This window comes from Pyrus communis, chromosome 16, assembly GCF_963583255.1.
Source record: "Pyrus communis chromosome 16, drPyrComm1.1, whole genome shotgun sequence".
In the NCBI taxonomy this organism is placed as follows: Eukaryota; Viridiplantae; Streptophyta; class Magnoliopsida; order Rosales; family Rosaceae; genus Pyrus; species Pyrus communis.
In genome coordinates, this window is record NC_084818.1 from 16,511,256 (window position 1) to 16,655,434 (window position 144,179).

A 144,179-nucleotide genomic window follows, 5' to 3' on the forward strand; every position below is an offset into this window, starting at 1 on the left:
ATATATATATATTAGTTTTTAGGGATATAAAATTGTTAAATTAATATATATAATTATCACAGTATTTTTTTAGGGTTATAAAATTATAAAAATAATATTTTGCTTATCGTGTATCGTGTTACCCACGTGTATACCCGAATCAACCCGTTATCTTAACAGGTGTTTATCGGGTTACCCGATAACGACCCGATTCGTTATCGTGTCGACCCGAACACCTGTTAATTTCGTGTCGTGTCGTGTCGGGTTATCGGGTCGTGTCAGGAATTGCCAGGCCTAGATGACAGAATTGCCCTCAGGTTTCAAGTCTAACGGCTCCTTAAATTCCAATTGTTGGAAATTACATGCTCTTCTTTTTCTTTCTGCATAAAAAAACAATCACTATTTAAATTAAATGCACACAATGTTTGAAATATCTTGCATATGCTTAATATTTTCAGGGAAATATCAAAAAATTCAAGAAACGATATGGAAGTAGAGAGTGAAGTCTAAATTCCACCCCATATCTGCGATATTTTCGGAAATTAGTCAATTTCCTCGATATTTTTTGATATTTTAAGGAAATATTTAGGATTTACAGACAATTTGCAAAAAGTTTGCAGGAAATATCCATTAGCCTATGCATTTTTTTATCTTTTAATTTCTTTCTTTATGGTAAGTTTACTTCAATAAAACTTGTGCTGCTTTCGTGGTGAAAATTTAAATTAAGTTATGTATAATTTATTCTTTCTAGTGAAATGTTTTATTTTATTACTTGTCATTAAAATGAAGTTTTTCTTCTCACATATCACAAACTTATTGTTCACACAGTATCTAATCATTAATTATTGATTCATACGTGTGGTGTGGCTTCATATGACATTTCCTAAAAAATAATTTTAAATTTTCATGTTTTTGAGCAAATTTCCATCATTTCTATCGAAGACAATTAGTATCAATATCCATATTCGACATATCCATTGATATTTCAACAAATTTGCCTATCGATATTTCCATCGATACCGATATTTTAAACATTGAATGCAAGTGACCCTTTATCACAATGGTAGAAATGAGTTGAGCTCTTACATAACAGTGTGAGTTTGAACCCCCATCAGTGGTTAATGTAATACCTAATCTAACAAAATCTATTGGTTGACACAAAAAAAAAAAAAAAAAAAAAAAAAAAAAAAAAAAGAAAAAAAAAACTATAGTGTGGTTGTTGATGATTGAATTATTACTTAACTGTTGATTAACGTGGTTATTTATTATTGATGACACATCACATGATTGCATATTTGGTTTAAAAAAGTTGATCTCCTAACATTACTCTATGAGTTAACTATATTTTACAACCTTCAAATTTGAGGTAATTTTCAAAATGGGTTATGAAGCTTTAATTTTATCATATTGCACTACAAGATAGGAAAATTGTAACAAATTTTTTCTTTAGCCTGATTAATGTGACGACCCGTCCCTAATTTTCTATGTAATTTTCTCCCCAAGTGTGTAAATTGACGTTTATGTCCTTTTTGGCAAAAGTGGAAACTGACATGGACGTACTTATTCGACTTTAATTTATTTTTCTCGTTATCGTAATTGAATAGTACTCATTGTTACGAATGTGTAAGCGCAAATTAGACCTGAAACAGACTTGTAACGAAAAAGTTACGATTAATTAAAGTGCGTTAACAACGGGTAGATTTGTACACGTGCGTATTAATTATTCAGTGTTGGAAAAAATGTTTTAGATAGAAAGTTAGATTACGTTTGATCTCGAATTGTACGAATTTTATCTCTTTTTCTCTTTAAAACTAGACCCGTGCCTTTTTCACTTTCACCCAACCAATCAGAGTTTATCCCACACTTTTGCATTCAATCAGATTTTTCTTCTTCTCAGCCAATCAGAACTCACCTTCTCTCTCCATCCCGAAACCCTTTCCTCTCTGCAACAACCACACACCACCATCAAATCTCACAGATCAAGCTTGCAACCACCATCATCACACTCCTCTCATCCTCACGAACCCAAATGTACAAACTGATCATAAAATGGTTGAGTTTTGAACACCCAACTTGGAAACTCTAACTTGGATGAGTATTCCCTGACGTGTTCCTGGCCGAGTTACAAGCTTTTGGGACATTTCAAAGCCTCCACACAACTCCCTCGAATCAATAGCCTAGGTTGAAGTCGAGTTGCGGTGGAAACACATGGTTTCGAGGCGAAGAAAATAAGTCCGAACATTTTGAGGCTTTTGAAAGGCACAACCTTATTCTCCTCTTCCTAAGCTTCATTTCCATATAAAGTTTGTCAAAAATGGTTGAGAAATGAAGAAGTTATGAAGGTTTGAAATTTTTCCAGAATCTGGCCAAATTCTCCAATTTCCGATGAACCAGACAATGGCGACAACGGCGGAGGTCCACCAGAAAAGAAGACAGAATATTTCGTCAGACTTAACAGAATATTCTGACGTCGTTAAAGGTAATTAACGCTGTTAGGGTTAACGAAATATTCAGTCAAATCTGACAGAATATTCCTCTGTCAGTCTGTCAAACGTGTCAGGCGTATGGCCTGCGAGTGTGGCCTTGAGCTGGCGACGCGTAACAACGCGTCCGACCACCGGTTGACGAATGGTTAACATGTACGGGTCTGCGTCGTCGAGTAAAACATTTTCATATATTTAAACCCTCCATTTGAGCAAACTATGGGGGTTTTTCCTAGCCTTTTTGTTTATGTCCTTATTAATTAATTAGTTTAGTTATTTCCCACATAGGTGAGACTTATCTTGAGGACGTACGAGGACAAGTAAGGCTAGGAAGCTATGATCCATCGACGTATCAGTGAGTGTGCATTTGTTTATATATATATATATATATATATATATATATATAGCATTGATGGAAACTATAAAACTTTATATACATATATATATATATATATATATATATATATGTATATAAAGTTTTATAGTTTCCATCAATGCTTTTGAATTGATTTGTGCATATCATGCCATGAATAAATAACATTATAAGAAATGTTGTACTATTGTGAAATGCTAAAATAATCCTACGGGACGCGCAGGTAAGTTTATTATGTTGACTAGAATGATTGAATCATTATGGCATACTTATATTTATGTAGTCTATTCATCATAGTTGTGCTTGGTGTTCGTGCTTATCCAGGGCTAGGGCCTATCTTTCACGTGTATGTTCACATCCGCACCGCATACTTGCCTTGGATCCAAGTATGTGCCAGTCATGTTGTACAGGTTGCAATAGGAAACTCCAACATCTTGTCGTACAAGTTGCAATAGGCAACTCCAACTTGTACGTGACCACGAATAGCGTCAGTCTTCACATGATTGTAGCACTAGAGCGTATATTATGATTACACCCAATCCTGTTGTAAGGGTTGCATTAGGCAACTCTGACTTATGTGCTAGCATAGATTGATGAGCATCAGTCTAGTCGTACAGGTTGCATTAGGCGACTCCGACTTGTGTACTAGCATAGATCGATGAACACCTAATGTTACTTATATTACTGTTGGGATATTATGATGTGGCATACTTTTGGATTTACTGTTGATTTGCATTTGATTTCATACCTATAAGTAGTATGATTTTCTGGAAACTATACATGTTTTACGGTGAGGGGTTAGTATGTTTAGAAAATAAGTGGATTTTATAAACTTTTGTTTTTGCCCACTCACCCTTTTGTTTTTCGCCCCTCCAGGTCCTAGTTAGCTGATTTACTCTGTGGTGTATGAGGAATATCTGGTGGTTCTAACATATCCATAAATAATGTAAGGACTTTTCCCAGTTATGTATTAAGTACTTAACTAGTTTCGACTACACTACTTTGTCATTTATGCTCTGACCATTTGTATTCTATGGGTTCTACCCACTGCTGCGCATTTACTTTATTAGTCTAAATAAATTCTAGTTTCGGTTTTAATTTATTCACATTTTTACATCTTACACTTTTGGTTACGTCACCTTCGGGTGACAGCCAACATGCCTCGACTTCGGTCGAGGCGTGTCAATTTGGTATCAGAGCCAAGGTTTTGGTAGTTTTGCATTCCTTGTATGTACTATAAGTCCTAATAATTTTTGATCTTTTATGTCAGAATCATGCCACCTCGTAGATCGCCACTGGTCCCTTATGAGACTATTTTTCCCGATTTTGGGTAACTTGGTGAGGCGATCGCTAGCGCCATTCAATCCGCACTTCGTCCTCCCCAGAGAACTACCCTAGAAACCATATCCTATCTTCAGATAAATAATTTCTTTGGCAATGAGGGACCTGAGAAACCCGAGGTTTGGATCGACTATGTTGAGAAGACTTTTCGAGTTATGCAGGGACAGGGGAATCTTCCAGAGGAAAGATGGGTCAAGACAATGACTTAGTTCTTCTGTTTGGGAGTTGGATCATGGTGGGCTCAGGAGTCGGATCATGGTGGGCTCAGGAGTCATGCCCATTGTCTGCTCAAGATGCCATGAATTGGGATGTTTTCAGGCATTTATTAGAGGCTAGATTCACACCTCCGGAGTACAAGGATTGAAAAAGAGAAGAATTCACAGAGCTGAAGCAAGGTAAAATGTCGGTCACAGAGTACCACCAAAAGTTCATTGACTTATCCCGTCATTGTCCTGAGATCGCTTAGAATCCCAGAGAGATGCTCCATTATTTTAAGAAGGGGACTCGTAAGCGATTGCATTTTTTGGCGACCTCTACTCCCTGCTCCACCTACCAAGATTTTTTTGAGGTTTTGCTTCGTGTTAAAGATTCTGAGAATGCTCTTGATGATGAGGATGATGAAGAAGATAATAATAATAATAATGCTTAGAGGAATAATAACAGGGGGCAGTTATCTTTTGGCCCTCGAAAGACTTAGAATTTCAAGATAAGTGGTAATAATTCTGGATCGTTGGGCGGTGGTTCGAGTTCCAATAAATCGTGAAAGGGCGTCAAGTCCACAGGCAGTTCCGATTTTCAGAATCAGAGGAACCCTAGCAATTTTCGTGCTCTGCTTTGTCGCAGATGCAATAATCGTCATTATGGTGAGTGTAAGCCGTAGTTTGGTACTGAGGTGATTCTGAAAAAAAAAAGTGGCTATAAAAAAAAGATGGGAGCTTTTTTATGTTTGGTAAACATTTAGCTTCAGCTTTTTTTCACAGTTTTGGGTGAAAAAAAGCCAAAAACACAAAGCTGCAAAACACAGCTTTGAAAAACCAGTTTTTTTTTTCACTTCTGTTTTACATAAAAGTTTATCAAACACTATAAGACCAACTCCAATGGTGGGCTAAAAGTCAAATTACCCCCCAAAATTTCCCCCCAAACCCACTCCAACCCAAGGGGAAATTTTGGGCTAAATGCTAAATGCTAAATCAATGCCAAATGCCCCCCAAAATTTAGAGCATGTAGTTCTTCTTTTGCAAATTCAAGGACCTAATACCTATCAGCAGATAGGTTATAGGGGTGATTTTCATTATCAGGTTGACATACCCCCAGTACCAAGGAGGAACATATCAGTATCCGCATGAGGTTCCCCATTACCAGGGCGGTTATCTACAATACCATGGGGGTTATACGCCATATTAGGGTGGCGGAGCACAATGGTACGCTGGAGGACAATCCCAGAATCTTGATGTAGCCTCTAGCACTGGCGGTTCGACCAGGCGGACTAATCAGACCAATCAGGATCGAGGCAATCAGCGATGTGGTAACTAGGGAAGCAGGGGTCGTGGAGGCCGACAGCAGGCACATGATCGTGTCAATCACATCACCTTGCAGGATGCTCAGGGTAACCCCAACTTGATTATGGGTATGTTGAATGTTCTTGGCCATTTTGCTTGAATATTAATTGACTCGGGTGCTATTCATTCGGTTATTTTCCTTGGACATCGTTGATTTCGGTGTTATCTTGGGCATGGATTGGTTAGATTATAATCGTGCCATGTTAAATTGTCACCAGAAGATTGTTACCTTCTATCGACCGGGTATGCCTATGGTAACTTTTGTCGGTGAACATAGTGGTCCAAAACATGGAGTTATCTCTGCCATGAGGGCGAATTGGATGTTAAGGAAGGGTTGTCAAGGCTACTTAGCTCATGTAGTAATGACTGAGGAAACTCCTGCCCGTGTGGAAGACGTTCAAGTAGTAAGACATTTTCCTGATGTTTTTCCCAACAATTTACCTGACCTATCACCCGGATCGTGAAGTGGAGTTCATTATCGACCTAATTCCAGGTACCGACCTTATTTCTCTAACTTATTATCATATGGCTCTGGCAGAGTTAAGGGAATTAAAAACCCAATTGCAAGAACTTGTTGAAAAAGGGTTTATTCAGCCGAGAATTTCCCTTTGGGGAGCTCCAGTCTTGTTTATAAGGAAGAAAGATGAAACGTTGAGGTTATGTATCGATTAAAAGCAGTTGAATTGGGTGTTGATTAAAAACCGTTACCCGTTGCCTTGTATCAATGATCTTTTTTATTAGCTTCGTGGTGCTTATGTTTTCTCAAAAATCAATCTAAGGTCTTGACTATTACCAGCTGAAGATCAGAAGTGACGATGTTCCGAAAACAGCCTTCTGAACTCGATACGGTCATTATGAGTTTCTTGTGATGCCATTCGGGTTAACTAATGCTCTAGCAGCTTTTATGGACCTGATGAATTAGGTATTCCGTCCGTACCTTGATAGGTTCGTAATTGTTTTCATCAATGACATTCTGGTGTGTTCTAAGAGTGAGGCTAACCTTACTAGACATTTGCGTCTGGTTTTGAAGAAGCTAAGGGAGAATTAATTGTACGTTAAATTCAGTAAGTGCCAGTTCTAGCTGGATCAGGTGTGTTTCTTGGGACGTGTGATATCAGCTCAAGGTGTTCTCGTGGATCATCAGAAAGTAGGAGTAGTGGAGAATTGGGAGCAACCTCAAACTGTCACTGAAGTACAGAGTTTTCTTGGTCTTGCTGGCTACTATTAATGCTTTATGAAAGACTTCTCAGCCATAGCCTTGCCTTTGACAAGGTTGACCAGGAAATGAGTTAATTTTGAATAGAGTGATGATTGTGAATGGAGTTTTCAACAATTGAAGTAATATTTCACTCATGCGCTTGTCTTGGCACTTCCCGATGACAGTGGGATTTTGAGATCAACAGTGACGCCTCTCTGAATGGTCTGGGCTACATGTTGATGCAACATGGAAAGGTGATCGCGTATGCTTCATGACAATTAAAGCCCTACGAGATGAATTATCCTACTCATGATCTTAAATTGGCAGCTATTGTTTTCGCTTTGAAAATTTGGTGGCACTATCTTTATAGGGAAACGTGTTGAATCTTCACTGACTATAAAAGCCTCAAGTATATCTTTACTTAGAAAGAACTTAATCTCTGGTAGTGTAGATGGATGGAGTTGATCAGTGATTATGACTGCACTATCGAGTATCACCCTGGTCGTGCGAATACTGTAGCAGATGCTCTCAGCAGGAAATCTCATGGTCGACTCAATTCTCTTTATGCATGTCGTGTTCCTCTTCTCACCGACCTAAGATCTACTGGAACCACTTTGGGAGTGGATCACCAGGGAGCTTTACTTGCCAACTTTCAAGTTAGACTAGTTTTATTGGATTGTGTTCTCGAGGCCTAGATGAACCACTCAAAATACCAAGAGTTAAAGCAAGCGGTGTTAAACGACAATATGGGAGATCTAAGGATTCAAAGGCCTGATGGTATGCTTATGCAAGGTGATTGAATGTATGTACTGAAAGTGGAAGAACTGAAGAAAGAAATACTTGATGAGGCGTATATCTCAGCTTATGTGATGCATCCCGGGAGTACTAAAATGTATCATACTATTCGACCTTTTTACTACTAGCCGGGGATGAAAAGAGAAATTGCAGAGTACGTGAGTCGTTGTCCGATCTGTCAACAAGTCAAGGCAAAAAGAAAGAAACCATTCGGGTTGCTACAACCACTTCCTATACCTTAGTGGAAATGGGAAGATATCACAATGGATTTTGTGTACAAGCTACCTCCTACACGAAATGGCTATGATGGTATCTGGGTGATTGTAGATCGGCTTACCAAGTTAGCGCATTTTCTACTTGTTCGTGAAAACTACCCTTAGTCGGTTAGCCGAACTTTTTGTCGGACCCCAGATTTACTTCAAAATTCTGGGTAGCTTTTCAAGAAGCTTTAGGTTTAAAGTTACTCTACAGCATCACCTATCATCCTAAAACCGATGGGCAATCAAAGAGAACTATTCAGACATTGGAAGACATGCTAAGTTCTTCAGTCCTGCAGTTCAGAGATGCATGGAACAAGCGCTTACCTTTGATAGAATTCGCTTATAATAACAACTTTCACTCCAGCATTGGTATGTCACCATTTGAGGCGCTTTATGAGAAACCTTGTCGTACACCGTTGTGTTGGTCCAAGGTAGGCGAAAGAGTTTTGGTTGGTCTTGAAATCGTAGATGAGATGACACAGAGTTTTGGTTGGTCCTGAAATCGTAGATGAGATGACACAGAATATCCAAGTGATAAAGGCTAACCTAAAAGTAGCACAGGATTGACAAAAGAGTTTAGACGACATACATTTGACATATAGAGTATATAAGGTTGGAGATTGGGTATTTTTAACGTTGTCACCCTGGAAAGGCATTGTACGTTTTGGGAAGAAAAGAAAGCTAAGTCCTCGTTACATTGGACTTTATCAGATTATCGAGCGAGTTGGTGAAGTTGCTTACCAACTTGATCTACCTCCAGAGTTATCAAGAATGCATAATGTGTTCCACGTATCTATGCTATGGAGATACATCTTTGATCCGTCACATGTAATTCCTCTTCAGCCGTTAGAGATTAACCCAGATTTGACTTATGATGAGGTTCTAGTGATAATAAAACCATTCGGATGGTGAAAGTCTTATGAAGGAACCACTATGTTAAAGAAGCTACCTGGGAGACAGAAGAGCGTATGAGGGATTTCTATCCACGTTTGTTCTTTAATTATGATCTCTAGAAGTGTTGAAATTTTGGGGACGAAATTTCTCAAAGGGGGTAGATTGTGACGACCCATCCCTAATTTTCTATGTAATTTTCTCCCCAAGTGTGTAAATTGACGCTTATGTCCTTTTTGGCAAAAGTGGAAATTGACGTGGATGTACTTATTCGGCTTTAATTTATTTTTCTTGTTATCCTAATTGAATAGTACTCGTTATTACGAATGTGTGAGCGTGAGTTAGACCCGAAACGAACTTGTAACAAAAAAGTTACACTTAGTTAAAGTGCGTTAACAACGGGTAGATTTGTACACATGCGTATTAATTATTCAAAGTTGGAAACACCGTTTTAGATAGAAAGTTAGATTACGTTTAATTTCGAATTGTACAAATTTTATCTCTTTTTCTCTTTAAAACTGGACCCGTGACTTATTCACTTTCACCAACCAATCAGAGTTTGTCCCACACTATTGCACCCAATCAGGATTTTCTTCTTCTCAGCCAATCAGAACTCACATTCTTTCTCTCTCATATTCTTCTTCTTTCTCTATCCTGAGACCCTCTCCTCTCTACAACAACCACACATCACCATCAAATCTCACAAATCGAGCTTGCAACCACCACCATCACACTTTTCTCATCTTCACGAACCCAACTGTACAAACTGATCGTAGGATGGTTGAGTTTTGAACACCTAACTTGGAAGCTCCGACTCAGATGAGTTTTCCTAGACATGTTCTAGGCCGAGTTACAAGCTTTTGGGACATTTGGAAGCCTCCACACAACTCCCTCGAGTCAATAGCCTGTTTGAAGTCAAGTTGGTGTGGAAACACATGATTTCGAGGCGAAGAAAATAAGTCCGAACCTTTGGAGGCTTTTTCAACCCACTTCCATCCACTTTTTGGACTTTTTGAAAGGTATAACCTTATTCTCCTCTTCTTGAGCTTCATTTCCATATAAAGTTTGTCAAAAATGGTTGAGAAATGAAGAAGTTATGAAGGTTTGAAATTTCACAAAATCCGGCCAAATTCTCCAATTTTTGACAAACCAGACGGTGGTGACAACAACGGAGGTCCATCGGAGAAGAAGATAGAATATTCCATTAGACTTAACGGAATATTCTGACGTCGTTAAAGGTAACTGACGTCGTTAGGGTTAACGGAATATTCCTCTGTTAGTCTATCAAACGTGTCAGGAGTGTGGCCTACGCATATGGCCATGACTTGGCGGCGCATGACGACATATCCGGCCACCGACTGGCGAGTGGTTGACATGTACGGGTCTGCGTCGTCAAGTAGAACGTTTTCATATATTTAAACCCTCTATTTGAGCAAACTATGGGGTTTTTTTTCCTAGCCTTTTTGTTTATGTCCTTATTAATTAATTAGTTTAGTTATTTCCCATATAGGTGAAACTTATCCCGAGGACGTACGAGGACAAGCATGGCTAGGAGGCTACGATCCATCGACGTATCAGTGAGTGGGCATTTGTATATATATATATATAGATAAAGTTTTGTAGTTTCCATCAATGCTTTTGGATTGATTTGTGCATATTATGCCATGATTAAATAACGTTATAAGAAATGTTGTACTGTTGTGAAATGCTAAAATGATCCTACGGGACGCATAACTAAGTTTATTATGTTGGCTATAATTATTGAATCATGATGGCATACTTATATTTATGTAGTCTACTCATCATAGCTGCACCTGGTGTTAGTGCTCACCCAGGGTCAAGGCCAGCCTTTCACATGTATGTTCACATCTGCACTGCACGCTTGCCTTGGATCTAAGTAGGTGTCAGTCATGTACTACAGGTTGCAATAGGCAACTCTGACTCTTATATGACCGCGAATAGCGCCAGTCTTCATGTGATTGTAGCACTAGAGCGTATATTATGATTACACCCACTCCATTTCTCTCTATCTCTCTCTCTCTCTCCCCTTCCTACATCTCTCTCCATCAATTAAAGAGATGACATGAAGAAAAACTTGCGGATCCTTATAGATAGCTACCATTCCCATATTCTTCAAAGCAAATCTAAGCTTCAACTTTTCCTTTCCAGAAATTGGAGATGACGGAGATGGGAGAGGTGAAGGACTTGGATTTGTCCCTGTCAGATCCACCTTGCGGAGGAGCCTCCATTGGTGTGGCGCTGGATCTCTACCGCCTGAAATGTCACGACGTTTGTGAGCTCGCAATTCATTGAGGTGTAGAGGCGGATTGAGAGATCGAGAAATTGAAGAAAGACGGATCTGAGAGAAATAGAGTGGGTGGAGTCGAAGAAGGAAGGGGAAAGATGGGTGTAGAGGAGAGAAGGGAGGGGGGGTTGGAAGCGGTAAGGGAGAAGACGCCCAAAAGTTTTTTTTTTTTTTTTAATTTTTTTAGTTTTTATTATTTCATTAATTTTTTTTATTTTTAATATCCACGTGGCACCCAATCATTGTCCACGTGGATGCCACGTCATCAGTTAACGGCAAATTTAACAACAACCTTAACGGATCTATGAAAGTGTCCCAAAATTATAACTTTATGTACCACTCTGGGATGAAAAAATTTTCATGTACCAAATGTTGAAAGGTAATAAACTAAGATTAACTGGATGGAATATATATATATATATATTTTTTTTTATTTTTATTTTTCAACTCAATATTTTATACAAATTATATATATATATATATATATATATATATATATATATATAAAGAGTTCTTTTATAATTACAATAAGGATATATACCACAACGTACCAATAATTTGGTACATACCAAAATAAGGATAACATAAGTTACACAACACACTAATAACTTGGTATGTACCAAATAAAGAATTGTATAGCATACTAAAAGTAATATTTTATAACGTACCAAAATACTAATGCGTACCAAAATTAAATTTATGTAATGTACCGATCATTTGGGTACGTTATATTTAATATATGTTCATGTTATATCTCATAATTGTATTTTAATAGGATATTTGATGTATTTTTAGAATTTAAAACAAAAAAAAAAATATATATTTGAGTTAAAAAAAGATTCTTTTCAAACGAATTATGATAAGAGAAGATGGGATGTTTGTAGTGGTTTTAGGAGATTTTTTTATATTAATTTGTGAACTATTGGTAAATTAAATATAATAAAAATAATAATATTTTAATTAAAAATTAGTAGAAAAATGTGTTATCAAAAGTTTAAAAAATATAGATGTTTGATTCAAAAACTTCAAAAGTGAGGCACCTATATCAAAATGTCCCTTTGGATTATGCCAATTGACCAGGAAAATGTGTTTGCTGACTCGAATCTAATAGTTTAAATATCATAAACAACAATTTAGTCTTAAGTTTTGATGGCTATCTTGATATCCCTCTTGATCATAATCAATATATAACATGGTTTTTCAATACTTTACACATCCCGACCCGGAATGTCCACCTGAACTCCTAATCGAGTTGTGATGGTTGACACCCAGAGGGTGACAAAGCCATAAAGTGTAGTGATATGGGAAATGTGGATAAATTTAAACCTAAAAGTGCCTAAATATAAGAGTGCACTTGTGAGCGGGAATGAACCCATTTCACACGTGATGTCAGAGCATAAGTAAAGTACAGTAAGGTATGATAAGAATTATACCATCGAAGGTAATCACCTACACAAAGATTTGCCAAGAATCCTCGTCGACACGAATGCTCAGCCACTAAAATCTGGAGGGGCAAAAAACAAGGGTGAGTGGGCCTAAAAATAAAGCTTTGTAAAAACCTTTTCGAAAACATAATAACCCTTCACCGTAAAACAAGTATAGTTCCAAAATATACATACTATGTATAGTAAGAAAATACTTACCATAGCCTGCAATATCACAAGAATTCAATACGGCACAATATTTCGTAAGTAAACACAAGACGTTCGTAATCACATAATCTCGCATAAGCAAACATATCATATTGAGTGCTCATCGACACATGCTTACACACAAGTTCATGCAAAGATATTCTGACATGAACATGACTGGGTGTAACAATGATATACACTCTAGTACTACCATCACGGCGCTATGTGCAGCATATACGAGTCCTAATTGCCTATAGCAATCTAGGACAGGACTGGCACTTACAATGGATCCAAAGTGAGCGTACGGTGTGAAGTGCACATACACGTGAAAGACTAGCCTTAGCCCGGGTGAGTACTAACACTGTTGCAGCAAACAATGAACAAATAACATAAATATAGTCATGCCACAGTAATTCAATAATTCTAGTCAACGTAACATTATTCATAGCTGTAAATTTCGCTAAGGCATCCCGTAAGATTTATAGTGATTTCCTAATTCTCATCGTTATGTCATTTCCTATAAATGTTAATTTAATTATGGAAATCATATAGAAAATTCATTATTAGAAGTATATATGGAAACTAAACAAATATATGTATATATCAAAGAAAAGACCCACTTACAGATCATGTCGTTAAGTCGAACCTGTCTCATGGGCGTCAAAGATCCTTGCGATGCGTTTCATTGAGAAATGAGACCATTTAAGTAATTATAGCGTACTAACGTAATTACGCATTTTCATACAAAGTACGGCTAATAAAGGAACTATTTTTAAAACTGTTGAATTTCGGAAAATGGATGGCGGATTTGGATTCAGCAAGTCAAGAAACCTAAGGAGGGACCTTGGGTTCTTCCATGCGCCGCCATAAGGTGGCTGCACCGGCATCCACGAGCCGTACACACCACTCACGGTGGCTCCTTCATGCGCGCCCACGAGCCCACAAGTAGGACAGTACTCGCCTTCTTCGCGAAGGCCTGTGTTTTGCAAGTTTTTGGTCCAACTTCCAGAGCTTCTGTCAAGCTCGATTCTCCACCAAAATCAACATTAGAAAAACCTAAGTGAAGTTAGAACTGTAGGGAATAAGAATATACCCATTGGAATCCTAATCGTGGTCGGGGTTGGCCGAGAATTTAGTCTGAAACTGGTCGAATGACCATGGTTCCTAGTTTTCCAGAAATCTAGAAAATCTTCCCCTTCGTCCAATCTGCACTAACCTTCCCCCAAATCTCATTTTAAGGTTGGAAAACGATATAAAACTTCGAAATAAAAAGGATTTAAGGTTGTGGGGTCCCGAGACTCACCGTGGTTGAGCTTCGCAAGTTCGTTGGGAAACACGGTGCCAATGTTTGTTCCAGGGTTCAAGGAAGGATATGCGAGGCATAGTGGTGATTTGAGATTGAGATTGACAGGGAAACAGCGGATCCGTTATGCCAGCGTCCTTAGTAATCACATAGATGAAGGAAAAACAAGAGGAAAGTGAGAGAACCCAACCCTCTCATTTCTAAGTTTTGGGAAAGATGATGGAGTTATGGTGTTTAGGTGGTGGTTCAGTGAGGCTCGCCGGAGGGATGAAGTGATGACTGATGTTGGTGGTTGCACTTGCAAAGAGGGAGAGCCGACAGAGATGACGAGTGTATTGGGTGGTCTTCGACATGGGTTGTACAGAGAGGGTAGAGAGTTTGAAAAAAAATGAAAGGTGATGGATGAAAGAGTTAGAAGAGAGAGAGAGAGAGAGAGAGAGAGAAAAAGTGTGTTTCTCAAAAATAGGGAAAAGAAGGGGAAACATGGGGTGAGGGAGAGGAGTGGAGCATGGGCCCCACGTGGGAAAAGTCAACATTCTCGCCTCTAGGGGTATTTTTGTCAGTTCACACTTTTGAAATTTATAAAATCGTAACATAAGGGACAGGTTGTCACAGTACTACACTTGTTAGTGGAGATCTTAGGTTCGATTCTTGCCAAAGCCGCCCAAAGGCGAATTTTGAATTTTTTGATATAGGTGCATTTTGATATAGGTGCCTTTGGATTATGCTAGTTTAGTCTACATTCATGTGCTTTTATCTCTATGTCCACGTGTCCATTGCCTTTTATTTTTTTCACTTTTACATATATAGTACTGTGGTTGTGTGATACCAGTAGAATTTTTCTTTTCGACATTTGAAGAGGCTTTAAGTTCGAATTTACTTATTTATTGATGTAAAAAGGAGAGGGTAGTTCACTTGGACTAAATGGCGTTACTACTCATACTCGAGTGTTTTCAATCTAGGGTTTATGGTTTTAATTTGAAGTTTTTGTCAAATAGGGTTTATAGTTCACAATGTGATTTTTAAATACCCAATTGATTATGAGGTAATGATGTTTCTCTAATTTTGAAAATATGAAAGTATCAGAGTTATTTTGAACAAAATAAATCAACCTCAGTTTTGAATTTTTTGAATCAAACATCTATAGCCATTAAACTTTTGGTCAAACATTTTTCTACTAATTTTTTATTGAAAGATTATTATTTTTATTATATTCAATTTACCAATTAGTTCACAAATTAATATCACAAATCTCCTAAAACTACTACAAACATTCCATGTTATCTTATCATAATTCGTTTGAAAAAAGAAATTTTTTAACTCAAATAATAATATTTTTTTTATATTCTAAAAATACATCAAATATCTTATTAAAAATACAATTATTGTTGCAGTCCTATTAAATTAAGAATGTGATTGTGTAAATCCTAACATATCTAGGATATTCGTACGGGCCTGAAGCCCTGAGTCCACCAACAAGCCTGCCAGTCTTGTTGGGCTATGTCCTTGCTCTAGCCCGCTTGCAGCAAGCTTTGCTTGCTGGGCTCGCTTTTCTGCCTTGGCCCATAATCACCAAAGCCAACCCTTATCAACGGCTTGCTTTTCCACGGCTCAAAACGAAACCAGCCTTTAGCTGGGCTTTATGCACACATATCCAGGCTAGCTCATGTGCTGGACTTGTGTCATTCCCACTCCAATTTGGCCCAAAATCTAGCATATTGGCTACTGGGCCTCTTCCCAGAACCTGGCCGATGGCCTGCATCTATAACTTGGGCTAATTTGTAGTTTACACCATGGCCCAATAAGCCTTTAGGGCCTTGTCTTGCACATGGCAGCCAGCCCACCGAGTTGCACTACAATTTTTTTTCAAATCCGTTGCCATGTATTGGCATCGCCGCTTCATAACCATACCCATATAATTTTTGGGACGTTTTTGGTTAACACTAATTAAGCTATAATTCACTTATCACTTGGCCCGCCACCAATTTAAGCTAATAAGACCCGAAGTCATTATTTTGCTTCCACGATCAACCCCGTATGGTCCTGATCTATTGAATTAATTAAAAGTGACCAGCAGTCCATTAATCTAACAAAAAATCCCAAATTATTGACCTGAAGATCACTTTTGGACATTAACGATTCAATAATTTAATTATCTTCTTTGAACTGTTGACATTCTTTCATAGTCTCGAAGCATTCACACTTGAGTTCCTGAAGCAACTCAAATCCACTACACTTAAATCAGTATATTGTATTATGTGCTCTTGCAGGAACCTCTCTTTTATGAACTAAACGTTCATAAACTAAATCGAACATGTAGTTTTGCATTTAGTGCCTTTGAAACTTGAAGTTTTCATAAAACAAATAAACCCATGAAAACCCAACATTTTTCATGAAAACCATGTCTTAGAACCCAAATGTTCTAACTTTGATGCTTATGGATATTTTATTTCCTATAGCACTATTCACAATCTTGTTCCCTCCATTCAATGGATTGTCGAATCATCACAAGTTCGATTTTACTGATTTGGACATTTTTAATAGAAATCACTTTATTTGGGTACAAGACGTGAATATCCACTTGACTACTAAGAAGCTGAGAAACCATTGAAGTCAACAATGGCAAGGAAGAGTTGAATAAGCCTCCGTCATGATCTTCATTCGAAGAATTATGCCCAAAGCATTACAAACGGAAGCACCTCCCGAACGAGGATTCCATGGCTCTTTGGCTCGCTTCTGCGGATTGTCTAATCATGAAAGATATTGCCTGAAGCACACCATGATTACATCCATGAATGAGTATGCTTTTAAAGTTTATAAATCTTATCCAATTTTGACTAAAGAATACTTTTCTCATCCTTCCAAGTTTCTAATTTGCTCCTAAAGCAACAGTGTAGAAACCAAAAGTTTACCAAATTCTCGGATCTGATTACTACCACAAACGTGAGAGAAAGGTACATACCAGTTTTGCTAGAGTCTACCGAATGGTATGACTCAGTTCGACTGGAGTATGCCAAATGGTTTAACCCAGTTCAATCAAAGCTTACCGCATGGTGATGCCCTGCTTCGGCAAAGATGCACCGAAGGGCATGCTCTGCTTCGGTAAAGATGCACAGAATGATATTGCTCTGCTTCGACAGAGGCCTACCGAATAGACCCCTTGGTTGAAGCCTACCAAATCGAATTTTGGGTTTGTCTATCTCACAATCTAATTTAGAGTTTGTTTTTACAACATATGGTAGAATCAGGGCCTGCCAAGGTGTGGCATCATGCCTGAAGCGTGATCCTTGGTACCTAAGACCTAAAACTTCAGGAATAAGAGATAATATTCCCAAACCTCAACCCTGCAAAATCTACTTCCATCTCAATGGAATAGATCATCGGTTATGCACCTGTTCCTGCCCTACCAATGTCATTGAGGAGTACCAATCTTGTAGTCAATATGTGACACTATATTTGCTACATCGAACATCGTTAGAAGAGCAGAATTTTGACATGGATGGCCTTGTTGGCCCAATCCCCTCAGTAAGCCATTTACTTTGTCAACATTTTTTCCATGTTCTTGTATACGTGTGATCGAATTCAATCAAACACGTGATTAGGTATGAATATGAGAAGGTTAGTTGTTTAGATGAATGTAATACTACGCACACTAACTTTATGCCTAAATCACATCTCTAGCAATAACTTCAGGTCCATCCAACCAAATTAAGAGCATTGGCACGCTCCTCGTTGTATGAATGGTACTGAATTACCATGTCAGGGACCTTATATTCTCCTCGTTCTGAAAGAACGTCGTTGAGTTTTGAAGGATATTCAAGATGACAATGATCATGAATAAAACAACTAAAGAAAATAGAGTGAAATATCTTTGCACCACCTCCAAAAAAAAAAAAAAAAGGAGCCTGAAGCTTTGTTTTGGGGCCAATGGACTGTCTCCCAACTGGGAACACACCACATGTGGCCAGCCTAGAACCTGGTGATTAAGCAGTTTACTTGCTTTAGCACGACCATTTGGGACACTTAGGTCGAACAATGACGATATGACACATCTCCTTACCCAAAGTAAGGATATTGTGCTCACAAGCACACTTTGCCAAGCCTGCTCGTTTGGAAAATTTGATTTTTATATCATCCCTCGCAAAGATACGAAATCACCCTTTTTTCACATTGGATTCAAAGGAATATATGTGGACTAATCCAACCAAAATGTGAACCATATAAATACCTATGGTTTTGGTTGATGAATTGACAAACTAGTCACATGTTTGTCCATATACATTGCTGCTAAACCTCCTGGCCGATTTTAAGGGTTCAACACCCCACTTATCCCTTAAAGTCCGGGAGATTGGATAATGCTGGAGAGTTTATATCGATGGTTTTCGATAAAGTATTGCATGTCTTTTGGGTTTATAATTGAATATCGAATTCCTATGTTCACCCCAAATAGCCTCGCATAGTGATCATAAAGCGCAATTTAAATGATCGCCTGGACCTTGGTGAATGTACCAAGTTTTCAGTTTCTCCCTAGGGCTATGCAGTCTTGTACATAGTTATGTTGGTCCGCTTTGAGGTCCATTGCCACCTAACCTATTCGACGTTACAGTTGGTTACTAGGTACGAACCTGACGCTTCGTATTTACACATTTGGGTGTGCATTCCATGTGCCAAGTTGCGCCGCCACAACATACCAATATGGGTCCTCAAAGAAGGATAAAAATATTTGTCGATTACGATTCTCCTTCACATTAACTCTCTTAGAGCCCTTGCAAGCGATCTCTTTCTTGCTCATTTGCAGATTGTCATTTCAATGAGATAGTCTTCCCACCGTTAGGGGGAGATAAGAATGTCAACATTCCTGTAGAACGACGCGAATTTGCGTGGATGTTGCCCACTATGTCTCATCTCGATCCCCGTACCACACAAGTGTGATAAGCAATTCAATGAATTCTAGCTTTCAAAATGTTGCTTCATACTCATTCCTCTGATCTAGCTAAAGTGACAAGATAATATACTAGCTGCAAACATGCCTGCAAAGATAGACGTAGGTCCGGTACACCCGCGGATCGCCAATCAATCTGTCTTAGCCTAGAGCACGACAGATCACTCGGTTCATAGGATTCACTTCCCTAGAAAAGGAAGGTCACAGCACAATAATGAATCCATACTAATCGCTGTCTCAAATCATTTCCATTTCATAAGATTAATCTAGATTACTCCTGAGACTTGAAGTTCTTAGTCTAGTATACTAGTTTGGATGAGTTAATGAAATTGAAATGAGATTACCATAAATGACATTTTCACTTGTATGGTAACCATCGACATAAATGAAAAGTGACAATATCGAACCGTGTTTCGTTGATTAAGTGACATTATAGAATTGATTGGACAACCAAAATTATAATCCAGGTTAAAATTTCTTACCAAAATGTGTTTTGGACCTATCGTTCCTACACTGCCCAAGGTAACCCTGTTGTGTTACAAGTGGGAAAGGAAGCGTAATAAGATGAATGAAATAGTGCGATATGATGTACACCTTACAGCGCAAGGTTTTTCTCAAACGTCCTGTGATTGATAGCATCATTATAAAATGTGGTTAGTGTTTTCTCCATGGGGATATAGATATGGAGATTTACATGTAAGTTCCTGAATAATCACATGGACTGGTTCAAATAATTCTAAACGACGGAACACCCTCTTCACTTGTTTGAGGCGTTTACTTATGAACTGAAATAATCCGATAGATGTGGTATACCCATCTAAGTGGTTATTTGATCAGTTAGGGATATGAACTATGCCCTTACATGTTAAATTATGAAGTCTTATTCCAAATTGCTAGACTTACAGTTTATGTCGTTGCCATAAATCTCACTAAGACTCTAGAAGAGCTTGAGAAAACTACCTCGCACCTAAAGATGGAAATTAAGATGAAGGATCTTGGGAAAACTTGTTTATGCCTTGACCTGAAGTTAAAGCATTATTCTAATGGTACTTTGGTCTACCAATCGAACTACACCTCGAAGGTGTTACCTTTGAGTATACATGTGATCATCTATACGTTATATGCAAATGAGACCCTTGAAGAGGTTATGGAATCTGAAATTCCATATATGAGTTCAACTTTGCGCTTCATTGTACTTAGCTCATTGCGTTAGACATGGCATCTCCTTCGCTATTGATCTATTGGTAAAGATGCAACATCGGTCCTACACGCAACCACTAAATTGGTATTAAAGACGTACCTTAAAGGTATTACGAATTTGGGCAAATCCCAACGCATCTCGAGCGAATCCAACCCCCCTGATCCTCGAAATTATGCTTGCCTTGTATGTTATGCTAACGCTGGTTACTTATCAAACCCACATAAGGCAAAATCCACGAATGGTTATGTCTTTTCTGTTGGGGATATCCTAATATCTTGGAGGTCCACTATATGACCTTAGTTGCGAAATCTTCGAATCGTTCCAAAACTCACCTCACTTCACTATACCACAAGTGAGACATGGTTAGGAGTTCTTGTTGAGCATATTTGAAGTAGTTGCTGTGTTTTCATCCATCGTTGAGTCCCAACAACGATCCATGAAACTATGCCGCATGTATCCACCTGACCAAAACATGATACATCAACAAAGTCTACGCCAAGATATATTGCGTTTACATTTACATTAGCAAAGCATCAGGAGATTGACGTAACACAAGCTGATCCCAGACAATCTTGCCGACCTCTACACGACATCACTGCCGAAGTCAACCTTCTAAAAGCTTATCCAAGGAATTGGTATGCCTAACTATTTATATGCAATGCTTGTAGTTCTCAATTGGAAGTTACGTCAAACTCAGGGGGAGTATCCAGAAGTATACACATTTGATCTTAATGTACTTTTTCTCCCTACGATTAGGACCATTTTTCTCACTAGGTTTTTGCTACCTAACTAGATTTTAACGAAGCACCCATCCTGGGCTGGTCATACCCTCGTGAGCTCTTCTACTTGCTTCCAAAAGACGAATAGTTTTGACTTAATGCAACTTCTCACTTTTCTCCTTAGACTATGGGTTTTTCTCCCACCTTGGGTTTTACCATAGCGAGGTTTTGTGAGTTTTACCTTTGTATGCATTCTTCCATTGTTTTGAGACTCGCATTCGCTTATTGTGTTGACGACTTCATCAACTGTACTTACTTCATCGCTGAAGACCTGATGCGCCATTTGTTTGAATATTTACACACTCAAGGGGGAGTGTTGCAGTCCTTTTAGATTAGGAATGTGATTGTGTAAATCCTAACATATCTAGGATATCCTTATGGGATTCTACCATATCTCTTAGACTAGATATTATCCTATTAGGGTAAAGAATTGACCTTCCCTACTACTATAAGAGCATTCCCAGTGAAGGGCTTTATATGGGGCTAGAAAAGTGGTGGATATAGCCCATTTTAGAGCTCCGAGGAATCTTTGGGGCTTTATAAAAGAATCTCTCCTAATAAGGGGCTATATCTTTCGGGCTCTATATGGGGCTATATATATATATTTATTTATTTATGTTGTAATTTGATTAAGCAATGAATTTTTTTTTTTCTTTTTTGTGTGAACTTTTCTTAAGTTGATTTTTGGACGTGCTATCTTAAATTTTTTTTGTGAACCCTTCAAGCTAAAAAGTTCAAATTGTGACAAAGTTAGATTTCATCACTTATGAATCGTTCGTTGGATTAGATTCCCTTATCTCAATCTCATCCGTTGAAAGAAACAAACCCCCACTTCGCCCTTTGAAATAATTTGATTTTCATGTATAACACAACAATTTACCTAGCACCAATTGGCAAATTAGTATCATACAATTTTGAAAAAAAAAATTATTCGAAAATTTCACCCATCAATGCCTATGAATGTTAAATCAATTTGAAATTTTAATTCTTATGGAATTTAAAACAATCATTAATTAGCCAAATTGCAAGAAAAATAAGTAAGAAAAAAGAATTTAAAAAATAATAAAAGGAGAGTATAAGTGTATATGCAAGTGGAGGGAGAGTGATAGAATTTTGCTCACATGAGTTGCTACTTTTTTGTGGGACCCACTATTTTTTGGGGCTAGATGTAGCCCAATTTTATGTTACCCAAGAAAGAAAGTTGCTAGCCCCAGTGGTGGATCTAGCCCCATTTTTTGGCTCATTGGCGAAGAAATTTCTCGCTAAGGCTAGAAATGTGGTAGCCTCATGGAGGATAAAGCCTCCATTGGGGATGCTCTAAATAAAGGCAAAATCGGGTGGAATATAACACACTTCACAATTACACATCTCTCTCTTCTCTCTCGATGCCGCACTCTCTCTCTTTCTCTTTCTCTCTTTCTCTCTCTCTTTCTCTTTCTTTCTTTCTCTCTCTCTCTCTCTCTCTCTCTCTCTCTCTCTCTCTCTCTCTCTAGCCTCCATAATTGTTCAATGAATTATGCCTACAACAATTATGAGATACAAGATGCACATATATTAAATATAACGTATGTTATATAAATTTAATTCAATTAGTATTTTTGTACATTATAAAATATTACTTATGGCACGTTATGCAATTCTTTATTTGGTACTCACTACCAAGTAATTAATGTGTTGTGTTATCCTTATGTTGGTACGTACCAAATTATTGGTACGTGTTGTTATCCTTATTTTAATTATAAAAGAATGCTTATTTTTATTTTTAAATCTATATAAAATGTTGACTTGAAAATTAAAAAAAAAAAATTATATTCCATCCAATTAATCTTCATCTCATTAGATATAATTAAATCCTTAAATTGAGGAAGGATGAGATCCATAAATATAGCAATAAATTAATTAATATTACTGAATGCATTTTTGATATGGAGATGAATTTAAAATTAAAAAAACACTCAAGTTAAGAATGTACCTGGAATATAGAGTTTAATCAAGGAAGTTTTAATGAAAAGGGCATGGACCAACAAATATTTAACCAAAAACCATTCCAAAATGTTATTTAACCAAAAGGGTTCAAAGTTTAATAAAAAACCATCCAAAACTATTGTCCACAGTCCAAACTTACAAGCCCAACCAACTACAAATCTACAGTTTCGTAAATACCCCCAAAATGATTCGATATTGTCCTAACTCTTCACCAACCTCAAACCAGCGTGAAACTGCCATAATAATTCTTTGTCTTCCTATCAAATCGAATTCCCCCATTTCAAAAATCACCAAATCAAAGTTGAAAAAGGAAGCATTCATCGGAGCAAAGCCGCAGAAACAAGTTCAATGGAAAAAATTATGTTGAAACAAACTGGCAAAAAAGCGGTGCAAAACGTACCAGAACCTCCATCGGAACAAACTGGCAAAAAATATGTGGAAAACATACTAGAACCTCCATGTGAACAAACTGGAGAAAAAGAAGTGCAAAACGCACCAGAACCATCGTCGAAACAAATCAAAGAAAGACTAACACTGTTTCTGGAAAAAAAAACTAACTTTGTCTCTAAAAGAAAAAGAAAAAAAAAAACAAAAATATAAAATTGTTTCTGGAAAAACATAACACTATTTCTGGAAAAATCAAAACATAACATTGTTTTTGGAAACAAAAAAATAACACTGTTTCTAGAAAAAAATCAGATACAATGTTTGTGTAAAAACTAACATTGTTCTGGAAAATTAAAACTATTTATGGAAAAATATTAGAACCACCATTGAAACAAACTGGCGAAAAACTAACATTGTTTCTAGAAAAAAAAAAACTAACATTGTCTCTGGAAAAAAAAAAAAAACCAAAATATAAAACTATTTATGGAAAAACAAAAAAATAACACTATTTTTGGAAAAAAACTAACATTGTCTCTGGAAAAAAAAGAACCAAACATAAAACTGTTTCTTGAAAAACCAAAATATAACACTGTTTTAGGAAAAATAATAAGATACAATGTTTGTTTTATTTGTGTATAAACAAACACTGTATCTGAAGAAAAAAAAAACCAAAATATAACATTGTTTCTAGAAAAAAAAAATAACACTGTTTTTGGAAAAAAAAATGTTGGCAAAACTGTATCTGTAAAAAAAATACATTGTATCTGAAAAAAACTGAACAAAAAGCTAACAAATCTCAAATTTATTTTCTGGAGAAACAAACGATGAACTCCACTGAAGAAGAAAAATTGAAAAACAGTACCTCGAATTCTTCTTTTCTTCTTCATGAAATTGAAAGGTTAATAATCAGATGAATGAGGAGGGAAGGGCAGAAATTCACCTTTGGCTTTTTTGCCGATGTTGGTGAAAGTGCAAATCCCTTGCTCATCTTTATAGAGAAGAGACAAGAGAGAGAGTGAGAAATTTTGGGAGGGAGAGAGAGAGAGAGAGAGAGTGACAAAATCATACCATTTTGCTTGTAAGAGATCGTTTCCGATTTTCACAGAGATGGAGACGGCTCAAAATTAGGTTTGGGGTCGAAGCTGTGGTTTTTACGTAGTGATAAAAATGGAGTTGCTATGCGAGATTAGAAAGAAAAATGGAAGGTTTTGAATGTCAGGAAAAAATGGGGGAGAGAATATGAGAGAGATCCATAATGAAGAGAGATTAACGGACAAAGCTTGCCGTTAGGGATAAAATCGTAAACTCAATATTTGGGCTATTTTAATTAGATTGATTTAGTATTGGGCTTTGTCCTAACCATTAAATAAAGTTATTACATGGTTTTTGGTTAAAACTCAAAGTTTTCAAGCCCTTTTCATTAGTTTTCCTTTTAATCAAAGCTGAAAGCGCTTTAATCAAAAGTTGGAAAGATGAGTTTAGTAAATAAATGTCTAAAAAAATGAGGCATCTAATTCTAATTTTCTCTGGACCAAATCCCCATATTTTGTAAATAATCTGGACATAGAAAATGAGTTAAGAATAGGTTAGATCAAATGTTCAATTACTCCATTATAACGGAAAAAAATTAAGCTCGGAGGACTTGAAACGGAGCTTTACTACTACCATATATGTGTGTAGGGGGGGATAGGAGCAGCATATCCTTCATGAATTATTCATGCTCCTGTTCAAAAGTGTTGATGCTTTTATAATGAATTCAGCATACATGTAGAATGATGGGATACTCATGAGTTTGACATGACTCTAGTACCCACTTTTTGAACTTATAAACCATTCTTTACCATTCTTGAAAGATAATTTGGCATAAAAATAAAAACTAAGCTTCAAACTACTGCGTTCTGGATTCAAACCTACATGCGGTGAAACAATGAGGGTAATAATTGATGTATGGGGGCATGAATTTACCCTGGAAGTAGGTCTCAAAGAATCAGTTGTTGAAATCAAAAGGAAGATGGAACAGCTCTTGGGCATCCCAATGGCTTCACAAACCCTAGCAGTATGTGGATGGGAGTTGGTAGATGGACTAGACATGGAAGATTATCCAATTGTCACACCAGGTACAAAAATCGACCTCACCGTCAAATCCATGGAACCGACTACCATTCCGATTATCATAAAAATTTCAGAGAAGCAGCACCAGATACAAGTGAGTAGAACAGAAACCGTGTACAGCCTTAAAGAGAAAATCCACATTATTGATGGCACACCCATCAAAAGAATCTCTCTCTTTTTCTGTGGAATTGAGTTGGAAAACGATTTTTGCAACTTGAGTGAGTACGGTGTTAATGAATTTTCCGAGATACTTTTGTTGCTCAAGACCAAGAATCGAATAAAGAGTGACCCTCCGTCGAGGAGGTTGAGTCTTGTGGTTCAAACATCCTCGAGTTTGCTCAATGCGACCAGCATTCCGGTGAGAATCAAGGACTCGAACACAGTTAATGAGCTGAGGCAACTACTTCTGAGCAGAAAACTTCTTCCGATTGATGATTATTTGTTCATTCATAGGCAGATGACTATGCGAGAAAACTGCAGCCTCAGGTCGCATGGTGTGGAAGATGGAGATTCAATATACGTATTCAAAGGGACAGTCCATCGCAGCGGATATTAATATGCAAGACAATAGTAGTTCTGTAACTGAAAATCAATCTTATACTAGTCATTAGCACTGAAAATTTATATTCAATTTCGTTACGCAATTCAATTATTTTGTATTAACCATCTATAACATCATCAAATACAAGAAAAGCCTAATTAAATTTCGGATGCGCTTAACTCCTTTCATGCTTTCACTCTTTCTACTATGCATTCTTGTTTCTGCGTCAATAGCTTAAGCAAAACTACAATTTGCTCTGCCGTTTCATGCTCCAACTGAAAGGGGGCAATACGTGTTCAGTTGATGTTGCGATCCATCTTGAACTCCGTTGTCAGTCATCTGATGTTACAATCACTCTCAAGAATGAAGATAAGGCCATCTACTAAGGGAGCTTCTGTGGGGCTTTACTTTCCCATTTTACATCACCAAGCATCACAGCTTCCAATTCTGCACACATCTGCGATCTGGCAGCCCTGGGGAGCTTCTGCTGGCTTCAATTACCTTGGAATCAACCGACATATACATTTGAGCATTTGGGTGGAGCAATCTTTGATCTCCAAGTGAGGTACTTACACCCTGCAGTTTCATCATACAGTGATACTTTGGCGGTGCAATGGCACCTGCCTCTGTGCATAGTTCTACCACTGCCGCAGTATGCCCATATAATCCCCTCCCTTCATTCAAAAGTACTTGAGGATCATGAGGCTGCCGCCGCCATACAGTCTTTGGAGGCACAAGATCATCCATATTTGCCTTTATCCAAAAATGGGTTCCCTGCCAACTTTCATACTTAAACACTCCACAAAGTGGAGCCTTATGGCCAGATGGCCCAATATGAACTTCTGAACAATGTCTACAGACTTTTGTTGGATAAACCATCAGTAACTTTTCCACACCATCTCTAAATATTTCCCATGCCCTCAAAGTTCCACTGGCAACCAGAATCAGCTCATCGGGTGACAAAGACTCAGCTCCATCAACACCAAGGCAATCACTTCCTGAGTTCCAATTTAAATGATTTCCATCATTCACACCTGATTGCCAGCATAGCTCCACAACTGCGGGAACACGTTCAAAGTCAAACCTCGGATGGTGTTTTATAATATCCTGGAACATGTGCTTAAGGTGAAATGCCTCTACTGGAACAAGCACATCTTTCAAACCACCAACTATCCATTCATGAACCCGATTCTTGCCACAATGTTTGAAACCACAAGTCTGAATTAAGTGGCCTTTACTTTGGACAGAACCTGCAAAAAGTAGGCTTTTCTTTTGAGTGACAGAAATTGTTCAAATAGAGCAGTAGGGACCAGAGGGTCAATTAGATAACTCTAGTTTTGAAAACACAGCTCTCAAAATAACATTTAGGAAGCTCAGGAGTCAGGAACATGGCAGATAAAGTGGTCAAATTGTTCCTAAACAAGAAATCAGAACATAAACTCTGGAGCTTCAAAGTCGATGTTCTTCCACGATACATCAGTAACTATGTGATAGAACAATAAAGTGCCCGGTAATTCAAAGCTTAAAAGTTCATATGCATCCCTTAAAAAAGTATTTAAAAAGTAAAAGCAATAATACTTGGCAGACGAGGGATTTACTTGCACGCCAAAACTGGTATCATTTTGAGGAGAGTAGAGACACCTTGCATAACAAGCCTCCGGGAATCAAGGACCTCCTCGGCGAACTGGTACCATGGCAGGCACTGGGTAACCTTTAGCCCGGTTTTGGATTCTCTTCTGAATCATAGGCTTTAGCTTCCTTAAGTCCATCTTTGAGCTGTAATACCTTGCAAATCTGTACATAATTTTGCCTTTGAAATTGGAACTCTCGCACAATTTCTTCCTCAGTGCCATAATGTCTTTGCAGTGCCAAAATTTTTACACAGATGTAAAATCACATCTGCTCCACAAAAGGGTAGACAAAAGCTAATGAGTAAATACAGAAAACATAACAAGTACAACATTTTCAGAGAGTCATTTAGAACAAAACCAAAAATTGATATTTTTATGGTGTAATAAGCAACAAGCTTAGCACATAACAACCAAAAGTAGAACTCTTTAATCGACCCAAAACAACTGCTTTTAAAAAAAATACCACTTTCCAACAGTTATGTCCCCTGCACCGGAGTTTGAATTACTATGGACTTCACTTTTCCCCTCATTATCATAAAAATGAAATCCACAGATGACCCAAATCCTTAGACAAACCAGATTGCTCAAAAGAACAGAACCAACCACATTAACCACCAAAGCACAACTCTAATCAATCCAAACCTGCTGAAAGCATACTAGTTTAGAATTTTGCGTGTGTCAAGAAAAGTTCAATAGATAATATGCAACATGACCCAATTCCATAGACAACCCAACTTGCAAAACATGACCAGAACCTTCAAATTACAAGATTAACAATGATGCAACTTTCTTGCGTCCTCACTAATCAAAATCATCCTAGGCCTTAAATTATTTTCATCAAAACTTGCCCTACATGCATCCACACAATAAAAAACTATAAAGGGTAAAATTACATTTTACATCCTTAAGTTTGGATATAATTACAATCTCATACAATATTTTTAAAACATTTCAATCACATATATTTGCTTGCATTTTATTACAATTTCATACATCTGTTAAAAATTAAGAGAATTGTTATTAGCACTCCAAAAGTCTCATTCTACACTCCAAACTTTCTATACTAGGAAAGAAAAATACACTTGTGAGGAGTGTAAAATGAGATTTTTAGAGTGCCAATAACACTTCCCAAAATTAAGTTAAGTTTACATTTAACTAATGACATGGCAAAATCTAAAGTCCACACTTGTACTCACATGGCTGCCAACTTGTCCAACATGGCCAAACAAATAATAAAAAATACTTAAGAATTGAAAAAAAAAAAAAAAAATTCAATTCATTTAGTATTTTATTTTAAAAAAATTATATTAAAAAAACAAAAAAACACCAAGGTGCAGGCCTCGTATGCTTGTGATGCATTGCTTTCTCTGCGTAACACTCAATTATTGGAGCAGTAGTAAGCAGCAAGCAGCTATTGCACTTCATTATTGGAGTAGTAATAAGAACACATTGCACTTCACGGTCCACGGCTATGACAATGACACTATCTAGACGTTCCAAGACCCTGATCTTCCTCGCTTAAAACAACCTTGCCCCATTCATTCTTAACCTCGAAGGCTGCGGTGGCCTCACGCCTTCATCCTCGACGTTAGCCTGGGCTCAACAATTGCCTCTCGTTTTTCAATTTGGTCAAACAACAGACCCCCAATTACAGGGATCCCCTACTAAGGCTTCCAATCCCACTCAACAATCTGAACTTCCGAAATTCCAATTTCAGGGATCCCCTACAATAATGATTCAATATTTTCTCAATTTCTAAAATGGAATAAAGAAATCATATTTCCCACATTCCTTGCAATTTCTAGGGTTTACATTCATATGCTTCCATGGCCGCATCGTCCTACCCGTGCTACACGTGTCGTTACATAGCTAGACCCTCTTCGCCTCTCACTTCTAAACCGCCCCCGACGGACAAAAGCAAGTTGGTGTTTTTGGACTGGAGGTAGCAGTTTGAGTTGGAGGATTTGATGTGGGTGTCGGCAGAGATGTTGGGGGAAAAGAGCCTGGGGACAACGTACAAGGTGGTGTTAGAAGATGAAAGCATAATGGCGGTGAAGGGCCTCAAGGACGTGGCAGTGGTGACAATGTCTGTGACTAGGCGAGGATGGCGACAAAGATGCTGCCTAGGTAATGATCTTCTTGAAGAGAGATGCAAAGGATATTAGGCCTTCTCCAACTGAATGCTGGTTTTAGCCCTTTGGTCCTTCAAAAAATTAATATTTTAATGAATACTACATGATCATATTTCTTACCATCTCCAATTGAGGGCCAAAGGGCAATAAGGCTCGTTTTAACCCTGTCACAAAAAACCACCTCCAATCGAGGGCCAAAGGGCCAAATATAATTTATTATTTAAATTTAAAAACTACAACAACTTAAATTTAAAAATTACAACTTAAATTTAATAACTACAAGTAAAATTTAAAAAATACAACTTATATATTTCAAGTCAAATGTGAGGTTTTATTTAGAGTATAAAAAAAATAAAAAATAAAATAAAAAAAAGGGAAGTGGGTGGGAGAGTCCCACATCAGCTGTCGGAGAGGAAGTAGCAAAAAAAAAAAAAATGGAAGTGGGTGGTGAGTCCCACATCGGCTGTGAGAGAGATTTAAGTAACCAAACATGCTTATAAAAACCACATTCCAACGGCCAACTTTGAACAAATCACATTTGGGCCTATAATTAAATATTTTTTAAAATTTTGGCCCAAAAAAAAAAAAATTCAAATACAACGGTTAGCTAACGTCAACTAGGATAAGCCCATTATTTTAGGCAAGGGCTCGGTATGCAACAATGCAGCTTCAGGCTGATAGGATAGGCCCATTATTTTAGGCAAGGGCTCGGTGTGCAACAATAAGTAAAGCAGCAGGCTTGATGCTGCAACACGGGCTGCGGGAAAATAAGGGGGATAAGCCCAATGGGCTGCTTGAGGCTGATAGAAGGCGGACTGGATGAGTGAAGCCCATCGTGTAGGCTTTGGGTTCCGTGCACAGCAAAGGCCTAAAAGGCTGCTGTTTATGGCAGCAAGGCTTAGCTTGGCTTTTGGCCAGCTAGGTGCGGCTTGGCTGAACGATTTTCCCTCTGTTTTTTTGTTTCTTTTTCTTTTTTCATCAAATTTTTAGGGTTTTTTTTTTTTTTTTTAAATAAAAATCATGCTTTTATTTTATTTCAATTCTTTGACTCACAAATTCCACATAGCGATTTTACAATTGTGTAATGCATAAACGTGTGTGTGTATACATATATCCATATATATATATATATATATATATATATATTGATAAATCTATGAACATATACAATATATATCGGAAAGAAAATACAAATGTAGGGGGTTCATGCATCACGCGAATGCTTTTATGTTTCAAGGTCGTTTCAAATATCTTAATTTATTATAAAAGAACCTGATTGGCAGAAAACAACTGAGCCTTTGAATTTGTAGAAGATTCCTCTCGGAAAGCCAGAATTGCATCTCCAATGTGCTATATCACATTCAACAAAGAAAAATTAAATTAAATTAATAACATGTAGATCAATTCAATAAAATAATAAATTAATCATAAAAAGAATGATAAAAATGTAACAAACTCTCTTTAGTGCAGCGTCAATAGCGTGTTGATAACGTATTGTAGGCATAATTTATTGAACTGTATAAAGGACAGAGAGAGTGGGTGCATCCCAATAGAGAGAAAGAGATATGTATAATTGTGAGATGTGTATTATTCCACCAATTGTGTCTTTATTTATAGTAGTATGGAAGGTAAATTCCGTACCCAATAGGATTACAACTCTAATAGCATAATATGTAATCTAAGCGATATTCCAAATATGATAGGATTTACACGATTACATTTCTAATTTAATAGGAGTGCAACAAGCCTAGCCCTTTTCATTAAAGCTTCTAAAAAAAGAAACCCGTAAAAAACAAATCTAGAGCTCGAATGAAAAGATGTAGAAAATTATTAAATTCATTCAGGCTGGAGTGACAACTTATATACCACGTACAGCACCACCCTCCATTAATTTCTTACTTCAGAATCTCACGTGTTTCTTTGAAATTTTCAGAATCCTCCAAACTTCTCCCTCAACCTCGTTAATACCAATCTTGGCCTCAAGCCTTCCCATCTGTTTTCACTTTTCATATCTAAAAAGGAAAGAAGCCTTTCACATTGTTGTTTCTATATTTGGTAATTTGGTTTCACACCGTTTCTATATTTGGTAATTTGGTTCACACCGCCTTTGGACTAGGTAGTTTATATATACCTAACTTAGTAACACCGTCTTTATATCAATAGAGACACAGATACTTCAACTGGTACTACTATGGTAAAGTTCCATGTACAAGTTGATCCTCTAAGCCTTGGAGTAGTTGCAGAAGATGAAGAAGCAGCTGAAGATCACATCAGCTATGACGAGCTTAAGAAGCGAATGTGGAAGGATAGTATTCGCTTACAAAAGCTCAAAGAGAATCGTAAAATCATTGAGGCAGAAGAAGACGAAGAAGAAGAACCTGCAGAGTCGTCGGCAAAGCAAGAAGGGTCTCATAGAAAGAAAATGGCAAGAGCCCAGGATTCGATACTTAAATACATGGTGAAAATCATGGAGGTATGCAAAGCAAAGGGCTTTGTGTATGGGATTGTGCCTGAGAAGGGAAAGCCAGTGACGGGCTCCTCTGATAGCTTAAGAGAGTGGTGGAAAGACAAAGCGAGATTTGACCACAACGCCCCCATTGCAATCGCCGAGTATCTGCCAGCTCTGATATTTGAAGGTGAGTCGGATCATGGCTCTTATGCTCATTTGCTTCATGAACTGCAAGACACTACTTTAGGGTCTCTTCTTTCTGCTCTGATTCAGCACTGCATGCCGCCGCAGCGGAGGTTCCCTCTGGAGAAGGGTTTAGCTCCTCCGTGGTGGCCCACAGGGAAGGAGATGTGGTGGGGGGACCAAGGGCTTTCTGTAGAGCACGGCGCTCCTCCTTATCGGAAGCCCCACGATCTTAAAAAGGCATGGAAAGTGAGTGCCTTGGCTGCTGTGGTCAAACACATGGCTCCTCATTCGGATAGAGTGAGAAGACTTGTGACGCAAAGCAAGTGTTTGCAAGATAAGATGACTGCTAAGGAGACTGCTATTTGGTCCAAAGTGGTTAACCAAGAAGAATCTCTCATACAACTTACAGAGAAATGCCTCAAAATCTCAGATCACTCAAACAAAAAGGGTAAGAATTTGAAGTGGCCTGCTACTACTAGCAATGAAAAGAGGAAGATGATGAGTATTGATTTGGGATTAGGGTTTGTGGAAAAGAAATCAAGGGCAGACTATGATCAAGGTCAAGATCAAGATCATACACTTTGTGCTTCTGATCAAAATAGTGGTGCTGTTAGTGTGGTGGATTGGATTAATATGGAGATAGAAAAGGCCAATGGGATTGATGACAACAGTGGTACTAAAGTGGCAGACGGCTATGGATCAGCAAGCTATTGGGGAGGTGGTATTGATGATGATGATCTAGCTATGGATGGAGCACTTGAGATCCAAAGGGGAAACATGGATTTAAATCGTTCTTCCGAAGATATGTCACATAATTATGACCAAGATTCAACTTCTATTTGGGATTTGGGATATGATTAATTAGTGAATGCACTACTCTTGTATCTTTTAATTAGTTTTCATTTTCACGTAGTTGTTTAAAATGTATCAATAAAATAATTTGTACTAGCGAGACCAATAATTAATTTGTATTACTTTTCATTATGTTCGTCGCATCCCTCATATGCAACAACCACATTGTTGGACATTTTTTATTTATAATAGCATGACGACTACATGTTAATTAATTAGTTGATTCATAGGGATAAAGATATCATGCATTTTATTTGAACAAAAAATTCTCTCACCCACCCTTAAATGTACACACCGTATTAATTATTGTATCTTCCTATCTGGAAACTATGTAAGAATGCCTCAGTAGTCAATAGTACATGGATTTTGTTACTTGCCTTGCTAGTTGTTCATTTGGCTTAGAACAAAACTTTTTTTGTGCTAGATTCACTGGCAAACATCTTACAAAGCGAGATCCACTTACATAGAGAGATGTCATGGACAATGCTTACTTTGTTTTCTCTTTCCTTTGTTTTTCATTAACCTTTTTCACTAACCAGAAAAAATATGAACAAAAAGAAAGTTTCGTTGGGGGGGGGGCAAATAATTACTTTCTAGCTTCCTAGTGCAGTACATAATATTCTGTTTTTCACTAACCCGAGTGATCGGATTGGAGCGTCGTTAAAGGTTGTAGGGTGGTTTTGTCTTTGTCTATAATTCCCATCCTCTTAGTTGCATATGCATGGTGGTTTTTCCTTTTATTAGAACTGGCAATTTCTTACACGACACGAAAATAACGGGTTTCAGATCAACACATGTCACATCCCGACCCGAGCTCCACCACATCTCGGGCTCGACTCCGTCATAGCACGATATTGTCTGCTTTGGGCCCCGACCACGCCCTCACGGTTTTGTTTCTGGGAACTCACACGAGAACTTCCCAGTGGGTCACCCATCCTGAGAATGCTCTCGCTCAAACTCGCTTAACTTCGGAGTTCCGGTGGAACCCGAAGCCAATGAGTTCCCAAAAGATCTCGTGCTATATGGAGGTGGGTATGTACATATAAGGCATAGAGGATCCTCTCCCTTGGGCAATGTGGGATCCAACAATCCACCCCCCTTAAGGGCCCGACGTCCTCGTTGGCACACTTCCGCCCAGGGATTGGCTATGATACCAAATTGTCACATCTCGACCTGGGCTCCACCACATCTCGGGCTCGACTCCGCCGTAGCACGATATTGTCCGCTTTGGACCCCGACCATGCCCTAACGGTTTTGTTTCTGGGAACTCACCCGATGGAACCTGAAGCGAGTGAGTTCCCAAAAGGCCTCGTGCTATATGGTGGTGGGTGTTGGACATTATATATTATAATTAATATTATAATATTTAATTTTTATATGAATGAAAAATAAAAGTCATGTGTCATGGTTGAATTCAAATTCATGAGTTGCATCTGTTCGTTGGAGCTTTAGGCAACGGTCACAATGTTTCAAAAGGGAGTGGCTTGAGTTCTATATAAACTCAAACATCCCACATATCTAAGGGGATTAAGAGAAGAGTTTTCTCCAATGTCTTAGTAAAAATCAAAGTTGTGTCTTGAAAGTACGGAATATATGAAGTTCGCCAGCGTCCGATGATTGAAGTGCTTTGACTTCGAATTATAGATTGTTGAATCCTGGGAGACGTACGTCCACCTAACTACAAGCACAAGAGTAGGGGCGAAATTCTGTCTTAAGGACATTGCATTTATGCAAGCCTCAATCTCCAAATTTGTCAGTTTTTCTAACTTTCTCTTTAGTTGTTTATATTAATCTCATATATAATTGATGTTGTGAATTTCTTTATGATTATTATCATTGGAATTATATTTATTTTCATATTTTCTAATATTGCTCCAACAGTGGGCATGTACATATAAGGCATAGAGGATCATCTCCCCTAGTCGATGTGGGATCTAACAACACGATAATTAATCAGGTCATTATCTGGTCACACGATAATAATCCGTTAATAACGGGTCCTTAACAGGTTTACACGAGAGTGACACGCAGCTAACTTGTTTCGACACGATAAGAAAAAAGTTATTTCGATGATTTTAATTTTTTAAATTACTAAAAAAACACTTACTATAAAATATAATAGATATAATGAATATGTATATATTGTTTATTAACTATTATTCTATATAAATTTTAAATTTTAAGTTTTATTTATTTATTTATTTTTATAGTATATTATAGGCAAAGATTGAGATTAAAAATCATAAAACACATTAAAATAAAAATATCAACTAATTTAAAAATACCAAACACATTAAAAAAATTATAATAATTAATTTACATGTGCGAAAAATATGAAAAAAAATATGCAAATGCTTGTAGTCGCATCCTCTATGCTTTGAGGATGGGTATATGATCGTTTGAATTTTTAAAACCATACAAACACCCATGAATAGTATTTTAAGAGAGTTCAAAATAAACAAAATTCATAATCATTAATGTACAAGTCTGAAAGCATAATAAACATTCATAATTGCATCCTCAACGCTTAGACGATGGTTACATGGTCGTTTAGATTTTTAAAACCTTCCAAATCTCATGAACAATGTTTTCTATTTGAGTGCAAAATTAATAATGATTATTGCAGAAGTGTGAAAAATGTAATCACTCGTAATTAAAATCTTTACAACTTTCATGAAGGGGTCAACTCTGAAATTTAGTATATATATATACTAATTTAGTATTATGTTTAACATTTTTTTGGGTCAAATTATGTTTTTCATTTCATTTTTATTGATTTAAAATATATTTTTCTTAACGGGTAACGGGTCGGGTCATATTACCTAATAATATTAATGGGTTGATTTTGGGTCGAGTCATATTACCCGTTTACTTTAACGGGCATTACACGACACAACCAGTTAAGCTATTGGGTATGACACAAAAACGACACGAACACGAGAAACACGAGACGAATGCCAAGTCTACCTTTGATGACCAAGGCATCATCGTGGGAGGAGTGTATGTTTTGTAGGACTTTGAAGACCAAGGCATTGTTGATCAGTGAACATCAGGATACTAGATGATGGGGAGGGGTTTGTTGATGGAAGCTACCATCTTGGCTTCTTTCAACTTGCTTTTCTTTCTTTTTTAGTTTTATCTAGATACTTTTGTCCTCCATAAATGCAGTTGACGTTGAGAACCAGTGTCTCCATTGGCTTTTGGTTTCTAGAAGATTCATGAGATGTTTTGGATCTTTTGCAAAATGTTTTGGGAGTGGGGCGACGACGCTTCGCATAAGGGTTCAAATTAACAGTTCTGATTGGGGTCTAAACAAGAATTGCCTCAACTAGTGGCTCTTCAAAACCATAGACAATGTTTTTAAGAGCCTTCACATGTTGAATAGCCCTTTATTCATAAGGCCTTTCGAAACTTGTTAACTGATGCGTTAATCTTTACCAAAGTTTTCCAAATTCGATCCATAGTGGAGGCATCTTCACTACCAGAAACATCGTCACTCTCTGGGCTATGAAGGTGCCGTGACATTGCTTTAAAATAGCCATTGTTGTGGTAGAGTGATTTGGACGGGTGGAATATGAGTTTACTCTCAATGAAATCACCAATTGTTGGAACCAAATTCGCACACTGCTAAGAAGGGTGGAGATGCACAAACTCGTTAACCTGTAAAATAGCAAACAACTATAAGTAGCCAATGACTGGGGATGGTGCCAACCAAAGGCTTTCCAAGGATCAAGTTAGTAACTTATATTATGAGACTCAAGCAGTATGCAAGAGAATAAGTGTATGATTATTGCGTTACTAGAGATGAACCCTAGAAGGGTATATTTATACAAGTTATAATCGAGACCTTTAGGATATGGAATTTGTCTGTAAACCAGGAGAATCCCAGAGGATATGTAGGAGTAGATATTGCATCCTCCTACTAGTTGGATTACTTGTGGCACAAGTCAATCCTTATATTGTAAGATTCCAAAAATATAGAAAATCTGGCTAATTATGTACTGGATCATGTTTTTGAATCTTGCAGAATAAGCACAGTGAATCTAAGTGAAGTCGTTGGACTTCGCCCACTGTTCAGAAACATGATGGTGGTGGCATCCCTGATCCGTATGTGCAGCTTCGTTGCGGAAGCTGTTGAATCCATGACCAGACGTTTAAGGTACTCTTATTTCGATTCGTCTTGCTCCAGCCCTAGAAAATCATGGTCCTATAAAAGTGGTGGCTTAGGCAGTGCCAGATTACTCAATGAAATTGATTCCTGGTGTCAACTTGCAGAGAAATTGATTCCCTATTAGCAAGGTTTTGGTAGAGTCAAAGAAATAAACAAAGAAGTATTCATTGGATCAGTTGGGTGACTTTGGGCTTAACAAAATATGAAGGCGGTTCGGGTTTAGGAACTTACAGAAGTTTAACGTAGCCTTTATTGTAAAGTAATCATTCACAAACCAGATTAGGGGTGGGCAAACAGGTATATGAACTGCGGGTCGGGACGGGTAATCAAGGTTCAGGGCAGGCCGGTTCTAGATGTATAGAAAAAGGGGCCTCAGACTGGCCCGTTTGTAATTGCAATGGACAGACGGACAAGATTGAAGAGTAACCAACCATCTAATCTTAATTGTTAGTTTTACCCTAGGTCTCCTCTAGCTCGACTCTATCACTTTAGTCCTCGAACTTGATTCTCTCTCACTATCTCGCATGCGTCGTCCCCTCCCCTCCATGGTTCCATCCACACTCCATCACTCTCTATCAATCATCTCATCCACCACCTCGACATCACCGCCGTCTCAAATTTGGGCCCTAACGACCACCACAACGACCCATCAACCTCGATTATCCTTCTCAAGTCCTTGACAACATCCCAAACTTAGAGATTCTCACTGACCCAGTCCTCTCTTTCGTAATCTCTTTCCTGAACCTATACTGAATCTCCTTAATCCTCTCTCTCGAATCTCAATCTCGAATCTCTACAGTCGACAGTCAAGTGCTTATGCCAGTCCATGGACCCAGCCACTGAGTTTCCAGTCGATGTGGCGTTCGTGGCTAGAAGATGGGGTATCACTTTGTTTCATATCTACGGTGCTGCTTAGTGGGAGTTGTGGCGTCGATTTGGGAAATCGGTTTTGGTTGATCGAGAAGAATAGTTACGACAATGGGAGCAATCTGAAACGTTCTGGAGTTCTGTATCAAAATTGGAAAAAAAAGTAATTGGACCCGTGAACCAGCTCCGAACTAGCCTATTTAAAACGGGCCGGGTTAGGTCCAGTTCCCAAACTCAAAATCCTTCTACTCAGCCCGGGCCAGCCCGTTACATTTTAAAATGGGTAGGGTCCGATTCCTCCAAATTTGGACCTGGCCTGGCCCGTGCCCATCCCTAAACTAGATTGTTTCTTAGCTATAGTCTTTCAATGCAGATAATTCTCCACTACTTCGTTCCTGGAAGCAAACAAAAGAAGTAGGGCGTCGTGGGTGTGGGCTATTTGTTGGAGAGGAGGCAGGTTATCCCAAAGAGTGTCCATTGGTTGGTAATGGATGCTAGCTTTATTAAACTATGGGTGGACTAATGGCTTCCCCCTCGACCTATAGACCTATCCCAAGCAGAGCAGTCATTATTGACCAAAACCAAAATGTGGAGTCCATGATCTGTCAAACCGTAAAAGATTGGGACTTAGAGTTAATTTAACCATTTATTTCACCTCATGAGTACTCCATCATAAAAAAGACGCAAATTGAGGACCCTCAAAGCAATGGTCGACTTATTTGGCTTGTGAATAAGAAAGGGAAATATACGGTGATGTCAGGACATCACTGGTTGCATTATAGGGAATTCTGAATCAGACCTCGACGTCCCTTATTCTCAATGCTAATTAGTAATCAGGTGTGGGAACATATTTGGAAGTTGGAGGCCCTCTAAATTTTATGTTCAAGTTTTTGAAGAGAGCTCTTGCATATAGCGAATATTTTTAGAAGACATTTTTCAAATTCTCCTATTTGTCCCATTTGTAATGAGCAGGAGAAATTAGTGGAGAACATGCTTCTATTGTGTCAATGGGTAGATCTAGTTTGTTTGAGGGACATCTACATTATAAGGTGAACAAAAATGAAGTCATTACTTTTAATGCATGGTTACAATCTTTAATTTGTGCAGATGTGAGAAACAAGCTGTAGAAGGAGAAGATCAAGATCCATGTTGAATTCACTTGTTGGTGTATCTAAAAGGCTAAATATAAATATAATGCGGCTATCAATCACTAACCTCGTTCTCCTCTGCATGTCATTTAGGCTATTTAATATGCTAGTGGAGCATATATGGAGGCAACTATGAAGATGCGAGATGACCAATGGCCTAAGCAGTGTGCTCTCCCTTAAAATAATGTTTGACCTCCTTCTAAGCCTCCTTTTATTAAGATAAATGTTGATGCTAGCTGGAATTCAAGTACAAAATAGGGGAATGCTAGAATTATGATCAGATATGCTAACTGCAATTTTTGTTGCAGGCAGGAGAACCACTATCAAAGCTCCAAGGGTTTCTGTGGCTAAAGCTATTGTAATGTTGGAGGTTTGTATGCTTGCCAAAAAACAAAATTTCCACAAAGTCATTGTGAAATCAGACTCAAGAGAAACAATTCTATGTCTACATAACTCCATTAAGAAAGGCAATTGGGAGGCTTTTCCTATTCTTAGAGAAAATATTTTGATTAGGGAAATCCTTTCAATCATTCCGTTGGTCTTGGGTACCAAGATCAACCAACATGATGATGGATCTCTTGGCATAGCATAGAAGTGCAGAGATGAATATTTCTACATGGGTCAACAGACTCCTATCTTCACTTGTGCACATCCTCAACAAGAATGGCTTATCGTGTCCTTCATCTGTTTCAGGTTGTTTGGGAGCATTTGTGAGGTGACATCTTTGCTTACGCTGCAACATCTATCTCCTTATATCCGCCTTACACTCTTTTTTTATGTAGGTGATGTTTGTTTTTCTCCTTGGTTAGTCCTTTGTCTGGATTTTCTGTAATCTTTGGCGTTTTGCCCTAGTAATACATTTTTAGTTCAACACAAAAAGAAAAGCTTTAAATTTCATGAACATATAGTTTGCTCAAGCACATACAATCGAAGGGCATTCCATTCAGTTTGAAATAACTCATCTATAGATTTTAGAGAGATGTGACATTTAGCTTGTTAGATACTGACTTTATAGATAACTAAACTACGTACCAAATACATAAATAAAACACATATAATGAACATTATGCTTCCAGTATGATACTGTTCTCTTATCAAACAGTACGAACAAAACTTCTTACATTCACAAGTTTACGATATAACAAAGTGAGGGAGTGGGGACTCCATGGTTTTAAAAGACACTAGACGTTAGTTGGGCAGCAGGCTAGGGCCTAGCGCCTATGCGGACTAGGCGGATTTGTATTTTCTAAATAAATTTATAATATAACACACACACACACACACACACACACAAATCATGCTTGTTGAAAAAAATAAAATAAAAAACATACAACGATAAATATTTATTATAAGATATAAGTATTGTATAAAACTTTAGAGTTGTTTATTTTAACATCAAATATAAGTATTATATAAAACTCTAGAGTTTTTTTAAGATCATAATTATTATTGGGCTTTATTTTCTTATAAAATAAAAAATAAAAAAACAAAGTTAGGCCAGCTAGAAATCTTGAAAATGAAGTCCATAAACTTTTAATTAAAAAAAAACCCTACTAACCGTAGAAAATATAGTCGCAGCCACCCCACCTTTCTTTGAATCTCATCTGCAGATTGCCATTTCTCTTTTCTATCTCACTCTCTGCAACGCTCTCTCTCCCCCTTAATTCCTCTCCGCAGCACATCGTCTTTCTCCCTCTTCTATTTCACTCCCTCCTCATTGGATTTCATCAGGGAACCCGAGGCGGGCGCCTAACACCTCCCCATTTTTTTCCACTGATTCGCACCTAATTGGAGTGGCACCCCGCATCAATTGGCGCCTAGGTAGCCGTCTAGGCCGATTTTTAGAATACTGGGAAACTCAAAAGATGATTTCCTCAAAATACTTTGTGACTGATTTATAAAATTTTGTGTTTATGATCAGAACCGTTAATATTATAAATCACTTTGTATAGATCACCTCTGCAAAAAATCAATAAAGTATGAGATCGTTTAGTCATTAAATTGTATAAAAACTGATTGACGAATTCAGTAAAAGCATTACAAATTGTCTCTCTATTTGTTACAATTGATTGACTAAATGAGTTTCAATTGATTTTTACAAAGTAATTAATAATACGAATGACTCCAATTATAAACATGAAAATCTGCAAATCGGCCACATAGAGTTTTAAGGAGCTCGTTCTCAACCTTCAATGGCTAAGTATTATTCTATATAGAAACCCAATTCTCAAAGCTCAACCCCATCGTTAAAGAGCCGATTAGATGCCTAATTTTCTTATTGCCAATCAACGGTAATTAAAAGGTAATTAGAGGCCAATGACGGATCCAAGAAATTTTCATCATGGAGCTGATAAATGCAGGAGCATACTTTGGTGTCTTCGACGAGAAATTCTTACATTGAGTTGATTGTTACTTCATTTTTCTATTTATAAAGTAGCATCTAAAAAATACAGATAAGGTAGTCGTTTTACAATGCAACTAAATGTTGGGGGACTTTTAGGTCGAGGTGGACTTGGGCTTTGATAATGTCCTTTTGTCTCCCTTGGTGCGGGTTCACAACAAGTCCTGGGATATCTTGAAAGAGATAGCTTATCTTAGGAAATACCCCGGTAACATCAACAACTTAGAGATAGCATGAAAGATCAAGATAATGACTTGCTCAAGTGAAGCATGGTGTGGAAGCTAGAAGATTATCAGTTTACATGAGAGAGAAGGTTCGCATGGTTGCATGGCATTCTTAGCTGCATGATTAGGGCTTTCCTAGGGTGATAGTAAGCCTTTTAATGGTTGAGATGTTTGATGGTAGGTTGTAGGAATTACTAAGGTTGCATGGAAGGTGATGCTTGAGGCTTGGAGTATACTTCTAGACTAAATAGAACTCTATGGGCTTCTTCTTGGGTGGTTCCCTCTCACCTTGTTTTCTCTATCTCTCATTCTGTGTTTTTTTTAGTCTCTTTAATGGCTTCTCCCCCTCCTTATGTAAGTGAAGGGTTCTTCTCTAGGCTTCAAGGGATGTCCTTTTGTGGCTTGGTCTTCCGTTCCTTTCTCCCTAGCGCTCCTATTATTCCCATTTTGGTGTAAACTAGCTGCATTGTTGAGACCTACAGATCGATTCTTCCTGAGATATAGCTTCCCCAGGGCGGTCTTCCACATGCACTAATTCTGGTAGCGCTTTGTAACTTCTGCGTGTTGGCTGTCTGTGCAGGTTAGGAAGGGAAAGTTAGCATTAAATGCTTGACTTGTTGGGTTTAACATGCATTTAATGCAAGAATCTAGTTTAATCTTAACTAAGGGAGTTGGTATGCAAGGGAAAGGGATAAACTAGGTTCGTTCTCTCCTAATGTTGCCCACGTGAAATACAATGGGTATGGCTTAGATCTTTGAGCTCCCAAGTAGCCCAAAGTCTTTCATGATCCCGAATTCACATAGGCCCAATAACCTTTCGTAACCATCCACACCATAATCCACTTGGCAAGCCCCGAATATTTGACTTGGGCTTAGCATGAATTGTGGCTAAAGAAGCATGGCGTGATGAATAGGCTTGAGCATGGTGTGAATATCCGGCTTAATCACCATGACATGGCATGCTTGTAAATATATTCCTCGTTGATCCTATGCCTTGGCATGTGCTTGGGCATGAATGTAGGCTTTGCATGACAATTGGGCCTTGTGACTTTGTTGGATTGATGTGTGACATTTTTGGGCCCCAACATTATCCCCCTTGATTATTTGGGCTATGAGATACTTTGAGTGGGCTAAATAATCAACCCCAGGCCCAAGGGATTTCTTTCCTTTATTTTTTTATTTTTTTATTTTTTATTTTTTTGTGAAATGTGGGCTTCTTGATGGGACTCTTCTTTTTCCCGCGTGGCAGCTGATCATTCCTTAGCATTGTGCTCTATTGCTTTCCGTGCACGTCCAGTCACACAAAGAAACTCTGGGTATTCCCTTGCCTTCACTTGGTAACCGTTACAAACTGCTCTTCTCCCTAGGACAAGTATTTAATTTGTCCTTGCTCTTCCTCTCCTTCTTTAATTCTCCTTCCTTCTTGAAATTTTTCGTAATTGTTTTTCCCTCCAAATTCTTCTCTGCTTTATGTGCTGGGTTGTGTTATGCCGTTCATACTTCTTCAAGTTCTACGACAAGGCTTTGTTCAAGTAAGGAAATTCTTCCTTTAAACCTTTTTCAAAAAAAATTTCTCCTTTTTATCTTTTGTGTTTGCCTTGGTGATGAAATTAAGCATGCATCCTTCCTTCTTGATTATGCGTTCCAAAGCTTTTAGGGTTTTAGCACGAACGTGCAAGGGATGTGGATCTTTCCTTCGGGAAATTGAACTCCACTCCTTGGATAGCCTCGCTGCTTCGAAATTATGTGTGTTTGCCCTTTGCAATTTCTCTCTTGTTTTCCACATATGTTGTGCAATTGTCATTTAGCCTAGCCCTTTTGCATGTTGGTGCGCACTTGAGCGGGATCGAATGGTTAATTGTGTTGATCTACTTAGCATGATTAGCTTGACTACATATAACCTGCTTTTGCTTGGGTACACATATAACACACCTTCATTGGCTAGATTTTTTATTTAGGGCTTTGATAACATGGCATGTGTAGGGAGAGATGCATGTGTTTTGCGTGATAACATGTAGGGAAAATAGTCCCATATTAAAGTCTTAGACTTTTGCATGAAAGACCTTGAATTTTTTATGAACGTACCCTCTTACTTTCCTGGGGCCCATTCGCCTGCTTTCCCAGGATGCCTTGCTTGCTTGCTTACTTTTCGGGGTACATTCCTTATCATGTTTTGCCTTGTATGTTTGCACGTTCCTTCTTGCATGTTGCACTGACTTGTAATGTTTATGGTTTAACGCTTTCTTTCCATAAGTGCATTATGGCCATGGAATCACCGAAGTGTCTTATTGCCGTTGATGAGTCCTTCACTACAGAGGACCATCTTCGATGAGGCAACTCGTTACCTCCTCTTGGTTCTTAAAGCAAGGACTTCAAGGAAGAAGAGCCTTCCTTAGATTTGGTGCCTCCTATTGATCCCAAACATATTTCTTGATGCTGCATCGAGAGCAGGTTGTTTCCCACTATGCCGATCCACTTTAAGTTCTCCTATGGTGAGGATATTGGTTGGGCGAATTGGGTAAATACTGAGCTCAGCTTTGCAAACCAGTGTGCAACCTTGATAAAGGCCAAGGTTTTGGATGTTCTCATCATGAACAAGAAGCAGGTGGTTCGCTTCGAGCCTGAATTTCTTCGCCACATGGTCAGGATATGGAGTATAGAAATCCATACCCTTGTTTGTGCTTGGGGAGAATTCACCCCCACTATGGAGGATGTTGCTAATATTATGCATCTTCTAATTACGGGTAATGTGGATCCCTTCCGTTATGTCATTCTTTCAACACACATCGACATTTTTGGTGTTTTGAAGAAAAGTGCTTCTACTTCTCTGAGCAAGGTTTTTCGCTTCAACGAATGGATCAAACACTTTTGGCAGAGTAAACAAAAGCCAAATTGTAGGTTTGAAGCCATATTGTCCTTATGGCTAGGTCGCTTCATCTTATGTGATAGCAATGATACCTTCAACCGCCAAGTGATTCCTTGGCCTATGGCAATCGCATGTGGCCAAGTGGTTCTGCTGGCTTCATTGTTCCTCGGGCTCCTTTACCACGAATTGGACTAGCTTCACGCCCTGGAGCAGTAGATAAGTTCTCTGTTGAAAAGTTTTGTCTATGCTAGCTTTCTTCAAATTTTCTTGTGGAAATGTATCAAGGGTTTGAAGTTAACTCTCTACCCCTCTGGTGTAGCAAAAAGCCGTTACATTATTGACTCCACCTCTTATTTACTTGAGAAGCTCCCACTGCTTATCGTTGGTTTGGGAAGATCCTGGCAAAGAAGCAGGACTTTCTGGAGCTTCTAAATGATATGAACAGTTTTATTTTTCGTCGATACGTGTTAGTCCCAGAAGGTTTTACCTCCATGATGTTCTTTACCAATGTTGCTTGTGATGATAATCTAAGTGTGACGTCAATTCTTCTCTTTGAGAATCTAGATTTTCCTTCTTTCATCGAAAAATCATTGGCTTTGTTAGCTTTTTCAGTCTCTTTCAAATGGGAAGATAGTGAGGAAATGAGTGCAGTTTACTCTCATTTTCGGGTGTGATGACAACTGGGTTGTGATCAAGGTGTGCTAATATCTTTCCATGCCGAAGCTGAGGCCTCTTTCAATAATATGTTTTGGAGTTCTATGTATGAGCCTCCAGCATGTTTTCTTCCTTTCAGTACATTACCAATTGGACCTAAGTAGGTGGCATTTTTAAAGGCTATGCTACTTACTGGCTGAAGTGTTTCACTGCCATCGCCAAGTTTCATGGTGACAAACAATTGAAGTTGTCTTCTAGCGTTGTCAGCCATCCTCGACTGGTACTAAAGCTCGTAGTGACCGTTTCTGGTTCGAAGCCCCAATGCCCTACCGCAACTAAGGAAAGCAATGCTTCTGGTGATTCTTCCTGTAGCACGAAGAAGAGTAGGGCATCTAGTATCGACGAAGGGAAACCTACAAGTTGAGGGAAGAATGCGGCTTTGGGTGTATTTTCTTAGCTTGACTTCTCTTGTTAACTTTCCTCTTGCATGTTTTTCTTAAGTGTTTTCAATGTTGTGCCTCAGATAACGCAATGAAACACTTCAGGCCTCGGGTGGTGAAGGACGGTCCACCTAGCAACAAGCCTAACTCTTCCCTTACTTTGAAGAAATCGAAGAGTGAAGGTTCCGCAGTAAAGCTAAAGACTGGTAATATACTTTGTTCCATTGTTTCTCACTCATTATAACTTTGTTACATCTAAGACTCCTGCCAAGGAAGCAGCTCCTGCTAGCGTTGCTCGTAGGACTAGGAGTGCCCAAGCGTCTGCTTCTTCCGGCACTCCCAAACCTCCTGAGTTCCTTGATATCACTGAAGCAAGTGAGGAAAAGCAAAACATTAGGGAAGCTGACGACGATGAAGCAGCTGAAGCAGGCTTGGCCGCTAAGGAAAGCAGTAATACAAGTGCCGACTCTGACCTTGGAAGTGGAGAACATCCTCAGGCTTCCTTAGGGAAGGACATAGAAGGTGCAGACAGTGGCAGGGAGCCAAGCAACAAGGATGACAGTAAAGCAGCAGAGGATGTTGATATTGACCAAGTTGATGGATTTTTGAATGATAACGTTCAGGCATAAGCGGAAAATATAAAGGTATGTTTCCCTATTCTTCGTTGATGCTTGCCCTCGCGTGAATTTTCTTTTGTCAACCTTCTCCTTAATTCTTTGAATTTTGCTTAGGCTTCCATGTGCATGTAGAAGGTAACTAAACTTCGCCTCGAATGTTTTCCTCATGTTTTTGCATCTGCATGTATAAGCATGTTGATATGTTGGACTTCTGCCTTAGATGCCTCCTGTGAGCCAGGCTACTTTATGTCTCGCCTTGTCAATATGTTTCCTTACTTGTGCATATTTTCTTTGCTTTCCTTATAGGTGAATTGTGTTACAAGGACTACAGAAGATGTTCAAGCCCCAATAGTGTTCTTCTTGAGCCTACAACTTTTCCTAAGAGGTTCTTTCCCCTAAGGAGCAGGCTTTGGTCGAAGGGTGGACCTTATGGCATAAGGGTCTCGGGAAACTCAAGCATAATATTGCTAATGAAGCCAGGGTATTAAATTTGATTGAGGAACTAATCCCTTCAAGCGTTAGGCAAGTTCTTTGAGCGTACTGGTGATGCATATGTGAGCTTAATGGGTTTATCTCCCTTTATTCATGGAATAATTTTTAAGGAGCTAGGGACCTCGCTTTATGGCATGGAGCATACTTCCCTATTGGAAATCACAGAGCACAGGCTGCTATGTTGGTGAGATATGATTAGCGATATGGTAGCTTTAGGTGTGCTAGTGGGTTCCTTAGTCGAGATATTGGGAGAGTTGCGCGATACCATGTTTTGGCTTCGGGTATGAGAAGGAGAAAGTTATCCTAGGTCAATTTGTTAAAGTTAGCAAACTGACGCGTGCTTTTGAATTGCAGCATAAGGAACTAGAGGTCGAGAGGCTCAAGTTGAAGAAGTTGGTTCGTGGAGCTCTAAGGAAATAGAAGCTCGTCTTCAACTTGCGGCAGATCAATTGCACGCTGATACCTCTAGCAGTTCCTCTGAAAGGTGGTGTTCTGAGCTTAACTCCTCACATTCTCTCAACTGCACACTTTGCATGACTGTTTGCATTTTTCTAACCATCGGCTTCTTTTTTCTTGGCAGAGCATGAACCTTGAGATGTCGAAGTAAAGGACCATGAAGAAAGTCATTTTCCTCTCTCCACCTTTACTTTTAGTTGTAATTTCCATTTGAACAACTAGCTTATTGCTTTTCGAACAATGACCATGGGGCTGCTTTGCTTTGTATTTTTCTTATTTACCTTTGACTTAAGCTACAATCATTGAATTTACCATGGTGCATTTAATCTTGCAATGACATTGGCTTTCTCCTACTTCGAGTGCATAAGAATTTGCTGGATGAAATTCTGTTTAGTCTTTGAGACATAGGCTTGAGCATTTTCTTGCTTTCCTGGGGGAAATAATTGCTCCTATCACTTGGCACTTTGTCAGTGAGTTTCCCTGAGGAAAGATGGAAAAGATGTTGCAAGTTTCGTAGGGAAGCAGAGCATGTCAGGAAAGCTTGACTTGCTAAGCACTGAATTACATTGGTAAGCTTAGGCTTAGCACTGCTTTGCATCGATAGGCTTAGCATTGATTTGCATCGATAGGCTTGGAATCGATGCAGCTTGGAATCAATTTGCATCGATAGGCTTTGGTATATTGTGTAAGCATAGCTTTTGGAAAAGCTTTAGTTGCTTAACTCAATGGTTTTGCATGGCGTGTTGGCTTGGCATATTGCATAAGCATTAAACCATTGAGCAACTTGCTTTTCATCGATAGGCTTTGGCATATTGCATAAGTATAGCTTTTGAAAAGCTTTAGTTACTTGACTCAATGATTTTGCATGGCGTGTTGACTTAGCATGTTGCATGAGCATTTAACTACTAAGCAGCTTACATGGCGTTGATAGGCTTAGCGTGGGCTTTTATTATAGCCTTGGCATGATTACTGCTATAGCTTGTTTAGAAGAAATCCTTCTAGTACCCTTGCCAATGTAAAGAAATGAATGTACCAAAGATTTTGACAAAATGCTCATTCATTTCATTAAAATTTGCGGTACATTAATCGTTGCATGGCTTTACAAGACCTCATAGAGTAAGCAAAATGATCATTGCCTATAAGGAGCTTATTCTTCTAAAATAAGCATGAACGTTTTAGCAGTAATACAACTTTAGCCAATTTGCATTGACAGGCTCCGTTAGTGTACCTTCTTTGACCGAGGTCAAGTAGTAGTAGCCACTCTGATGGGCTTCCTTGATCACAAAAGGTCCTACCCAGTGTAGGGCAAAATTCAGAGGTTCGGAGATTTGCCTCCTTATGTGCTTGCCTATCTTGAAGACGATATCTCCTTCCTTGAAGTTGCGAGGCTTGATTGTGCAGTTGTAGGCTTTGGTAACTTGTTGGTGGTATAGGGCCGTTTTCCTAGTTGCTTCTGCTTTCTTTTCCTCAAGTAACTCAAAGTCTTTCCACCTCTAGCTTGCTCATGTTGCAGCATCCCATTCCACATTGAATGTTAAAACTCTTGTTGTGGGCATCATCATTTCCACAGGGGAAATAGCTTTGGACCCATACACCAAGGAGTAAGGAAAGAAACCTCTAGCTTTCCTTGGAGATGTGTGATAGGCCCTTAAAAAGTTTGGAAGATGAGTGCTCTATCCTCCAACGTAATTATGTACCATCTTATTTAGGATTCTTAGAAGTGTCTTATTTGTGGCTTCGGCTTGACTGTTTCTCTGAGGATAGTACGGCATGGAGCGACAGTGCTTGATCCCGTAAGCATCAAGTGTGGCACTTACTTGTTTGTTCACAAAAGGCTCACTATTTTGTAAGGTATACCAAATCGGCAAATGATGCATTCCTTGATGAAATTAGATACTACCGCTCTTGTTGCTTTCCTGATACGGATTGCCTCTACCCATTTTATGAAGGATCCATATGTGGCCTTTGGAAGCTGGATTGATTGTTCTTATCAAATCAAGCCCCCAAGTATGGAATGGTCATGGAGTGCGCATGTCTTGCAGTAACATTGGAGGCTTGTGGATTAAGTTTCCATGAACTTGGCATGCATGGCATCGCTTGACCATGTTGTGCGCGTTTTCCCTTATGGTTGGCCAATAATATCCTAGGTTCAACAACTGCTTATGCAGTTTATTTCTTCCTTGGTGCTTGCCGCATTCTCCAGCATGTATCTCTTGCATAATTTGTGATGACTCTAATGACCCAAGGCATCTCAATGGTTCCCTATTGAATCCCTTTTAGTATCGAGTTGCCTTATCCACGAAGTACCTTTTGGCTGTCCCTTTCAACTTGTGTGCATCCCTGACATTGCTTGTTAGTGTTCTATCAATAAAGAAGGTCAGGTATGAGGACCTTCAATCATCAGCGATGAAAACTGCAAGTGCCTCGTCTAGGGAAAGTGTTATACTGCATTTTGGACAGTCGGCTTGGATGCATGTGGCTTGTTGCTTCATCCCTGGCCAGTAGTACCCTTTTCTTTATAGTCGACAGTAGTGACTCACAACTTGGTCGACTCTGCATGTAGTCTCATGGATCTCGTGCAACCGTCTTTGTGATTCTTATAGTCCGAGGCATCAGGTTAGCACTAATATGGGCAGACGTTTGTAGAGTGTCCCAGTAACATTGATGTACTTCTTAAGGCATTTGATGCTGAACTCTCTACTTGGCTTGGAAAGTTCCCTTCTGACAGTTTCCCTTTAGTCGTCACATTTTGGAGCTTTCTCCGGGAATGGTGCGTTAATGGTTAGGGCATTTCTTCTAATTACAGCAATGTTGGGTTGTTCTTCGACGAAGGTAAGCTTGGAGCCAAGTATAGCTAGGGTATTCGCAAACATGTTGATTGTGCCGAGAATGTGTTCCAACACCACCTGCTTAAAGCTTGCCAAGAGTTTTTTTGGCCAGAGTGCAGTATGGTGCCAAGGTTATTTCTATCACCTTGAAACTTCCTTGGACCTGGCTCAAGACCAAGTTCGAGTCCCCTATGACTCGTATCTTCCTTGCGCCCATTTCCCTGGCTATGGAAAGGCCTATGATGAAAGCCTCAAACTTAACTATGTTGTTTGCACATGGAAAGCTTAGCTTGAAGGTTAAGGCAGTGACTTGGCCCCTTTGATTGATAAGTACAATACCAGCTCCTTCTCTTGTGGTTGTGGAAAAAACATCGAAATGCATGACCCATAGCTCATCTTATACCCTTGGCAGTGCACCAGGGACTTCCTTGGCAATGGTGGCCTCTTCTTCCTTGGGGAATAATGCTAGCATGTCTATCATAGCTTGGCCTTTGATAACCTTAGGCGTTACACATATAATATCGAATTTGGAGAGTTGGAGTAACCAACAAGCCAAACGGCCAGACACTATAGGTCTAGTAAGCAAGTACTTTACCAGGTCAGGCTTTACCATAAGGTGCAATTTGTGGGCTAGGAAATAATGGTGCAGTCATAGTGATGCGTAGACAAGAGCTAGGTAGAGGCATTATATCTTCTCATAGAGGGTTTCAGCGCCTTTTGGTTGTTTGATGACATGGTAGATTGGTGCTTCTTCCCCAGCTGGACTGTCCTGGGCAAGTAGGGCTTCTACGTCAATGCTTGTTGCGGCTAGTAGAGCTTGAGCAGAATGCCTGGGATTGGTGCCTTCATGGTAGGAAGGTTAGTGACTAGTTGCTAGCCCTGTTGATAGGCTTCATTGTATTCCTTGGTCTACACGAAATCCTTCATTTTCCTAAGCAGTGGGCTGAAGGCGAATGTAGGATAGCTTCCACATCAAGCTTTTTAGCTCCTTTGCGTTTGTTGGGGGTATGAGAATTTTGATGGTGCGCACCTTGTCTGGATCTATATTGATGTTGCACTAATGCACCAAGAAGCCCAGGAACTTGCCTAAGGAAACACCGAAGGTGCATTTCTTGGGGTTCATCTTTAACCCATATCTTCGGCATCTTCCTAACATTTTCCTTAGCACTTCCCAGTGCCTTCCCTAGTCTTGGATTTCACTACAAGATCGTCCACATAGTCTTCCACTTCCTTCCCCATCATGTCATGAAAGATTGTCGTCATTGCTCATTAATAGGTGGCATTGGCGTTTTTGAGCCCAAATGGCATGACGGTGTAGTAAAAGTTTCCAAACAGAATGAGGAAAGCCGTATTCTCTACATCTTTGGTAGATATCTTGATTTGATTGTACCTGCTGAAGCCATCCATGAATGACATCAAGCCTTGCTGTGAGGTTAAATTGATTATGATGTCTATGTTGGGCAGTAGGAACTCGTTTTTTGGGCATGCTGCATTGAGATCTCGGTAGTCGATGCATATCCAGATTTGGACAGTGTTCTTCTTCTTTACTGGCACGATGTTGGCTAGCTAAATGGGGTGCTTGATAGGCTTGATAAATTCGGCTTCCAGGAGCTTTTCTACCTCGACTTTGATTTTAGCCTCTATTTTCAGGTGGAAATTCCTCATTTGCTGCATAACAGGCTTGATCATAGGCTGTGTATTTAGCGTATGGCATACTAAATTTGAATCGAGGCATGGCATCTCTTCATAACTCCAAGCAAAGATGTCCTTGAACTTTTTTAGCAGGCTGACTAGTTCTTTCTTTTCCTCAGCAGTTAAGTAAACACTAATAGAAATCAATTTTTTGCATAGAGGGATCATCACTTAGGTTTACCTCTTCAAGCTTTTCTGCCACTGCAGTGGATCCATCCTACATGCATTTTGGTGCATGCATAATTTTCTACAGGGTTTCGACCTCAGCAACAGGTGCAGGCGTGTCTTCGGTTTCATTGGAAATTTCACTTGCTTGGCGTGCAGCGCCTCCATACTCAGGGTTTTCCCACGCAATGTGGTCAGGCCCCCCAACCCATCATAAGCGGTAGACGATTCGGCTATCGAGAAGCACGACCTTGGAGCATTGAGGTGGAGTATAGGCAAGAACATTGACCTCTGGTTGTATGTGTTCTCCTTTTGATAGGAATTCTTGGTCACTGAGATCTCAGACTTCTTCCTAAGGGGTAAAGGTAGGCAGTTGTAAGGGTAGGTACAGGGCGGGCCCAATTTCGAAGGAATCAGACCCTACTTGCTTTAAACTATAACGGGATGGGTCAAGCCGGGTACATAGATTTTTAGTTTTGAAACTAGACCTTACTTGACCCATTTCAAACGGGCCGGTTTCAGACGGCTCCACGGGTCCAACTTTATTTTTTTTTTCTTCCAAAAATACATTTTTATCAAATGGAGTTGCAGCCGCTGCACTGCAGTGCACAACAGCAGCACATATTACACTTACACTTATAGGAGTATTGAAGGCTTGCAGCAAAGATTGTGCACAATAGCACATATTAATATAATCGCAAACCCTTTTGCCGACCCCTAGGTGGATGGATGGGGAAGAAAGAATGGAGGGTTTGGTTGGGGTGGGCCCCACTCCTCTTATTTAATTTTTTTAACCAAAAATTACTTTTTAAAAATTAATTTATTTTTATAATTTTATTTTTTTCATCTATGTGGTCTTCGATGTCAAAAAAGATATAAACCTTATATTTATCACGTCATCACTTAATGTCCAATTTAACAGATTAATTAATGCAAGTCTAACATTGCAATGAGGTATGACATTACAATGTTTAAAAATATAAGGTATAAGATTGTACTGCCACCTATAGTTGAAGCGGTTTTTTGTAATTTACTCAAAAATAAAATATACATAAATTGAAAATTGCTCCTCTTCGACTTCTGGAAATTAAACGTAAGAACTTAAAAATATAGGTTACCCCGTTCAACCTTCAGCCCAGTGAGGCCAAGGTGGATAATCATGCTATTCAACCAAGGTTCAGAGGCGATTCAAATTCATGTATGCCTAAGTTGCCAACCACTGCCTAAAACTTCAGAAATACTAGCAATTACATGTCCCTTGTAACCCTTTCAACACGCGAGTATATAAGTTTCAAGCTTCAATGGTTTACATATGATCTGTTTATCTGGTTTGTCTAAAAAGTTTCAATGTTAGGCATGTGTTCTACAACTATGTGTTGCATTTTAGTTTGCGGCCGCAGATCTGCAGCTTAGAAATAAACTCTGGAAAAGCCCGAACAGGTAAAAATAGGCCGTCCCCTGCGAAAACGAAGAATATATGAGGGAAATAATGGTACAATTGCGGAGACCAGACTGAGTTATATACGTAGGCTAACAAAAACACGAGTGAATAAATACGACATAGATCAGCATCTCATGAATATTGGACCACGGAACCAATTCTTCCGTAACTGAAGGTTGACATTCAACGGAAAACAGTTATACTGTACATAGGTCCATATGAGATAGGCGTAGCTAATCCAAAATAGTAAAAATTCAGTTTGATAACTCCACTCTTTCAACAGGTGAAAATATGAAGTGCAGATGTTAGGTATAGAAGTTTACCTGCTTTTATAGAGTTCAAGGCAACCTTTTATCCAATTCTTGCCTGTAAAGTGCTAAACTCTGCATGCAAAAAGTGTAGCAAGCAGCAAAATAAAACATCTAGGAACGATGACTAGAGAAAGAAAAATTGGACTACTAGGATTAAGCAACAAAAGAACAGATAAGAACATAGAGAAAAACAGAAAGGAACAAAAAATATAGAAGAGTATTTTTGCACGTTCATCCCCCTCGTGATGGTAAAAGACCTATTTTTGACACCTAACTACCAGAGTTAAGGGACTATGGTTTCATGTGCCAACTAAATATAGATCAGAGTATTTGAGGCAATTTTATTTCAAATGAATTATTATCCTGCTCTCCCAACAATGGACGGGTCCAGTGGTATTCCTGCTCACTCGTAAGTGAGAGGTCTTAGGCTCGATTCTCGCCAAAGGTGAATTTGAACCACATTATTGCTAGGCCCATCCCCCTCCCCTTTCATATAGATAATATCGTTTGTTCGAAAAAAAAAAAAAAAAAAAAAGAACAAGGTATGGGTCCAAGATTCAAAAATAAGGTGGGCCCAATTTTCCTCGAATGAACTAAATTTTTTTATACAAACTAAATTCATTAGCCAAAACAAAACGTACCCTAATAAAAGCCTAAAATTAGGTATTGACTGAAAAATATCTAAATTAGAGTTTTTTTTTTTTTTTTTATCTTTTGTAGGAAAACTAACGAAAAGGGCTTGAAAACTTTGAGTTTTAACGATAAGGACAAAATAAAGGGTAAAGTGAATAGTACCAGGATAAACTATCTAAATTAGAGTTTAGAAACAAAATTATAAACCAAATTAGAAGAAGAATACTCGTAGACGACAAATTGGAGTATTAAGAAGGATACGAGCAATGCTGAAGAAGAAACAAGTTAATCATCGAGAATGGACGGTGGACTATCAAGACTAATCCGAATGAATAGGCTAAGTTCTTTTCTTTTGGGTTTGAAGAAGTATGTGCAAGTGGGATGGTTGGATAGATATGAGTTGGGTTGGCTGGAACTAACCTTGTTTTATTTCTAATTCTTAGAACTAGGATGGGTATCCATCCCAAACTCATAAAAAACCAATATCATTGATTATTTGCCTTACAGTCTTAGGGAAATCACTTGTGCAATCCATTTTTCCCCTCCTGCACACCCGTCCATTTTTCTAGCCATTCGGTTGAATAAATCAAAGGAGGAGCGAGGGCCAAAATTAAGAGGGATGTGCATAAAGTTAAAGAGTGCACAGATCACTTCCCATACTCGCAATGACGACAAATTCTGAAGGACATGTGAGACCTTTTACTGCCTTGGCTAAACAGCATTGAGCCATGTTGTTCAAATATCATGACAAGACTAAAGTAACATATTAATTCAAAGCAACTTCGTGACATTGTAAACATGAAAACTATATGCCTCTGTTTTTCAGGAATGAGCACAATTGAAATAGGCACAGTATAGTAGAGGAAGGAAACAGGTTGGGGACATGAGCATTTGTGCGGCTCTAGGGGGAATTCATGAACACAAAGAGAACCCAACTAGGCACAACTCATTTAATACTATTAAAGATAAAGAAAAATATTATAATCAAATTCAATTGGTCGCATCTTAAGCCAATGACTCTTATAACCAGAGGAAAAACTAGTGTGAATTATCAATTAGTTTTAAGATTATGTTGCTTATAAAAGTTTCAAATTTTGAATTGAAACCAGTGTTCATACTTTAGCCCTTTCAAGTAAAGCTTAACCCTGGTTCTTTTGATAAAATAGCCTAAACCCTATATGTTTCAAAATATATAGTCTGAACAGTCTCCAAACCTCTGATTGTTCGGGATTGTTTGAATGAACACACTACTCCGCTTCCTTGAAAGCCCCAAATAATTGAAATGAATTTGAGGGTAATTGAACACCACACACAGCAAGATGAAATGTTTCAAGATTGCAACAACCTAGAAGAGCAGAGAGTCCATACCTTAGTATACGCATAAACACCAGGTTCTGTAGGTCCAACTGGACTTCCCCTCCTCATAAACTCTCCCTCCTTATAAATATAAAGCAGTGGTACTCCGGTTGATAACTCTAACCTAATAACCTGATTGACATCAAATACTGAAGATTATTTTTACTAATAGAAAATACTCATAGGTGGTAGGAAATTTTGAAGGTATGGTTGTTACCTCTTGAGAAGTTAGTCTCTCGAGATACATAATAATAGACCTCAATGAATTTCCGTGGGCAGCAACCAGAACGTTCTTTCCAGATTGTAGTTGTGGTTCAATCTGCAATGTAATCTTTTCTCTTGAGGTACTTACACATCAACATGAGTTGAACCTCTAGAACATACACCCAGCTTTTAATGGGAAATATATGTTAATATCAAATACTAGAACTTATCTGCTTACCTGTTCTCTAAAATAGGCTACAGCTCTTTGAGAACACATTTCCAAACTCTCACCACTGGGGGGAGGAATATCATAACTCCGACGCCACTCATGCACTTTCTCTTTTCCATATCTCTCAGATGTCTCCAGCTTATTAAGACCTTGTAATTCACCATACCTGTAGAATACAACAGCTGGTAATGCTATCTACTCAACTTCTGTTAAATCTAAGATGATTGCAAGTTAAAGAAAAAGTAAATAAGAACGTACATTCTTTCGTTTAATTGCCAAGCAGTTATAACTGGAATTGATTGCTTTTTAGTATCTCCACTGTAAATTTGACTCCATGTTTCTGCCTGTCTACTCTCGTTATGCACAATGATTGGCACCTGAAAGCATAACAAACATGTTTATGTGAATTCGATATTCAAGTAATGATTTAATGTATTTCTCTAAAAAACAGTCTAATTAATAAGTCAACCATAAAGTTAGAATATCTAGATATTAAATGGTAAGGTCAAAATCAGTTTGCTTTCTCTCTCCTTCGGACCTGTCTTGTAATGCTGTTTAACAATATTGTGTTGCAATCACAAGTACAGTCAACCTGCTAGATGCTAATCATGGTAACAAGGCCTGTGAGTGCTGCAAAGACTTTTGAACTTCCCCCGATGGTTTGTTTTGTTGTTAAAACCTTAACGATTAATATTGTGAAAAGTATAAATTAACGAGTGAAGGAACCAGAACAAAAAGAACCACCATTTTCCAGAATGTGCATTATACTGGTTTGTTATGATCTACACCAAACAGGCAACAGAGGGTTCTAAAAGTCCCTGCGTGGTTGATAAAAGTATGAAACAAGAATATTTGGGTGGATATCTCTAACAACTTTAACCAAAAGTCCGGATACAAAATATAATTGGATATAACTTCATATGAACGTCAAATCTTAAAGATCTTGTTGAAAAGGTTCAACTACATTTTCCAATCTCAAAATCAACAGTTGACTTTGTTCTATACATAAACGTGAAAAATCAGTGGATGGTGTATTCACATTATCTCTGAAATTAAATTGGAGGAGCAATGATGCATTGCTTTGGCTTAGGTGGAAAGTTATGGGTAGGTTCTAAGGTCAAAATCCTTGCCATAAATATGATATTCCTAGACCGCTCACATATTGATGCTTCACACCCTCCACATGTGTTGTTGATAAATGAACCAATAATGTACTTAACAAATTACTACATTTATAGTAACGATTCAGTATTTCAAAAGTAAAATTTGTGCAAAAAGAATCTCAAAACTTGAGCAAGATACCTTCTTCCGGCGGTGTTGAGTCATGGCAAGCATAGCCGTCATCTGTGCACGAATTAGCAAAGATGTGTAAATCGTATCTACAGGGATGTTGCTAATTCTCTTACCAGCTTCTATTGCTTCATCAACACCTCTCTTGGTTAAAGGCACATCAACACAACCGGTGAACAAGTTCTTCTCATTCCACAATGATTCGCCATGACGAATTAAGACCAAAGAACTTTCACCTACAAAGAAGAGTATAGACACAACAATTAGCAGAGGACTCGCCGATTCACAAACGAATAATTAGTGTATTGAAAAAGAAATTAATACACTTGATATCTTTTGAGCATTGTTGGCAATACCTTGCGAGGTAGACAAAATTGGATCAGTTGTCGAAGCTTGGGAAGACGATGAACAAACTACGTGCAGTTTACGCTGTCTAGAGCTACAATGTTCTTTTCTAAGCAGGCGAACATCGACCGCAAAATTTTTAGAGATAAATCTGAAAGATGACTGCCTACAATTTCTGGCAGAGCCAGTCTCACCAACAGAACAATGGAGGTGAAAGATTCCAACAGGATGGCGAAAAGCTGTCGCAACCATTTTGCTAACATCCAAAAAAAACCCAAAATCAAAACCAAAGTTAAAAAGGACGTCGAAAACCACATTGAAACAACAATTTCATTCCTTTTTGACAATGCAGAGTTACTAAAAGTAAAAGAATGGAATCTAATTCCACCATCAAGCTGATACCCAATAATCATCATTCAATCGGGTCTTTTTATAAAATTTCACTGGAAAAAAAAAAAGTATCGAATTCATGAAAACAAAAGCTGCAGAGTTTAGATTTAACTACACAGGACACAAGTCAGCTCAAATGAAGAAAAAACCCAGATCGAAGTTTCATTCCGAATACGAGTTAATATACTTTCTCAATAAAAAAAATTAAAAAAAAAAAAAAGGCCACAAGAAAAGAAGGAAATACAGAAAGAAAATGAAGGATCATGCTTTGGAGTTTGGAACAGTCAAGAAGTTACAGAAGAAAGAAACAGCAAAAGTTACTCACATGAATGGAGGATGGGTCTGTGGGGAATCTGCGAGTGGACTCGATCTGCAAAGATTTGGAGGGAACGATGCCTTACGAGAGAGAGAGATGGAGAGAGATGGAGAGAGATATGGGTGTTTTTACAAATTAGCGGGGGAAGTGGGGAAGGAGAAACACAGAATAAGAAAGAGGTGGCGGAATTCCTGTTCACTTTTCCCACGGCAAAAACTAACATTTCACCAACCCCTACCTTAACGACGCCGTAGTCTCCTTCGAATCTAATCAAAGGGAAATGATTTTTACACGCAAAAACTTCTGTTTTCTTTGGAAATCCGATTTGTATAAATTAAAAAAAAAAAAAAAATCACCGGATAAAAATGAATAAAAAAAATGTGTGGAAGGATAAAAAAGACACAAGTGATATAATTGTGTATTTTTTTTTTGCATTTAATGTGTTTTTTGTCACATAGTATTAGGTCTATAGTGGTATTCGTGATCAAAGTAGGGGTAGGCTCGAAAAATTGAAAACCAAAAAAGTCGGACCAAATACCGTACCAAAACAAAAAAAATAAAAAAAAAAAGTAACTAAAAACCGAATTGGTTCGATTTCAATTTTGGTGTTTCAAAAATCAAACTAAATCGAATAATATAAATTAATATTTTATTTATTTAACAAGCTTCAAATGGCTTCACAAATGAAGGAACGATCTAAACTCATTGACATTGAAAGGCATGTGAGAGCCTTTGAAGATATTCTCTACGGTTTTGAGGAGTCATTGGTTGGGGGAATGCCCATTCAGACTTCAGCAAGGATTGTTGATTTCAACCCATGTGGAAGCGTGATCACCCCACTCGCAGAACATCTCGCAAAAGATCTAAGATGTGGGATTGTGATTTTTCCAGGGTAAGAGTAAGGTGGATCGAAATATGCCTACCTTAGAAGTCCAATCATGGACTCGACTGACTCCATTGCGGAGCTGACTTAACAAATCAGTGATGCCACCAGCATCCTATTCTGGAATCAATAGGCGAAGTCCTTCGACTTCATTGAGATAGACCATGCTTGTTTGGTAAGATTCGAGAACCTAATTGCACAAGAAATCAAAAGGTTTCCTATAATCTTAGAGTCCTTACAATCTAAGGAGTGGTGTGTGCCGCAAGTAATCACACTTCTGAGAGGATGCAATATCTACTTCCTAGATATCTTCTCGGATTATCCTAGTTTAATAATGATTCTACTATCCTCAACTGGTATAAATACATCGTTATAAGGTTCGTATTTGGTAACGCAATCTCTGCATACTTATTCTTTTGCCCACTGTTTGGACCTTAATATTGCTTACTAACTTGATCGTTCGAAAGCCTTTAACCAATACACACCCCCTCCGATCTTTGGCTCTCACAACGGTGGCAAATTTGGTTCCAACAATTGGTGCACTTGTTGAAAGTTAAACTTAAGATTCTCTTAACCAGATTACTCTACCACAAACACGAATGTTGAAGAAAGCTTTGTCAACACTAGCATCAACCAGGCATTTGACGACGGTCTGACCTCAGATGTCTCTGTTGCACAAGTCAATGGTAACACTACCCGGATGCCACCACTACTTGAGAGCAAGCAATCAAACTCCTGAGGTGACAACCACCCCGAAAAGTAGTAAGGATCATTGTGAAAAGCCCCCTTCTACCATAGAACATGTATATAATACTTAACTAAAGATCAACTCTACTATGCAGCAAACCTATGCTGCCTCTCGTGCGAAGAACGAGGCGAACTTTGTGGATGTGGAGAAAATGATGAAGGCTTTGGAAAACTCCAGCATGACTACCCTGAAATATTAAATCCCCGTCTTTGGCTATGGCAACATAAGCACCATAACCCCAGGTGGACAACCCATCGAGCTAACTCCTACTCGGACCCTAACAGACATATTTGATACAAGTACGAGTTTGCCTCATGACGGTCAAATTGTCCGCCATGCCGCCACAGCCAAGATGCAAGCTCTACAAAATCAAGGACCCTCAGGCGATACGAGGGTACACCTAATGCAGCCTTGACAATTGACTTTCGAAGAACTAGAGTCTTCAGAAGAGCTCAAGAAACGCTGGATCACTGATCATGGAATAGTCGTAGATAATCCAAGGGATGCTTCGTTGTGAATACCTGAAAAGGTTGTCGTGAAAGTCAGAAGCCTACTCACTTCAACAATCAAGTCTGCTCCTCCACCATACCAATTCTCTCAGCCCAGGTTTAAATATTTCATAAATGACATAGATTACCATATCATGCATTACAAGAATGCCATGACGTTGTATAGTAACAACAATGGGTAGATATATAAGATGTTCCCATCCACCTTGAAGGAACCAAGCATGAGATGGTTCTTGGAGTTACCAGCCTGGTCGATCGATTGCTTCGAAAGCTTAGCTGACATTTTCACCAACATTTATTTCGTTTATCGCAACATTTGGAAGCAGCATAAGGTCATATTTGGTCTAGTACAATAAAGCAAGGATGAAAGCCTCAGGGCTTACTTGAACCGATTCCCAGCAAAATTAGTTGAGGTGGAAAAGCCATGCAGCTGGCTCAACACTATGGTCTTCAAACAGATACTCTATGCACACTTCTTTGTCCCATAAACTAAACAACAAAAAGTACAAGTATGCAACCCTGGTAGAATGCTTCGACGCGGTAAACGATCTTACCAATTAAGACAACAAAATAAGAAAGAAGGCCCTCAAGCAGGATTGCGGCAGGAAAACCGAGCAAAAGAAAGAAAACTGCAACATTCCGCCTCATCTCCCTTCTAGTCGTAATGATAGGAAGAGGCGTAGAGACAAACCAACTCTGCCGAAACCAAGGTAGTATATAGACCTGAACATGACCATCAACAACATTTTCCACAGCATTAAAGACAAGCCCTTCCTCAAGCAGCTGAAACCTTTTCCTGAGCACTTAGTCGCATAAAGAGAATATTTTATTGCAAATAAACAAGATATTAAGGAATTGTCCATATGAATAGTCATAATTATTATTGCAAGCTAAAATCCAAATAAATACTGCTATTTCCCCTAATGCACAGGTCACAAGACATGCGACTGTCAATCGCTCAGGGACTACATTGACTAGAGGCACTAGGTAGGAGTTTGTAAAGAACAAGGTGAGGGAGGAGAGACCTGCTAAAGGAAAGGGCAAGGGCAAGGGCAAGGGCAAGTCCGACAGGTATGACTATACTGATGATGAGGACGATAAGTGCCCTGCAAAGAAACCTACCCTGGACATCAACCGTATCTATGGATAGGAAGCTCGCAATTCTGGGTAGAAAAGAAATAATTCAATGATTTTGAGGCTAACTGCCCTAACAAATAGAATGATTGAAGGAAAAATCAACACCCCCTAACTACATATGGTTTGATTCTTCGGTGACATGAAAAGATATTTAGGTCATCCTGCTTGGGCCCAACCACACAAAAAGGTCAACGTTGTCCTCTATACGAAGACAAGTCCTTGGAGAACTCACCTCCTTATCACCTTACCATGGGCTACTCGTCAAAGATGATCCCTAATGACAATTTTTTACAGTGCATCATCTTTCTTGAACTATACCAATGATTTGATTCCCCTTCCTATGAATATGTAGGCAGTCTTTTTCAAATCCAATCACGCCCCTTTCAAATTTAATATTTTCCAATGAAACAAAGAAGTTATCATGCAATAACTCTTGCCTCGCTTGATCGGTGTTTTTTTTTTTTTATTTGCAGTAGTGGGAATACCCTGAAAGCCCAAAATAACATAAAGCTTTTTGAAACTTCATGTAACCGCAAGTCTAAAAATTCAAAGTGAAGTGTCGAATGAGTCTCTTTTAGCCCACTTCGTATTGTTTAGTAAGTAGCCTGGGAAACTCGAGTTGTAATAAGAGCAATTACGATTGGCGGGGTATGGTTATGAGGACATGCCCCCTGACCTAGAAGTCTAATGCACTATCCAGCTTTCGAAAATATTATGCAATCTGAAAGTTGTAGGTTATAACATTCAAACTTGGGCTTTATGCCATTCAAAATGATCGAAAATGTGATCTATGAATCATCTGATAAGTGGCTTTGATTGCCAACCCTGAGTATGATCACATTTATTCCGGACCAGCATACTAAGCCAAGTACGTTCTGCAACATCATGTGTTAAACAGGTCAAACGAGGCATCCGAACTTAATAATCCTCAATAGGAATTTTATTCTAATGGAGCTCTGCTATGCGAAAATGCCTTAGCCAAGCCAGCTAAGTGTAGTTCAATTAGAAATGCTCAAGTTCGACTCATATATGACAAAATGATTCAAAAAACATTTCTGAGCCATATGCAGGTGTTAGGAAACTTTTAGGTCGAGGTGGACTTGGGCTTTGAGAACGCCATCTTATCTTCCTTGGTGTGAATTTGCAACAAGTCCTGGGATATCCCGAAAGAGATAGCTTGTCTTAGGAAATACCTCGATAACATCAACGGCTGAAAGATAACGTGAAAGATCAAGATAATGACTTGTTCAAGTGATGCATAGTGTGGAAGCTAGAAGATTATCAATTTACATGAGAGAGAAGGGATTTGCATGGTTGCATGTCATTCTTTGCTGGATAATCTAGGCTTTCCTAGGGTGATACTAAAGTTTCTAATGATTGGGATGTTTGATGCAAAGTTATGGAAATTACTAAGGTTGCATGGATGGTGATGATTGGGGCTTGGAGTATGCTTCTGGGCTAAGTGGAACTTTCTGGGCTTTTTCTTAGATGGTTCTCTCTTACTACGTTTTCTCTATTTCTCCTCAGTGTTCTTCCAATCCCCCATCTGCAATGGCTTCTCCCTCCTTATATAAGTGAAGGGTTCTTCTCTGAGCTTCAAAGGAATCTCCTTTATGGCTTAGGGCTGGTTTGGTATTGCTGTGCTTTAAAAAAAAGTTGCTTCTGCTGTGCTGTGAGAATAAGCAGCTGTGAAATAAAGCAACAAAGTGTTTGGTAAACTTTTTTGTGAAAGTGCTTTTGAAAAAAAAAAGCAGTATTATAGTGTTTAGTAAACTTTTATGTAAAACAGATGTGAAAAAAAAGCCAGTTTTTCAAAGCTAGGTTTTGCAGCTTCTTGTTTTTGGCTTTTTTTCATCTAAAACTGTGAAAAAAAGCTGAAGCTGGATGTTTACCAAACACAAAAACAGCTCCAAGCTTTTTTTTATACCAGCTTTTTTCAGAATCACCTCAATACCAAACCAGGCATTAGTCTTCCCCTCATTTCTCCATAGCTATCCTATTATTCCCCTTTTAGTGTAAACTAGCTACATTGTTGAGACCTGCAGATTGCCCATTCCTGAGACGCGGCTTTCCTAGGGCGACCTTTTGTATGCGCTAAATCTAGTAGCTCACTTTATGGCTTTCGAGTGTTGGCTATTTATGCATGATGGGATGGGAAAGTTAGCATTAAATGTCTGACTTGCTCGGCTTAACATACATTTAATGCAATAATCTAGTTTAGTCTTAACTAGGGGTAGGCACGGTGCAGTTTCGAGTGAAACCACAACCGAAATCGAAATTTTTTGCGGTGCGGTTTTGAAGCCAAAACGGAAATGAAACCAAACCGTTTGGTTCGGTTCGGTACGATTTCAAAATGTTTCAGTTCGATTTTTAAGAAAAAAAAATGTACAATTTAAAATATACACCTATTTACGCATAAGACGGTCTTATTTTCCTCATGTGTTAACTACCCAAGTTATTCATAGAGTAATCCAAATAAAACTTCTAGAACTAACATCTTTAATAACCAATCTCACTCCAGTTTCAACAATATAAACTAAGTCAGGATTTTGAGCAGCAATAAGCTTTCTCATACCATTAACTTAGGGTAGAAATAGGACCCCTAACGTTCCAACAAGCAAATTGGACTATGGAAAGGGAGATGGGACTTGGACCTGACCAACGAATAACATTTTGGATGTCCTTACCAACTGGAATTCCAAAAAACACAAATGATATCATCATATATCTTTTGATAAAGAGATGACGATGAGTTTTGAGAGAGGGAAAGAGAGAGAGATGTATGGACTCGAGTAGTGGTGTAAAATTGAACATGACTAGTGTAGTTGAACTAATTAAAACATAACATTCAATATGGTGCGGTTTCGGTTTTGATTTCAATTTCGGTGCGGTTTTGAAAACCCAAACCGAAACCAAATCGTTTTCTTTGCCGTGGTTCGGTTTCAAAACCGCAACCGTTTCAAAACCACAAAACCAAACCGTTCGGTGTGGTCCGATTCTATTCGTGTTTCGGTTTCAATTTTAGGTTCCAAGTGGCCACCCCTAGTCCTAACTAAGGGGGTTTGCTTGCTAGGGAAAGGGACAAACTAGGCTAGTTCTCTCTCAAATTTGCCAAAACCAAAACCAAATCGAAACTTCAGTTTGGTTCGATTTTCTTTCGATTTTTTTCAGTTCGTGTTTTTTTTTTTTTTTTTGTCTTTTGTTCGGTTCAATTTCGGTTTTTTTTATGTTATAAAACTTGATCTTTTTTTTTTTTTTTTAATATGGAATTTAGAAAAGAGGCTTGAATTGGTAGACTAATAATAAGAAAATGGGGAAAGTGAGAAGGTAGTTGTACATATACAAGATTGTATAAACCAATCTTATTCTATCACCAACCTCAATTGCAAAGACATATGATCACTATATCTATTTAAAAATCAAACAAATAGAAAAGCTCTTCCAAGTTCCAAAGCCTTCCAAAACTTTTTCTATAACTAATTTAATATCCTCACTAATTGAACCAAGTTTGCTCCTTGAAAAAGACCTAGGCTTAGTTTCAAATATGGCAACAAAGTTTCACAAAAGAAACATCATGGGCATACATTCATAAAGTGTAAAGGGATTTGGTTCAGTTTTCAAACCTCTAAAACCGAAACCAAACCAATAAGGTTCGATTAAGTTCAGTTCGGTTTTTCCTTTTTCAGTTCAATTTTTTTAGGTTTTCGATTTTTCGGTGTCAGTTCGATGTTCGGTCCGGTTTTTTTTTTCGGTTTTCAGTTTGTTGAACCCACCCTTTCAAGCTACTGCATGTGATTTATTATGCTAGTCAAACTCTCAATGATGCACAATTGAATTATGCCACTACTGAGAAAGAGCTTCTAGTCGTTGTCTTTGCTTTAGACAAATTTAGTTCTTATCTCATTGGCTCTAAGGTAATTGTCAACACCGATCATTCAGTTTTGAAGTATTTATTATCCAAAAAAGATGCAAAGCCTCGGTTGATTCGATGGGTGTTGTTGCTACAAGAGTTTGATTTAGAGATATGGGATAAAAAAAAGGTCTAAAAATGTGGTGGCAAATCATCTTTCTCGAATTGTACATCACGAAGGTGACAATAAGTAGGTTCCTATTTCCGAAACATTCCCTGATGAGCAACTCTTTACCGTTAAATCTTCAGTCACTCCTTGGTAAGCAAATTATGTCAATTATTTATCATGCCTCCTAGTTTGACTTAGCAACAGAAGAAAAGATTCATTTCTTTAGTTAGACATTACTACTGGGATGAGCCGTATTTGTGGAAGCATTGTCCAGACCAATATACAAGACTATGTGTGCCCAACGACGAGATGGAGGAAATCTTGTGACATTGCCATTCTGTAGCATGTGGTGGTCATTTTGGTGCTACAAAGACTGATGCCAAGGTACTACAATCTAGTTCTTGGTGGCCTACATTGTATAAGGATGCCCATACTTTTGTTTCTACGTGTGATCGTTACAAACGTGTTGGAAATGTCTCAAGTAGACATCAAATGCCGTTGAATAATATTCTAGAAGTCGAACTTTTTGATGTATAAGGTATTGACTTCATGGGACTATTTCCGTCATCTTATGGCAACCAATACATCTTGGTAGCTATGGATTATGTTTCTAAATGGGTAGAAACAATCGCTTTACCCACTAATGGCACTAAGGTTGTTGTTCAGTTTCTTCGGAAACATATTTTCACTCACTTTGCCACCCTGCGTGCCATTATTAGTGATGGAGGCAAGTACTTTTGTAATCGTCACTTTAATGCTCTCTTGGTAAAATTGGAATCACGCATAAGGTTGCTACACCTTATCATGCACAAACTAGTGAGCAGGTTAAGATTTCTAATTGAGAGATCAAGCAGATTTTGGAGAAGACTGTGGGACTTTCACGCAAAGATTGGGTTGCAAAGTTGGATGATGCGTTGTAAGCATATCAAACTGCATACAAGGCTCCAATTGGCATGTCTCCCAACCGATTGGTGTTTGGGAAAGTGTGTCATCTGCCTATGGAATTGGAGCATAAATCTTATTGGGCAGTGAAGAAGCTTGATTTTGAGATGGACGCAGTGGGAGAAAAGAGTGCTCTTTAATTGAACAAGATGGAAGAATTTTGGAATGATGCATATGAAAATACTAAAATCTACAAGGAATGTACCAAAAAGTGGCATGATCAACACATTCTTCATCATGAGTTCTATATTGGCCAGCAAGTTCATTTGTTTAAGGGGTGTGCTATCCACACACCCCTTTTTACTTCTCACACACCCTTTGTTAATTTATGTATGTTGATCTTCTTCAATTCATCCGATCCGACAGCCAAAAATTAGAAGGGTATGTGAGAAGTAAAAACGGGTATGTGGATATCACACCCCTTGTTTAATTCTCAGTGAAACTCTTCCCTGGGAAGTTGCGAACATGATGGTTTGGTTCTTTTACAGTTTTTCAAGTTTCCCCTTATGAAACGGTTGAAATTCGTGATTTTGCAACGGATACTATATTCAAAGCTAATAGACAACAATTGAAGCTGTATCTTTCTGCCAATTTTGAGCAACCAAAGAATATTGTAACCCTTGCTTCTCCCGAGTGATTGCAATGCCAAGTCGGCCAAGGACTTTAAACTAAGCGCTTGTTCGGAGACAACCCAACCAAGTTCATTCATTATTTTTCTTGTTTATTATTTTTGCATTTTCTTCCTTTCTTGCCCATACTACTCATTGCATCCTTTTGTTGAGGTTTTACATTGAGGACAATGTTTAGTTTAGCTTTTGGGGAAGAGTAGATTTTTAATAGTCTTTTTTTTTTTAATTTTTTTTTTATTTTATTTTTTTATGTTAGTTGTTTGGTTGAGTTATTTGAATCGCTATTTTTTAAGGTCAAAGGCTAAGGTTTTTTATGTTCCAAGATTAATAATATCGATTTCGTCACCCATATGATGATTTGAACATGTTTAGCTTGTCATTTCAAATGTGTTTTGAAGTGGTTTTGCTGTTATAAATTTGTAATAATTTCGACTTTTCAATATCTGATCATATTTATGTCGTTTAATTTCCTAAGACCCCTGAGCTTCCCCAGGGGCTATGCTTATGTCTTTTTCAGCAGTTTGCCTCCTAATGTAATGGACTAATTCAGAAATTATCAAACAACCTTTCGGTTTTTATCCCAATCCTTGATAGATTCCAGAAAACCTTTGTTTTTAGTGTTTTACGTTTGTAATCCTTCACGGTTGTACTGCATCCTAAACCATTGGATGATAGCTTCATCAATACTATCAAGTTATTAGAATGAAAAGCAATCAATTAGAATGAGAAAGCGTTGCAAGTGGCTGAAAAGAAATATTTAGAATGAGAAAGCGTTGCAAGTGACCCTTTACCACAGTGATGGAAAGGTGTTATGCTCTTGTATGACTGCGTGGTTCAAACCCAATCGGTGACTAATCTAACATTTAACTTACTAACGCTATTGCTCTAATAAAGAAAAGAATGAGAAAGCATTAAATTTGAATGCTAAATTCTAATTTAACTAGCAAATACATGTCCCTAAAACGAATTAATGAAGAAAATATACGATACCTTGTGCATGAGGAGTGTAGTCTGAACCCAATAACTGCACTCTTCATATCATATATACTAGGGTAAAGTACAAAAAACTATCTCAACTATTGGCGTCACGACAGTTTCATACCTCATATTTTAAATTGACAATGTCATACCTCATCTTTATAATTTGGTCCAATGTTATACCTTCGTTAGCTTGTCCGTGAATTGGTATGTTAAATGCTGACATGGCATGATCCGGGGTCCAGTTCCTTGCCTAGATGGATTCCACGTGGCACCACACCCAATGTTTTCCCGCCAAATGTCATCCAGCTAGATTCCTAATACACGTGGCTTTCTCACAGGACGGCACGTGGATATTCCATTAAAATTTAAATTTAAAATTTAAAAATTTTAAAAAAGTAAGGGAACGTTGTAAAGTGTGCCTATTGAATTGGTTTCCCTCCCCCCGATACCCAAATCTTGTCGATCTAATTCCCCATTCCCATTTCCAGAATATCAAGAACCCTAATCCTAGTTCTCGTAGCTCCAAATCTTGATCAGAAATTCAACGAAAAACCCAAATCATCTTGTCAACTCGCTTCCCTGACTTCTTTGGTGTTGGAAGGGGCTTTCATCTGGGTTCCATTGGCTTCAAAGGAAAATCGAAGGATTCACCATGGGGTGGTACGTGCGCGAAGATCCCGACCAAACGACTCCTACCTATTGTAAGTTTTTTGTGCTTTTGATGATTCCAAATGTATAGTGGACTTATTTTTTGTTTATTCTTGTTTGAAAATGTGGGTTCATGCTTTGTGAATTCGAAATGGTACCTAAGGTGTTAGAATGGGTTGAATGTAGGTTTTGTTGATTCTTCTAGCATTGTTTATTCTTGTTTGAAAAGGTGGATTTATGCTTTCTTAATTCGAAATGGTTCCTACGGTGTGTTGGAATGGGTTGAATGTGGGTTTTGTTTATTCTTTTAGCATTGTTTATTCTTGTTTGAAAAGGTGGTTTATGCTTTCTTAATTCGAAATGGTTACTGAGTTGTTGGATAATGGGTTGGTTGCTTTGTTGCTTTGTTTATTGTTGTGAAGATAAGGTGGTTGGATAGTGGGTTTGTTGCTTTGTTTATTCTTGTGAAGATAAGGTGGTTTGTTGTGGTTTGTTGCTTGGTTTGTTGTTGTTGAGAAATGGTTAATGTGCATTGCCTATTTGCATATAGTTGTGGTTTGTTGCAATTGCATATAGTTGCATATAAAATGTTGTGCATTGATTTCTATTGTTGGCTTTTAAAATGCAATTAGTTGCATATAGAATGTTGTGCATTAGTTGCATATATAATGATTTTTTAGGTTAAAATGCAATTGCTTATGTTTGTTGTTGGCTTTTAATTAGGGTTTGTTTTTGTGAATTTCAGTTTTTCCAGAACTATTCTCTATTGAATTGCATCATGGTAGGGAGATAAGTTATGACATGTACGTTGGGGGAAAAGTGACATATATAGATAACTGTGATAAAGACCTCATGTCACTGCCAGTGATAGATGATATGGTGGAGGCAGTTGAATACATTGAGCGGTTCATGAACTATTATTTCAAGATTCCCAACATGAACTAAAGAAGGGAATGGTCAGAAAGAGAAATATTATGAAGAGCCAGAGAAGAGTAAGGGGAAATCTGTGGCTGAGCTAGGCGAGGGGGATGTAGGCAAGGGGGATACTGAAGTATTCTTTGATGTACCTATTAGTTTGGAGGGGAATGTTGAAGAAGAGAATGAAGAAGCTACTGAAGAAGATGATAGTGACTTTGAAGAGAGTGAATATGGGAGTGATGCTGATAAACTAGTGTTTTCCAAGTTTGATGAAAGGGATTCTGAGTAAAGAAGTGCAAGGCAATCTAAGCAAATCCAGGAAAGAGAAAAAGAGCAAAGGGAAGAAGAATTTGATACTGCAAATGTGGAAAAAAATGTGGTTGATGATCCAGACTATAACTCTGATGCTCTTGAGAGTGTACACTATTCGGATGATGAAGGAGGCAAAAAACATAAGCGATTTCCGGACTTCAATGAGAAAATTGATATGAGGAATCCTACTCTTACACTCGGGCTTGTTTTCAGGGATCATGTCCAATTCAAGCGAGCTGTCATCATGTACTCCCTAGTGAATGGATATGGAGAAATCCATTTTCCTAGGAATGAGAAATTGAAAGTCGTAGCAAAGTGTGCAAAAGGGTGCCCTTGGAGGTGTTGTGCTGGAAAAATGTATGGTTCAAACAACATACAAATCAAGACCGTACTTGATGAACACACATGTGAGAGAACTTGGGCAAACAAGAACATGAAGTCCCATTTGCTGACTGATTTGTACATGGACAGGATAAAACTGAATCCCACATAGCCTGTGGATTCCTTTTTGGCAACTGTCGAATCAGAGTGGAATCACGGTTGTACAAAGAGGAAGGCTTACAAGGCTTTACATAGGGCTTTAAAGATCATTGAGGGAAAACATGTAGAGCAATACACAAAGTTGTGGGACTTTGCTGAGGAAGTGAAGAAGGCTAACCCTGGAAGCACAGTGAAGGTGAAGTTGGATAGGGGGAGGTTCGAAAGGATATATGTGTGCTTGAGGGCTTGTAAAGAGGGGTTTAAGTCAGGGTGCAGACCATTGATAGAATTAGATGGGTGTCATTTAAAGAGTGTATATGAAGGTCAGCTACTTTGTGTTGTTGGCATTGACCCAAATGATGAAACATGGGTTATAGCGTATGCAGTTATAGAAATGGAGAATAAGTCCAATTGGATTTGGTTCTTAGAGTTATTAGCCGTTGATGTTGGGATTGTTAATCAAGAAGGATGGACATTTATCAGTGATCAGCAAAATGGGTTAATTCCGACCTTTAAAAAAGTCCTCCCTAATTCCCACCACAGATTTTGTATGAGACATTTGTATACCAACTTCAGAAATATGTTCAAAGGGAAAACATTGAAGGATGCTTTGTGGTCAGTAGCCAGAACAACAACAGTTCCCTACTTCAAAAAAGCAATGGAGGATCTGAAGAAGCTCGATGAAAAGGCCTACGATTGGTTGGTGAAGTTGCCTGCACATCATTGGAGCAAGTCCCATTTTGAAACACATCCCAAGTGTGACATGTTGCTGAACAATCTCTGTGAAAGTTTCAATGCTGTCATACTTATACCGAGACAAACACTTATTGTCACCATGTTGCTCCTTATTCATACACTCTTGATGAAGAGAATTCAGATGAGAAGGGATATAATGGCGAACAAAGTTGGAGATCTCTATCTTAAAATCAAGAAAAAGTTGGAGGAAGCCAAAATTCAGAGTGGCAGGTGCATTGCACAATGGTCAGGGGGCTCTAAATTTCAAGTTGATGCTGGAGGGGGGGAGCAATATGTGGTTGACTTGGTTGAGAAGACCTGTTCTTGCAGAAAGTATGCCTTGACAGGAATCCCATGCAACTATGCAATATCGACCATAAATTTCAAGAGGGAAAAACTAGAGGACTATGTCAATGCTTATTATTCGAAGGCGCAGTACTTGGAGCTGTATTCTCATTTAGTAATGCCGATGAATGGGATGTCTATGTGGGAGGAAACTGATAAACCACCAATATTGCCTCCTACATATACAAGGCAACTTGGAAGGTCGAGGAAGAAGAGGAACAAGGAAGCTGTTGAAAGGGACAATGAGGGTAACAAACTCCCACAAACCCAACCAATAATCCTCAAGGTCCTCCTCAAGCATTTAAGCTAGGAAGGAAAGGCCAAGACACTTTGAAATGTACCGTATGCAAAAAGGAAGGTCATAATGCAACAACCCATCATAGACATCTTCCTCCAAGGGACAAACAGGTAACATTTTCTACTTTATATGGTTTTTTAAATCCCTTAACATCATATTACACTCTTAATCCTTTAACATCATTTTCTACTTTGTAGGCATCCACATCTTCTCAAGGACAAACTGCACCTAAAAAGAGGACAAGGAAAACAAAGGTAAAAACTTAACCATTTCCTTAGTTGTAAAACATTTGGATTTAGTTAAAAAGTTTGCTTGGTCTCTAAATGAACTTTGGATTTAGGCATCACAATCAGTAACTGAATCACCTAGAAGCACCAAGCAGAGAAAGACTAAGCAATCCACTAACTGAATCATCCAAAGGCACCAAGCACAGAAATACCAACCAACCCAGCCACAACCACGTTTTTTGCACAGATGGTTGTTTTTTGTAAAGGAATTGTAAAGTTTGAACAGGTTTTATGCATCCAATAGGTCTTTTGTGAATTGAATGGATGATGTAGCAGGTTTTATGAATTCAGTAGGTTTTGTAATGTTGGTTGGAGATGCTAGATGAATTCTATTAGTTTTTTGAACAGGTTTAACAATTTATGGATAATTAAGCAGGTTTTATGCTTAATTTGGTCTATTTCATATTTTTCTTGCAAATGATGAGTAGTTTGTGCTTGAATACACTTGTTTTGTTGTTGTTGTGGTTATATCCATTACTTTTGGGTGAGATTTTTCAAAATTGAGGTCAAGGATGATATAATATGTGCTTAAGGATGATAATATGTGCTTAAAATGGTATATATCATAGGTTTTTTTTTTTTTTTTGGCGGGAAAATTCAAAATTCAAATTACCAAAAAAAAAAAAAACCAAATATATTTTCTAATGTGGATGCCATTTGGCGGGAAAACATTGAGTGTGGTGCCACATGGAATCCATCTAGGCAAGGAACTGGGCCCCAGATCATGTCATGTCAGTATTTAACAGACCAATTCACAGACAAGCTAACAGAGGTATAACATTGGACCAAATTATAAAGATGAGGTATGACATTGTCAATTTTAAAAGATGAGGTATGAAAGTGTCGTGACGCTAATAGTTGAGGTAATTTTTTGTACTTTACCCTGTATACTAAAACTCGTAGGGGTTGGGTACTGTGGATGACCAGTGGGGGGACGGTTTTGCCCCTGGGTTTTTTCTTGTTTTCCCTTGCTGCTTGCCCTTTTGTGCAGTCCATTGACTGTTTTGTCCCTTCCGTTCGCGTGTCAGTCATATACCCGCTCTCTTTCGTCCGTCTTCTCGATTTTTCTCTTCGTATTTGCTGCTTTCTCACAGATTTCTCTTATCTTCCTCTCGAACTCGCCCTTTCTCGCTCTCAATTTTTGGTGCCTGGTGGATTCCGGCTAGCTCGGCAGCGGTTAAACCATAGAAATCATCATTCATCGGGTCTCTATTTCGATTCATCGGTGTTCTGGTCAAAATACCGAACGTTTTTATTACAGATTAGTTTTGCGTTTGATGCATGTTGATTTTTTTCTTTTTAGTAATTTTGGTTATCTGATTTGTAATATTTGTTCTTCATTTTTATTAGATTTTCATGTTTTTTCTTTTTTTGGGTATTTTTGTCCAACTGAAATTACATTTAAAGCCTGCGAAGACCTCGGTGTTTAAGGTGAGTGGTTTTGAAATTCCATGGTTTTGATTCTACTTGCAGCCTGAGGTGTGTAAAGAACTTTCTGATTTGAATTATAACTTCAAAAATCTTATATTCATTACAGGCCTTACGGGAAGCCTTGATATATACACCACAACAACACTTTACAGATTAAACTGTAAGTGACAATCTGCACACCCATGCCGCAGAACCTTCTATACACCTTTACATATTAAAACCTTTACATATTAAACTAACAGCACACACACATGCATTAATCTGTAAGTGACAGTCTGCACACCCATGCCGCAGCACCTTCTATACACCTTTACATATTAAACTAACAGTAACCAAGCACGCATGGGAAGACTTCTGACAGCACACATGCACAAGCACATACAGCTTGTTGCCGACTAGGATTCTGCACTGCATGTGGAGCATCAAATCATGGAGTGGAGACTTGGGTTAACAGCCCCCCGCAAGCGAACAGGTGGGGGAACAACTGGAAGCTTGGAGACAAGAAACTTAAATCGTGAAGAAGAGAGGCCTTTAGTAAAAATGTCAGCAAGCTGGTCTTGAGAACACACATAACTTACTACGAGCTGTTTTCGAACCACCTTTTCACGAACATAATGGTAGTCGACCTCCAGATGCTTAGTGCGCGAGTGGAAGACTGGATTGGACGCCAGGGCAATTGAGGAAATGTTGTCACACCAAATGGTTGGTGGAACCAAATTTAAATGAAGATCTTTGTAGAGAGACCTTAACCATGATAATTCTGCAGCAGTATAAGCTAATTGGCGATACTCCGCTTCTGCACTCGAACGTGAAACGGTCTTCTGCTTCTTTGAACTCCAGGAGACAAGATTAGAACCCAAATAAACACAGAAACCACCCGTAGAATGACGAGTATCAGGGTTGCCAGCGTAATCTGCATCCGAATAAGCTGTCAACGTAGCAGTTCCTGGTTGATACAGTAAGCCATGATTATATGTAGCCTTTAGATACCGAAGAATTCTCTTGACTGCCATCCAGTGTGTGTTTTTCGGGGAATGCATAAATTGGCACACTTGATTCACAGCGTAGGACAGATCAGGTCGTGTGATGGTGAGGTACTGGAGCGCCCCCACAACACTGCGATACATCTCTGGTTTGACGTAAGGATCGCCAATATGAGCACTCAGTTTTTGACCAGACGACACAGGAGTAGAAATAGGTTTGGCATCTGTGAATTTTGTGCAAGTGAGGAGATCCAGTGCATATTTAGACTGACAAAGATGCATGGCATCACCATTATACTTCACTTCAATGCCTAAGAAATAACTGAGCGGTCCCAAATCTTTCATTAGAAACAAACTACCAAGTTTCTGAATCAAATGAGCCACCTGGCGTGGATTGTTCCCTGTTACAAGAATGTCGTCGACATAAATTAACAGAATAATATATATACCCTGCTTGTCAAACACAAAAAGGCTGTAATCACACGTAGATTCCTCAAACCCTAGTTGAAACAAGAAATCAGAGAACCGTTGAAACCAAGCCCTAGGCGCTTGTTTGAGACCATAAAGAGATCGATGTAGCTTACATACATGATGAGGAAACTGGTTGTCAATGAAGCCTGATGGTTGTCTCATGTAGACATGTTCATTTAAGTATCCATGCAAAAACGCATTCTGCACATCAAGTTGGCGTACAGGCCACTTCTTTGACACAGCAAGACTCAACACGAGTCGAATGGTGCTATGCTTTACCACAGGGCTGAAAGTTTCGGTGTAATCCACACCAGCTTTCTGATGAAAACCATTGGCAACTAACCGAGCTTTATGTCGCTCAAGAGTGCCATCAGCGTGACGTTTAATTTTAAACACCCATTTGTTGGGTAGCACATTCATTGTAGAATTGTACGGAACTAAGCTCCAAGTTCCATTTCTTTGTAGTGCATTAAACTCCTGCGCCATAGCTTCTCTCCACGCCTGATGTTTGACTGCCTGACTGAAACAGGTAGGCTCAACAAGAGAGTTATCAAGTGCAACATGCATAGCATATTTTGGATTTGGTTTGTGAACCCCTAATTTAGACCGTGTAGTCATAGAATGTCCAGTATCACTGGGGACAGTGGGTTGCACACGATGCTCAGTTACTAAAACTTGCTCATTTGATGATAGTGAGGGTCCTATAGATAGGTTAGGGTCTAAAGGTGGGTTGAGCTGTGATACAGGTTCAACCATGGATGGTGGATTAGTGGGTAATGGAAAGTTAGGTAAGATATGAGGGAAAAAATTGTTACCTTGTTCGTCGACACTGTCAGAAGGAGATGTGAGTCCCTGAAAAGGGAATGAGTCCTCGTCGAATAGAACATGGCGAGACAAATAAACTCGTTTTGTGGTCATGTCCAAGCATCTGTATCCTTGATGGTTCAAAGAATATCCAAGAAAAACACAGGACTTTGATTTTGGTTGTAACTTGTTTTGCGTGTATGGTGTTAGCCATGGAAAGCAACGGCAACCAAACACCTTCAAAAACTCATAATTGGGTTTTCTTTGAAATAATTTCTCAAACGGAGATGTATCAAATAATACACGAGTAGGTAATCGGTTTATTAGATATGTGGCAATTGAGCATGCATCAAACCAAAACGTAGTTGATATGAAAGACTGAGCAAGCATAACCATGGCAGTTTCGACAATATGTCGATGTTTTCGTTCAGCTAAACCATTTTGTTCAGGATGTTTAGGGCAAGAAAAACGTTGAGAAATACCATGAATATCAAGAAACCTTTGAAAAAAATGATTCTTATATTCACCACCTTCATCACATTGAAGAGTTTTTATGGATTTGTTAAACATATTTTCAACTTTGGCTTTAAACTTCACAAATATCGCAAAAACTTCAGATTTTTGTTTCATGGGAAAAATCCATGAATATCGCGAATAATCATCCACAAACAACAAATAATAACGAAAACCTTCGTTAGAAGGAATTGGAGAACACCACACATCTGAATGAATAAGTTGCAAAGGAAATTGAGACCTAGACTCGGACAATTGGAAAGGTAATTTAGTACTTTTACCTAGAGGACATGACTCACAAAAGCGTACATCAGAGGTACCATGAATTGGTACCAATTTTTTTGAAATTAAAAACTTGATTATTGGTTTTGCAGGATGGCCAAGACGTGCATGCCACTTTTGAACCGACACTCGAACTCCCACACATGCAGTAACAGAATGCTTGAGACAACCACTGCCATTTGGAAATGGGTACAACCCATTCTCACATCTCCCTCGGAAAAGCGTCTTCCGTGTCTTGAGGTCCTTTACAAGGAAAACATGGGGAAAAATAAGTAAGTAACAATCATTATCTAGGGTAAACTGATGAGCAGAAAGGATATTAGTGGAGGCAGTTGGGCAATGAAGAATGTCACGTAAAACAAATGAGCAAGATTTAGTTTGAAGTTTACTGGAACCATAATGTGCAATTGAGATGCCCGTGTGATTACCTACACCTCCTACTCCTTCATTCCCGTGATACTCTTTGGGATTGGCCAGATTATGAATGTCAGGAGTAATGTGTGCATTGGCTCCTGTGTCTAGGAGCCAAGAACCATTCTGCTGTTTGTTAAGAGTAATTGGTGAAGAGGTCATGGCCGAGAGTCGTTTGGCCGGAATTCGTCCTTCAAAGGCAGTGTTCATGCGCTGGTAGCAATCCAACGCAGGATGACCTGGTTTACCACATATCTGACACACAATTCTATCACCACAAGAAACAAACCTTTCGCCAGTACCTTGATTATTCTGCGAAGCATTGTAATGGCGAGGATTGGGACCTCGTTGAGCACCACCACGATGTGAGTAGTTCCCGCGTCCACCACCACGAGAACGACCACCCCCACGTCCTCGAGAAGCCACGAAGGCATTAACAGTGGCTCCTTCAACCAACGGAACATTGTGTTCCACCATTCTCCTTTCTGTTGTCAGCAGCAAGGATTCAAGGGCAGGATAAGTGATAGAGTTGTCACGAGCTTGTGCTGCGCTCACAGTCATCTCATACGCTGGTCCAAGATTATTCAACACAATCTGGACCAGTTCATCATCACTTACAGGTTGCCCAGCAAGAGCAAGATTGTCCGCAATCGCATTCATGCGATCAAGGTAATCCGCCACAGAGAGATCACCTTTTTTGGTCTGCAACAATTCATTCCTTAGAAACAAAATACGATTCTGAGACGTGGATGCATACCTTTGCTCCAGAGCTTCCCAAGTAGCTCGAGCAGTTCTTTTGCTTGCCACCACAGACAAGACAGACGCAGTCAGAGATCCATTAATCCAGCTAAGGATCATTTGATCCTGTTGCACCCACGTTGTGTACGCAGGATTCACGGTTGTCAAACCAGCAACATGTTTTGGGGGACACACCAAGGTGCCATCAACATACCCCATCAAGTCCCGGCTTTTTAAAATAGGGAGAATTTGAGCCAACCATAGTGGGTAGTTGGTTCTATCAAGTTTGATATTGACGATAATGGAAAAAGGTTGAAAGGTGGTGGTTTGGGGGTTAGGGTTGATAGCAGGGACATTGTTTCCAGCCATGGAAGCGATGATGGACAGAATAATAGGTTAGGATCTTTGTCGTTAGACAAAAAAAGGCTCTAGATACCATAAAGAACTTTCTGATTTGAATTATAACTTCAAAAATCTTATATTCATTACAGGCCTTACGGGAAGCCTTGATATATACACCACAACAACACTTTACAGATTAAACTGTAAGTGACAATCTGCACACCCATGCCGCAGCACCTTCTATACACCTTTACATATTAAAACCTTTACATATTAAACTAACAGCACACACACATGCATTAATCTGTAAGTGACAGTCTGCACACCCATGCCGCAGCACCTTCTATACACCTTTACATATTAAACTAACAGTAACCAAGCACGCATGGGAAGACTTCTGACAGCACACATGCACAAGCACATACAGCTTGTTGCCGACTAGGATTCTGCACTGCATGTGGAGCATCAAATCATGGAGTGGAGACTTGGGTTAACAGTGTGATTTTAGATTTGAAATTTCCAAGCTTTTTTAGTAATCTTAGCCCAGATTAATTAACTATAATTATTATTATTCTTTTTCCGGTTATGTAGCTGAAGTGGCTAAAGTTAAGAAAGAACAATTGTGGGTTGAAGTGTTCATATTTGAAAGTTGAATCTCAGCCCTTGAAAAGCTTTGTGAACGTGTCCTCGCGTGTGCAGCAGACCTTCATAGCAATTTGGGTGAGTCTTCGCGTGTACATGTTACTTTGTTTCAGTTTGTTCATTTTCTTTAGCACTTTTGTGCAATTTTTTGGAAGCCTAAATGATTCAGAATTGGAATTTATGTGTAAGGATACGAGATACGCCATTGATTCAGTTGTGACGCACGACGGGGTGAAGTTTCCGTGCTGGGCGCTGTCTGATCTGTCGTCGTTTCAGCAGAACTTTGGAGGAGATGCTTATGACAAGGTAATTTTGGAGCTGTGGAAGTGTTTAATCTTTGTTGGGTTTATGTCAATTCTTCTCTTCTCTTTTTTAATAATTATTTGGGCTATTGTTTTACTTTAATATGTTTTACTATTGGATCTTGGACCTTTGATTTCTGTAAAACATGTTATGGCATGGTAAAACAATTACATCAAGGTCTGTCGTTTGCAGAAATGGATATTGGGGGGGGGGGGGGGGGGGGGGGGAGAGAAACGGGAGAGCAGGGGTGGAACAGAAAAATGGCTGGGCTCTTTTGCACTAATTTTTTTTTTTTTTTTTTTTGTTTTTAATTTATTTATTTGAGGTTTGGTGACAAGGGAGGTTGTCGTCTGGTAACATGGCTTACATAAAAGCAGAAATCATGATGTCTATGAACTGTATAAAGTTTTGTCCAACTCTTTGCTCTTTGTTCCAGTTCTTCTGCAAGGGGTGTGTCGGGCTTTTATACATAGAATGGCAAATGCTTTCGCTTTGTTATCTGTTTTAAAGTACCAGGACTAACAACTATTTTTTCTTTTGTGCTGGACTTTTTGATCCGTTCAATTATATATCCCTTATTGAAATTTGGTCTATTACACATAGACATAATGATGGAGGTAAACTAAATGATTACAATGGTTATGTTCATCCATTCAAATTGAAGTATAGTTATCTAATTATTGCAGTTTAATAGCATTATCTTATTGCTTAGTTTGTGTTGTCCATTCTCTTAGTTGCTTAGTTTGAATTACATGGCAGAAAAGATGGATTCATTTCTTTGGAGATCCTGCTGTTCTTTGCAAAGACATTTTCTGTAAGATTCCTACATTGATTTGTAACTAGAAAGTTTGAAACAAAAAGAAATAGGTTTCACATACTCCCAACATAACAAGAAACTACGAAGCTTGATGTACATGTGTTATTATGGCTAATGTGCTGCTCGACTGATATATACTTAATGTTCCAACCATGTTAGGCTGTCTAAATATGTTTATTTATGTTGTTGAAGAACATCTTTCTAGTATCTATTGAAAAAGCACGGAGGAAAGCAAGCTGCTTGGGAATATCCTTTCATTGTTGCTTGGGAATAAGTAAGATGAAAACGATATTTGTTACCAGTGTATGTGAATGTTGATTGTCGAAGAATTGAAAGTTGCTAGTTTGATGAAAATCTGAAAATTGACCCAATTTTGTACAATATATTAGTTTAAGAACAATAAACACACACCCACACACGCACATATGCACTCCAAAAGTAAACGAGTTGGAAATGTTTCTTAAGATTTTGCTCTGAATCTTCTTTGGCATGCATAAGATTTACCATTCCCATTTAAATAACTTTTAAAATCAGCTCCAGTCCATGTTTGCTTAACTGTGTAGTTTTGTGGTTAGAGAAGAAATGTTAAATTTCAGGATCTTGCTGCTGATGCTGTTCATATCTGCATGAATATTCTTGGGTCATATATTATAAGTCGTGAATAAATTGCATTGGTTGCATTAGCGTTCGTAAATCAATTTTTGACTCGAACTTTATTTATGAAGATTACAGTTCCATAATCTTTCATATAATTTTCAACCCCGCAGCAACGCGCGGGTACAAATTCTAGTATGGTCTAAAAGCCAAAATTTAAGGGTAGATTTTGAGAAGGGAAAGTCAGGTCACTGAGGTGCATGAGAGTATTTTATTTATTGTAAGTGGGTCTGTCAATTGAGCCTTTTTCTTCTAATTGATTTCCATTACATATCAGCCTCTGTAGGCCTATGAAGGCTCCGTCTATGGAACTAGGCTAGAAGAAGTAAAGAATATCGAGGACCATAAGATGGTCTAAAACATGGTAAAGGCCGAGTATGTGGCCGAGCGGTTTGCCTCCTGATGTAATGGACTAATTCAGAAATTATCAACAACCTTTCGGTTTTTATCCCAATCCTTGATAGATTCCAGAAAACCTTTGTTTTTAGTGTTTTACGTTTGTAATCCTTCACGGTTGTACTGCATCCTAAACCATTGGATGATAGCTTCATCAATACTATCAAGTTATTAGAATGAAAAGCAATCAATTAGAATGAGAAAGCGTTGCAAGTGGCTGAAAAGAAATATTTAGAATGAGAAAGCGTTGCAAGTGGCCCTTTACCACAATGATGGAAATGTGTTATGCTCTTGTATGACTACGTGGTTCAAACTTAATCGGTGGCTAATCTAACATTTAACTTACTAACGCTATTGCTCAAATAAAGAAAAGAATGAGAAATCATTAAATTAGAATGCTAAATTCTAATTTAACTAGCAAATACATGTCCCTAAAACGAATTAATGAAGAAAATATACGATACCTTGTGCATGAGGAGTGTAGTCTGAACCCAATAACTACACTCTTCATATATGGTCTAAAAGCCAAAATTTAAGAGTAGATTTTGAGTAGGGAAAGTCAGGTCACTGAGGTGCATGAGAGTATTTTATTTATTGTAAGTGGGTCTGTCAATTGAGCCTTTTTCTTCTAATTGATTTCCATTACATATCCGCCTCTGTAGGCCTATGAAGGCTCCGTCTATGGAACTAGGCTAGAAGAAGTAAAGAATATCGAGGACCATAAGATGGTCTAAAACATGGTAAAGGCCGAGTATGTGGCCGAGGAAGATGAGCCTCAACTTGTTAAAGTATCCATTGTAAGCTTTGTTAGAGCTGCTCACTTGTGTAATACGTGCTTAAGGGATTGAGCTATATCTATACTGATAAATAATATGGTTTCGTGGTGATAAGGGTTATCAGTTTAATAGTTTGATAAGGATTACATGATGGGAAGCATCCTTATCAAACACCACCATTTAGGATATAATAGGGTCCCTTACTCTCACACTAATTACACACAAAAGATATCAAGCCCCATTGGTTGTAGCAGTGCATTCGGTTTGTGTTGAGAGTAGAAGAATCCTTAGTTCATTGCAGCAATGGCGTCACAATGTTAGTGGTTAATTTGGTATCGGGGTTTACTTGTTTTGCATATATTGATCTTACATTTGGTATCAGAGCTTTCACATATCAATTAACCCTAAGAGGAAAGCATAAAGAATTGCTTTTATTTTATTTTATTTTTTTAATTTTTAGGTTAAAAACTAATTACCTATTATATAGGGAGAACATGTGTATGTGATAGGGAATTTACCACACACGCAAATGGGTTAAAAACTCTTATAATACTTGCAAGAATGACAAGGATATTGTAGTATAAATGGTTCTCGCAAGGTCTTTCTCCACAGGGATTATTAAATAATTCAAAACAAACCAAATTCCAACTAATTATTGTAAAATAGATATTTGAGATAATTGATTTTTATGACCTAATTTGATAAAACGAATTTAATTAATAAAATAAAACAATATACAATATTCAAGCTAAAAGAAAGGAAAAGTTTTGGATAAATCAAATTAAGAAAGCACTAGGCTTTCACCATCACCTAGCAATCCTATGAACTTTTTACCAATTACTTATGATCCACACATGCCACTTTGAAGGTTAGGTTTCCTAATATATATTCTACTTGGAACCTCCAACATAATATGTATATCTAACGAGCAACCCGTCCGAACATTCGGATCAAATCTGAACATGAGAGACTCATTATGCTTTATGAAAACCCTTTGAAAAACCATGAAACCCTTAAGATGTGGTGTTCATCTTAAGTGAAATTACAATTATTAACCACATGAAGCCAGCGCCAATTTCAGGGAACCTTCCGACCAAAATTGCATCAAATTACTTTTCTAAAGATCCTAATGGTGGTCAGGCATTAAGACAATTAGATAGTTTTAATCATGGTGATTAATAATTCAAAGTATGCATGCAATCAATCATAAGCAATTAAATAAAAATCACATATTCATGCTAAGGCTCAAGACTTCACCCTAGCAAAAGGAATTAGTTATCTATATTCATAATTGAAATCATAAAAAATATTATTAAGAATAAAAGGAATGAAAACACCTTAAGGTATAAAATCTCCAAGAACCCTGGCAATTCTTTGTCTCCAAAGTTGCATAAAAGAAAGCGTAGAAGAGACTAAGAACGGCAAAGCCTTAAAATCCCCTCTAGCTATCGCACAAACCCTAGGAACCAGGTCTCTTATTTCCACTAGGAAGCTAACTAATAATAAAATATATTAAAACATAAAGTCCTAATTAAATTAGGATAAACTAAACAGAAACTGTCCAGCCACGTTTTAGCCTCAAATCTCCTCCAAATCTGGCCCAAGATAGCTTGTTTTAAAGATTAGGACGTTCTGAACACATCTCCAGAAGGCCATAAAACCATCCGAGGTCATCTTGAGCTCAAAAAACGCAAGTTAAGCCCAAAACGTCACTATTCCAGCACCGTGCATTGCTCTTTTATTTTATCGTCAGAAAATAACCGCTTGGTGGAAAAAACTGACATTTTGATACAATCAAGCCAAGTGACTCACAAACATCCTCCAACTAGAATTACTCCAAAATTCATCCAGTTGACCACGTTTTGCTCTAGAGGAAGTCCTATATTGAAAATACAATTCAAAGTATCAAAATTCTACCAAAATATCAACCAAAATATACTAAGAATAGGGTTAAATATATAATATAAATTGATTCATCAATATACATATGATAGCTAAAGCTATATGTGCAATATATATGATTGTCATTAAGAATACGAAATTAGTATTGGCATTGGGATTGAAGAATCATCACTGATCATCTAAAGATGTTCAATAGCCTATGTTTTGATCTCAAGTGGCATGGCACTCTACAATCCAAGGTATGAACACAGTTACTTCTTGCAATCCATAAAGGGTTGTAACAATGACTACAGAAAAAATGTATGTTGGCTGTGAAGGTGCTATGATTAAAGAAAAACCTTTATATAACTTGTTAATCCAAAGGTTCTCGAGTCTATGATATAAAGAATGAGGATTAAAGATTAATATTTTTCAAGTTGCAGCCCTGAACCCTAGTTCCATGAATCCCAACACTGTTGAACCACTCACTCATGTCAACTATAAGAAATGGAAACAAGAATTGGAAATCATTATGGGTGTCATGGATATGGATTTAGCATTGAGAATTGAAGAACCTCCACTGCCTGTCAATGGAAGCACTTCTAGCCAAAGATCAAAGTATGGAAAGTGGCAAAAATCGAATCAAATCTTGCTGATGATAATCAAAAGAACAGTGACTGATGTTGTTCGTGGAGGATTCCCAGAGGCAACAAATGCAAACGAGTTCATGAAATCCATTGAGAAGAAGTACAAAGAGTATGAGAAAACTGAAACTGGCAACCTCATGAATTCACTCACTTCAATCAGGTATGAGTGAAGGAAGTGTACGTGAATATATTCTCAGAGTCATCGACATTGCTGGAAAACTCAAAAATGGGTACCAATTTCTGAAACCTTCTTGGTCAATGTAATTATGAATTCACTCCCAGATTCTTATACTCAGTTGAAAGTTTCTTACAATGCTTCGCAAAAAAAGTGGGATGTGAATGAGTTAATCTCTATTTCCGTTGGGGAGGAAGTGAGAATTGAAAAGGGTGAGTATGTGAACTATGTCCAAGGTCATACCAAAAACAATAGGTCCGAGGGTGCCAGGAAAGAAAATGCTAGAAATATTCCCCTCTCTAAAAGGACTTTCAAACTTAACAATTCTACAGTTTTCAAATGTTATTTTTTTATAAATATTTTTTGTTTTAATCAAATTTAACTGATATGCCTAGCGGACCTTGGTGGCTTGATTCTGGCTCTTCTATTCATGTAACAAATTCATTGCAGAATTTCATCACAAAGAGAACATCAAATAAGGATGAAATCAAAGTCTTAGTTAGCAATCAAGGTCATGGCAATAGTAACTGTTAGGTTAAAATTAGATTTGGTTTTTGCTTAGAACTTGATAATGTGGTTTATGTATCTTTCATTAGAAATTAGTTTCAGTTTCGCGGTTGGATTTGCAAGGTTTTTTATTTTACTTTGAATAATAAAGCTTCAACATTTTTTTATTTTACAATTCTTCTCATATATGAACCAGTTCTTTATGTGATGGTATGTTCAAATTTCAATTAAATAAAATTGAAAATATTTTCAATGTTGAGAAAGAAAACCACACGACCAAATAACTCTTCAAATCTTTGGGACAAGAGACTTGGTCATATTTCAAAACCTAGAATGGAACTTTTGATTAAAAACCAAATCTTGCCTCCATTGAATTTCAACAATTTTGAATTTTGTATTGATTGTGTCAAGGGAAAAATGACAAACAAAAGAAAAGAGGGTTCAACTAGGAGCAAACAACTTTTAGAAATAATCCATAGAGATATTTGTGGTCCTTTTCCCACACAAATAATTGAAGAAAATAAATATTTCATAACTTTCGTAGATGACTTTTCACGCTACTGTTACATTTACTTGATTTCTGAAAAATTAAAAGCCTTAAAAGTTTTCAAGATTTATACTATAAAAGATACATACAAATTGGTAGATACCCTGGACTCTTTGCTTTATTTTCAAGAACATGGAATTGTAACTCAATATACCAACCTGGTGCATCCGAGCAAAATGAAGTGGCTGAGAGAAGAAATAGTTACCTAATGGACATGGTAAGGAGTATGATTTGTAGTATTAATCTACCAAGTGCTTTTATCGAGTTAGAGATGGACAATCATGAAAGCACTAGAACTAATAAATTCATATTTGAGGAAGATGGGGAAATGGGCAATAATGTAGAATAATCACCGAATGCAGCATCAATGATTGAATTTCCAAATCAAGTGGAAGAAAGTGAGGGTAATTGTAATAATGATTGTGTCATTCAGCATGGCAATTGAAATATTGATGTGTTGTTGCATAATGAGCAGCAAACTAACGATCATGCAGGGTACGTGGAGATGGCAGCTCCAAGTGACAATGATCACCGACTGGAGCATGGCACTGAAGTTGGGGTGTTGTTGAATGATGAACAACATGCAGGAAATTAGAAAGCACACGTGGAGGAAGCAGCTGCCAATGGCAGCAACCACCGACTAAATTGACCAGTCTTGGCAGTCGGTGATGTTGCACCGCTTTTGAGGAAATCAAATAAGGTAAGAAAGTCAACATTCTCATCAGATTTTGAGTATTTGGCAGAGTCAGATTTTAATTTTAGAGTTTGATGATCCTGGGACTTTCAAACAAAGTCATCTCGAGTCCAAATGCAAGCAAATGGTTAGAAGCTGTGGAGTCTGAAATGTCATCAATGGAAGAAAACAAAGTATGGGAACTAGCGGAACCAAGAGAAGCCATGAAACCGATAGGTTGTAAGTTGGTGTTGAAAACCAAGAGAGACTCAAAGGGAACTGTGTAGAGACATAAGGCCAAATGGTGGCCAAGGAGTTCGCTCAAAGAGAAGGTATCGATTATAAAGAAACTTTCAGTCCAGTGTCAACGAAAGATGCATGCAGAGTAAGCGTGGCGATGGTGGCACATTTTGACTTGTTTAAAAATGACTTTCTTAAATGGTGATTTGGAGATGAAAGATTTAGGTGAGCCCTCTTATGTGCTGGGCATCAAGATTAAAAGAGAGAGAGAGAGAGAGAGAAAAGGATTGTTAGGGTTGTCACAAAGAAGTTAGACTGAAAAAGTTTTAAAGAGATTCAACATGTCAGCATGTGGCACAACTGAAGTGCCTATATCAATGCCTATATCGAAGAGTGATAAGCTAAGCAAGAAGCAATGTCCCAGAAAATAATTTGGAAAAGGAAACGATGAAGGATAAGCTTTACACATCATTAGTAGGGAGCTTAATTAATGCTCAGGTTTGTACTAGGCCAGACCTAGATTTTACCATCAGTGTTTTAGGGAGATTTCAGTCTAATGCAGGAAAATCACACTGGAATGCTGGGAAGAGAGTTATAAGGTACCTGTAGAAAACTAAGTCTCATATGTTGGTTTATAAGAAGACTAAAAACTTGGTCTTAGAAGGATACAATGATGCAGACTTCGTTGATTGCCCATATGATTTGAAATCAACTTCAGGCTATGTGTTTATGATGGCTAATGGAGCTCTCTTGGAAGAGTGCCAAGCAAGACATCGTTGCATGCTTTAACAATGATGGTTGAGTACTTGTCTTGCTGTGAAACTGTGACTTAGGCACATTGGTTAAAGAATTTTATCACTGGTCTTTGTATTGTTGACTCAATCTCAAGACTCATTCAGCTTTACTGTGATAATAATGCAGCCATTTTTCTTCACAGAGAACAATAAGAGATCCAATGCTACAAGGAACTTGGAGATTAAGTTTCTTGTTGCTCGTGAAAAGGTGATGGATGGTTTGGTTAAAATTGATTATTTGGAGACAGGTTCTATGATAGCAGATCCGTTGAACAAGGCCATTCCAGTGGCAGTATTGAAGAAACATATAAGGAAAATGGAAGTGCTGGAAGCTTTTGGTATTGCAAAACAGTGGGAGCTTTGATCATGTTTAAGATATTTGTTCTTGGACATTGGTTGATTCAGGTACTTTTTGGAATATGCATTAAAGTATTTATGTTTAGATCATCTTAACTCATAAAGTATTATGTTGCTAATTGGAAAGGTTTCCCAGAAATTGCAGTGGTATAGTTATGATAGAGATACATTATGAAAGTGTATTTTGGATGACAATTTGTTTGAATTGTTGTAACTTAAATGCAACTTAAGGATCTCAGTACGAGACAACAATGTGGACTAGTTTACTGGTCTTGAAGGAGGACCATAATGCAGGTGTATTACAGAAGCATTCGTATTTGCATCTTGTATTATTTTTCATGTCTTGATGGAGTTTCATGTGTTTGATGGTTTCATGATAGTAATTTTGGGGATAATGTTTATATATTGGAGCATGACTTCCCTTTAGTTCTTCATGAATACTAACTTATGACAGATACTTCTTGTTATTGGGGTTTTGTTAATCTTATTCTCATGGCCATTCATGTATGATTTCTTTTTAGGTGGTACTGTGATAAACAAGTGTCGACTGTAGTAGGAGAATGTAAGCTTTGTTAGAGCTTCTCATTTGTTTAACACGTGCTTAAGGGATTGAGATCATATGAGATTATGATTGACTCTAGTTGTAAGCTATCAAGGAATGTATGTGGACTGATATATAGCTTAAGTAATTCTGATATGAGTATATCTATACAAATATGAATATTATGGTTTCGTGGTGATAAGGGTTATCAGTTTGATAAGGATTACATGATTGGAAGTATTCTTATCAAACACCACCATTTAGGATATAATAGGGTCCCCTGCTCTCACACTAATTACGCACAAAAGATATCAAGCCCCATTGGTTGTAGCAGTGCATTCAGTTTGTGTTGAGAGTAGAACAACCCTTAGTTCATTGCATTAATGGCATCACAAGGTTAGTGGTTAATTTGGTATCGTGATTTACTTGTTCCGCATATATTGATCTTACATTCATAACCCAGAAGAATCGCGATCTTAACTTTGCCATACCTGAGGATGAGTATCCAACCCGATCTGTGGCTTGGTGGTGGCACATCTACACAACATTCACAAGAAGGGCAAAAATATCCTCGTCGGCCAACCATTTGGCCGAAAAGGAGAAACAAGTATATCTTCTTTCTAAACTAATTTTTATATAGGAAGAGGATGATATATCCGGTTGCATGCATAATTCTTTTTCTGATTACGTACCGCAACAAACCCATGGACATAAGGAGAGTCGCAGAGGGATCCACACCACCCGTCGTTTTCAAATTAATTGGCAGGAAAGATTTTACCTTTCCCAACAGCTTTTACTTTCCACCCAACAGTTGCCATAATTCTTCATAACTATAGGAAGCCGAAGTAAAAGTAAAACCCCTGACCAGTGCTGGTGATTACATATTTGTTGGGCCATACAAATTATAGGGCTTAACAATTATTTTTTGCTTTGTTTTGATGCAGCAGAAGAATATAGTTTACGAGGAATGCACTTTCCTTTCACCGCTGCTTTCTCTTTCTTCTCTTCTTCTACAGTTTCTGAAACAAACCCAGCCTTGGAGCTCCTAGTCAATACATTAATCAAACACCAAAGTTAGTTAACACATTAAAGGTATCGAGAACGTGCTAATTATATATATATATATATATATATATATATTATGCAAATTCGGGACTACATTATTTAATTAATCACTTGACCGATATGCATGAAAATCGTTGTCACTTACCTTTGTTCGTTGTAGGAATTTGATCTTTTAAGCCCAGGCATAGGTTCAGCCAAAACTCGATCTTGGTCTTTCATGTCGTCCACAATACTCCCACTAAAATACTCTTTCTCCTCTGCCTGTAAATTCCCAAACCTTGGATTCTCAGACATGCATCTAATCATGTCCTCCTCCGCGGCCACCGCCACCTTCACTGCAGCCTTATACACAACCTCTTTCCGAAAGCTCTCGCTGCTCTTCTTCACATGATCTGTCGCTGTTGTGTGTTGCTTCAGACTCACACATGGTGCATTTTTTGCTTTGGCTACTGCTGAGCTCCCGCAAGCTATGAGCTGAAGCAAAACAGAGTTCTTGCTCTGCAGTGCTGAGGACTTGGAATCCGAAACCACAACTGGGTCGCCGTCCTCGAACCATGTGGACAGATTGGTGCGCTGGCTGGGCTGATTTGATGCTATATTATTAACCGATGGGGTTGGAGTTGGAGGAGGAGGCGGTGATGACTCGGGGTGAGTTGACACAGTCGGGCTTTTGCGGGTTTGTGGAGGGTCTTCGAGTTCGTCTGTGGAGACCCCTCTGGAGCAGCGAGAATGGGGGGTGGTGGAGCTGGTGTAGCTTGTTTTCTCATCCTCATAGTCCACCAGTTCTTGTTCTTCTTGTTCGTCCTCAGAGTCTTGGTCTTGACCGTCCTCTTCCCGATACTTGTCTGCTTCTCGATGATGATGATCATGTCCTCTGCTTCGAGTCGGAGCGAGTGGAGATCTCCTTTTGGACCCAAAGTTTGAGTCTTGCTGCTGCATCATCTGTTGGTTGCTTCTCATTTGAAGTTGATCTAATCTTTCTACATACAAGAATTATTAGGGAACTTTTAGTTTGAATACAAGAGTTTGAATACAAGAATTAAGGAACTTTTAGTACATTATCTAAAAGAGTACAATTGTTTTAAATGTTAATAATGTAGGTAGTTAAGCGGAAACAGACGGAGAGGGACCTGCAGAGCAGCCTTCAACTAGCTCTGATCCCTTGAGTACATACTCAGCTCCTTCTGCTGGATAAATTATATCGTTTTCGGCTAAATCGTTCCACACATAACCATTTTTGTAGCTCCTAAAAAGATAAAATACATTAGATTAGCCTCATAAGATAAAAATATAACGAACATACTCCAGGTGGTAGCTACTACTGCAGTTAATTAGTGCACACCTTTTGCAAGACCAAGAGTACAATGCGGGCATGCCTTTGCCTCTAAGAGCAGTCAGCCGATCCATTACATCTACATTTGCATAGTCGCATGGAAATACATTAGCAATAACGAAGGAAAATAAGAGACAATAAACGAAGAAGAGAGATTCGTAGCTGGTAAAGAAATTGATTATTTAATTTAACCTCTCAAACGAAGCGGGTGACTGGCGAAGTGGGTGATTTCCATGTAATGGGGATGCTCGAGATGGCCATTTCTTGAGAGATAGTAGACAACTTGAAGGTTTTTTATGGCTCTTGGCTGCTGCATAACTTTGGCTCCGTCTGTGCTGCTGCTACTGCTGTTTTCTCTCAATTCTCTGGTGGTGGTAGGTCTTCTGAAACGAACATCCATGTTATATCTTCAGATATTCTTCTTCTACTCTGCTGGGAGGTGGCTGGCTCCGTAATTTTAATTTCTCCTCCTTGGTGGTTGAGAAGTTTACGAATCCAACACCAGCCTTTATAACAGGGCAGTAGATCGGGCAGCTCCTAAAAAGTCGTGAAGAAAGTTGAATTTTTACTGTAAAATTAATTAATATTACAAAAAAATAATTTAATTTACTTATAAGTTTATCTAATGTCTTTCCTTCTATTAATTTCAAATTCATTCTCAACATGATGTGTGATAAATTTTCTAATATAACACAAAAACAACATGTACAATGAATGATGTGAATCACATGTAGTCATTGGGTTTCACCCAAGAAATAATATGCTTTGATATCATAAAAAAATTATTATTTCATAATAACCTAAATTGACAATATGAAAATTTTATTTATGAATATATGTAAATTCTCTCTTCCGTCAAATATAAAATTCGTTAGGTACAATTGCAGAATGACACTGACCTACTTTGGATGCTTTAATTTTGACTTTGCGTGTACCCTGATCCCAAAAAGAGACAAAGTAAGGGATCATGAGATGAGATCGCTTTTGCAACCACAATTTGGTGAGCTTTTTGTTTTACCACTGCATTCCATGATCCTTAACCAATATATATCTGTGTGTGTGTGTGTTTATCTTTGGATTAACTATTATTGTTAAAATCTATTAATTTTTTATATGCAAGATCTAACCATTAGTTTTTCGGATTACAAAATAGTATGTATTATGAAGAAAAATTGCAGTATTTCATGAGTGTGTAAGAAAAGTTGTTTTTAGAATATTTGTACATCGAGTGGTTGATTATCTACAACGTAACTTAATATCAAACTTACTATAGATATGTCATGTACATTTAACAGTTGAATCTAAACGTTTTCTTACAAAGGAGAAATACATTTACGTAAAAGTGACTCTTTATTTGACCATGTCGCATAAATTGGACAATATGATATGTTATAAGTTGTGTGACAAATTAAGAACAACATTATTAGGTCATAACATGCACACATGAACCTTTTTGTCAATTAATTTAGGTGATAATTAGTCAGAATGGCATCAATTCCTTTAATTAGTTACTTTATACCTTTAATAATGATTAATCAAACAGTAATTGAGGAAGATCACGGGCCGAACAATAGGCTCTTGCAATTTCAACCGTGCATGCATGTGTGTTTGGAAGAGGATTCTCTCCCCTTTTAATATATTTCCCCTCCTAATCTCTTTTTTATTCTCTTTTTTATTCTCTTTTCTCATACTTGAACTATTACAATTAAATTACATCAATATTTTATATTGATTTTTTTATTGAAACAAGGGACAAAAACAAAATGTGAGAGGAGGAGAGGGGAGGGAAGAGATTAGAAATAAGAGGGAAGAGAATCCTACTACTTTGTATTTACTATGGAGCCAAAAATAATCCTAAAAATCATGGAGTTGGCATGTGGATTATTTTCCCAGAAAGGCAAGACTACCCCTATTAAATGAGCGGGGAGCATCCTCATTCACCACGCGCAACTGAGGTAGAGCAAACAGAGATTAACGATTGCTCAAGGCACCCTGCCCATAGGAAAAGTCAAAGATATTTATGATAGAATAATTCCTTATTCTTATCATAAGTACATTCCTAATCAGAGAAGACATTTTTCAAGTAAGTTATCTTAGCTCCATTTATTTAGGATATTTACCTATTTTTTCTAAGATATTTATTGACAAATATCTTAGAATATTCCACCCAAAATATCACCTAGGGCCGGCCACCCCTAAACCCTAGAGGGCCGGCCCATGCTCCTCTCCTCTCCTCTCCTATAAATACTCCATTTATCTCCAAAATTCAGTAAGCTTTAGCTACCCTTAAAAAAGGCTTTTGCTTCCCACAAACACTTGAACACATTCTTTTCAGAATTCTAACTTTAGCATCGGAGATTCTTCGCCCAAAGCCCCCCTCCCCCCCCCCCCCCCCCCCCAAATTCATCGTGGGCACATGAGGCTTTTGGCCTTAATCTTAGGTGTTATTATTTTGCAAGTGCAGATTCGTCAATCAAGGAAAGGCGGAAATTTGTATCCACAAATTAGTGCTTTCATTGAAAGCTTTGATCCGAAGCCTCGAAGAAGACTCTCGCTTTCAACTTCCTTCATTTGTAGATCCATGACTATGATGGCAGAAAATTCAAAAACCACAACCAATGGGACCTTCTACGTTGAAGGACATGGACCAACCGATGGAGATTGCGACGTGGCTCTATGCTGTCGCTCCTCGAGGCTTACCACGGTAAAAACTGTACCTTTGCCACCACGAGGTACCGTGGCTATGCCAGCAACGGCAACCGCCGCTATGGTGGCCCACAGGGCAGCCTTCACTCAACGTGAGGAAACTTTAGGGCAGGAAGCTCATAACACAAGAAGCTAGCACATGGACAACACAAATCGGGTGACGTGAAGCATGTGTAGTCATTGGGCTTCACACGCAGGACAACCTGCTTTGATACCATAAAGAAAGTTGAGGTTCTACTATAAAACCAATTGGCAATATGAGAGGCCGCCCAACTACTTAGAAGCACATGTAAGGTCTCACATTTCCCGGATGTGGGATTCGCACTCTCAACACGGAGAACCCCTAACCTAATGAAAATTTTTAATATTTTAGATTTATTTATTCTTCGAGAAATAAGTCTATCAAAATATATTTCCAAGTTTATATCGGTTTGGACAATCGTATTTATTTATTGTCATTAATAAAATAATGAGAACTGTTATTAGCACTTTAAAAATCTAATTCTATATTCTTCAAATTTTTTTTGTTCTTTCTAATTATAGAAAGTTTGAAGTGTAAAATGAGATTTTTGAAGTGTCAATAACAACTCCTTAAAATAATAATAATAATAGTTCATTTTAAAGTATATGTACGCTCATCTATGATCCGTAATTTGATTTTCAACTAAGAGAAATGCTAAAGAGACTTTCTCAAAGTGAAACTATTTGCCAGCTCATATTTTTTGCACAGTGTTTTATAATGTCAGCATATAACTTATATAAAAAACATGAGATGACAGAAAAGTCATAAAAAAATTCATTTTTGAAAGAGTCTTCTTAGTATTTCCTTTCAACTAAACCACACGTAGAATGATAGAAGTATATGTTTAATCAATGAGTAATGCTAGGGAGACTAAATTTGTAGACAAGGTTTTAGAAACTAAAGGACATGGAAGTTGATGATTAGTTTATTACTTAAACGTTGATAAACGGGTTTATTCCTATTAGTGACACATCATTTAGTTGGCAAATTTAGTCTCCCTAACATTAACCTTAATCAATTAAATGACATTTAGGTTTTCGCCTGTAGGAACTAGTGGGTCCTGTCAAATCATGTTTCAACACAGGACCCCATGTAGCTACCGAAGAATCCCTTTGCTTGCCGAGAGCACTTAATTTGTTTTATTCAGTGAAACCCAAATGGCTTGTCAGCCTTGCAAGTTTTTAGGAGTAATACGCTAGTTAGACTAATTTTTTAGTTAATATTTATAAATTATATGCATCACAAATAAATAATAAATACGTTAAGTAAAATTTGTTAAATAATTCAAATATCAACAATTATTTATAAGGAATTTTAACGAAAAACTTTCAGGACTATTTACTTTAATGAAAAATTATATTTTTACACTAAAAAGTCAATCTTGGTACTATTCATTTTATCATTTATTTTATCTTTATCGTTAAAACTCAAAGTTTTTAAATCTTTTTCATTAATTTTCTTTTATTTATATGTTTATAAAATTTAATTTAAATAGTTAATTTTATTAGCATTATGCGAGTTCTTTGGGTAGATTACTAGATTTGTTGCAGTGTCTGATCAATCTTGTAGTCGCAGGTACATGTCAGCCCGATGCCTCTAAACACTCTGAGAAACATCCTGCTCCTGGTTGAAATTGGAATTGACCCCTCAACATTAATATTTTGTCTTTTGGTCTGAAAGTTTTCTCGCCTGCCCATCTGCCTAGCTTCCACACAATTCTATACTAGTCTACTTGGTAGCCATCACATGCATTCATTTCCAAATACAGGCTTTTGTTCATGAACATGATACTCTCCGGATCCATATATACTGAGCTTACTGAACAAGCAATTCGGCTCATTAAAATTTGATCCAACATCTACGATTATTATAACTTTAAAGGATCCCTTACTTGTAGTTGTTGGATCAAATTTCAACAGCCTAGATCGCTTACTTATCAGACTCAGTTTTATTGGATCCAATTCCTTTGTTGACAACAACAAGATTACTTGTTATTTAATTTTGAAAGAATATAACTAGAATCTAGAAAGCCTTTTGATAACACTTTTTTTTTTCTCTACCAAAGTTTTTTTTTTTTATCGAATTTTCTTATTATTACGGATTATTGAAAAAATAGCCATCGTGAGAGAACTTCTTTTGGAACCAATGTATTATTTTAATTAGTTGTAGAACCGATAATTTAGATGATTGTCCTGTATTTAAATAATATATTATATATTATTACGTGATGGTACTGATTATAAAAGAGAATTGCTTATGATCATGGAGAGTCTGAAGCTGCAAGACAAGGACGTATACCGCCCAGAAAATGACTAATCAACTTTGAGATTCATGCACCACCACAGGTGTGGACTAAAATCACTAAGTCAACCGCTTACAATTAGCCAACCTAAACCTCGATCCAATCTACTCAGAGTGGTGGGAGTAGATCAGAATAATCACACATCCAGTATTTCTCTTCAAATCTTTTATTTCAGTTCGGATTTTTATGATCCTTTGGCCTTGTTTTTTGGTTACATAGGTGGAACCATTAGCCTAACGTAACCAGTTGAGCTAATCCAAATGGCTCCTTGTATGTCTTCTCACTTTTTCTATGAAGTTATGACATAACTAAAACAAAAACTTAAGTACACATTCATACATACTTCCGTTCCATTAAGAATTAGAAAGCATTTAGATTTGGATGCTTTTTTTTTGTTTTTCAATAAATGTTTTATGTACGCACTCATATGTAAGGTTACAAGTCACAGATAAAGATTTCTGATCAAAAGAAAAGGGTGAAAAAAAGTCAAACGGATAAAGACTTGAATCTTCTGGAGTAGAGCCTATAGTCTGTTGAATCAAAATGAGCATTTACTAGATGTTGCAATCAGGTCCGTAGGTTCATCCTCATATATATGGTAAAATTTGAAGCTGGCCCATTGTTTCAAAACTACCCCACCACCAAACCTGTCTCAGCAAAAACCTGCTGCTTCCTACTACTTAATTCTTGACCTTTTTAGGCAAAAGGGTAAATTGAACACCGATGTATGCATAACGTAGTAAAGAGATTACAACCGGTTAATCACGACGTATTGTCCATTGTATTCAAAACCGTAGGTGACAACCATTTGCGAAACAGAGTTGTAGTGAAGGATTTCTATATTAACAAGCAAAGTTAGGGGTAAATTTGTCTTTTGAACTTATATATAGTAAGCCGAGTAGGAGCCGGCTTTCCTTTTTCGGAAACCAGACCTGGGTGACCCAGTTCCCCGCATTTTAGAGACGACTTCCTGTAGGTTTTTTGACGCCATTTCACGACATTTCACTCCAAGCTCCTTGGATGTTCCTTTGTGCCATGGATTTTCTTTCCTTGCATCTTTGCTTCCTTACTTCTTTGCTTCCTGAGAATTTGGTGAAAAAGGATCTCCAAATCTTTCAATTTGGAATAGCAGATTGTTAATATGCCCAATTGACAATCCTTGAAGGGGAACATTTTAGGAATAAACGTAAGAGAAATATCACGTTGATCTAACTTACAAAGATCACGTGGAAAAATGCCAATCTAATCACACAAACCAAAATAAACAAAGATTAAATAAAGCACATAGTAATTTTGAGTCAAAACACCCAAACCTTTGTTTTTGTGATGAACATCAAGAACAAATGAAGAACATACATGAAAACCCATAACCATGAACATTTTTTTCAAAACTCAATAAAGCCCAAAACTTACTTAAACAAAAGGGGATAATTTTGCAGCTTCTTAGAAGCTCCTAAAGTCACTGTAAATCCCATTTACCTCCACACCTTCAACGAGACTTTTATTCGATCTCTCGGAACAGTGAGGCTGGTCGTTTAGGCAGCACCATATAATTATCTGGTGTCCTTCCACGTCATGGATTGCTTTACTCCTCACAAAGTAATACTTAACCGAAATTGACTGCATAAGATGAAAGCAATCCCTTCCTTCTATCATCAGCTACTCCGCTACCCAACACCTAACAGAGTAAAAAAAAAAAAAAATCAAGGGAGACCAAGCAGCAGCACAATGCTATGTCGTGGAAAGCATGAATACGATCCGCAAGGGGTAGTGGAGCTCCACTGCCCCATGGAGGAATCAACATAGCAACCACAGGCTGGGGATTAACAGATGGGCCATAAGGAATTTGACCTAGACCTTGACCTTAAACCGACAGCACTCCAGAGTCCAAGGCAAACGAGGATGCATTTTAGATAAGCCTCAACCCCGAAAAATCGAAACGCAAAGCCAAGGTTGGGTCAAAGTTGATGGATTAAGAGAAAGAACTGTTCACTGCTTTCTTAGGGGCCAACAAGGATGTGTTTGTGGAATTTTTTAGATCAATAGGCCGAGGGCCCACTCCAACAACATTGATACTATCCCCACTTTACCACTTGCCCAACCTCAGGTGTGGGGTTTTATCACAAAAGGCCTCAGTGTTAGTTAGAGTGGGGTAATTCTATTTAAAGTACTCTTTTTTTTTTTTTTGTTTTTTGCCTCTGTCCGATGTGGGACAAATGGAGGTTCCAACACTCCCTCGCACGTGACACCCCATTTTATGGATCACACATGGAAATCCACATCGGCAACCACGTGGAGCCAGTGGGGGCTCACCTATCGTGTGGGGCCAAACGAAGATCCACCCAATCATTTGGCAATACGAGCATGTTCCTTGACTTTGATACCATGTGGAATTTTCAGGCCGACGGGTCGAGGGCCCACTCCAACAACACCGATATTGTCCCCACTTTACCACCTGCCTAATTCTCAAGTGTGGGGTTTTATCACAAAAGGCCTCGGTGTTAGAGTGAGGTAATTCTATTTAAAGTACTCCTATCTTCTCCCTCTGTCTGATGTGAGACAAATGGAGGTTCCAACAGTGTACGCTTTGGTTCGAAAGACATGCTAAGGGTAGATCTTTCCATAATCTGCCATCGCCCCCATTTGAACCCAACCGCAGAGCCATTTATCCAACGAAAATGTAATCATACAACAGAATGAAGCAAAATCATCGAAACCGAGGTTGATAAGCTTAAGGATGCCAACTTCATGGTCAAAGCCCACCATCTGAACTGGCTGGCCAATGTGGTGCACATACAAAAGAAGAACAGGAAATGGAGAATCTATATAGATTTCACAAAGTTGAACAAAACATGCCCAAAGGATCCCTACCCTTTTCCGTGAATCGATTTGCTGGTGGATTCTATAACAGACATTGAGATGCTGAGCTTGATAGACGCCTACTTCGGCTATAAATAGATCAATATGTACAAGCCATACATAGAGAAAACACCATTCATCAATGGTTGAGGTACGTACGACTATAAGGTTATGCCTTTTAGTCTTAAAAATGTAGGGGCAACCTTTCAAAGACTAGTCAATCAGATCTTTAAGGAAAAGATCGAAGAAACGATGGAAGTCGACGTAGATGACATGATCGTCAAAGGAAAAGAAAAGAAAGATCTATTTACCCACCTTCAAGTGTCATTCGCTCTACTTCACAAGTACAACATGAAGCTCAAATTGGAAAAATGTACTTTCAGAGTATCTTTGGGCGAGTTCCTGAGCTACTTAGTCACTAAACGCGAAATAGAAACCAATTCTTTCCAGATCAGAGTGACCATAGAGATGAAGTCCCCTAGGATAGTGAAGGAGACAAAAACATGACTGGAAGAGCAGCTGCTCTCAATCATTTTCTTTCACGATCCACCAACAAGAGCAAGCCCTTATTCATGGCGATAAAAAAAAGCAAAAGCTTACTCTATATAGACAAATGCGAGGAGGCCTACGCTATTGGATGGAGTGTTGGAATAATAGGGTCTAATTGCTATATTAAATCACATAAAAAATCAATCAATAATTCATATATTATTCTCAAAGCAAATATAGCAATCAAACCAATAATTAACAACAATGCGAATTAGGCAACATTCATAATAATTTTATCAGGCCTCAAACTTTAAAATGTTGCCAGTAGGGCAACATGCCCAAAATGCCAAGGGAAGTTAAAATCAAACTGACATTAATTTAAAACAGTTATAGACTAATTTCTAACAAATATACAAGACAAATAATCTTCTATCTTAATCATCATCATCAACAATTTTTCTGTATACTGTATATACAACCTTCAACACATATCTAGCCGATGATCAATCTTTCCATGGAATTTTAAAAGATTCTTATCTTAATTAGTTGCATCAACAGTTATATATAAACCAACACATTATTATATAATTCACAATATACAAAATAAATGTATGTAATCGTTTCCCAATTGGCATGTCAACCACTTGGAAATCTGATTAATTAATTTGTCAAACACTCGATTGACCATCATTTGAAAACTGTGAATATATTATACAGTGTTAGTCGTAAACAAAACACTCCCAAGCATTACTTACTGCATGGCAAAGAAGTAACTAACTAGGGAAGAATACAAACAAACAGTTTTGCAGTAAACCAAGACTACATACCAGACTATTCTACCACACAAATTAATCTATAGGACAAAAACATGATAGAGTAAATCTGAATGACAGATCATGCCATTAGGATCAACCTTTACTTTGTCACGGGAGCACATATTATTCTCAAAACAAATATAGCAATCAAACCAATAATCTTGTCTTAAGATTGTTGGAAAAATAGGGTTTAATTGCTTTATTAAATCACATAGAAAATCAATAAATAAATCATGCAATTATATATCAAAGTAATGTATGTACATGAGTAACCAATGTTAAATTGAACATGCCATCATGAATTAGAAAAACCTAGAAATATGGTTGAGGCAAGTGTTGGAAATTTTGTCCTTATGACAAGTTTACGCCCCACTAAGGTGCTTATGGTTGATCGGCGCTTGTCTCTCCAGATACAACGACCATGTCCTTGTAATAGTAGCACTCCAAATCATAAGACTCCAACGAATCATGATTGAGTTAAATACTCTCTCATATGACTCAATGACACACTTTAATATTTAATGTTCTATATGTATGATGAAAAGTTATTTAATGACTATAGGGGGCTTCCCTATTTATAGAATGTGAGATGCCTCTTTGGAAAGCATGTGATTATTCATGAAGAGTCAAAAGTTTCATTTGAATAGACACATCTTTCAATTAATAAATTAATATTATAATATAAATTTTCTAGCATGAGGAATATTTGCACTTATAGCTAGTGGTGTCAAATTGTGTGGTCAGTGCAACTCTGATTTGAGAACACTCGAGGGAGCGAAAATTGGTATACTACGTATCAAAAGCTCTCCTTGAACCAAAAACCAGATACCCGAAGATGGAAAAGCTCATCATTGCGCTGGTGACGGCAGTTAGAGTTCGGACCATACTTCTAGTCGTTCTGAGTGGTGTACTTGAAAGAGTACCCATTCCGATCCTTCCTACATAGTCTTGACGTGTCATCCAGAATTATAAAATGGGTCATCAAATTAGGGCAGCACAAAATCATCTTTCATCCAAAACTTCGATTAAGGCTCATGTGCTCACAGACTATGTAAGGGAGTTTACCCTGATGAATAACGATGTCCCTACCTTTGAAGATTCGTGGAAAACACTCAAGAATCTTCGTCTTTGGAAACTATACATGGATAGATTGCCAGATGGGAACAAGGCATGGGTAAGGCAGGGGTATGAATGGTCTTGATGATGCCAGACTAATCAAAACTAGAGCAGGCCCAAATTCAGAGTAAGCAATAACGAGGCAGAGTATAAAGCGTTGTTTGCCGAACTTAGGGTGGAAAAGGAATTGCAAGTCAGGGAACTACCAGTCCATTGCAACCCAATGCTTATAGTTGACCAAGTCAAGGGAGACTACGCAGCTCATCACCGGACGATGAGACTCTACCTAGCTAAGGCTAAGGCATTCCTCGAAGGATTTGACAAGTACGAGACCGAGCAAATCCTTGGGGATGAGAACGGTCACACTAACACTAGCAAACATCATATTCATCGTGGACTATGCACTAGGACAAACGATATCCTTTGAGTACCTCGATGCCTCAAGCATTCACAAGCTCGAACCAAATATAGTTGCCATTATCGACATAAGGGAAAACTAGATGGACAAGATCATCGACTACATCCAAGATTTGAAAACTGCCCGAAGACCGCCATTAGCCAGGAAACTGATCCAACAAACTTCATAATATAGCGTTATCTGTATGAAGCTCTATCAACGCCCTTTCTCTAGACCTTATACTCTATATGTCACTTTAGAGATAAGCCTACAAATCCTAAGTGACATTCACTCCAACATATACGAAATCTATGCTAGCGAAAGATTGCTTATATAGAAAGGCTTGACAGCGGGATACGACTGGCCCACCATACGGCAGGATGCCATAGATTGTTCCCAAACTTGCGACAAATGTCAAATGTACGCTCCCATGAATCATTACACGTTGAAGAGCTTAGCATTGTAATAGTTGTATGGCCTTTTAAGCAATAGGGCATTGATCTTGTCTGGCTATTGAAGAAAGCCTAAGGAAACAAAGAATATATGATAATGGCCACATACTACTTCTCTAAGTAGATGGAGGCAAAAACTTTGTTGAGAATCACAGGGGCAGTTGTAAAGTCTTTTGTCTGGAAAAAACATTATCTGTCATTTTAGTATATCCCCATACCATACTTATAGATAATAGACTACATTTCATCATCTCTGAAGTCACAGACTAGTATAAAGAACTTGGCATCTGTCACCTTACCTCTACTCCATGATACCCATAAGGCAACGTGCAGTTAGAAGCTTCGGACAAGACCATGCTGCAACTTCTAAAGAAGAGACTAGAAAAGAAAAACAAGTAGCTTGAAGAATTGCCTGGAATTTTATGGATATACTGGGCAACCGCTTGGAAAGAAATTGGAGAAACCCCAGTGAAGGAAAATTTTGATTACGCTAGCTCATTTGAGCAACATCAACACATACATTTAAGAATTAAAAGGCAGAGTCATGTTTGTAGGCACTCAAAATCCATACTTTACCATGAAATTTAAAGCCTAGTAATTGTGAACCAAGACTCAACTCAAATTAAAGACAAATAGAGTTGAGACTTCTTATACCTTTGAAGATTCTTGTTTGCATAAGCAAAGGCTAATCACCCAAGAGTGAGCCTTTATTTCTTGCTTATTTACTCCATGGATTTCTTGGAGTTGAATGGATGAATTGATCGTCTAAGTTCCCAAGAAAGGGACCTCTATGTTTCAAGGCCAATTAGAGGTTGATGAAGAAATGAGTGACTAAGGGAGAAGAAGATGCTAGTGTTCTTCCCCCTTAAGATCGGTCTTTAAAAGAGAAAATAGGGAGCTTTTGTTCTCTCCAATTCCCTTATTAAGCCATGTAACATCCCACATCGACCAATAGAGAGGGGGTGATGTGCCTTATATGTACATGCCTACCTCCATAGAGCACGAGGCCTTTTGGGAACTCATTGGCTTCGGGTTCCATCGAAACTCCGAAGTTAAGCGAGTTCGAGCGAGAGCATTCCTAGGATGGGTGAACCATTGGGAAGTGCTCATGAGTTCCCAGAAACAAAACCGTAAGGGCGTGGCTTAAAGCGGACAATATCGTGTTACGGTAGAGCCGGTTTGGGATGTGACAGAATGGTATTAGAGCCACTCTACCATGTGGTGCGAGTGTGCTGGTGAGGATGTCAGGCCCCTAAGGGGGGTGGATTGTAACATCCCACATCGACCAACGGAGAGAGGGTGATGTGCCTTATATGTACATGCCCACCTGCATATAGCACGTGGCTTTTTGGTAACTCACTGGCTTTGGGTTCTATCGAAACTCTGAAGTTAAGCGAGTTCGGGCGAGAGCATTTCTAGGATGTGTGACCCACTAAGAAGTGCTCGTGAGTTCCTAGAAACAAAACCGTGAAGGCGTGGCCCAAAGCGGACAATATCGTGCTACAACGAAGCCAGTCTGGGATGTGACAAGCCCTAAATGAATTTGGCAATAAATTTCCTTTTATAGCCACTCACATTGAGTGGCATAATTGAAATTAAACCAAAACCCTATGTATGGTCGCCATGGTGAGTTTATTGGGTTTTTGGGCCCTTTATGTTGTAAGTTGTCATACAACTTAAGTTAATGGGTTTGACTATTCAAAACCCATTGGGCCTTGAAGCCCAAAACTAACCCGAGGTTTAAAACGAACTTATTCGTTTGATTAATTCACATATTAATTAATCATGGCCATAAATAATTAACCATTTAAATGGCCTTACTCAACTATGTTGTTTTCTTCAATCTCAACCATACATGGTGTACAACCCATTAGGTTCTAATTAGCGAGGCAGTGAGCGATTAGAACCTTTACTGATCAATTGTGAGTTGAAACTTGCTTTCAATCTCCCTTTAATGAAGATTAGTGATTCGACACCACCACTAGGCCAAGAGTGTCCTTCCTTAGCCATAGGCGCTTGGCCCAAAAGTTAACAGCACGATTCGACACCACCACTGCATTCATCTTACTCTCACTCAATTCACCTTGGTGTCAAGTTTACACGTCCGCATCAACCACAAGAAGAACATAGTTACTTGGCCTGCGCGCCACGAAGGCTTGATAATCTTTAGTATCAAAAGAATGATAATTTTTAGTATCAAAAGAATGATAGCTCAATTATTTATAGACACATTTAAGGTCTGTTCTTTTTCTAATAAGAGATTTTTATAAAACTAAAGTTGTCAAGGGTTCTTTTTATCTCTCTCTCTGTCTCTCTCTGTCTCTCTAATGGAAACACACGGTGGCCCTTTTAGCAATTGCTAGTTGGATAAGAAAAGAAAAAGTCAAGATAAGAGAGAAAAAAGTCATGCAGCCGGCAGCCTCAATGAAAAACGAACACGCTTGAGCCAATAGAAACGCTTTACCAAAGATCCTTTAAGAAGGCAATACGTGTTCCTACCTTAGCTGCTGAATCATACCAACCAATTATCCCATGATTGACATAAAATTCCATGTAAGGCAAAGGCAATAATTCTTTCCACCTTTGGCTGGTCATGGCAACCATGATCACATGTAGACTTTCTTCCTCCTCGACGTGTTGAACTTATTGGAACGCTAATTTCTTAGTCAATTTAGTTCATCGAATGTTTTTATATTTGTTTAATCAAACGTTAGAAATATTTCATCGTTAACGTTTTGACTTGACCAAATTGTTGCTTCTATATAACAAGCACCTGATGCCTTTTCCGTTCATTTCTGATTGAGAGATTGAAGGGTTGAAAGATGGGATATCACCATGTTCTGGCTTTGCACCTGTTCTTATGTGTTGTTCCTGTTTCCCTAGCACAAGATATCAATTTGCCACTCAAAGCTGTGAATCTTGGGAATTGGCTTCTTATAGAGGGTTGGATGAAACCTTCTCTCTTTGAGGGAATTCCGAACAAAGACCTTTTGGTACGTCTGCTACATACATGTCATATATATATATATATTATATGTGTGTGTGTGTGTATGTTAGAATTGAGAGAAACATGTTTTGACATATATTTTGATGTATTTTTTAGAGTTATTATTTCTTAATGTATTTCAATGATCCAACAGTCTTTCCAGTCAAAAAAAGTCACCGATAATATTTTACTGATTTTGAATATCATTGGTAGGATGGGACACAAGTTCAATTCAAGTCCACAAAGCTGCAGAAGTATCTTGCTGCAGAAAATGGGGGTGGTTCTGGTTCCACTGTTGTCGTGAACCGCGATTCAGCGTCTGGTTGGGAAACTTTCAGGGTATATATGCTCTTAATGTTAACTTTGATTAATCATAGAAATTAACTTCAATTCTTACGGTAAGAATTTGATTCGTTGTATAATGCATACAGTTGTGGAGGATCGATGAATCGTCCTTCAATTTTAGAGTGTTCAACAAGCAGTTTGTGGGATTGTCAAACCAAGACGTTGTCGCAGTTTCAGGTTCACCAGGCAATTCAGAAACATTTCGGATTGTAAGGAAAGATGGTGATCCAAATAGAGTTCGCATTCAAGCATCCAATGGTTTATTTCTGCAGGTGCTTTTTCTTTTGGTAGCATTGAACAAACATCCATTTATTTGTCACATACATATTACATCTGATCTCACTTCAGTATGTGAACATTCTTATAGGATAAAGAACATATAAAATTGACAGACCATATAACTATTCTATTACTAAATTAAAATGGTCTTTTAACTGTATAGACTAAGTCTTTTATGTTGAGGAACTGGAAAACTAATGGCATCAAAATCATGTTTTTCGTCGTACTTAGGCAACATCCGAGACGCAGTTGACTGCAGATCATGAGGGCTCCGGTTGGGAAGACGATAACCCGTCTGTCTTCATAATGACAATATTAAGTGACAAGACCTTGCGAGGTGAATACCAAATCACAAATGGTTATGGTCCAGACAGAGCTCCTCAAGTTTTGCAGGTAACTGATCATGAGTATTAGCAATTTACCAGGCACATCAGACGCCAGTAATCAATTATGATTATAAACAATAAAGTTCAATTCAAACCATGGTTAACAGGATCACAGGAACAGTTACATCACCGAAGATGATTTCAGATTCTTGTCTTCAAACGGCTTGGATGCGGTGAGGATCCCGGTTGGATGGTGGATTGCAAAAGATCCATCACCACCTAAGCCTTTTGTTGGTGGCTCCTTGAAAGCCCTTGACAATGCTTTCTCTTGGGCACAGTAAGTAGTTGCACATATGTGTCATCTATATATTGGTACTTAATTTTAGAACAATAACTTATATTTTAGAGAACAGAAAGAGAAAAATACTTGAAATTATAGTATTTTTACTGTTTCCCTCTATGAACATATCTGCAGAAATTACAGGATGAAGGTGATCATCGATCTACATGCAGTTGAAGGTTCTCAAAACGGCAATGATCACAGTGCAACAAGAGATGGCTATCTTGAATGGGGAAATTCCAAAATACAGGATACTGTTGCAGTTATAGATTTCTTAGCTGCAAGGTCTTACGCGTTCAATTCTTCACTAAACAAATAATATAGAAGCAAACGCATACAAGAACTAAGCTTAATCGTCGCAAAGTAACAACTAATGTGAACCTTTCCCTTTTTCCGAACAGATACTCTAACCATCCAGCTCTTGCTGCAATTGAGTTAATGAATGAGCCTATGGCACCAGGTGTTACTCTAGACAGCCTCAAAAACTATTACAAAGCCGGTTATGATGCAGTAAGGAAGTACACTTCAAGGGCCTATGTCATCTTATCGAACAGGTTAGGACCTGCTGATGCAAAGGAGCTTCTCTCATTTGCCCAAGGCCTCGATCGTGTGGTCGTAGATGTGCATTACTACAGCCTATATTCAGACATGTTCAAAAGCTTCAGCGTGCAACAAAACATCGATTACATCCGCAACCATCGAGCTTCGGATCTCAATACTGTGACCACTTCCAGTGGTGTACCCCTCACATTTGTTGGTAAGTCACTATTAATTAAGCAATAAGTGATGGGTAAGAAACACTTTTCCACATAAGCGTTGTTTTAGCTGGCTTTTTTATGAGAATATATTGTACGTACAGGGGAATGGGTTGCCGAATGGGCGATAAATGGAGCATCAAGGGAAGAATACCAGAGATTTGCAAGTGCCCAATTAGATGTGTATGGGCGTGCCACTTTTGGATGGGCATATTGGGCTTACAAGTGTGAACAAAAGCATTGGAGCCTCAAGTGGATGATTGAAAACAACTACATAAACGTTAATTAGGTTTGACAGATTATGATATATATATTGAAACTCTACTTTGTTTTTGATAAATATATTGGACCTCAAATTGTACTACAGAAAAAGAAATAAAAGGAATAAATGCATTAGCTTTTCGCTGATGCTTTGGCGCGTTTTAAGTGTGTAACTGTTGAATATTTTGTTTTGCACCATTTGGAAAAACTTGTTTCTGGATTTTCCATTTTTTATATATATTTTTAAACATTTATTTCCCATTTTATTTTCATTTTAAAAGTTGAAAAAATAGACCGTTAGATCGCCAAACTATTAGAGATTAAATGGTGGAGATGGACAGCTATCTGGGCCGCTTGCATTGAAATCATCTGGGACCCATCATCTACCTGGGAACCTACTTGGGTCGGGAAGGCCCGAGAAGCTGTCTGGGTTCCGTGGGGTCCACCACTTGTCCAGAGTAATCCACATCGATAGAGCTTGGAAGGAGATTCTCTCTGGATCTCTTCTACCAAAATCACCGGATCAAGTGATTCGGACTTTTGAAATTTTATCAAACGACCCACATGTTTAAATCATTTAAAAGTTATAATAATTTTTTACCATTGAATGAAATTTTAAAGGTTCAAATTGCTTGATTCGATAACTTTGATGTAAGAGATCTAGAAATGATCTCTTTTCGTAAAGCTGGGCTTTACCGTAAAGTGCCCAGATGCCTTGGCAAATCCACGCCGGTGGAAATACATTGAACTAGTCTACGAAAAAAAGTAGGATTATACATTACAATTGGAGGTTACTAATAATTTAAGCTATTTATAATTCATAGCTAAAATAGCATCTTCAACAATGTTCTCTATTTTTAAGTTAAATTTAACCTAAAAAGACTATAAATTTAGTTCAGGTGCTCCCAAAAAAAAATCGTACTACAATCAGACTCTGTAGTTTAAGGAGTCATAATCGTATTTTGAGTTTGTCTTTCCCTAGCACAGAATTCAAAAATGTTAATCTGGGGAATTGGCTTCTCATTGAGGGTTGGATGAAATCTTGTCTCTTTGAAGGAATCCCCAACAATGATCTTTTGGTAATATTACTACAAAAACACACGCACATACACATGTACACACACGTGTGTATATATATATATATATATATATATATATATATATAATAAATATAAGGGTAAAGTACAAAAAACTACCTCAACTATTGGTGTCACGACACTTTCATACCTCATTTTACGAATTTGTGCCAATGTTATACCTTCCGTTAGCTTAGCGTGAATTTTTCAGTTAAATGCTGACGTGGCTTAATTTAGGACCCACATTCTATTAAAAAAAATTATTAAAAAATTATTAAAAATTATTAAAACAAAAGTTAAAAAAAAAAAAAAAAACCCCTCACTTCGTCCCTCCCCCCCTCCCCTCTCTCTCTTCTCCCCCATCTTCATCTTCCTGCTTAATCTTCAACCAAAAAAATAAAATAAAATAAAAATTTGAAAACCTATCAACCCCCCCACCCGAAGAAGAAGAAGAAAAAAAAAAAAAACGCAACCCAGAAAGAAGAAGAAGGAAAAAAATAAAAAAAACCAAACCACACGTGGTTCGTCCCCCCACCCAAAAAACCCAACCCCCTGCCAACCCCAAATCCACCACTCCCACCCCCATCACAAAGGTTTCCCGATTCCACCTCAACGGGATCTGGGTTTTTTTCCTGGTTTTATTTTTTTTGGGTTGCAAGTAGTGGGTACGAGGGTGGATTCGGGTTTAGGGAAGACGGGGGAGGGGGGAAGAAAGGAAGGGGGGTCGGGGAAAATCGCGAGTTGGGGGGGGGGAGGGAGGAAGATAAATTGGTTTTTTTTTTTTTTTTTTTTTTTTTTTTTCTTCTTCTTCTTTTTTTTTTTTTTCTGGGTTGCAGGAAGGGGGAAGAAGATGAAGACGGGGGAGAAGAGAGAGAGGGGGGGGTGAAGGGGACGTGAGGGTTTTTTTTTTTTTTTTTTTTAAATTTTTTTTTAATTAATTAATTAATTTATACTTTTGTTTATCATTTTAATATTTAAAAATTGTTAATTTTTTTTTTTAGTTTTTAATAATTTTTTAATAGAAAATGGGTCCCGGATTAAGCCACGTCAGCATTTAACTGAGAAATTCACGCCAAGCTAATGGAAGGTATAACATTGACACAAATTCGTAAGATGATGTATGACATTGTCAATTTTAAAAGATGAGGTATGAAAGTGTCATGATACCAATAGTTGAGATAGTTTTTTTGTACTTTATCCTAAATATAATTATAAGGAAAACTAATGAAGGGTTTGAAAACTTTGAATTTTAGTGATAAAGACAAAATAAATGGTAAAATAAATAGTATCATGATTGACTTTTTAGTGTAAAAATATGATTTTTCGTTAAAGGGAGCAGTACTGAGAGCTTTTCGTTAAATTTCCCACAATTATATTAGTGTTGTCTGTTTTGCTAAGAGCATGCTGTTACAAATTTCTCACATGCAATGATCGAGCTATATATGCCTGAATTTCGATTTCAACTGGCAGGATGGGACAAAAGTGCGATTTAAAGTTCACAAAGCACTGCAGAAGTATTTGTTTGCAGAACAAGGGGGTGGCATCCAACAAGCAGTTTGTCGGATTGTCATTTGTCAACCCAAGGGCCGGGGAATCCGAGTCGTAGAACGTTCAGATGCATCTGGAAACACCGGAACATTTCTGATTGTATGGAAACATGGTGATCGTAGTAGGGTTCGCATTCAACCATCCAATGGCTTATTTGAGCAAATTTTTAATTCTACATCTCAAATATGTATATTTGTCAAAATTGGTAAATTTATGACATGAAATTAAAATGATGCTTGTCGTTGTAATTAGGTGAAATAAGAGACGCATGAACTCATGAATAACTTGTGCTCAAATAGAATTCTCAATTAATTTAATACAAGAATGAGAAAGATAGGAATTTTGTTTAAAGGTAACCAGAGTTGAAAATCCGAGTATCAAATAGACGAATAAACAAACTATGAAACTATTATTAACCAACAATAAAATTGGCGAGATAGCTAGCTACAAACTAAATGCTACACCTTGACTGAATTGATCTCTACTAAAACAAAAACACTCTATTTATAATAAACTAAACCCTAACCAGTTGGTGACGCAGCGGAGGCTCATGACGATTCAACGGCCATGCCCCCGACAGGAGACGGAAAACTCCCAATCGGGGTGGGAAGAAGGTCAAAGTGCTGGGGATCTATAGCGGCTTGTCCTTGAATCGGATCACCCGCATAACACTTGACAGCCTATTGACTCACAACTTGGGAGCCATCATCCGCACCAAGTGCTCCATGCTCACCCAACATGGAGGAAGCTCGCCCTCGAGGTGCCGGAGGCGATGGTGAAAGAGATCTTAAGTAAGTGTGTTTTTTTTCAAATTTATTATTTTGTATGAGTACTTAAACCAAGTGTGGATTGAGTGGTATAAGAAGTGAAAGTACGAGTTGCATATGTGCTTCTAGACTTGTGCATCTCTTGCTGAAGCTTTGACCAATCCATTTCTAGAATTTTTTAATTTTTTGTTTCTTAAATTCACAGTGGACATCAAAGGCAAATAAGGGTAACTAGAAAGCGAAGTAGTACCTCTATCACTTTGGTTCTCGGGCCCTCACTTTTCGGGTCGAGAAACAGCGTGAGAAGGGTTCACCTTTCCTGGAGATTGACACCAGGGGGATACGCATGCCAATTATGGCAACCAGGTGGCTAACAACATTTATGTAAGTATTCCGTTCAAATTTTAACTTCAAATTTCCTTACACTTAAAAAAAATTTTAAATTATGATAGACAAATTTAGTCGCTTTCCTTTTATTTATTTATTTTTATAGGCTTCTATGTCACAAAAGAATGACAAGTACCTCACCAACCTCTCCCAACAGCAGCCGAACACGCCAATGGAACAGTTGACACCTGATCCAGATGTGTCTTTACAATTACTGATAGACGCGGTTGGGCAAAGGAAAGACTGATAGCACCAAGACCATAAAGCAGGTTAGGTTTGGGATTTTGGGGGATAGGTTTGGGATTTTGGGGGATCTTCTTCATCTAGTTGCCAACCTCAAAGCAGGATGTCTTCTAGATTGTAATAGGTAGATATGTAGTTAGAGACCATGAGCAAAGGAGAAGCTTGGGAAGAAGTTGCACGCCAGTAAGAGGACAAGTTTTGGTGGTACTTTGTTGTGATGATGCATACAATGGCAGCTTTTGGCAATCGTCTCCCTCATCCTCTGAGTAGACCTGACAGTCACCCATTAAAAACCTGTTGTCTACTCGCAGGTAACCCGATTCAACCCGTTAGGAAAAAGTTTAGTTTGGTAATTTTTAACAACTAAAAAAAACCTTTTGCATCAGCCATAAGATAAATGAGATTAACTTTTACTGTTGGTCAACAGCGGTCAATGCTAATCAGTAATAGTCAACAATGATCAACAGTCAAGAAGTCAATTTTTTAAACAAATTGAAACCAAGAAGTCAATGTTAACTGCTCAGTATGAATTTTTTAATATAATTTGATTTATCCTATAAAATACCGAAGCACATAAAAAAATTCTTAATAATTAATTTACAAGTTTGAAAAATGTGAAAAAAAATATGCAAACGCTTGTGATTGCATTGTGATAACCCGTCCCTAATTTTATGTTTTTGTAAATTTTAAATGAGTGAATTGACGAAAATGCCCTTAGAGGCGAGATCGTTGATTTTCATTGCCCAACGTATAGTGAGACGTTCGAAATATTCTTTTAGCATATTCTTGAAGTACTCAACGATACGAACGTGTAGTCGCAAGTGGAATCGAATTCGGAGCTACGGTTAACATTTTATGGAACTACAAATTCGAAAAGTACTTTTGTAAAAAATTACTATTTATTATTTTATATATCTCTCATAGTTTTTTATTATTATTGTTGGTTGAGGGAAATGAAGGAAAAGGAAATGGTGGACGGAAGAAGGGAAGGGAAATGAGAAGGGTGCTTCCAATCGGGGAAAGGCAAAGGAGAGACTAACCAATCGGAAAAGATGAGAAAGAGAGAGTGACCAACCAGAGAGGGAAGAAAGGAGGGAAAGGAGGGAAGATAGAAGGATAGGAACCCGGTCCTTTCCCCTTGACCCGTGACCCGTTTTCCCCGACCCGACTTCCTGCTATGATTCTGACGGTTTTTCGTCGGTTTTCTGGCGAGTTTGACATGCTGTGGTTCCACAATGACAATCTGTAAATCCCGAAGGTGACTCTGTCGATTACCGTCACCAAAATACTCCTCTCCACCTCGGGAACAAAGCCCAAACAGTGGTTGAGGCATCAGAGTACGTTTTGAGGTCGAATTGAAGCACAACCATTTCTAGGGTTCTCGTGAGTTCGAGAGAAATTAGAGCATTTCCTGGCCAAATTGGACTTGGCCTCAGGTATAAAACTTGGTTTACTCATTGAGATCTTCATTCTAATAAAATTTGAGATTTTTTGGGCGAGTGAGGTGGCCGGCCGCCACATGCGATGGCGCATGGCGATGACGCGTGGGCAGAGACACCACTTGGCCTCCCTAGGCTAAAATGGGTGCCCCGATTTCATATTAGACATCCGATTGATGAAATTCTGTTGTTTGGTTATATTTCCGTTAAGGGCCGCCACTTGGTTATTATATGATTTGACGATCTGACCATTGGATCGTCACCAAACTTTAATACGTAATAGTACATAATATTTGAGGACCATAGAAACTTATGGACCGGGAATTTAACATATGGATCTTACCGAATTGGATTTGTAAGTTTGTAAATCTAAACGTCGGTCGCCACTTAATTTTAGCTATTGGAGGAGATATGATTGTTGGATCATTCCGAAACTTTAGGATGATGTTCTAGAAGCTTATTGAAACTCTTTGGAAGTTATGGATTAGAAATCTAAGGTGCGGATCTTCCGGATCGAGTTATATAGGGTTGTGGACCTTATCGTCGACTTTTGATTGACAATTGACTTTTGGTCAATGGGCTTCAAATCATTCTAGAACGTCATTGGGGATGTGTTTTACGTTAGTTACGTTTTCTATTGATAAGAATTCTGAGATGTGATTTGATATTTGATCTAGTCGATAATTGTTCGTGATGCCTCGATATTCGTGCTAGGGAGTTGTAGCACGGACTTCAGGTAAGTGGGTCTTTTCCTGTTTATATTGTGTGTGTGTGTGTGTGTGTGTGTGTAGATGTGATTAATAGTTTCCATTGATGCATTTGAAAAAGAACTTCTTACGTATGCCTGGATTAGACTAAAGTTTATAAGAATTAGCGAAATTACGGAATATATGAAATATGCTACATGCTACGAGATGCACAAGTATGCTTATAATCTTTGATGCCATAATTATATCTACGGCTATGAATGTTATTATGTTGATTAGAAATATTGAATCACTATGGCATGCTTATATTTATGTAGTATGCTCATCATTGCTACACCTTTGTGTTAGTGCTCGCCCAGGGCCAGGGCTAGTGTTTCATGTGTATGTTCACTTCTGCATCACACGCTCGCCTTGGATCCAGGTGGGTGTCAGTCTTGTCGTACATGTTGCATTAGGCAACTTCAACTCGTAGGTGACCATGAATAATGCCAGTCTTCACGTGATTGTAGCACTAAAGCGTATACATCCAGTCGTGTCGTACATGTCGCATTAAGGGACTCTGACTCGTGTGGTAGCATAGATTGATGAGCATCAGTTCAGTCGTACATGTCACATTAGGCGACTCCGACTTGTGTGCTAGCATAGATTGATGAGCACCTGATTTTACTTATATTACTGTTGAGATTTTGTGATTTTGGATGTTCTGCCCTTAGTTACAAGATATTGTACCGTAATGAATTGTTGAGATTTTGCAGGCTACGGTAAGTATTTTTGTACTATACGTAGTAAGTATATTTTGGAAACTATACTTGTTTTACGGCAAAGGGTTACAATGTTTTCATAAAGGTTTTTATAAAACCTTATTTTCATGCCCACTCACCCTTGTTTTTTGCCCCTCCAGGTTTTAATAAATGAGCTTTCTTATTGACGAGGATTCGTGGCAAATCTTGGTATTGGAGATTACCTTCGATGGTATGATTTTCAATCCACTATACTGTACTTTACTTTACTTGTGCTCTGACATCACGTGTGAAATGGGTTCATTCCCGCTCATAGAGCAATCTTATATTTAGGGACTTTTAGGTTTAAATTTATTCACATTTTCCACATCACTACACATTATGGCTTCGTCACCTTCCAGGTGTCAGCTAGCACAGCTCGATTCAGAGTCCTAGTGGACATTCCAGGTCGGGATGTGTCAGTTTGGTATCAAAGCATAAGTTTGGGCAGTATTGCATTCGTCACATGCTTGATGTAAGCATTCTCGATTCTTGAGCCTAAATGTTGAATTTTGCCACCTCGTCGACTAGAAAACGTGTTAGGTTTTTCTAAGTTTTGGGTGGATTAGGCGACTTATTGACATTCGAGAAAATCGCTTTGGTGACCGTCTCTAAACTTTAAGTGAAGAATTTCCTTGCCAAGGAAGGATGTAGATTTGTGACAAGTTCATGGCCCTAAGGCAGGGCTACCATATCGATAGTTGTGCATTATGGGGGATTTACCTACCAATTTTACTACCATCTAGTCATTTAACAACCCTTTCGAGAATGGAAACCAGAAATAGTTTTGATTCCATGGCAGCATCCGTTAGTATATCATTTATTAGAATTCCTATGAAGTTTACTTCGTCAAGATCCCAAAATTGCCTTGAGTGATAACCTGGTGCTAAAGTGGTAGCATTTGACGAAAGAACATTTGGGGGACAACCATTTTTGGTCCCCAATAATACTAATCTTTTTAAATGTATTAGTATAGTTCCAAATCTTCAGAAGGAAGATTGAATCTCTTTAAGTTCATTCTAAAGTAGATTATTAGTAAATTATTTTTTGGCCTTAGGACGCACCAACCAAAACTAGTTTCCAGAATTTCTTTTGGTGATATATTCGTCATTTTGACGAGCATAAGCACAGGTGTAAGAGTTGTTATACCTACGGTCAGTAGAAATGCTCGAAGTAGTAAGTATTTTTCCTTAGAATTAATGAAAACAACCTTATAGGACCAATTCCTTACCTTTCATCTGAAACTATCTACCCGAGCGGGTTTTAACTTGAAATTAGCCTATGGTGGCGCTAGTAATTGACGGTATTGTCCGACATCCAAAAACTGTCCACCAGTATTCAGGCTGTGTGATTTTTGATACCAGACACATGGTAGTATCTAGGAGTGATACCTTTATGCCAAAATGTCGGTTCACAGTTTCAGGGTAATAAACAATATCAAAGTATCATATATACGTTAATTAGAGGTGCATCTGATAGACTGATTAACAATGGCTATCTGAGTCGAAGAAACTAAATTGTAGACACTTAGGAGCAAGCCTTTTTGTAGGATAATATAAACCCATAGTTGTATTAACTGTTTTACCCATTTAGGTAAACAAAACCTCTTCGACTAGTCACCTTTTCGATCACTTCCACAGGTAGACAGTAGAATCGAAGTACAAGTTAATTTCTCACTGTTAAAGTGAATTGAGGATCAAGAAAGCTGTGAAGGCCTATTAGCACGTGGCGTATTGAAAGGAAGTAGTGTGATACGTTTCGAGGACGTATATCTTTGGCATCATTCCTCATATTTACCTGAGATATCCTTAAGTGGAGAAGTGAAGTACACTATTGATCCACTTTCTCGCACTACACTAGTTTTCTTACGTCTTTTTGAGCAACTCCTACCATTTGGAAGAACTTAGTTACTAATGCTTATCGATTAGGGAATTACCCAACCAAACACTTTATCTAGGGAACTTCAAACCTATCCTTGAATGTGAAAGACTGGACCCTAGGTTTGTACATAGACTTTAGCAACTTGATCAAGCGATGATTAAATCGTTAACCCCTACTTCAAGTTGATGGTCACTCTGACAAACTTTTGGAACTCAGAATTTTCTCCTGAAGCTTGTCGAGTTCAACATGGTCTTACTGATGACTTTCTCTTCCACCCTAGTAATGAGAGCACATCTCTAAATACCGGCAACCAGTTTTATACCCAAGTCCTCAACTGTCAACTTTGATTAAATTGGTACTTTTCTCGGGAGACGTGATTTAAGTAGACGATGTTCTTTTCTTTTTCCAAAAAGGATTATAGTGGAAGAAAGTTGAAATTCTCATAAGATGTTGTGAAATTCGAGACAACCTTTGGTCTTGTCGACCTTATTGACAAATTGTTATTGACTTTTCGGCTATAGTGTTTTTCCTCACTTATCGATCGAGGAAGGTTCATTTAGTTGAGATGTTGAATATGAATAAAGTTTCAGACAACCGAACTATTGTCTCACCGCACCTTTGTTTTACGCCTTTCGATGATATTGATCATTTCAAAATCTATGATGATGTATTCTTTAGATGTTTGGGCTGTGTAGAGACAGCATGGCGGATTATCGCTTATATTTTCCAATGTGTAGAATTGTTTGAAATAAGCCATCTTATTCACGACTTAGAGTCAACATTTACCATCTTTGCTTGAAAACTGGATGACACTTCTCTGTGGAGAAATGTGTCCAAAATCTTTATCAACCTTAGACCTCTCAAGTACATATTCATTTGAAAATAATTAGATTTCTGATTACGACGATGGAAGAATCAGGACAATGTCTATGCTTGCACTATCGTGCATCATCCTAGTTGTGCAAATGTAGTTATTTTTTATCACTGCAAAAGATATATTTACCCTTGAACATTTCCAGCCATTCATATCCCATTTCAGCTGGAGTTCATAAGTATCAATTTAATGTTATTTCCAAATTATCAAGAATTGTTTGAATGGTTATAATCACTTCTTGTGTTCGATCGGAGATGGGGAACTATCACCATAAACTCCCGGTACGAGGTATCTTGTACATGTGGAGATTATGATGATGTTTCAGTGATTATTGACCGACTTGGCAAGTTAGCTTACTTTCCGTTGTTCCAAAAGGACTACGTTTAGACCATTTGGTAAAATTCCTCATCCTTTAAATTATCAGATTTTCTAGCGTTTCGAGCAGCATCTACTCTGATTATGAGTCCATATTCGCTTCTTGTGCTGGAAGACATTCCAGTTAACCTTGAGTACATGTCTACCCTATTGCACTTTTTATTAATTTTGAAGCAAACAGACTGTTTAGGTGAATCGCTCAAACATTTAAATTTTTAGATTTGACATTTAATGCTTCAATCACCCTACAAATATTTTGTTGAACGAATCTTATCGTTGGTGGTTGAATATTCCAGAAGCTACCGTTGTAGTGATATGTAATATGCTTAATCCAGTTACCTCGTATTTTAGATTTGATGGATTTGTTTCGACTGTTAAATACTTGATTGTTCTTTTAGTCTTCTCTACATAGTTCTTCACTTAATTCGAGAGAAATTCAATGTGAATCTGTTCACTATGGCATTGTAGACTACATTGTTCAGCTATATGGGGTGCAGGTCATTACTGTACCTCACAGTGATACGTATTTCATTTTCAGGTTTAGGGAAGTCTTCTTGAAGGCCATGCATACTAAGTTTTTGGTCTAATACCACGTTTCACCCTCAGACTAACGGCTAGTCTGAATGAATTATCCGGACCTTAGAAGACATATTGCTTCTGAACGTTTTACAGTTTTAGCCAGTTTTGGTAGACACTTACCTTTGTTAGACTTATGTGTAACTGTGGTTACATTTCTGGTTTGGTTATGGTATTGTTTGAACCTTGGTATACATATTTTATGCACAAAACATTTTTGACACATGAGTATTGCGAACAGGTATTTGAATAATCGAGATTACGATATAGAAAATTAATTAATATTGTTGATGTTATCCGTGAGGGTAGTGCGTGAGCATGATCGAGGCTTTGTTTAGACGATGTATATGTATTTCCCAATGAGGGGCATGATGGTAATATTGCACCCTCAGGAATTTATTACTTGCTTATCAAGACAATAGTCAGTTGTGGTTTAACGGGCTACAAAATGTAATATCAATAACTTATTCTTTGTGTTGTTAAGCAACTGGACCAGTAGGTCCTTTTATGTTAGTATTTTTATTTGATTATTTAATTACTTATTTATTGTTTGGGCTTGACGCAAAGATATTACATGCTTACCTTCAGAGTACGTGATACTACAAATGTGTAGGTGAAAACTTTTCTATTTTCAATTTCGATTTCGATACAATTATTTTACGTTCATTTTATTATATACGTATTTTGACAATATGTTACTATATATGTATTGTTGACTTGATGTGTTCATAAAGGATTTTATATTGTAATATTGCACTGAAGGAGAATGAAAGTTTGAGTTTGAAGGCATGAAAAAGGAATCACTACACTCCAATCGCAACGGAATGACATTCACTTTTATGCAACCGCTCTAGCTTGATTTTTTTCTTTATATATTTTCTTTCTATCTTGATTATTTTATGTATAACAAATGATTTTAAATTTCGGGGATGAAATTTTTTTAAGGTGGGTAGATTGTGATAACCCGTCCCTAATTTTATGTTTTTATAAATTTTAAATGAGTGAATTGACGAAAGTGCCCTTAGAGGAGAGATCGTTGATTTTCTTTGTCAACGTATAGTGAGACGTTCAAAATATTCTTTTAGCATATTCTTGAAGTACTCAACGATCCGAACGCACATGGGCAAGCATAATCGAATTCAGAGCTACGGTTAAAATTTTACAGAACCACAAATTCGAAAAGTACTTTTGTAAAAAATTACTATTTATTATTTTATATATCTCTCATAGTTTATTATTATTATAATTTTTTTTTTTTGGTTGTGGGAAAAGGAAAGGGAAATGGTGGACGGAAGAAGAGAAGAGAAAGAAGAGGGGTGTTACTAATCTGGGAAAGGCAGAGGAGAGACCAACCAATCGGAAAAGAAGAGAAAGAGAAATTGACCAACCAAAGAGGGAAGAAAGGAAGGAAAGGAGGGAAGAGAGAAGGAGAGGAACATGGTCCTTCCTCCTTGATCCTTGACCCATTTTCCCTGACCTGACCTCCTACAATAATTCCAACTATTTTCCGGTGAGTTTGACACCATCTAATGAGTTTGACACCATCTAACACCCTAACATTACTCGACGACCTCCCTCTACCTATTCCACCCCAAGATTTATAGAATTTGGCTCTGTTCCATGAAGAACCGCACCGGTGGGTGCGATGGTTCCACGACGGCAATCCGTGAATCTTGAAGGTGACTCTATCGATTACCACCACCAAAATACTTCCTTCCACCTTAGGAACAAAGCCCAAACAGTGGTTGAGGCATTGGAGTACGTTTTGAGGTTAAATTGAAGTACATTCATTTCTAGGGTTCTAGCGAGTTCGATGGAAATTGGAGCTTTTCCCGGCCAAATTGGACTTGGCCACATGTATAAAACTTGCTCTACTCATTGATATCTTTATTCTGATAACATTTGAGAATTTTTGGAATTAGTTGAATTTTCTGGCAAGTCGAGGCTGCGGCGAGTGGGCAAAGACACCACTTGACCTCTGTAGGCTAAAATGGGTGTCCCAATTTCATATTAGACATCCGATTGATGAAATTCTGTTGCTTGGTTATATTTTCGTTAAAGGCCGCCACTTGGTTATTATATGATTCGACGATCCAAACGTTGGATCGTCACCAAACTTTAATATGTAATATTTGAGGACCATAGAAACTTACGGATCGAGAATTTAAAATACGGATCTTCTCAAATTGGATTTGTAAGTTTGTGAATCTAAACATCGACCGCCACTTAATTTTAGCGATTGTCGGAGATCCAACTGTTGGATTGTTCCGAAACTTTAGGATGTTGTTCTAGAAACTTATTGAAACTCTTGGGAAGTTACGGATTGGAAATCCGAGGTGTGGATCTTTCGGATCGAGTTGCATAGGGTTATGGTGTTGGAAGTATGCCCACAAAGCCACTCATTTGATGTAATAACTTTTTGGAATACTTATTGTGTTAAACTTTTATATGTTTAATAGAGGGCAAAGCTTATTGTTAATCACTATTTATAGTATCTTGTGTTTAAGCAATAAGGGAATCCAAGGAATGTATTTGATCTAAGAGACAAGTGATTTAAGTTAGTTAAATTAACGAGACCTTTCTCTTATGTTCATTCCTAAAACGTTCCTAGCCATAGGATTGCCAATTGGGCATTGACAATCCGCTAAGGTTAGTATGTGTTATGTCGACTCAAGCGTGAGTATGAACTAGTCTCAAGTCATTTGGTGTTGGACACTAAGGCAAACACATAGGTGCTCGAAAGAGTAATCGAGTACACTGAACAACGATCAAACGAGAGTTCGAACATACATGTCATGTGAGAACTCAATAGTTGCAATATGCAAAGTAGTCCTTTTGACCTGAGGCATCATTGATGTCTAATGGTTAGGTCCTTGATCTTTGATTATGTCAACGGCATTCCATTGGAGTGTCCACGGCATTGTTGGGGTCAAGCTATCTAGTCATGTAGGCATATGAATGTACAACAAGGGATCTCTAACCTTCAATGATGGAAGGAGAATACTCTAAGATATGATTCGAGAGTCTTTGGCCAAAGCATATGAATATGACTAAGGAAGATGTTCCAAATCTTATTCAATTGAATCATATAGAGAAGTATCACATTGGATAGTAGACATGAAACAAACTATCACTTAAACAATGTGATTAAGAGTATTGTATTAGAGAAGGACCGTATTGCATTGTAGTTGTAACTGGATAGGTTCTCCAACCACTTCTACTTAGCTTGGGTAACCATGACATGCTGCTAGGCGTCACCCATGGTTTGTGGAAGCCCTAAAGATTAGCAAACACTAATTTTAAGGGAGAATTGAAATGTGGTTTCAATTCACAATCGATCGTTAAGAGTAACATCGCCCACTACCTCGCTAATTGGAACCTAATGGATCGTACACCGAGTAAGGATATAAGTGAAGAAATTATATGAAATGGATAAGCAATTAAATGGTTTAATTGAAGAATGGTCAAGATTAATTAAATAGTTAATTAATTATACGAAACGTTCGTATTAGGCGTTTAAGTTAGTTTTGGGCTTCGGGGCGCAAAAACGTTTTGGTCCACAAGGCCCATTATGTTTAAGTTGTATGACAACTAAAACAAAATGGGCAATTAAGCCCAATAACAACATATGGCCGGCCATAAGGGTGGAGGGTAGTGAACTTGGCTTAATTGCAAGTTTGCCACTCCATTGTGAGGTGGTATAAAGACATCTTTATAACCATTTCATCCTAAGGGGTTTTCTAATGGAATTTGGGTGAAACCTATTCTCTCATTTTCTACATAGAGGCCGGCCACCTTAGGGGAAGAACATCTAGCAATCTTTCTTCCCTAAGTCATCCATTTCATCTTCACACAACATCTTTGGTGTGGAGACTTAGAGACATCAAACTTTTGGTGTTTTGGAGAACAAATCCTCAAATCCTCAAAGAAGAAAAAGGAGCACTAAAAGGGAGGAAATCACAAGGAAGATCCAAGGAGCAAGGAGGTGACTTGAAGGCCCTCCACTTGGGTGAATCCCTTGTGCAATCAAGGATGAGCTTCAAGGGTAAAGAATCTCTAAATTCTTATTCTCTTTAATATTGTTAAAGAGTCTTATGGTTCACCATATACTAGGCTTTGAAAGTCATGGGTTTTATGAATTGTTTTTGAATGCATGCCTACTTTAAAGTGTTATTAGTATGCCTATGTATTTAAATGTTCTTACATGTTCTTAGCTAGGACAAAATTTTTCCTTCATATGGACCCTATCGTCGACCTTTGACTGATGGTTAACTTTTTGTCAATGGGTTTCAAATCATTCTAGAACGTCCTTGGGGATGTGTTTTATGTAAGTTATGTGTTTTATTGATAAGAATTCAGAGATGTGATTTGATATTTGTTCTAGGCAATGATCATTTGTGACGCCTCGATATTCGTGCTAGGGAGTTGTAACGTGGACTTCAGGTGACTGGGTCTTTTCCTTTTTGTAGGTCGCATTAGGCCACTTCGACTTGTGTGCTAGCATAGATTGATGAGCACCTGATTTTACTTATATTACTGTTGAGATTTTGTGATTTTGGATGTCCTGCCCTTAGTTACAAGATATTTTACCGTAATGAATTCTTGAGATTTTGTAGGCTATGCTAAGTATTTTTATACTATACGTAGTAAGTATATTTTGGAAACTATACTTGTTTTACGGTGAGGGGTTACAATGTTTTCAGAAAGGTTTTTATAAAACTTTATTTCAGACCCACTCACCCTTATTTTTCGTCCCTCCAGGTTTTAATAGCTGAGTTTTCTTATAGACGAGTATTCGTGGCAAATCTTGGAATTGGAGATTAACTTCAATGGTATGATTCTCAATCCACTCTACTGTACTTTACTTATGCTCTGACATCACGTGTGAAATGGGTTCATTCCCTCTCACAGCGCACTCTTATATTTTGGCACTTTTAGGTTTAAATTTATTCACATTTTCCACATCACTACACATTATGGCTTTGTCACCTTCCAGGTGTTGGCCAGCACAGCTCGATTCAGAGTCTTAGTGGACATCCGGGTCGGGGTATGTCAGCATTCTCTATGCTTTAATGATGAGTACATCATTATTTGATTTTTTAAAACCCTCCCAACCCCTGTGAACAATATCTTTACACGGTGTTCGAAATAAATAAAAATTCATAATAATTAACCTACAAGTGTGAAAAAAAATAACAATGGTCATGATTGCATCATATTTGCTTGTACGAAGCATACGTCGTTTGAATTTTTAAAACCCACCAAACCCTCATGAACAATGTTTTTAGAGGAGTTCAAAATAAATAAAAAATCATAATAGTTAATGTACAAGTGTGAAAAATGTAAAAAAAAAAAAAAAATGTACAAATGCTCGTGATTGCATCCTCTGTGCTTGGATGATAGTTATATCATTGTTTGGGTTTTTAAAACCTCCAAAGCCTCATGAATAGTTTTTTTTTTTGTTTGAGTGCAAAATTAATAAAAATTCAAAACAATACAAGTGTGAAAAATGTAAAATAAATATACGCTCGTAATGACAAGTTCTACAACTTTCGTGAAGGGGTCAACTCCGAATTCAATGCCACAATCCATAAACACTAGATTTATATTAACCATCAATTGTTGTTCACGTTTACACTCCATTCTTCTCACCAGATTTCATTTTTTTTTCAAATTTTCTTTTTTGAAAACTTGATCTTTTAGTGGATGCATAAAGTTGAACGTTTGAATAGTTGATATCACATTTCAATATTTGCAATTAATTGGAATATGACTCAATGTTGTAAATTCTGAGCAATATTTTCACTAATTGTAAAAATCTGAACAATCGAACTATTCATCTTTCTGCATCTGCTACAAAATCTTTTTTTTTTTTTTTTTTTTTTTTTTTTAAATATATATATATATATATATATATATATATATATATATATATGAAAAAGGAAATCCAGTGAGAAGAATTGAGTATAAACGTAAACAGCAATTGACGGTTAAATATAAATCTAGGGTTAAGGATGGTGTTGAATTTCGGAGTTGACCCCTTCACAAAAGTTGTAGAGCTTGTCAAGAGGAGTTAAACAAAAAATAATATCCATGAGGGTTTGGAAGGTTTTTAAAAATCCAGAAGATAATTTAACCATCGTCCATGTGACATCCCACATCGCCCAGGGGAGTGATCCTTAAATGTATATTCCAATCCCTACCTAGCACGAGGCTTTTTGGGAGCTCACTGGCTTCGGGTTCCGTAGGAACTTCGAAGTTAAGTGAGAAGGGGGCTAGAGCAATCCCATGATGGGTGACCCACTGGGAAGTTGCTCGTGAGTTCCCAAAAACAAAACCGTGAGGGAATGGTAAGCCCGAAGCGGACAATATCGTGTTACGGTGGTGGAGCGGGCCCGGGAAGTGATCCGCCCCGGGCCAGGATGTGACAGTCCAAGTGTAGAGCATGCAATAATGAGCGTTTGTGTGTGTGTGTGTGTGTGTGTGTGTATTCACACTTATACATTAGTTATTATGAATTTTTATTTATTTTGAACTCCCCCCTAAAAATATTGTTCACAAGGGTTTGAAGGGTTTTAAAAATTCAAAGGACGATGTATAGTTCATCAAATCGTAGAGGAAGCAATCATGAGAGTTAGCATATTTTTCACATTTTTCACACTTGTAAATTAATTATTATGATTTTTTTTAATGTGACTTTGTATTTTGCAGAAAAAATTAAAATCACATGAAAAAATTCATACTAATTAACTTACAAATGTGAAAAATATGAAACAAATATGTGAATGATGATGATCGCATCCTCTATGGTTTGACGATGGGTACATCATCAATTGGATTTTAAACCCTTCTAACCCTCGTGAACCATTTTTTAGGTGGAATTGAAAATTCATAGTACTCAATTTCCAATTGCAAAAAATGTGGAAAAAATTATGCCAACGCTTGTGATCGCATCCTTTAAGCTTTGACGATGGTTACATCGTTGTTTGAATTTTTAGGGTTAGGGTTTAGGGTATGCAGATACTAATTTAATGATAATGTGGTATGTAGATACTAATTTAGTATGATGCTTTTCATTTGATTATTTATTGAAGTAAAATATGTTTTCTTTAACGAATAATGGGTCAGGTCATATCACTCATTAATTTTTAACGGGACGAGTTCACATCGGGTCATATTACATGTCCATTTTAATGGGTTGGACATGACATGATCCATTAAGATATTTGGGTATGTCACAAACACAACACGAACAAGGAACACGACACTATTGCCACGTCTACCTTCTTCAGCCACCACTCCAGGAGTTGTTAGTTTGGGATATTTTACATATATATACACGTTTGTACCAATATTTCAGTTTTAATTTAATTCATTAATTATTATTATTTTATTTTTTTTTGTGGTATTGTGATTTTTTAGATTAATATAATTAAAACAAACTAATTTATTTATAAAAAAAAATTTAAAACCTTGCCTTACGAATACTGTCGTCCAGCATGTAGCATGTATTTTTCAATTTTTTTCTCTCTAAAATCCTCGCCAGACGACTTCTTCATCAGGGCAAATTCATTTTATTTTTTATTTCGGAAACCCGATGAAAATACTAGCATTGGGCAGTTAGATTTGTTGGGCTAAGTTGGTCAACACACTTTGCTCGACATACTTTTTTTGTCAGGCAAACAATACTTGCCTAATGAAGTTCTATAATCTGTCCGGCAAAAGTTCAACTACAAATTTTGACCGACGAAAGCCTTTGATCTTGTAAGGGTATCTTTTTTTTTTTTTTGTTTTGTAGGGGTGGTACCGATCAATTATCGGTGACATACTAAAATCTAATCATTTAAAGGTCTATTCCGGCGATTTGTTGCGATTGGCCGAGACACCATGGCCACGACTCCTCCTTTTCCTCCTTCGCTACTAGTACTCCTTCCACCTATCATGGTGGATTGTCGATGTGCTTCACGATGAACAATAGAGAATACATCCTCGACTGATGGCAAGGGTTGAGTCCGAACGATATTACTCATAACCTTGTTGAATACATCTTCCAGCCCTGAAAAGAATGCTTACACACAGTCCAGTTGATCCAACTTTTGCACACTCAATCTTGATTGGCCTTCGTTGATCCAACTTTTGCCACATAGACTTGATGGTAACATCGTACACAACAACTAGACGTCGTTCTTAACGAAGTCTAAAAGCCTTCACCTTCAACTCATAAATTTGAGATATATCGAAGCCATCGTAGTAAGTTCTAGCAACCTCCTCCTACATTCTTTTGTAGTCCGAAGATGAATGAAAAACCTCGTGATAATTGGCTCCATGGAATTAATCAACCATTCTTTTACATAGCGTTCCTAGTCTTCCACATCTCGAATTCAGCGCTCCCTTTACTAGGTTCCTTAACGTTCCCCATCAAGAACCACTTCTTACCACGACTTGCAATATGCGTCTCCAATATCTTGGACCAAAAAAGATAATTTAATTCATTCAATTTCAGCCCACTAGGCACAGTGGAGGTAGATGTAGAGCTATATGTAGACCCTATAATCCCTCATTTCACCTTGTGTGCAGAACTTTCCTCCTATACCTTCACCATTGTGACACTTCAGAGTAGCAGCGACAATAGTAGGCATGGTGCTGTGCTTAATTACTACAGCAACGCGATACAGTTTAAAATTTTGGAGCTTTAATGAAAAGGACTTAAATTTTAATAAAAAAGACAAAAGTTTAACATAATAACAGAAAAAAAAAACAAATACTGACACGCTGGTCCTGCGCATCACATCACATCACACACACACACACTCTCTCCCTCCCACCTTCACTCCACCATTCTTAACCCCTCTATCTTTCCTCTTTCACATAGGGTTGGCAATTTTTCCCGAAAATCCCAAACTAAACCAAAAAAATCCCGATCCCATATCGAAGAATTCCCAAACCGATAATACATAAATTTTTGGGATCAATACTGAACCGATCCTGATCCTTTTGGTATGCAAATCGGGATTACATATTCAATGGTTCGGGAATCCCCAACCAAGCCAAAAATATATATGTATGTTTATTTTGGTTGCATGCATGTTGAATGTTGAATTTAAGTAATTTGTGAATAGACTATATTAGAACTAGAAGTATAAAATTAAGTAGCTTGGAACTTTAGAACATCAATTTGACTTGGTAAAAATGATTTGGTATTTCAATGGGTAAGAAATTTCAAATTGGTAATAGGTAAAAGCCTAAATTTCAATTGATATGAAATTGACAACAAAATTTTAAGCCAAAGGCCCAAATTTTAGTCAACAACCCAAAACTCTCAAATTTATGCCCAAAAGCCCAAAACCCAAAATGCAATCTTTATCCATCCTGAAATACCGAAAACATTTCGAGAATCCAAAAAATTAAGAATACCGAAATTTTGGTTCATGATTGGTCTTCAAATTCTTGCGAAAATTTTTGGTTTGGGATTTGGGATCCCATTTTCGGTTTGGGATCCCATACTGAACCACCCTTACTTTCACATATTCACCTCACCCATCCACATCAACTTTTTTATCCTCTCTCCTGTCATCTCTCCCCACTCTCTCATGTCACTCTACTCACTCCATAAATAATATATTTTTTATTTTATTGTTTGTTTGTTTGACCTTTATTTCATAATTTTTTTTAGAACAAACTAAGTAAAAATATTACAAGACCAACAATAAAGAAAAATTTCATTATTTAGTTTTATAAACACTAAAACTATCACTATTTCTTAAATTGAACATTGACTACTTTTTAAAGTGAATGATAGTTCTTAAATTAAACACTAATTATATCTTAAACTAAACACTAATAATATTAGTATTTCTTAAATTGAACGTTGACTACTTCGTAAACTGAACATTGATTATTTCTTAAATTGAACATTAGTACTATCACTATTTCATAAACTAAACACTGACTATTTCTTAAACCGAACACTAGTACTATCACTATTTCATAAACTAAACACTGACTATTTCATAAATTGAACACTAAAAGAGGTTCAAAAGTTGAAGTTCTCTTCTCATTATCATATGAATCACTGACAATAATGCTTATATTCTTATAGAATTAGAATAATAATTTTCACATTCCTATTTGTTCTTTAACTTGTCTCTCAATCAATTTATATGACTTTCCTTTAATTTATTCAATACAAAATTAACAAAAAAGCATAAATGAAAGATCAGAATTGCTAAGTGTGCTTTCATTGGGGTATCATATTCTAATATTCTCTTCACTTTTAGGTTTTAGCTGGTTAGGGTTAAAATTAATAAAGAAATTCCATAATTTGAACATGGGGGTGATGATGAGAGGCTACACCACTTGTAGGGTTGAGTGGTAGTCATGTATTGACCTTTTCTGATGCCAGCAGGCACTGCATATTTTTCCTCTCAATTCTTCAAAATTTTTGGGATTTGTTGATGTCAATTTGGATGGATTTGCTTGGCCTTTTACTGACACGCAGTCTCTCTATGTGAACCTTTTCCTTCTTGATGAAATATTTTAAAAGTAATTTGTGTGCTACTTTTGCACTTCATGTTGGTCTTCTCTTCAGTTCTAACTCCTCAATGTAGATGCTTGATTTGATGTGTTGAATTGGTTGGCGTGTGCTTGCACGGGCTTTGGGTTGGATTAGTTTTTGTTTCTTATCTTTTTTAATCTCTTGTATTTATCATAAATAAAGTTATTAGGTGGTTTTGGTTAAAACTCAAAGTTTTGAAGCCCCTTTCATTAATTTTTCCTTAAAATTTAGGGTTACGATATGAGCGAAGCTCTAGATGCCAAATAGAAATACATATGGCTGAATTCTTAATTGATATTCATCGTGTAGGGTTACAATAAATATAAGTAGACATGCCTTATCTCACAAGGAATATATAAACACAAATCCTACTCCTACCAAATATAGGACTCCTAGAATATTTACAACTGATGATCAAGCCAAGAGAACATAACACAATGGAAATTTACTGACTAGATTTCTAATATAACACAACAGTCGGTAACCACGTTGCTTATTAACTTGCTAGAGCTGAAAGATGTTTATACAAGGGTCAAAGTTGATTAAATTTTCTTCATTGATTAGTAATTAGTTGAAAGCTTACACTATTATATCATGACAATATTAGATTTCTGCTCTAATCACCTTAGAATACTAGCTCAAGGAATATATTTATCTGTATTCCCTTTTGCCACAAACTTATATTGATACGGTGGATACAAATTGCTAAGTTTTAACGGAAGTTTTTTTCTAGGCACAGGCAATGGCTCAGGGGGAGGCATCGTTATCCTGCAACCTGAAATTGGACGATTTCGTGACAATATTTTCTTCTTTGCAGGAATCGATAAATTAAGGTTTAGGAAGCCTGTAATTGCAGGAGACACCTTGGTGATGAGAATGACTCTAGTTAAGTTCCAAAACGGTCATATGTCGGAGGTGACTTGGTCTGCAAGGGTGATGGCGAGTTCACGATGGCAAGTGGGAGTGTCTAATGTTCCTGAGTATGTCCTATAATCCAATCTGCAATTTCTTCTCCTGTTCTTCCTTATGTATTCTAGCTTGTTTGTTTTTTTTTTTCTAGTCTTAAAGCCCCTTAATTAATACCGTGATGTTTGCTTGTCACTGTTCGACTTTCCGTGTGAATAAAGAAATTTTGTTAAATTGTTTGCTGAACTCAGGAAATGATCTTGGCCTTACTTCGGCATTTTAGAATTTTAGAACACCATCAGTTTTCTCCCAAAGAAAATATATATATGATTTAAGCTAAAAGGCGGAATCGAAGGGAATGGCCAGAAAAATACTATATCTGATGGCGTGCACTTGTTTATGAACATATTTACAACATCGAAAAATATTGGTACGTAGACTGTAAACTATAAAGATAGAATGATGAAAAAAGTGAGTGTTAACTTTAATCCTAAAAATTTGAAATCCTTTGTGTGAATTAAGGATAGTAAGATTGTTTGTTAAAAAAAGGACAGTATGATTCTAAGATTGGAGCTGAAAAGTAATAAGCATACAGTGAAGACCATGATTCTAAGTTATAGTCACCTATAATCGATCTTAATTTATTGGTCGAGGAGAAAATAAAACGATAAAATGTAAGCGTGAATGTACTTAGGAATTGGCTAATTTCCTAGACTTGTAATTGTGTCCTTCTTTCATAGATTTAGGCCTAGTTTTTAGGCAAATTAATTTGGGGCACAAGACTTGTCCAGATTGAGCAGATCAAGGGTTGACTATGCCTACAAGGTAATTCATTTGCATATCATATTAGGAAAACTATATTTTTGTGATTATGTTTTATTAGGAATGAAATTCATAATAAAATCAATCAGCATAATTGTTTTCCTCTTTTTCACGTTAAAACCAATTCTACTTTTTCCTACTCTTTTCGGAATGCGATTTCTCTTGTTTAAAAAACAAAGCTTGAAGACCTTTGTGACACTCTTCTGAAAAAAACTGATTTGAGAGATTTACATTGAGAGAAGCGAGGGTGAGTTCATGGAAAATTAGAATGATAAAGCAACTTTGTGAAGCTTTTTATTTCTATTTTGCATCTTCATATTTCATATTCCATATTGGAAGCTGTGCGCTGTGCGCTGTCATGCTTGTTTTTGAGGATCATTGATTCGAGAGAGTTCAAGTAAGGACTGAGCAAGGCAAGACAAAAGTATTGGGTAGATTCTTGTTTAGAGTTTATCTTCTTGTGTCATGTAATAGTCCATTCTTAATGGATTTCTAGAGGTTTTTTCCGGTTGGGTTTTTTCCTCACACCATTGGGTACAAAAATCCTTGTGTTAATTTACTTCTGTTGCAAGATTTTATTAGTTTGATTTGGGATTGAAATCCTTATCCAATCATATTCCGGTTATCTATTTACTCTACCTGAGGCACGATTTCAAAGTGTATTAGAGCGGGTCTCTAAGAGTTTAGAGAGATCCTAGGGTTACTCAGGATGGAACGACATTATGGGTCTTCTTCGCATCCTCCTCAGTTAACTATGGAGAATGGAAAGCTAGGATGCAGGCCTATATCTGGGCATAAGGAGATGATGTTTGGGATTTGGTTTTGGAAGGATATGCTGCACCTACCACGACTAAGAGAACTATTGAGAAACGGAAGATTGAGACAAAAGATGGTGTAGAAGAGAAAGATGTTGTGGTTAGTGAATTTCAAATTCCTAAGCCTAAGATAGAATGGACTGCTAAAGATAAGGCTATGAGTGTTTATAATCAGAAGGGCATACATGCCATATTTGCTGCTGTATCTTCTGAACAGTTTGCACATATCAGAAATTGCAAGACGTCGAAGGAAGCATGGGATAACCTTATGATTGTTCATGAGGGGAATAACAAAGTTAGAAAGTCGAAGATGCAAAGACTTATATCACAGTTTGAAAAACTTGAAATGGGAGAGGAAGAACCTTATGTTGAATTCTATGAAAAATTATTGGGATAGTAAATAGTTGTGCAAGCTTGGGAAAAGTTATACCAGAAGTGGAAGTAGTAGAAAAGATTCTGAGATCATTGCCTATCAGACTTCATCCCAAGAAGATTACCATAAAAGAGGCAAAAGATATAGATACTTTATCTTTTGCTGATCTTAGTGGAGCCTTGCAAACCTATGAGTCAGAGTTACCACTTGTAAAGAAGGCCAACAAGAATTTAGCATTGAAAGTTATAAAAGAAGAAGATGATGATTGTAATGAGATTGATCCGAAGCAACTTGCCTTAATCACTCGTCATTTTCAAAAGCTACTGAAGAAGCAAAATTCTAAAGGAAGTGGTTCAGGTACAAGATCTTGTATAAACAAGACGTCAAAAGTTGGGTCTCAAAGATTCATACCCAAGTCTGAAGGTAGGAAGTGTTATGCATGATCAAGGTATGGACATGAAGACAAAGAGTGTGCAAACACTATCTCCAAACAAAAAGAGAAGAAGAAAGCCCTGAAAAGCCTCTTATAATTCTTAGAGTGATAGTGAGTCAAATATGTCTGAGGTTGAGGAGGAAAATGTTGCTTTTTGTTGCCCTTGAAAACAATGATGAATCTGATGATTCAGATGAGGAGGACGTAGATATTGAAGAAACCAGAGAAAAATACAAGGAATTGTATCTTAACTTTGACAAAGTGAAGAAACAAAATGATGGACTCAAGATCAAAGTGCAAAAAAATGAGGATGAGTGGCAGAGGACTGAAACATCTCTTCGATCCCAAGTCAACAACTTACTTGCTGAGAGATACTTGTTGAAGGAACAGCTCGAGGAAGCTAAGGAGAAACTGTACAGATTGATCACAGGAGATGAAAAATTTGACAGAATGATTGAAATGGGTAAGCCAAATGGTGGCAAAACAAGTATAGGCTTTAAACCTTTCTCTTCAACTAATTATGTGACTAAATTTGTTAAACATATTATTAACTCTAACATTGTTGCTTTTGATATTGCTTCGAAAAATATGAATGCAACTGTTTTACATGATAATGTTATGACTAGGCCAAAAAGGTTTAATCAAGTTTGTCATGATTGTGGTGAAATAGGTCATATTAGGCCAAGATGTCAAAAATAGAGTTAAAAAGTTTAACAAGTTTACTGCAGAAAATCTTCAAAATCAAATTTCAAAGTTAACAAAAGAAGTTAGCAGATTGTCAGCTTTAATACAATCTGGAACAATGAAGCAGAAATGGATATGGAAGGAAAAGGAACAAGCTGGATCAAGAAAAGAAAAAGTTCAAGAGAACTTACTACGTTCCTTAGCTATCACTTCTAACATAGATGAGATTAATATTGTTCGTATGGTTGCCTTTACAGCTCTGAGTGCATGTCTCAAAGACAAATGGTACTTTGATAGTGGTTGTTCAAGACATATGGCAAGTGACAAAAATTGGTTTGAATCTTTCGTCGATATGAAGGTAAGTGGTTCTGTAACCTTTGGTGACGGTAAGAAAGCTTGCATTTTAGGTAAGGGTACTATCAAGATTATTGGTTTACCTGCTTTAATGATGTTATACTTGTTGATGGACTAACTACTATTCTCTTGAGTATTAGTCAGTTATGTGATGAGTTTGGAGAAGTTAAATTCAACACAAAAAATTGCATAGTTAGTGATCTAAGTGGCAAACAAGTTACATGTGCACCAAGATCAAAAGAAAATTGTTATTACACTAGCACTGACAATTCAAATTTGTGTTTTAGGGTAGCGGATGATCAAGTGGAGTTATGGCACAAAAGATTAGGACATGTGAATTATCGAGATTTGCTCAAGTTGTCAAAGAAGTCTTACATTCGTGGACTACCATCACTAAATGGAAAGCCTAAAGGAGTGTGTGGAGGTTGTCAAATTGGGAAGCAAACTAGGACAGCTCACAATGCAACTAAGTTCATTGGAACCACCAGAATTCTTGAGCTTATACATAAGGATCTGGTAGGTCCAATGTCAACTCAAAGCATTGGTGGTAAGAAATACATTCTTGTTTTTGTTGATGACTTTTCAAGGTATGTTTGGGTAGACTTTCTTGCTGCTAAATCCGATGCATTTGATTCATTTTCTAAAAAAATTTCTAAGATTCAAAATGAGAAAAATGATAAAGTAGTTCGTCTTAGAACAGATCATGGGACTGAATTTGAAAATGCATCATTTCTTGATTTTTGCAATACTAATGGAATTGCTCATGAGTTTTCTGCTCCAATAACACCACAACAAAATGGTGTGGTTGAACGTAAAAATAGAGTACTGATTGAGATGGGAAGAGTCATGCTAAATGCTGCAAATCTATCCAAGCAATTATGGGCTGAAGCTATTAGTACAGCATGTTATACGTTAAATAGAGTGTATCTCAGACCAAGTACAAACACCACATCATATGAGCTCTGGAAAGGTAAGAAATCCAATGTAAGTCATCTTCGAATCTTCGGTAGCATTTGCTGCATCTATAAGGATAGAGATTTGGTAGGAAAGTTTGATGCCCGTAGTGATACCGGTACTTTTCTTGGTTACTCCTTAAATTCAAGGGCTTATAGAGTTTACAATCATCAAACCACAATTGTCATGGAATCGATAAATGTTGTTATTGATGATTGTAAGACATATGAACCTTTTGATGAGTGTGTTGATATTACAGTGCTACAAAGTTTATCTAACGTGAAGGAAGCTTCTACAACTAATCACAGTGACATTGACATTCAAGACCACATTTCCACAACCGTTAAGACCAGCAATACAAGTTCACAAGGTCAACGTCCAGGAGTCAAACAGGTTCAACGAGATCATCAGGTTACAGATATCATTGGTGATCCCTATGCCTAAAGAATGACCTGAAGTCAAAAGGCTCAACTCACAAAAAGATAAGCTATTTATGCTATGTGTCTCATCTCGAACCAAAAAATGTCAAAGAGGTTGTTGTGGACAATGAATAGATCTTAGCTATGCAAGAGAAGCTCAATCAATTCACTAGAAATTATTTTTTGGTATCTTGTTTCGAGACTAACTAACACCAATGTTATTGGTACAAAATGGATCTTCAGAAACAAGACAGATGAGAAGGGAAATGTTGTGAGAAATAAGGCAAGACTAGTTGCTCAAGGATATACTCAAGTTGAAGGCATTGATTTCGATGAAACATTTGCTCCAATTGCTTGCTTGGAATTCGGTAGATTGTTGCTGGTTATTACTTGTCATCTAAAGTTCAAGTTGTATCAAATGGATGTCAAAAGTGCATTTCTAAATGGCTTGCTCAAGGAAGAAGTATATGTTGAACAACTTGCAGGATTTAAAGATCCTTTTCATCCTGATCATGTGTATCGGCTTAGAAAGGCTTTGTACGGCTTAAACAAGTTCCTCGAGCTTGGTATGAGAGATTATCCTCTCATTTATTGCTGAAAGGTTACACTAGGGGTACAATTGACAAAACCTTGTTTGTCAAAAGGGTTGATCATGATCTAATGGTTGCACAAATATATGTGGATGATATTGTTTTTGGTTCAACTTCAAATGCCTTAGTTTCTGAATTTACTGACGTCATGCAAAATGAATTTGAAATGAGTATGAGTGGTGAACTAACTTACTTCCTTGGATTACAGGTACAACAATTAAAAGATGGGATGTTTCTATCTCAAATTAAGTATGCAAAGGACTTGGTTTCAAAGTTTGGATTGGAAAGTGCGAAACCAGTCACAAATTCCATGAACACCACCACCGAGCTTCATAAAGTTATAACCAGAAAAGATGTTGACCAGACATTTTACAAGAGCATGATAGGGAGTTTACTCTACTTAATTGCTAGTAGATCTGATAAATCGTTTTTCTGTTGGTGTTTGTGCACAATTTCAGTCTTGTGCAAAAGAATCTCCCTTACTAGCTGTTAAAAGAATCATTAGATATGTAAGTGGTACTCTCAAATATGGAATTTATTACTCATTTGATTCCAACATTGAAATTACAGGCTATTCAGATGCAGACTGGACTGGAAATATTGATGATCGAAAAAGCACATCTGGTGGATGTTTTTATCTTGGAAACAATATGGTTTCATGGCACAATAAGAAACAAAACTGTGTATCACTTTCCACAATTGAAGCTGAGTATATCATAGCTGAGAGTTGTTGTACTCAAGTTTTGTGGATGAAGCAAATGTTGTGTGATTATGGCTTTCATCAAGGTAAGTTGATCATTTTCTGTGATAATCAAAGTGCCATAAATATTTCTAAGAATCATATTGAGCATTCCTCAACCAAGCATATTGATATCCAACATCATTTTATTCGCTAGTTAGTTGAAGATAGGGTTATTCGACTTGATTATGTGAATAGTGACAATCAACTAGTTGATATTTTTACAAAACCCTTGGATACTACTGGATTTGAACACCTACGAAAGTCCATTAGCGTTTGTACTATCTCTTGTAACAGCTAGGCTACTGTCCCAAATGCATCTCATTGTGTAAAAAATTGCATTTTATTTTTCTTTTCATTTAAAAAAGAAAAAAAAAACTTAAAACTTTTGCTATATATTTTGCTTTTGTTTTGATTGGTGTTCTTCATGGCTTGTTGGGAAATGAGCTAAACTCTCTTGCAATTGCTTTGTGTTTACTTGATATTAGATTGATATCTCTCTTTCCATTGTGTTTTACAATTGTGAATAATATTGAGATTGAACCTTTGAGATCAGTGGTTAAAATGGTCATTTTGCTGAGTGCTTAGATTGACAAACGATAAACATTCTTCTTGCACTCTCAATATTCTTGGTGTGTGCCCTTGTGCAGAATTCAGCTGAGACAAAGTGAGACACACATTGTCTTCGTTAGGCCATGTTTCTTATGACACTTGGACCAACTATGTGTGTGTAATTACAAACAAAAAGAAAAAAAAATAAAAATTAAGGGGCAAAATTTTTCAAGATGATATGATGTGGAAAAAGCTACCTGTAATTCCTACTGCATGGCATATTGAATATCTTTACACCTCTCACATTTGTTGACAACTTAAAGCCGGGTGAGTTGGAGTGTATAGCTACCATTGAAAGAAGGTGTCCACTGTCCCTTTGTTCAAAACTTAAAATTTCTGCAGGTCAACTATTCTACAAAGTAAGGCTACATGATCACACATTGTGGGCTCTCATTAGTCAAAAGGATAGTATTCTTCACAGGTGTAAACTCCTTTGTGCTGACTCACGCTACACACTTTTTCATCTTCTTAATTGAATATAAGCACTTTGCTCTCTAACTTGGCAACCGCAACTCCTATTCCTTGTCTTTGGCTTTTAATCTCTTTATTATTTGTGGTTTATGAACATCCATTTTGAGTATGTCTGAAATGATATGCTTATATCACGCCAACTAACTTGTTGTGACGCTCTACTTGCTCCCCCCCCCCCCCCACACAAATATGTTTTGCTTGTGTCTTGCTACCCTGTTTATCCGTTCAGCATTCATTTACATTCATTCTTCTGGTTCATCTATTGCATGTGTTTGTATAGGTATGAATGCTTTTCATGATTCTTGTGCAAGTGCGCAAAGTTGTCCAGATATAGGTGATGGTCAGACCTCTTTGGCTTTCCTTTCCAAAAAAGGGGAGATTAGTGCAAACCCTACGTTAATTGGTCACTTTGCTATGATTAAAGGGGAGTTTTGTTCTGCTATGATTAAGAGGGAGCCGTGGTTTTGCATAAGTGGTTATATTGAGGGGGAGTACTTGTGGTTGTGATACTCTAACAACTATATGCTATCTAATTTACTTGTGCAGAGTCGAATCCTTGATCAAGTTAAGATTGGTGGTTTCTTTTTTCCTTGTGTTGGGGTTTTGTCTAGGAAATGCCAAAGGGGGAGATTGTAAGTGTGGATTTACTTAGGAATTGGCTAATTTCCTAGACTTGTAATTTTGTCCTCATTTCATAGATTTAGGCCTAGTTTTTAGGCATTTGGGGCACAAGACTTATCCAGATTGAGCAGATCAAGGGTTGACTATGTCTACAAGGTAATTTGCATTTGCATATCATATTAGGAAAACTATATTTTTGTGATTAAATTTATTAGGAATGAAATTCATAATAAAATCAATCAGCATAATTGTTTTCCTCTTTTTCACATTAAAACCAATTCTACTTTTTCCTATTCATTTTGGAACATGATTTCTCTGGTTTAAAAAACAAAGATTGAAGACCTTTGTGACACTCTTCTGCAAAAACTAATTTGAGAGATTTATATTGAGAGAAGCAAAGATGAGTTCATGGAAAATTAGAATGATGAAGCAACTTTGTGAAGCTTTTTATTTCTAGTTTGCATCTTCATATTTCATATTCCATATTGGAAGTTGTGTGCAATGGAAGCTGTGTGCTGTCATTCTTGTTCGTGAGGATCATCGATTCGAGAGAGTTCAAGCAAGGACCGAGTAAGGCAAGACAAAAGTATTGTGTAGATTCTTGTTTAGAGTTTACCTTCTTGAGTCTTGTAATAGTCCATGTTTTTCTTGGTTGGCTTTTTTACTCATACCATTGGGTACAAAAATCCTTGTGTTAATTTACTTTTGCTGCAAGATTTTATTAGTTTGTTTTGGGATTGAAATCCTTGTCCAATCATATTCCGTTTATCAATTTACTCTACCTGAGGCACGATTTCATAGAAGTTTAGGCATTTTGACGAAAAGGTTAAACGAATATTAATGCAAGTGATATTGTCACTCTAAGCTACACTAACGGAAGGGGACGGAGAGTTGAGCATAAAGGTATATTCACCAGGAACAGGACCATCCACCATAAGCATAAGTAGGAAGAAAATACAATTGTTAAGTGTCACCTAATCAATTCGGCAAGTTGAGATGGGAAGTCAATATTGTGCACATCTAACCATAATAAAATGCCTCGAAGCCTTAGTCCATTGTATGACCCTCTTGCCTTTAAAAGGTTTGATCATGTACTCAGAGCTAGCCCTGAGATTTCAGGGGTCCTGTGCAAAAGTGAATTGTAGGCCCTAAAAAGTACTAAGAATTTTTTTTTTTTTTTTTGTTCAAAATAATAACTTTTGTTTTCATTTGAGCTTCTATAAATTCTAATAGCACAAACAAATTTAACAAATCAACAAGTGGAAAGGTGGTGTATTGTTTTTCCTTAACTATTTAGAGGGTCAGGGTTCAAATTTTTATGTTATTGTGTGGAATTTTTATATTATTTTGTGGAAGCTTATGCCTTTAATAAAAATATAAACTGAAAAAATGATGGAGATGAGTTTTGAACCCATCCCCTAAGCTAATGTAAAGAAGCAAGAATTCCACTTGCACTAAAGACTCAAGTTTGTAATATTCTACCCATACTACTATATATACGTAAATGCATGCAAAATTGAAAAATTGGAGGCCCTGTTGATAGGAGCATATTTAGGCAACTTACTTAGCTTGTTTTCATGCATTTATGTTATTAATTCATAGTTGTTTTAGTCTTTTAAAGTATTTTCGTGTGTTTTTAGGTTCTAATGGCAAAGGGAGCAATAAAGTGCATTTTGAGGCTATTTGGAGCATTTTGGGCATGGATTGGATAGCTTAACCATGAAGCAAAGAGGATGGACGAAATTGAAGACTAGAAGAGTTAGGAAAGGCTACAAATCTGGTGGAAGAAGTCCTAATACAATGAAGATAAGGAAGAAGCAAGAAACAAGGAACCTTATCCAACCTTATCTTATCCTATCCTAGAAACCCTATCCTATCCTATCTTTAACATTATCCTATTCTATCCTATCCAAATCAGATTGGGACCTAAACCTAGCTACTTAGGGGGAATCAATTACACATTTAAACACCTAATTCAGTTCTAGAACACTTATCCATACCAATGCCGCAAGACACCATTCCTAGTAGGTTTAGGAATTGAAAACCTTTTCCTACTCTTATATCACATGTCCTAGGCCCTTTAGGTTTAGGAATCTGCCCTAAACCTTCTATTCTAGAAACCTTATCTCATCCCTACATGTGTGCCGCACCTTCCTTTCTAGAATCCCTAAATCCTAGCCGAAACTCCTATTCCCAATCCCACTTGATTTCTGCCTTGAGTTAACCTTTTTCCAATGGGATTAGGCAATCCTTTTCCTTCACTAAGTGTGCCAAACTAGCCTATATAAACTCCTTTGCCGAGCCATTTAATCACAACCACCCTTCACACAACAATCATTCATTCATAAACACAACCATCCTTTGCCGTGACCTTGCAACCACCCATCCATCATTCCCCTACTTCCATACCTCCATCCCAACCTCCATACACCACCATCTACCCTTGCCGCACCACCATACATACCTAAATCCATCCAAAAACCCAGAAAATCATCCACAAACCCACCATAGACCCTTTGCCGTGACTTAGCAAGGAGGAGGAGAAGGAAGACCAAGCCTTGGGCGTTTGTGCATTCGAGTTGGAGTGTTGGACGTTTCTAGGTGTAATCTATCCTTTATTGTTAATGTTTAAATCTATGTTGCTTTGTTTTGTCATGAACATGAGAGGCTAAACTCGTTTTAGCCTAGGGATGCTTTGAAACCATGATTACATTTATAATATGAGTTGATTGAGTCCAGTTGTGATTTCATAAATTGTGAACGCAATTTACTTAACCGTTTGACGAATAACTTATTCTTGTATGTTTATTAGGGAGGCCTACTTAATTTGCATGCTTGAATTTGGGGCTAGAATATTAGGGCGTTTCACATAATCGTCACAAACTAATATTCACAAGTAGTTAAGGTTGTTTTCACAATCATGTTAAGTAAATTCTTGGCATAAGTTTCATGCAATTCATAGTAACGAGTGCTTCGTCAATGCTTATGGTTTTCAAAGAACTTAATGATTCTTGCTTGTATCTCTATTATGCAATTCATGTAGGGAACTTGTGGGGAATGCTTTGAGTTGTCGTATGCAATCATCCAATTCAATAACGTGAGGAAAATCTGAGGGTTAATTAGTGCAATTCACGGTTAATCTGGGGTGTTGAGGTTCATGGTTTATCGGAAAAGTAACTGGAAATCAATTTATGTTAGAAAGTATCATGTGTGGAGAAGTATCCCTTGGCTATCCCATCATCCATTAGTTTTTCTTATTTTCGTCCAAAATCTGTTTTAAAGTTTTAAGTCACTTGTTTTCTTTTAAATTCGTCCAAAATCAAAACCCCCTTTCTTATTTGTTCGAAATCTGTCCAAAAGAGTCTTTTTGAGTCTTTAGAGTCAAAACCAAGTGTATTTTCGTCCAAATTAAGTCCTAGAGTCTAAATTGAGTCTTTTTGGTTGTTTTTGGTTGTTTCGAGTCTTTAAAGTTTGTTTTGAGTCATATAAGTTAGTAAGAGTCTTGTGAGTCTATTTAAAGTGTTTTAAAACATATTTTTACATCTTTGAGTCAATTTTCATTAGATTAGCAATCCCTCATAATCCCCGGCCTAGAACGATCCCTACTTATATCTATACTACAATTGTCAAAAAGAGGGTTTAATTTGAGTGCTATCTTTTATCACATCACCTGTGCGGTAACACCACTTGCACCCCGTCAACGCCGGCCCTGCATGTACTTTTGTAAACGACTTTAACCTAAAGTTGCATGCCTGAGCCTTACAACTAACAACTTTATTCAGGGTTTCTGTATGTACTTAAAGCTTCTCAAACTACACATGTTCACCCGATACTCCCTTGGGACATTTTGGATGATTGATCGCTAAATGACTTGCATTAGAATAATAATAAAAAAATAAACTATACGTGTGAACAACTGACGTTAATGAAACCCTACATTTTTTAGCTGAAAGCCATAATTGATGCAAGGGTCCCTTTTGGAAACTCCAGTGATGTGCGTGATGAGTGCGCGTACCTTTCTCCTCCGCATAATATCAAAGTTGACGCAATGGTATGAGGGTGTGTGTCCTTTATACAGCCATCATAACATAATCCCCCATGTCCCATTTCCTTTAAGTTGTTAGGAAACATCATTTATTACTTGTCAATAAAATAGAATATGTTGCTTCACAACCATATTTTTAAGGTTTTGGTGGATCTGTGGGCACATCTCAGCGTGGTTTTGGGTCTCACAGCAGCTCAGGTGTTGGGAACTCATTTATCTTTTTTGTAGCTCGCAGTGTTCAAATCTTGGCGGTCATTCTACGGGTTACACAATGCTCTGTTGCACTATAGAAACAGTTGGAAGACATGATATGTATCTTTAGCACTACTTATGTATTATGTCGGGTAACACGTAATGTAAATAATCTTGAAAAACATCCTTCTGTCTCCTTTATTTTTCCTCTCTTCTGAAGATTCTCTTTAGCGTCTGAGAAACTGCACAATCAGAATCACAAGCACCATCAAAGACAATTACCTAACTACACAACAAAGGCCAGTTTTCTCTATCAGAGTACACCCTTTTCCCTTAGAATATTGATTCCAAACTTTCGTGCTATAAGTCAAACCTTAAGATCACTAATAGATGTTCTTGAATAAAACCAGGGATAGTACTTGCATCTCTCTTTTGGTTGTAATTCTCATATTTCACCTCCTATGAATAATGTATCTATTCTATATAATTTTGTAATTTGAACAGTTCAATTTGTTACTAATCAGTTGATGATCATTCAAGGAAAACCATTCTAACAGAGATCGTATAATCATTTAAATGTATAGGAATATTGGATCTTTAAGGGAATGTTGAATCACTCCTAGAGTATTTAGGCATCACACAAACCTAGAGAGAATCAAAGCTCCATCAATTTTATTCAATCATCAGATCTATCTAAAAAAAGTCACAAGGATGTAAAATATAAAGACGTAAACCTACACTAGTACAAAAAAACACTTTGCGCGAGGTAGGTCCTTCGTCGCACAAAGTCAAAAAATGTTGCCTGAAAATTAGCGCGACGAAGCACCAAGGTAGTGAAAGCAGGGTTTGCACAACGAAGAAGTAACATGCGTCGTGCAAAACTATCTTGTGCGACGTAGGTTATCCATCGCGCAATCGCACAAACCCTTGTTTTTTTTTTTTTTTTTTTGGCAATTTTTTTTAAATTTTTAATAAATATTGTAATTAAATTCTAAACAATAATTAATAAACCAAGAAAAAGTATTTAATTATAAAATATATGAAAATGTACAAAAAAGAAAAAACTACAACAAGTAGTCTTCTAAGTTTGATACATCAGGCTATTGGGTATCGGATGGGCGAAATGGTTGGGAGGTCGAAGGTGGAGCAAGATCAGGTGATGGTATCGGGATTTAGAGGCCAGACATTTGTAAGGCCCATACAATAATACTCATATGCTCGCCCTGGGCCGCAAGCTAACCTTTTAGGGTTGTCACTTCCTCTTTCAGGGCATTGACCTTTCCAGTGGTCGATTTGGAAAATGAGGCACCTATTTCACAATCCAGCAAATTTTCACAATCATAAAAATAATAGTTTTAAAATGAAAAAGAAAAATACAACATTTTAGAAAAAACTACATGGCTGGGAGGCCCCACCTTTGACTCTGGATGCCGAGGAAGTGTGATTAGAAGGCTCCGGCTCACGGCGGTGCCGGTGAACGGCTGAACTGACTCTTATGACGTCGATGATGCAGGCACTTGGGACGCCGTAAGAGTAGCCTCATTAAGGGGTGTAGGCTCCCCAATCAATGGAGCACTCACGCCTAGAGCAGTAGATGCCAATAATGTGGGAGGCACATTGGTCACACTGCGACGACAAGTGATCAATTGCGACATCTATACACTTTTTGAACCATAAAAATATACTATTGGAAACTAATCCTTTCTTGCATTTGAAACTAATCAATTAGCAGCAAAAGTAATATTATATCCTTTCTTGCATTTGTTCACATACATATAAAGCAGTAGTGCAACGGTAGAAACAATACTAATTAAAGATTCCAACTATACTTTAAACCAATGGGATTAGATGTTCCGTTTATGTGTATCTTGATTATTTTGGTTGCAATCACGATGCCTTCTCTATGTGCAACTAAGCTCTATTTTATATTTTTATTATTAAAATAAGTGCAGCAAACAAAGTGGCCATACAACACTATACGCAAGTTAACATGATGAAAATCAATTTAATTTGTCGTATTTTTATTTGTCGTACTTTCATTGAAGATATCATGACAGCATGTGTAAGAAGCTTGAAGGCCTCAACCAATTTTGATTATAATATGAAATTATGCCAAGAACATGCTAATACTAGAGTTTACTACACTATAAGCTTAGATTGTGGCTAGATAGTCTAGTTCTCTGACCAAAATTACTTAACTCTGAGACCCTTCAAGTATGGACTGCAATTAAATGGAGCTTGACTAGACACATTGTCGAAAGAGAAGAACCAAAACCCAAAAGGTTTTCTGGATGGAAGGTCAACCAACATAGTTAGTCGACTTCTTCATTAGCCAGTGGGTGGCTGTAGATCCTTACAATTTAAATATCCCATGTGACTGCCAATCACACTAGTGGATATTTAAATTTTAGCTCTTTAAATATCCTATATGAATACAATGAACTAA

The 144,179-nt window shown here is 37.7% G+C and overlaps 6 protein-coding genes, 1 long non-coding RNA gene and 1 pseudogene across 7 annotated transcripts; 5 read left to right on the forward strand and 3 right to left on the reverse strand.

Moving 5' to 3' along the window:
* Positions 1-25,340: 25,340 nt before the first annotated feature.
* On the forward strand, positions 25,341-26,081 carry LOC137720039 (polyubiquitin-like). The gene has a single exon (XM_068459037.1). The coding sequence runs from the start codon at positions 25,341-25,343 to the stop codon at positions 26,079-26,081; it is 741 nt and encodes a 246-aa protein (XP_068315138.1).
* A 65-nt stretch (positions 26,082-26,146) lies between these two features.
* LOC137721362 (APO protein 4, mitochondrial-like) lies at positions 26,147-28,471 on the reverse strand (annotated as a pseudogene).
* Positions 28,472-32,020: 3,549 nt separating this feature from the next.
* Positions 32,021-33,325, forward strand: LOC137719621 (putative ETHYLENE INSENSITIVE 3-like 4 protein). The gene has a single exon (XM_068458653.1). The coding sequence runs from the start codon at positions 32,021-32,023 to the stop codon at positions 33,323-33,325; it is 1,305 nt and encodes a 434-aa protein (XP_068314754.1).
* Positions 33,326-53,426: 20,101 nt separating this feature from the next.
* Positions 53,427-59,059, reverse strand: LOC137720986 (2,3-bisphosphoglycerate-dependent phosphoglycerate mutase 1-like). Its single transcript, XM_068460116.1, has 9 exons — positions 58,862-59,059; positions 58,158-58,402; positions 57,814-58,037; positions 56,770-56,888; positions 56,521-56,677; positions 56,296-56,397; positions 56,091-56,210; positions 54,102-54,161; positions 53,427-53,795 (listed from the first exon to the last, which is right to left on the reverse strand). The coding sequence occupies exons 2-8, from the start codon at positions 58,396-58,398 to the stop codon at positions 54,117-54,119; spliced, it is 1,008 nt and encodes a 335-aa protein (XP_068316217.1). The 5' UTR covers positions 58,399-58,402; positions 58,862-59,059; the 3' UTR covers positions 53,427-53,795; positions 54,102-54,116.
* Positions 59,060-59,523: 464 nt separating this feature from the next.
* On the forward strand, positions 59,524-72,448 carry LOC137719890 (uncharacterized). Its single transcript, XM_068458883.1, has 5 exons — positions 59,524-59,722; positions 60,314-60,421; positions 70,296-70,519; positions 70,586-70,966; positions 71,072-72,448. Exons 1-5 carry the CDS (start codon positions 59,524-59,526, stop codon positions 72,446-72,448), a joined length of 2,289 nt encoding a protein of 762 aa, XP_068314984.1.
* A 6,835-nt stretch (positions 72,449-79,283) lies between these two features.
* Positions 79,284-81,246, forward strand: LOC137721414 (uncharacterized). The gene is made up of 3 exons (XR_011066638.1): positions 79,284-79,646; positions 80,403-80,457; positions 80,653-81,246. It is a non-coding gene; the product is annotated as an uncharacterized lncRNA (long non-coding RNA).
* Positions 81,247-89,402: 8,156 nt separating this feature from the next.
* LOC137721558 (protein SOSEKI 2) lies at positions 89,403-91,507 on the reverse strand. Its single transcript, XM_068460654.1, has 5 exons — positions 91,239-91,507; positions 91,056-91,125; positions 90,844-90,959; positions 89,859-90,693; positions 89,403-89,693 (listed from the first exon to the last, which is right to left on the reverse strand). Exons 1-5 carry the CDS (start codon positions 91,444-91,446, stop codon positions 89,567-89,569), a joined length of 1,356 nt encoding a protein of 451 aa, XP_068316755.1. The 5' UTR covers positions 91,447-91,507; the 3' UTR covers positions 89,403-89,566.
* A 13,164-nt stretch (positions 91,508-104,671) lies between these two features.
* Positions 104,672-107,643, forward strand: LOC137720637 (probable glucan 1,3-beta-glucosidase A). The gene is made up of 9 exons (XM_068459727.1): positions 104,672-104,816; positions 105,011-105,197; positions 105,404-105,529; positions 105,622-105,807; positions 106,046-106,207; positions 106,308-106,477; positions 106,616-106,765; positions 106,882-107,237; positions 107,340-107,643. Exons 2-9 carry the CDS (start codon positions 105,027-105,029, stop codon positions 107,522-107,524), a joined length of 1,506 nt encoding a protein of 501 aa, XP_068315828.1. The 5' UTR covers positions 104,672-104,816; positions 105,011-105,026; the 3' UTR covers positions 107,525-107,643.
* The last annotated feature ends 36,536 nt before the right edge of the window (positions 107,644-144,179 follow it).

Coding starts and splice junctions, on each gene's coding strand:
- LOC137720039 (XM_068459037.1), top strand. CDS start 25,341: ATGAGGGTAATAATTGATGTATGGGGGCATGAATTTACCCTGGAAGTA.
- LOC137719621 (XM_068458653.1), top strand. CDS start 32,021: ATGGTAAAGTTCCATGTACAAGTTGATCCTCTAAGCCTTGGAGTAGTT.
- LOC137720986 (XM_068460116.1), bottom strand. CDS start 58,398: ATGGTTGCGACAGCTTTTCGCCATCCTGTTGGAATCTTTCACCTCCAT. Junction 56,889..57,813: donor CTCAACACCGCCGGAAGAAG/GTATCTTGCTCA, acceptor TTATGCTTTCAG/GTGCCAATCATTGTGCATAA. Junction 56,398..56,520: donor TAGCCTATTTTAGAGAACAG/GTAAGCAGATAA, acceptor ATTACATTGCAG/ATTGAACCACAACTACAATC.
- LOC137719890 (XM_068458883.1), top strand. CDS start 59,524: ATGGCTTCACAAATGAAGGAACGATCTAAACTCATTGACATTGAAAGG. Junction 60,422..70,295: donor CTCTGTTGCACAAGTCAATG/GTAACACTACCC, acceptor CATGAACTAAAG/AAGGGAATGGTCAGAAAGAG. Junction 70,520..70,585: donor GGAGTGATGCTGATAAACTA/GTGTTTTCCAAG, acceptor AAGCAAATCCAG/GAAAGAGAAAAAGAGCAAAG.
- LOC137721558 (XM_068460654.1), bottom strand. CDS start 91,446: ATGGATGTTCGTTTCAGAAGACCTACCACCACCAGAGAATTGAGAGAA. Junction 91,126..91,238: donor TCACCCGCTTCGTTTGAGAG/GTTAAATTAAAT, acceptor ATGCAAATGTAG/ATGTAATGGATCGGCTGACT. Junction 89,694..89,858: donor AATTCCTACAACGAACAAAG/GTAAGTGACAAC, acceptor TGTATTGACTAG/GAGCTCCAAGGCTGGGTTTG.
- LOC137720637 (XM_068459727.1), top strand. CDS start 105,027: ATGGGATATCACCATGTTCTGGCTTTGCACCTGTTCTTATGTGTTGTT. Junction 105,530..105,621: donor CTGGTTGGGAAACTTTCAGG/GTATATATGCTC, acceptor TAATGCATACAG/TTGTGGAGGATCGATGAATC. Junction 105,808..106,045: donor CCAATGGTTTATTTCTGCAG/GTGCTTTTTCTT, acceptor CGTCGTACTTAG/GCAACATCCGAGACGCAGTT.